The sequence below is a fragment of the Lithobates pipiens genome, unplaced genomic scaffold, assembly GCF_037356315.1.
Source record: "Lithobates pipiens isolate NorthernLeopardFrog02 unplaced genomic scaffold, aLitPip1_a1.2 Scaffold_27, whole genome shotgun sequence".
Classification (NCBI taxonomy): domain Eukaryota; kingdom Metazoa; phylum Chordata; class Amphibia; order Anura; family Ranidae; genus Lithobates; species Lithobates pipiens.
The window spans coordinates 184,927,083-185,042,862 of NW_027507788.1; the positions used below are offsets into that span (position 1 = coordinate 184,927,083).

At 46.0% G+C, this 115,780-nt stretch overlaps 3 protein-coding genes across 5 annotated transcripts; 2 read left to right on the forward strand and 1 right to left on the reverse strand.

Moving 5' to 3' along the window:
* Positions 1–363: 363 nt before the first annotated feature.
* On the reverse strand, positions 364–36,054 carry ACAD8 (acyl-CoA dehydrogenase family member 8). The gene is made up of 11 exons (XM_077458002.1): positions 35,926–36,054; positions 32,472–32,572; positions 23,467–23,636; positions 19,024–19,133; positions 17,185–17,261; positions 16,684–16,821; positions 14,690–14,825; positions 8,526–8,623; positions 5,184–5,336; positions 3,021–3,123; positions 364–862 (listed from the first exon to the last, which is right to left on the reverse strand). The coding sequence occupies exons 1-11, from the start codon at positions 36,029–36,031 to the stop codon at positions 810–812; spliced, it is 1,245 nt and encodes a 414-aa protein (XP_077314128.1). The 5' UTR covers positions 36,032–36,054; the 3' UTR covers positions 364–809.
* A 28-nt stretch (positions 36,055–36,082) lies between these two features.
* Positions 36,083–58,642, forward strand: THYN1 (thymocyte nuclear protein 1). The gene is made up of 8 exons (XM_077458003.1): positions 36,083–36,226; positions 39,166–39,219; positions 41,550–41,728; positions 43,741–43,809; positions 44,053–44,145; positions 48,216–48,311; positions 53,216–53,366; positions 58,509–58,642. The coding sequence occupies exons 2-8, from the start codon at positions 39,177–39,179 to the stop codon at positions 58,550–58,552; spliced, it is 675 nt and encodes a 224-aa protein (XP_077314129.1). The 5' UTR covers positions 36,083–36,226; positions 39,166–39,176; the 3' UTR covers positions 58,553–58,642.
* Positions 58,643–72,314: 13,672 nt separating this feature from the next.
* On the forward strand, positions 72,315–86,398 carry TARDBP (TAR DNA binding protein). 3 transcript variants are annotated; one of them, XM_077458006.1, is made up of 7 exons: positions 72,315–72,441; positions 75,437–75,686; positions 79,996–80,159; positions 80,262–80,402; positions 81,836–81,895; positions 83,196–83,366; positions 84,723–86,398. In XM_077458006.1, exons 1-7 carry the CDS (start codon positions 72,382–72,384, stop codon positions 85,242–85,244), a joined length of 1,368 nt encoding a protein of 455 aa, XP_077314132.1. In that variant the 5' UTR covers positions 72,315–72,381; the 3' UTR covers positions 85,245–86,398. The 3 variants fall into 3 exon arrangements, with proteins under 3 accessions (XP_077314132.1, XP_077314130.1, XP_077314131.1); XM_077458004.1 differs by having other exon boundaries at positions 72,367–72,528; XM_077458005.1 differs by lacking the exon at positions 81,836–81,895 and having other exon boundaries at positions 72,367–72,528.
* Positions 86,399–115,780: the final 29,382 nt, after the last annotated feature.

The window sequence follows — 115,780 nt, forward strand, 5'->3', positions numbered from 1 at the left end:
AGCCAGCCTAAGTAGGAAGTTCATGTGACAGGGTGACAACGCAACTAGGAGGCATGGACAGAGCGTTGCCACCCTATAACAGGAAAAGCCCAAACAAGATTCTTTATGGCAGGATCCCCAGCGGCTGCATATTTGCGTGAATTGGTGTGAATACAGTGGTGCCACGAGCGTGCGCCCCGCGCGTTCCCAACATGGTTAGCAGATAACAGAAAGATTGCTCATGGCGGTCACGTGATCATAAGCCCCGCCTCCCTAAACCTCTTAAAGGGCCGGGAGGCGCCAAGAGGTTAACAATGATAACGTTTAACAGGTTTCAGTGAGTGGGTTTGTATCTACACGAGATATAAAAGGAAAATGTTCCAATCCAATTAGTTAAATATATATTTGATACTAGATCTTCATTGCTATGTTCAGATAGGAAGCAGCAATGAAAAAAAAACAACAAAAAAACATCCCAGTCCATTTATACAAACAAAAGAAAAGAACATTATAATGAAGCTGAAGGCGTCCGTTTCACGAGTCCAACCAACGTTCAGATCAGGATGACCTCCCTGGCGCGCTGTGGGCCTCGTGCCTCGGTGAGGTTACTTCTCTACTCCCCAATAGCCATACAGGATCCAGCCACACAATCACTTCCAATACAAACAACAGCTACACCTCCACACAGAGACAATCAGAGTCCGACACCCATAGAAAAGCCCCCAGATCCCAGTCCTGCCCCTTCTAACATCATGTATGGAGGGGCTTAGTGATAATGTCATCTGATCCCCTGTGATGTCATATGATGGAGAGAAGTCCTCAATAAGTCCTCATCCCTGCAAAAGGTTCCTGGCCACGATCATCCGCATCACCTCATTGGTCCCTGATAGGACAAAAGGAAAAGAAAGCATTAACTAGGCAATTCACGGACTGAAACGGTCTTTCGTTTTTAGAGATGAAGCGGAAACGAAACCCATTGGTCAGTTTCTTGTGCTTTCAATCAAACTGTCAAGCCATCAAATGCGTGGTGCATTACCGGGTGACGGCACCATGGAAGCTGAAGATTAGACAGAGCTGAAAGAGGAACTGCAGTCTGTTCACATCATTTGTAATAAAAACACATTTGCCATTCTGAAGCTTCCCTCCAACCACTTTGCATATTATTTTATATATACTGTGATTCTTGCCAAATATGCTGCAGAAATCTCCCTCCACTGAGTCTGGCTGCAGCCATTTTAACTGTGGGCAGCTGAAGCTGCTACCTGTTCAGTTCCTGGATTTACACAGACACACACCTCCAGCTCTGCAGCTCTCATTGGTCCTCTTATGACCCCCCCCCCCCTCTTCCTGGCAAACTGAGAGAGCTGTGCATGAGGTCATAAGCCTAGGCTTTTTACCAGACAAGAAACAAGAAGTGGGCTGTAGAAGGTATTTACTGGCAGAGAAAAAATGTTTTACTATCCAAAGTTAAAACAACAAGATTTAATAAATGGAAAGATGAAAAAATGACTGAAGTTCCACTTTAAGATGGCAGCTTCCTTGGCTGTAAAGCAGGGCTGTCAAACCCGCGCCCTGGGCCCACCAGGAGGGATTCCGTGCAAGCATAGCAGCCAACACAGACAAGCCAGGCTCATGCACATATGTAGGGATGCCATGCAAACATAGCAGCCTACATTGACAAGACAGCCAAATTGCCTGTCTGGCGGGATGCCAGGTGTGGGGGGGGGGGGGGGGGAATTGCTGGGGTAGGCCATGCCTCTTCCCCACTAGATTTTAATTGCACCCCCCCCAACTACAACCGCCTCCTCTACCACAGTACATACATAGACTACATTCACACTGGCAATTAGGGCTGGAGCAAAGGCTGTGTGTATATATCAGCTGGTCCGACAGAAGCTGGCCATTTGGATATGGGCATCGCCCTGTCAGAACACAACAGCTCAGAGGGGGAGATCGCTGTACTAATGATCTGACATTAGTACAGCGGGGTAATTTTTTTTCTGTTCAACCCGCTTGAAAAAAAACAACAAAAAAAAATAACTTTTATTGTATACCAGGCTTTAATGATAGGAGGGTTTAGTTCTGCTTTAAGTACAAGCACTGAGGGAGTCTATACCGATGGGGGGTATCCACTGAGGGGGGTCTATACTGATGCGGGAGGGTTATACTGAGTTATACTGAGGGGGAGGGGTCTATACTGAGGGAGGGGGATCTGCACTTAGTGGGGGGTCTATACTGAGAGAGCAGGGTCTATAGTTAGTGGAGGGGGGTCTATGCTGAGTTGGGGGGGTCTGTGCTGAGGGAGGGGGGTCTGCACATAGTGGGGGGTCTATACTGAGGGAGGACTATAGCTGGTTGGGGGCGGGGGTGACACAATTTTTTTTCGCACCGGGTGACACCAACCCTAGTGACGCTACTACTGGACCAACTTTTTTTTTTTTATAGCGTTATAGCGCTAGAAATAGCACCTGTAAAACGCCTGAAACCTGCCTCACCTGCAGCCCCAGTGTGAAAGTCTGGGAAAGTCCTGCAAGCAGCATCTTTGAGACATTTTGAGAGTGCTGTATACAGCGCACCTAAAACCGTCCCTGCCCCTTGCAATGAATGAGCAGCGCTTCAGAAGCATCGCAACATGGGCATTTGTAACCCCTTCGTTGAGGTTAAAAGTGCCCCGCTAGAGGCCGAAAAGCTCTGCTTAAACAGCAGTAAGATACAGCTAAAACGAGTGTCGCTTTACCGCTAACGCACAGGCTACCCCAGTGTGAAAGGGGTCTAAGGCTCCATTCAGATCTGTGCGACCCTCGTTTTCCGTCCAGGCAGACCAGTCATTTCAATGGGCTGCCCTACTTGGAGAAACACGGAGAAAGAAGTCCATGAACCTTTTTGAATCGCACCACACTGAGCCGCATGGTGCTGCAGCATTTAGTACATGCGAAAATGCGGCGCGTCTGCCGACGGGTGGGGGTAGGGGTTCCTTCCTGACCCACAATAATGTGAACCTAGCGTTACAAAAGTTTTACCGCATGGCAACAAAAACGTACCCTCGAGGATCTGATGAACGCGGATGTCTCGGACGTACTGCTGAACGGCGTAATCTTTCAAGTAACCGTATCCGCCGTGCATCTGGAGCGCCTGGTTACAGACCTGCAACAATCATGGGATGATCAGCATCATTCCTACAACTTATTCTACATCTCAGAAAATCTAGAACTCTAAATCCTTTTTTTTGTAAGTTTTTAAGTAGAGATGAAAATGGTTAAAATACCAAGGGGGAAATTTCCCTTCACTTCCTGTCTGAAGACATAACTGGAAGCAAAAAGTTATCTTTTCAAAGTAAAGGGAAATCCTTTGTTTTGCCTAAATTCATGTCTTATACCTCATTGACAATTGTGCGACTTGCAAGTCAAGTCCTACCCCATGTTTTCAGATGATAACCATTCATATAATGTGCAACTCAAAGTTGCAGCGATTTCAAAGTAGTTCATGCAACTTGAGGGTAATAGACGGTAATGTTAACCCTCGAAAGTTGCATGAAAGTCATACCTAAATGTTTTACATGCAACAGTGGGTCGGAATTTGCAGAGACACAAGTCACATGCAAGTCGCACCCATGCAAAGTTGCATCAACGTTGCACTCCAAAGTCACACGACAAGTGTGAATGGAGCCTTAGGTCCTTCACACTGAGGCGGTTTTCAGGCGTTTTAGCGCCTGTAAAGCGCCTAAAAACGGCCTCCCATTCTCTGCAATAGGTGCTTTCACATCTGGACAGTGCTCTTGCGGGACGTTTGGAAAAGTCCTGCAAGCAGCATCTTTGGGGCACTGTATATAGTGCTCCCAAAACTCCCCTGCCCATTGTTTGGGGGGGCGCGGCAAACAAATCCCCCGACCTGCCACGGCACCTCAAACCCCCCCCACTGTCTGCTGGTCAGTCCACCAGCACTTAACCCATCTAGGCGGTGGGCATTCGAGGAGCGGCGGGGATCAGGCATCTGAGGAGCGGCGGGGATCAGAGCATCAAGCAGCGGTGTGGGTCGGGCATTCGAGGAGCAGTGGGTATCTGGGCACCAAGCAGCTGCAAGGGATCAGGCATCCGAGCGGCGGGGATCAAGGCACCAAGCAGCGGTGGGTGTCGGGTATCCGGGGAGCGGTGGGGATCGGGGCACTAGGCAGTGGTGGGGATCGGGCATCCAGGTATCAGCCAGAGGCTCTTCTCCTCCTCGCTTCAGCCTTGCATCTCCTCCTAGGCATCCGATAGAAACACCTGTCCTTTCAGACAATCGGGTGATGGGTATCAGACACGCTTCCCGATTGGCCAGGAGGAGGATCATATTGCAACAACAAATATTCATTCGCTGTTGCAACACACCTGGGTAGGCTCCAGACAATGCTCTGCGCCCCGAGTCCACCCTATTTTGAAGTCTATTAGAGCATCTGGCTCTAATCAGGTGCTTCCGAAACCACCCCTGCCATAGGAATTCATGTGCTCGGCAAGGGTGGCAACAGGAGAGGAGGATCTGGGCTGCTTTGCGTAAAACCATTGCACAGACCAGGTAAGTATGATATGTTTGTTATTTTTTTTAAACAACATTTTTTCCTTTACAATCACTTTAAGCTGGCAATAGATCCCTCTGCGGGCAGGCTGGTTGTCTTTAAGTCAATCTATTGACTGATTTCAGTACAACCAGCCGGTCTGTTTTTGATTTCTTTTGTGTGCGATCACTGCCGGTGGCAATAGATGCCAGCAGTGAACATTGTACGGATGGGATAAACACAATAGAGCTGCAGAGGGGATTCCCCCATCAACACTGGCTCGAGCAATCAAGCAATTTTTCTTTCCCTTAAATTCCAGACCATTCACCTCTGTAAATGGAAAGCATATAAAACCGGGCGTAAATCTCCGCTGGTTCAGCAGGGACCGGCCGAGAGTCTAACCATGTATGGGGCAGCCTGATTGTACCAAAGTGGATCCATTGATCGACTTGGGTACAACCAACATGTTGGATTTTTTTCATGCAATTATTGTCAGTGGCTATAGCCCCCCCCCCCCCATTAAAGAACACAATAGTTCTGGAGAAGGAAATCAAGTGATTTTCTTAACTGCAATCTAGGGTTGCAGGAAAGGAAATCGCACCATCTATGGCCGGCTTGGCCCATCCATAGACCGGCTCATCTAATTGAGAGACACTAGATTCTCATAACCTACCTTAAAGCACTCATCTGTGGCATACAGCTTTGCCATAGCGCAGATAGTCGCCGCATCGCCATGTCCCTCTTGGAGTGCCTGTGCCGCGTGTCGTACTATAAGCCGTGCTGTCACCAGTTGTGTCGCCATCTCTGCCAGTCGGAACTGAAGATACTGTGTGCGATACATACAATGTTGTAACAAAACATCAACCCCATGGGACTTACAATGAAGAATGAAAGCGATGAATGAAAATATTAATGATTTAGCACTAACTCAGGAAATGTTTTCTCTGTGTAACACAGCTTTAGGATAAAATGTATGCGCGAAACCTTGTTTCCTCTTTTCTATTTTTATATTTTTGATGATATTACTTATGACTGCGTTTATGCCTGTATTGCACTGCCTTAGCCCATGTTGGGCGTTAATAAAAACCATATTTGAAAAAAAAATAAAAAAAATTCATGATTGTAATTTTTAAATAATGGCCCCAAATATGCACGTGTGGTTGGTGTTCTTTTGTGGATCAATCAAAAATTAGCCATAGAGAGATATATTCCTCAATAACCGCAAAGGATATAAACCACTTTGTGAGCACCAAATGCCTTTCAGACCCAGATATTGTTTTGATAAAGTAGCAGTGACATCACTGTGCTGTACATAGCCTGTACAGAGGATAGAGCTGTGGGAGGGGCCAGCAGGCTCCACCCACTTACAGGTTGCTTGCCAGAAACTACAGGAGGGAGCGAAGACGAGAGAAGTAGGCTTAACTATTTTCAGACGGCTCTGGTCCAGCCATGTAATCCAGCTCCCCTGTGCCAGCCAACAGCAGCTGCAGTGGGGAAGAGTTGGTGCCAACAATGGCTGGAACATGGGAGACTATGGTTGAGGTCACCACTCCTGAAATTCCCAGGCATTGCCGAGTGCCTTCTCCTCTCCCCTGCAGCCTCCACTGACTGACACAGAGGATCACATGACCAGAGCAGGTGGAAAATAGGCAAGTATCTACAGATGGATCGATGGATTGACCTGAGTACAAATAGCCTGCCCACAGATGGATCGAACCTCAGCCAGTTCCTGCTGAACTAACCAAGATTTCATCCATCTATGGCCAGCTTTAGGGTTGATCTTTCAATTGAATAGGTCCATAGCCACCACAATCCTCTGGGACCTCTTTGGTTGCTGTAGGCCAAGAGTCCCCAAACTTTTCAAACAAAGGGCCAGTTTACTGTCCTTCAGACATTAGGGGGGCTGAACTGTAGCCAGTGGAGGTACAAAAAGTCCTGGTGTCAGTGGGAGTAAATATTGCATCTTTAGCATTAGGGGTAGGAATAGTGCTCCATCAGTGTCAGTGGGAGAAATAGTGCCCCATCGCTGCTGTTGGCAGAAGGAATAGTGCCCCATCATTGGTATCAGTGGGAAGAATAGAGCCCCATCATTGGTGTCAGTGGGAGGACTAGAGCCCCATCATTGGTGTCAGTGGGAGGAATAAAGCCCCATCATTGGTGTCAGTGGGAGGAATAGAGCTCCATTATTGGTGTCAGTGGGAGGAATAGTGCCCCATCATTGGTGTCAGGGGGAGGAATAGTGCCCCATTATTGCTGTCAATGGGAGAAATAGAGCCCCATTATTGCTGTCAATGGGAGAAATAGTGCCTTTTATCAGTGGAGGAATAGTGTCCCATCATTGCTGTTGGTGGGAGGAATAGTGTCCCATCATTGCTGTTGGTGGGAGGAATAGTGCCCCATCATTGCTGTTGGTGGGAGGAATAGTGCCCCATCATTGCTGTCAGTGGGAAAAATAGTGACTTGTACCAGCGGAGGAATAATACCCCATCATTGCTGTCAGTGGGAGGAATAGTGCCCCATCATTGGTGTCAGTGGGAGGAATAGTGCCTCATCATTGGTGTCAGTGGGAGGAATAGTGCCTCATCATTGGTGTCAGTGGGAGGAATAGTGCCTTGTCTCAGTGGAGGAATAGTGCCCCATCATTGCTGTTGGTGGGAGGAATAGTGCCCCATCATTGCTGCCAGTGGGAAAAATAGTGACTTGTACCAGCGGAGGAATAATAACCCATCATTCCCATTAGTGGAACGAATAATGCCCCATCATTGGTGTCAGTGGGAGGAATAGTACCCCATCATTGGTGTCAGTGGGAGGAATAGTACCCCATCATTGGTGTCAGTGGGGGGAATAGAACCCCATCATTGGTGTCAGTTGGGGGGAATAGAACCCCATCATTGGTGTCAGTTGGGGGGAATAGAACCCCATCATTGGTGTCAGTTGGGGGGAATAGAACCCCATCATTGGTGTCAGTTGGGGGGAATAGTACCGCATCATTGGTGCCGGTGGGGGAAATAGTACCCCATCGTTGGTGTCAGTGGGGGGGAATAGTACCGCATCATTGGTGTCAGTGGGGGGGAATAGTACTGCATCATTGGTGTCAGTGGGGGGGAATAGTACTGCATCATTGGTGTCAGTGGGGGGGGAATAGTACTGCATCATTGGTGTTGTTGGGGGGAATAGTACCGCATCATTGGTGCCGGTGGGGGGAATAGTACCCCATCATTGGTGTCAGTGGGGGGAATAGTACCCCATCATTAGTGTCAGTGGGGGGGAATAGTACCCCATCATTAGTGTCAGTGGGGGGGAATAGTACCCCATCATTGGTGTCAGTTGGGGGGAATAGTACCCATCATTGGTGTCAGTTGGGGGGGAATAGTACCCCATCATTGGTGTCAGTGGGGGGAATAGTACCGCATCATTGGTGTCGGTGGGGGGAATAGTACCGCATCATTGGTGTCGGTGGGGGGAATAGTACCGCATCATTGGTGTCGGTGGGGGGAATAGTACTGCATCATTGGTGCTGGTGGGAGGAACAGTACCCCATCATTGGTGTTCGTGGGGGGAATAGTACCCCATCACTGGTGTTCGTGGGGGGAATAGTACCCCATCATTGCTGTCAGTGGGAGGAATAGTGCCCCATCATTGCTGTCAGTGGGAGGAATAGTACCTTGTATCAGTGGGGGAAATACTGTCCCAAGGGCCAGATAAACGCAGAAAAGGGCCGCATCTGGCCTGTGGGTCACAGTTTGGAGACCGTTGCTAGGCAATGCAGATACTGCCAACTCCTCCACCTATCTACAGCAATCCGGCTACAGTTCTGTTGACTTACAATATAACAGCAAAATACTGATTTGCTTTGTTGTTACTTGCTGCTGACATGTTAATGATTGTCTTCCATTATACAGGCCCTGTCTTTCCAGTTTATGGAGAAATGGGGCCATACTGTATATAGGAAGACAATCACTAACACGTCAGCAGTGAGTAACAGACTACATATGTGTCAGAATTGATATCTTACCTGGTAATTAGCCAGAGGCTCGCCAAACTGTTTTCTCACAACCATGTGATCGCGGGTGAGCAGGACAGAGGCATGGGCGGCCCCCAGAGAACAGGAGGCTGCAAAGCAAAAATACAAAAGAGGAGATTTACTAAAACTGTAGATAGCGAAATCCGGTGCTGCTCTGCATAGAAACCAATCAGCTTCCAGATTTTTTGTCAAAGCTTAACTGAACAAGCTGAAGGTAGAAGCTGATTGGCTACCATGCACAGCTGCACCAGATTTTGCACGCTCCAGTTTTAGTAAATCAACCCCAAATTTCAAAACATGATGGTGTGCAAGCAACAAACCGATCATCAAACATTGGTAATTTCATATGTACAAAAAAAATAAAATAAAATAAAGAAATAACACATGGTGCTTCTTATAATTGTACACTGCCTTTCACTGTTCAATCCTTAAGCAGTATTAAACTCAAAACCAAAAATGTAATCTATTGCAGCCTAACAATCTTTAGATGTGCTGGCTTTCTAGTGGCTTTCTCTTTTTTAGGCTTTTTTCTCTCCCCTGTTTTCACCTGGTAATCTGGCCAGTAACACACCTCCTGTATTAGAGCGCCCCCCACTCTGGATGAAGGAGCACAGGGATGGAGATGAAGGTTTTACATGTATAAATAAAAATCTATTATTGTATTGTAATGGTTTAGCTCTATATCCAACACCTATAAATGTGATAATAAATAATAATCACATGAAAACGATTAAAAAGTCCCAAGATTTGACTGAACTCTAGGAGTGTTCAGTGGTATTAAGTGAAAGTTACAATATCAATCAGATTTCCAATGAAGCAGTCTTTATCAAATGGTGAAGATATTGGTTTATAGTCTATTCCAAAAATTGTGACTTTTCTGGCAAACCCACCACCATAAGCCCTTGTACACATGGTCGGAGATTCCGACAACCAAATCCGTCGGATTTTGTCCGAAACTGTTGCATACACACGGTCGGACAAAGTTGTTGGAAAATCCGACGTGATGACGTTATTTTGTTACGACGGGACTACGTTCATGCTAGTAGCCAATAGCTTTGGTGTCAGGAATTTGATCTGAGCATGCGTGGCACTTTGTCCGATCGGAATTCTCTACACATGATCGGAGTATGTCCGATCGGAGCATTTTGTCTGAAAATTTTACCAACAAGTTGGAAAACTTGATCCGTCGGATACTCCGATAGAAACAGTCCGATGTAGACCACACACAGTCGGAATATTTGACAGAAAACGGTCCGATCGGATACATTCCGTCGGAATCTCCGACCGTGTGTTCAAGGGCTAAGAAATGTACGCTTACCAGATGCACAGACAAATACTGCCTGTGGCTAACACCCAGCCCGTGCCTTTTCCTCAGTGGGGTTCCAATCCCGGTCCAATCACTGCATCTATAAGGGGATCCTCCAGACCCAACATCCACAGACCCAGAATCTCAGATGGAAGCTGGTGTGCAACTCAATGCCTGGCAGATCGAACGTGGCTCGGAAAAATATATCAATGGATAGCCATAGGTAAAACCCGCTAGGTTATTTATTAAATATATAAAAAATTACAAAGCGCCGTAATAGGTGTAAAAACATAGAGATAAAATATAAGTGGCCTGGCTGGCTGCAATACACATTCCCATGCTACAAACAACAGGACGTAGCACACGGTGATGTCAGTATGTCGCTCCCCCGATGCATTTCATCACGGGTCTTACGTCGTCATGGAGCCCCATGACGGCGTCAAGCGAAAAGCGTCATCGGAGGTTCTGGGTCTGTAGATGTACGGTCCAGAGGATCGGTGCGGTGAATGGACTGGGATTGGAACCCCACTGAGGAAAAGGCCCTGGCTGGGTGTTAGCCACAGGCAGTATTTGTCTGTGCAGCTGGTAAGCGCACATTTCTTATGGTGGTGGGCTTGCAAGAAAAGTCACAATTTTTGGAACAGACTATAAACCGATATCTTCACCATTTGATAAAGACTGCTTCATTGGAAATCTGATTGATTGACATTGGAACTTTCACTTAATACCACTGAACACTCCTAGAGTTCACTGTCCAATCTTGGGACTTTTTAAAAGTTTAATGTGATTATTATTTATTATCACATTTACAGGTGTCATACATAGAGCGCAACCATTTTTGTTTTATTTGTATATGTGTGTATCTCACTTTGTGTTGCAGCTTTTTACAGGTTTTTTTTTTCCTTTCTTTTTTTCCAGCGCATTTTTTTTCTTTACTATAATTATTGTAAGCAACCGATCAATAGGGGGCATCGATAGTTTCAAGAAACTATTAGATAAGCACCTGAACGTCCGCAACATATATACAATGTAATACTGACATATAATCACACACATAGGTTGGAGTTAATGGACTTGTGTATTTTTTCAACCTCACCTACTATGTAACTATTTAATCACTTTCAGACCAGACCATTTTACAGGCCAATGACCAGACCACTTTTTGCGATTCGGCACTGCGTCACTTTAACTGACAATTGCGCGGTCGTGCGAAGTGGCTCCCAAACAAAATTGAAGTATTTTTTTCCCCACAAATAGAGCTTTCTTCTGGTGGTACTTGATCACCCCTGCGATTTTTATTTTTTGAGCTATAAACAAAAAAAAGTGACAATTTTGAAAAAAACACATTATTTTTTTACTTTTTGCTATAATAAATATCCCCCAAATATATAAAAAACATTTTTTTTCCTCAGTTTAGGCCGATACATATTTTTCTACATAATTTTGGTAAAAATAAAAAAATTGCAATAACCGAATATTGATTGGTTTGCGCCAAAGTTATAGTGTTTACAAAATAGGGGATAGTTTTATGGCATTTTTATTAATAATTTTTTTTTTTTTTTTTACTAGTAATGGCAGCGATCAGTGATTTCTATTGTGACTGCGACATTATGGCGGGCACACTAGGTCATTTTTGGGACCATTGTCATTTATACAGCAATCATTGCTGATTCCTGTGTAAATGACACTGGCAGTGAAGGTGTTAACCAGGGGGTGGCAGTGTAGGAGTTAAGTGTGTCCTAGGGGCGTGTTACTAACTGTGGGGGGCGTGGCTGTGTGCTAGTGAATGCTGATCTCTGCGCCAATCACAGGAAGCAGAGATCAGTGTCACTTGTTGCTAGGCAGAATGGGGAGATGCTGTTTACAACAGGATCTCCCCATTCTCCTTCCCCGTGAGATGATCGCGGGTACCCCCGACCGGACTCACGGGGGTCTCGACCTGCATGCGCGCGCTGCCACCGGTGCGCACACGATAGCAGGGAGGCAAATTCAACTGGACGTACCTGTACACCAGTTTGCCTGCCTGTGCCATTCTGCCGACGTACATCGTCATGCGCCGGTTGGGAACTGGTTAATGGTAAATTGTTTGTCTCATCCCTGTAAACTGATATATCTAGAAGAGAGCTTGTTCTTTTGAAAAACAACAAACTTACTGGCTGGATGACCAGATGAAAAGAGAAGAAAGCCTAAAGAAGAAAACGAATGCAGCCATCACATCTAAGAATTTGTAAGCTGCAACAGAATAAATGTTTGCTTTTGGGTTTAATACCGCTTTAACACAAAATATTTGTGTGCTGTGGGAGGGACTCAGTAGACCCCACCCACTACAGGCTGCCTGCAGAAAACTACAAGAGGGGGGTGGAGACGAGACCAGTCTCCCTGCACAAGGAGAGAGAGCAGAGGTGAGTGGTCTGTATTACAGGAAGTAACATCTCACAACGGATTACTGTGCAGATCTTGAAGAAACACACAGAGCACACTGAGATTCAAGGCCGAACACACAGGGAACCAATGTATTTAGACAATAATTGCTTATCCTGGAGTAACAATAACAGTCTTGCTGGGATGGATGAAGGGAGAGGAAAAAGCTGAAATGCTTTTCTTTCTTGGGAAAAATGCTGCTCCAGGTTCCCTCAAATGTTGGTAAATATCCACAAGTCTAATTATTTGGTCGCATAATCTCTGCAAGAAGTATGAATAAGCCTGTCTGAACTTGGATCTTCTCCTGCTGTGCAGTTCCATAGATCATGCAATTTTCTTTGCTTCAACCACAGGTGGAAGGAAAGAAAATTACTTAATTCCCCCATCAACACAGTCAAGGAATCCCTCCCACAGTGCTATTCAATGATCTCTGCTGGCGTCTTTAGCCGCTGGCAGTGATCGCATGAAGTAACCCGACAGGCTGTTTGTACTGAAGTAAATCGATGGATCGACTTCAGTACAACCAGCCTGCCAATAGATGGATTGAATCTTGGCTAGTACCGGCCAAGATGCGATCTATCTATGGCCCGCTTAACCTCTTCCTGACGTGGTGCACATATTTTCATATGTATACACTTTTGTGTGCGCATGCCCGGCACAGTTACTGGGGGGGAACCAGAAAGGTCCCGGATGCATACTTGCGATCAGGAGCTTTCTGCTCGTGTGACTGCTGTGACAGCCAATCACAGCGGTCACATGACTTCAATGCCCTCCTCCTGGCATTTAGAAGCTCTTAAAGGGCTGGGAGGCGTCAGAAAATCGGTATTCGGTGTGAACAGAGCCGAAGTGATAATAAAGTTCTGGTTTGTTTTTTTTGTTAAAAAATAAACATGTTACACTTCCCTTCTCTGTGCACTTGGTTTTTGCACAGAGCAGCCCGGATCCTCCTCTTCCCGGGTCCCTCTTCAGCTCTCCTGGCCCCTCCCTCCTATTGAGTGCCCCCACAGCAAGCAACTTTCTATGGGAGCACCGAAGCAGAGCCACAGCTCCGTGTGTCCATTCAGACATGAAGTCGCGGCCCAGCTCCACCCCCTCTCTCCTCGTTGGCTCACTGACTTATTTACAACAGTGGGAGCCAATGGAGCTTCGCTACTATCTAAGTCAATGAGGAGGGAGAGTCCCGGACACCTGAGTGTCTCATGCAACATCACTGGATCGAGCTGTGCTCAGGTAAGTATTGGGGGGCTGAGAGGGGAGCTGCACACCCTAGGATTTTTATCTTAATCCATAGAGAATGCATTAAGATAAAAATCCTTCTGTCTTTACCGCAGTTTTAATGCGGCAGAATGGCACGGTTGGGTGTAACGACATTATGTAACGCCGTTTCGCCCGTGGCCACTAGGGGCACGTGCATGCCCGCTGCTCGCCCCCAGAGCCGATGCGAGTGAGACCACCGGGCTCCCGCGATCGCTCGTGACACACCAAGAATCGGGATCTGTGTGTGTGTAAACACATAGATCCCGGTTCTCTGAGGGGAGAAGAGACCAACCGTGTGTTTATACAAAGTATGAACAGCGATCTGTCCTCTACCCTACACAGTCCTATCCCCCCTTCAGTTAGAACACAGAGAGGGAACACAGTTAACTTCTTGATCGCCCCCTAATGTTAACCCCTTCCCTGCCAGTGACATTTTTACAATAATCAGTGCATTTTTATAGCACTGATCGCTGTATAAATGCCAATGGTCCCAAAAACGCATCAAAAGTGTCCGATATAATGTTACAGTCCCCTTAAAAATCGCAGATCGCCACCATTACTAGTAAAAAAAAATAATAATAATAAAAATGCTATAAATCTATCCCATATTTTGTAGACGCTATAACTTTTGCGCAAACCAATCAATATACGCAAAAACACGTAGAAGAATACATATTGGCCTAAACTGAGAAAAAAAATGTTTTTTTTTTTTTTTAAAACAAATGGGGAGATTTATTATAGCAAAAAGTACAAAATATTGAGGTTTTTGCAAAATTGGCACTCTTTTTTTGTTTATAGCGCAAAAAGGTGATCACCGCAGAGGTGATCAAATACCACCAAAAGAAAGCTCTACTTGTGGGGAAAAAAGGACATCAATTTTAGTTGGGTGCACCGTCGCACGGCCGCGCAATTGTCAGTTAAAGAGACGCAGTGCCGAATCACAAAAAATGGCCTGGTCCTTCAATTTTAGGAAATTAATTTCAACAAAAAAATTGTAAGGTGAGCGTGGCTAGAAACAGACATGTCTAGTGGTTGAAATGTGTTTCCATTCACTGATTGGTATGAACTCCTAAAACTGTTATACCAGCCACAGTGGATTTCAATTTTTGTAGAAATTGATCTAAATGTTGTAATTTGTACAAGCAGATGTTAACAGGTGTGGTTAGCTTACCAATGTTTATCCTTCCTCCATTCAGCCCCCTCATTGCGATCCCGAAGCCCTGTCCTTCCTGTCCCAGCCGATTTGCCACAGGGACCGCGCAGTCCTCAAATATAACCGCTCGTGTTGGCTGTGAGTTCCATCCCACCTGAGGACATCAGCAGATGTGAAGGAAGATATAAACATGAAAAAATAAAAAATAAATCAACAGGGTTGATTTATAACAATAACAGGTATAGCCAACGTTTTGAAAAAAAGAAAAAGAAATGTACCAAAAAAAAAAGATAAATTAAAAAATGTAACTATATAACATTTTTGAATTCAGGCCTGAATGGGATCGGAGTGCAGCGGGTGTAATGCACAGGGTTACCCCCTAGCAGGTTCACATGGACTTTCTGATATGGGAATAGAGGAAGTTATGAATGGACTACAACTGCGGTGACATCACCACTCTGCTGCCAGCATTTTCTGGTAAGTCCCTCTGCTGCGGTGGCAGATGGGGCTTATAATATCTCATTCACTGATCCCCATCAATGGCCGGCACAGCAAGCAAATGGGGTTCTTCGGGTCTTCACGATTCAGGTAAAAAGGGTTGGTTTAGTTTTATGGAGCTGGTGTAGACGGACCAGACTTTTTTTTTTACACCCTAAATATGGGTATAACCCAAAACAGGGTCTAAAAAAAGTGGACTGCGCCTTTAACCATGTTTCTTATACTTTAAAAAGAAAGAATCATTTATTTGTAATCAGTATTTATATAATGATGAAAATTCGTGGAGCGCTTTACATAAAGTCGCTGCCCTGAAGAAGCAAGAAGCTTACAATCTAAGACCCCTTAGGCTAGGTTTTCATGTATGCATGTTGGGTGTTGGGAAACAGTTTAAGAGGATACCAGCTCAAGCTAGTTGCTAGGCTGTCATTGTTTTTAACCCTTTTTCTGCCAGGTCAGTGCGTCATATGGACCTGACAGTGGAAGGGGGGGGGGGGGGTATTGCGAACACACTTACAGTGCCTGAAGCCACCGGGAGTGTGTATATGAGACAAGCAGACTGCTGCCTGTAAGATGTCAGGCGGCATTGGATTGCTTTCATAAACCTTGGTAAACAAGCGCTCCTCCCACGAGCACCCCTGCAATGTATCCCAGGTTCTGCTTGCCCATCTACAGGCCCGGGACCTGCATGGAGAGTGCCACCGGGTAGAGAGGAGGGAGAAGAGCGGATGCATGTCTGCTCTCCTCTCTTTTTTTGTTGCTGATCCAGAAGTGATGTGTTTGCTATCACTTCTGGCCCCCTGTCAGTTTCCCCGGCCAGTATTGCAAGGAAAGAATGTATTGCAAAGCTATCTGCATTGCATTACATTCAGTGGAGCACAGGGGAGATATCTGGGCCTTTCAGACCAGGTGAGAGCAGAACAAGAGGATGCCGAAAGGGGGAGAGTGGAACAGGTGAGAGCAAGATGGTTGACAGCAGAACGGAGAGTGGAATAGGTGGATGCTGATCGGGTGAGTCAAAAAGGTGAGTGGAAGTGGAAAAAGTGAGAACAGGTGAGAGTCAAATGGGTGAGAGTGGAATGGGAGACAAACGGGTGAGAGTGAATCAGGTGAAAGTGGAACAGGTGAGACTAGAGTGGGTGAGGGCAAAACGGGTGAGGGCAAAACAGGCGAGGGCAAAACAGGTGACAGTGGAACAGATGGGGGGGGGGGGCTTCCTATCTTTCCCAGCGATGGGCTTTAGGAAACCTATACTGACATAAATATGTAGGATGACCCCCTCCTGAAAGTTGCCTGACTCCAGTAATTTCTAAGTCACACACCCATAAGAAAGATGCAGCAAGTGAATTCAGAACTCCTTATCTGCAAAATTCTTCCAGATCGCTGGAAAAATATTGAAACACGACCCAAGCAACTACCATGGTAGAGCTTATCGGTGGCAGTATTACATTTGACTTCTATGAAGAGATACCTTTTATTTTTCGGACTTTGTTTTGCATAAAAAAATACCTTCTCACCTTTTTCTCTTTCTTGCCAAAGCTGAGGCCTGGTGTCCCCTTTTCCACCACTAGGCAGGAAATTCCTCGAGATCCGCTGCCCCCCGTACGACACATCACAACATATACATCGGTGTCCCCAGCACCGCTAATGAATGCCTGGATAGAGACAGAGGGGCGGAAACATAACGTGATTAAGGCTCCGTTCACACAGGGGGCGACGCGAGGCGACACGACTTGTCGTGCCGCGACCTGACAAGTCGCCCCCGTTCTGTACTACGGAACCGTTCTAAGAGGAGCGACTCGAGTCGCTCCGACTTAGAAAAAAGGTTCCTGTACTACTTTTGGGCGACCTCGGGCGACTTGCATTGACTTCTATACAGAAGTCATTTGCAAGTCGCCTCTGAGGTCGCGGCGAGGCAAGTCGTGTCGCCTCGCATCGCCCCCTGTGTGAACCGAGCCTAAACCTTCTTCAACTACTAACACTGATATGCTTGTGTATGAACATGTGGGAGAACGTACCTTAGATCCATTCAGAATATAGCAGTCGCCGTCTTTCTTCGCTGATGTCAGCAGTGACGCAGCATCACTTCCGCTGCCTGCCGAACACAAGAATCATCAGGACAAGACCACTTAGAATTGTAAGCAAATTCAAAACAGACGAGTACCATGTGTGTAATATATGAAATATACCCAATGCGAGTCCCAGCCTGGGGAGACGAGGTCCATTACATTTCTCTGCTATTGATATATTTAACCTGACACTAAACTCGGGTTTACAAGAAAAAAATATCTATTCAGGTATGTATTCTTTACTCAAAAAAAAGTTCCTTCTATTGCTCTCAGCCTCCTCCAAATCTCCAAATTCCCTTTTTGCTGTTGTGATCTGACTTCCTGTTAGAGGGTGACTACGTTCGTCCCACTGTATGTAGGAATGTAGTCACCTTTACATGCGCACTGCCGTAAATTTTGTTTCATTGTTTTTTTGTTTTTTTAATTTTTCAAGTCATTCGTTATGATCACAATTCGTAAATCGAGAAAAAATAAAACGGAAAGTCGAAAAAATGTGCAAAAAATAATCGTAAAAAAAAAAAAAAACACATGTAAATTTGATAAAAATCTGAAATGCGGAAATTTGAAACCTCTGAAAATCTGAAATAATAGCCAACTAATAATAACTTAACTATTACTAGCTATTAAATCATAAGCATTGGAATTTCCTTTCAAATCTGGCTGTTAGTCAGCGTAACGAATTAGGAATTTATCCGAAGTTATGAATTATCTGAAATAACGAATGCCACATCTAAGGGTATGGAAACAAATGAATAATAATAAATCACAATAATGATAATAAAACCATTTTATAATTATTAATTTGTTCCGTTCCATTTGTTTAGATGCGGCATTTGTTATTTCGGATAATTTGTAACTTTGGATGAATTCAAATTCGTTACGTTTACAAACAGCCAAATTTGAAAGGAGATTACAATACCTATAATTTAATAGTAATAGTTAAGTTATTAGGTAGTTATTATTTTAGATTTTCGAATTAACTAATAATAACTTAACTAGTACCAACTATAAAATTATAGGTATTGGAATCTCCTTTCAAATTTGGCTGTTAGTGAACGTAACAAATTCGAATTTATCCAAAGTTACGAATGATCCGAAATAACGGATGCCGCATCTAAACGAATGGAGCATAACAAATTAATAATAAATTACAATAATGATAATAAAACTGTTTTATAATTTTAAATTTGTTCTGTTTCATTTGTTTAGATGCAGAATTCGTTATTTTGGATAATTCGTAACTTTGGATAAATTTGAATTTGTTACTCTCACAAATAGCCAAATTTGAAAGAAGATTCCAATACCTATAATTTTATAGTAATAGTTAAAGAGGAGTTCCACAAAAAAAAAAAAAAAGAAAAGTCAACAGCTACAAATACTGCAGCTGCCGACTTTTAATAATCGGACACTTTCCTGTCCCAGGGTCCAGCGATGCGGGGGAACGAAGCCCCGCTCGTTCCCCCCTCCGCTCGGTGGAGCCAGCATTCTAACTGTGGGCACCCGGCTGTGGCTTTGGGGCCCGTCACATATGCGCGGTGCACGGACGCATATTATGTCATGCCTTCTACCTAATTCACCAAAACGCACAATAAAGGGCACATGTACCATTTATTAGCAAAGCAGCACTCCACGATGAAGAACTGTGTGTTACCACACATTGGGCTGGCGCGCAGGATGAATGGCACTAAGAATACAACATGCGTTACCGCCATGCAGCTGTGTGAATCCGATGGGCAGATAGGTGAATCTTTTCAGTGGATATTAAAATGGCAACACTCCGGGTCTCACCTGGCTCTGTCAGACAGTAAGATGCAAATTTCTCCATGCTGCAGAGGGGAGGACAGAATCTGTGTCTCTGTTCTTCATTTCCGAAGGTATCGATCATCCAGACACACATGCTGCAAGGAACAGATTAAAAGCATTATAAACATGGCGCCCCATTGAAGAGAAATCGTCCGCTGTGGTCTCTTCAGAACACTTTCAGAAGCGTTGATCTCTTTGGACCCCCATTGCACTCCTTGATTCCTTCCACCAACCTCTACATCACTATACCATGTCCCATAGTGACGTGAAGTTGAATGGTTCTAAAGGCGGAAGTTTTTTTTGCAGTCATGCATTCTATGCAGCTCCCCCCGATCGCGCTCCAGCGATGTGCACGAGAGCAGCTGCTCTCCTGGGTTTCTGCCTCCTCATTGGCTCGTGATGCTGTCAACTGTTACAGCCAGTGAGGAGGAAGCAGGGGGGCGGGGGCCCATCCGTGTTCTGTGTGTCTTATGGACACACAGAGCAGGGCTCGGGAGCAAGCACACATGAGTGCCCCCCCGTGCAAGCAGCTCGCTATGGGGGCACTCATCAGGAAGGAAGATCCAGGCAGACAGAGCAAAACCATTGCACAGAGCAGGCAAGTATAACATGTTTCTTATTTAGACACAAATGATTGATTTCTAGGCCCTCGGGTGGCAATCAGGACACCCTAAATAACAAATGTGCCACATCTTATAAATGAATTTGAAATGTGGAAAAAGAAATGGACTTTCCGGGCAGTTTTTTTCATATGTGCCTGGAAAGTCCATTTCTTTTTCCACAATTTTCAAATGTTTGTTATTTAAACTAAAAAAAAAAAAAAACACCAAAAGAAAGCTCTATTTGTGAGGAAAAAAGGACGTCAATTTTATTTGGGTGCAACGTCGCATGACCGCGCAATGGTCAGTTAAACCGACACAGCACCGAATCACAAAAAGTGCTCTGGTCAGGAAGGGGGTAAAATCTTCTGGGGCTGAAACGGTTAATATCACTTACTAGTGGAACTTCAGGGAAAACAACCCCCCCCCCCTTTTCGGTGGAGTTGTCCTGCCCTGCAAGGGTTAAAGGATTGCTTGTTTAGGTTTAAGGGACAGAAAAATAACTTTTACTTACCAGATTCTCGGCTCCCTTCACACTCCTACATCAGTCCTTGCAGCCTCTTCACCCCTATGTGTCACACACAAGTCCTCTGACGTCATCAAGAACAATGCATTGCCCATAGCCTTGCCCTGAACAGGAGGATAGCAAGGGACGGTCCACTGCCCAAGCAGCTGCCAGTCCAGCTGCCAGGGGGGTGGAGATCAGATCAGTAAAACAGTTTTTCTTGCTCTCCTAGACCTACCCGAGTGCTGCTCCCACCCTACAAGGCAGGATTTTTCTTTTGCCCAGTTGGAGGAGGAATTCGGGTTAATTTTGGATAATCTTTGGGGTAACAAATAGACTCTATGAATCAGTTTAAATCATATCAACCGATCTCTGACAGCGATGAGCTGTAAGAAAGGATATTCCCAGGCGTCCTCCCAGTATTCCGAATCCAGATCCGGGATCTCGCCCTGCCACCTAAAAAGCAAGTCCTCCAGACCAAAGTGGACTGAAGGCAATAAAGCTTTGTAAATGGTAGAGGTGGGTTTGACCAGAGGAGTATCCCTTAATGTGGATTCAAGGTTGGACCGGATTAGAAGTACTGGAGTGGGACCAAATTGGGTAGCCAAGGCAAGGCAAATTTGTAGAAATCGAAAGAATTGTCGATTGCTGCACCCAAATTTCTCCTTCAAGGGTCAGAAGGGAGCCACTAATACAGATATGCGCCAGGTTTTTGATACCTCTAGTAGCCCAGAACCCTGGGTCTGGGATAGTCAGAAACTCTGGTAAATGTGGGTTGAGCCACAGGGGGGTGTCTGGAGATCTATTGTGAGGGTCCCTTTGTAGTTTACCGATCAACAATTGCCAAGCCCTGATCACCGCCTTCATGGAGGTTGTGAGAGGATAGGGGGCTCCGATTCCCCTATATAAAGCATTACTCAGCACCTCGTAAGAACCGAGGTGGGTGGCCTCAAGGACTACAGCAGCATTGGTTACATCTGATTCTTATTTATTTTGTTACTTTTTTTTTTATGTCCCTTTGAGAAAAAAAAATTCTGATCACTTTTATTGCTGTCAGAAGGAATGTAAACATCCCTTGTGATAGTAATAGGCAGTGACAGGTAAAATCTGATGCCTTTAACCACTTGCCACCCGCCCTATAGGCAATTGACGGTGGCAAAGTGGTTTCATAATCCTGATCGGACGTCATATGACGTGATCAGGATTATGAGCCGCTGCGCGCCCCCGGGGGCACGCATCGCGGCGATCGTTGTTGCGGGGTGTCATTCTGACACCCGGCAACTACGATCTTGGTAAAGAGTCTCCGACGGAGACTCTTTACCACGTGATCAGCCGTGTCCAATCACGGCTGATCACAGTGTTAATAGGAAGAGCCGGTGATCGGCTTTTCCTCACTCGCGTCTGTCAGACGCGAGTAGAGGAGAGCCGATCGGCTGCTCCTCTGACGAGGGGGTCTGTGCTGATCGATTATCAGCACAGCCCCCCCCGAGAATGCCCACACTGGACCACCAGGGACGCCACCAGACCACCAGGGATGCCCAGCAAAAGGTAATCCTCCCTAGACCACTAGGGATGCCAGTCAGCACAATGGATGCCAATCAGTGCCCATAATGGATGCCAATCAGTGCCCACAATGGGCATCACTGATTGGCATGCATTATTGTTTGGCACTGATTGGCATCCATTAGTACAGTATAACACCAATGCCGCCTATCAGTGCCCACCTGTGCCGCCTATCAGTGCCCACCTGTGCCGCCTATCAGTGCCCACCCATGCCCATCTGTGCCGCCTATCCATGCTCATCTGTGCCACCTATCCATGCCCATCTGTGCCGCCCATCTATGCCAATCCGTGCCAGCTATCAGTGCCAATTTGTGCCACCTATCAGTGTCCATCCGTGTCGCCCATCCGTGTCGCCCATCAGTGCCGCCTATCAGTGCCACATATCAGTGTCCATCAATGCCACCTCATCAGTGCCACTTCATTGGTGCCACATCATTGGTGCCCATCAGTGCCGCCTTATCAGTGCCCATCAGTGTAGCCCCATCAGTGAAGGAGAAAACGTACTTATTTACAAAGTTTTGAAACTGAAACAAAAAAAAAATTTTTTTTTTCAAAATTTTTCGGTATTTTTTTATTTGTAGCGCAAAAAATAAAAACCGTAGAGGCGATCAAATACCACCAAAAGAAATCTCTATTTGTGGGAAAAAAATGATAAAAAATTTCATTTGGGTACAGTGTAGCATGACCGCACAATTGTCATTCAAAGTGCGACAGCGCTGAAAGCTCAAAATTGGTCTGGGCAGGAAGGTGTTTAAGTGCCCTGTATTGAAGTGGTTAAAGTGTTTATCAACCAAAAAAAAAAAAAAGTGTAATCTGCCCTCCTCTAAACTGTAAAAAACCTCCCTGAACCTACCACTTCCTGTATCCCCTTCTCTGTACTGACCGCAATAATCAGGGCTGCTGAGCCCTGACCACCGTAGTCACAGTATGTGCTTCTGTCATACGCAGCTCTGCTCTCCTCTCTGCCTGTCAGCTCCTTGTTGTGTGTCTCCGTCTCTATCCACCCGCCCCCACCGCTATTTGTAAAATAATTTTTTTTTTTTAAAGATCACTGCCAGCCCTGTATTATAGGCAGGCATAGCACACTATGTTATTCTTTTATAAAAATGAGGCATGTAAATACCTGTTTAGCGCGATCTTCAGGCTGGGCACATGACTCTCCGCTGAGGTTCTGAGTGGTCATGTGAGCTCCCCGGCTGACGTTAAAAGGAGATCTCGGCCCCTCCTGCAGTATCCATGTATCAGAGCTGTACAGCGGCCACAAGTCACGCAACCGGCCTGAAGACAGCTTTAAACAGGTATTTACGTGGCTCATTTTTTATAAACGACATAAACAGTGTGCTATGCCAGGCTCTAATAGAGGGACTGGCATAGACTTAAATGAATGGGTTAACAAACACTTTAAGTCTTCTGTAAGCCGGAAGGGAGCAGCATGCACATCTAAAGGGATGCCAGAAAGTGTTTTTTCATATAACAAAGATCAAAGACAGAGTGCTGTGATGTTTATAGAAGATTGCTTATAGCTATTCTTGGAGCAAAGAAAAGAAGACATACCCGGTGATGATATCACTGGGTTTCAGAAGTAATTCTTAAAAGCAAAACGATTGGATTGGAAAAAAGTAATTGCATACCGACTGGAGGGGGAAGGAAGGGAAGGCATTATGTGTGTATATTATACCTCTGCTTTAAAAAAAAAAAAAAAAAAGAAAAGAAAAAAAAAAAGCATTTTCACAAATGAACAGCAGAAGCAAGCATACGTACTTGTGAATGCTCATGTACGCTGTAGTGCTGACACAACCAGTAGACAGGGCCTCAAAAATGACAGAAGTGTCCAAACGTGACAGTCCAGACCCACCAACATCAGGACTGGTGTAGATCCCACCAAAGCCAAGCTGTGCCGCCTTCTGCATGGTTTCCACCGGGAAAAATTCCTGAATTGAAAGGGAACAAACGTTCTGGTTATCTAGGATTCGCGTTCAGTACCTGCATAGGAGAAATGACAATTGATGGCTGTTTGTAAGTAATGCCTTCACTTTCTATTGCTATCGTTTGACAAAGAGACCTAATCAGTAGCCGAAAAATGTATTCGTTTTCGTTTCATTCGTTTTATTCTTTCTTCGGGTCATTCTTTATGATCGAAATTCGTAAATTCAAGAATTCGTAAATTCGAAAATCCAAAAATCCGTAAATTCAAAAATAAGAATGAAAATCCGAAAATTTGACATAATAACTATCTAATAATAACTAACTATTAAATTATAGATATTGGGATTTCCATTCAAATTTGGCTGTTAGTGAACATAACGAATGCAAATTTATCCGAAGTTACGAATTATACATAATAACGAATGCTGCATTTAAACAAATAGAACGTAACAAATAATAATAAAAACTTTTAATTATTATTATTAATAATTCATTCCATTCCATTTGTTAGATGTGGCATTTGTTATTTCGAAAAAATTATAACTTCGGATAAATATGTATTCGTTACGTTCGCTAACAGCCAACTTTGAAAGGAAATTCCAATACCTATAATTTAATAGTTAGTTATTATTAGTTAGAAAATCCCAACATTTGAAATAATAACTCTTATATTATAGGTATTGGAATTTCCTTCCAAATGTATCTGTTATTGAACATAACGAATACAAATTTATCCAAAGTTACAAATTATCCAAAATAACAAATTCAGCATCTAAACAAATGGAACGGAATGAATTAATAATAATAATAATAATACATTTTTATTATTATTATTTATTATTATTAATTCGTTATGTTCCATTTGTTTAAATGCAGCATTTGTTATTATGGATAATCCGTAACTTCGGATAAATTTGCATTTGTTACATTTACTAACAGCCAAATTTGAAAGGAAATTCCAATACCTATAATTTAATAGTTAGTAATAGTGAAGTTATTATTAGTTAGTTATTATTTCAGGTTTTTGAATTTTTATTCTTATTTTCAGATTTTCGTTCTTTTGAATCTTTGGATTTTTGAATTTCTGAAAAATTTCTGAAAAAATCGTTAAACAAAATTTGACGAAAATTTGTTAAAAAACTAATTCAGAACTAAACTAATTGCACATATCTACTAATCAGTCTGACCAGAGACATAATCAGCAGCAGAAGCCAGTGGCTCCTGCTGTTGTATCTGAGCCAATGAGGAGCAAGAGAGCCGAGACAGCCTCGACTCTCATGCACATCGCTGGATGGAGGTCAGATTCTCGTATGTATTTAACGAGGGTTGCGGTGGGCTCTGCATGCAGAAGGTTTTTTTTTTTACCTGACTGGTAAAAAAAAAACGTCTGCCTTTACAACCACTTGTTTAAAAACAATTAGACCCCTTTCACACCACACCGCTGATAGCGTAGGCGGTTAAAACGCCGCTATTTTTAGCGGCGTTTTACCACCGGATTTGCGGCTTATTTGCGGCGCATTTCGGCCGCGAAAGGGTTAAAACCGCCGGCAATACGCCGCAGTAGCGGCGTTTTGCCGGCGGGATTACAGCGCTGCCCCATTGATTTCAATGGGGAGCAGCGGTGGAGGAGCAGTAAACACACCGCTCCTTCACCGCTCCAAAGAAGCTGCTGGCAGGACTTTTTTCTGACGTCCTGCCAGCGCACCGCTGTAGTGTGAAAGCCCTCTGGGCTTTCACACTAGAAACAATGGTGCAGCTTCTTTAGGGCGTTTTGCAGGCGCTATTTCTAACGCTATAGCGCCTGCAAAACTCCCTGGTGTGAAAGGGGTCTTATATATTTTTTAAAGCAGAGGCCCTACTGTATAGAATAAAAATGGTGTTGGCTGGAATTTTTTATGTTGCACCAAATTTGCACAGCTGCTTACCAAACACATATTTTCAAGAAAAAAAAATGCACTAAAATTTATTTTAGTGCAAACCCAAAATACCTATTGATGGGCTTACATTGGGTATATAGACACCAATGCGCTTGCATTTATTTATTTATTTTTTGAAACACTTTTGTTTATCGTTTCGTCATTTAACTTTATTGCTATCACAAGGAGGCTAACAAGCCCCCTATGTGATAGCATGGGCAGGTGGCAGGTCCTCTTTATGGAGACATCAGGGCTCTAGGCAGGTGACAGGTCCCCTTTATGGAGGCATCAGGGCTCTAGGCAGGTGACAGCTCCTCTTTATGGAGACATCAGGGCTCTAGGCAGGTGACAGGTCCTCTTTATGGAGACATCAGGGCTCTAGGCAGGTGACAGGTCCTCTTTATGGAGACATCAGGCCTCTAGGCAGTAGACAGGTCCTCTTTATGGAGACATCAGTCCTCTAGGCAGTAGAAAGGTCCTCTTTATGGAGACATCAGGGCTCTAGGCAGGTTACAGGTCCTCTTTATGGAGACACCAGGGCCCTAGGCAGGTGACGGGTCCTCTTTATGGATACATCAGGGCTCTAGGCAGGTGACAGGTCCTCTTTATGGAGACATCAGGGCTCTAGGCAGGTGACAGGTCCTCTTTATGGAGACATCAGGCCTCTAGGCAGTAGACAGGTCCTCTTTATGGTGTCATTGGGGCTCTTGGCAGGTGACAGTTCCTCTTAATGGAGACATCAGGCCTCTAGGCAGTAGACAGGTCCTCTTTATGGAGACATCAGTCCTCTAGGCAGTAGAAAGGTCCTCTTTATGGAGACATCAGGGCCCTAGGCAGTAGACAGGTCCTCTTTATGGAGTAATCAGAGCTCTAGGCAGGTGACAGGTTCTCTTTAAGGAGAAATCAGGGATCTAGGCAGGTGACAGGTCCTCTTTATGGGGACATCAGGGCTCTAGGCAGGTGACAGGTCCTCTTTATGGAGACACCAGGGCCCTAGGCAGTAGACAGGTCCTCTTTATGGAGTAATCAGAGCTCTAGGCAGGTGACAGGTTCTCTTTAAGGAGAAATCAGGGATCTAGGCAGGTGACATGTCCTCTTTATGGAGACATCAGACTCCCCCAATGTCTCGCCTGCCCTCCACTGCAGCTAAACAAATACAGATTGTCTCTGAACCCGGAAGTGATGCAATACACATTGCTTCTGTGTTCAGAGTAGTTTACCGCCAACCTGGGCTCCCTGGAGGAACATGAGAGCCAGGAAACATTGTGGGCGCCGTTGACTGGGAAGAAGGGAGATGTGCGCCCCTTTAGACCTCCATAAAAGTGATCACTTGGTCTAAAAAAAACATAAGAAGTTCACAACTGCAGCAGAAGCTGTGAGCTTGCTTTGACCAGTTGAAAACCAGGATGTTTATAAACGTACCTAGACAAACGTGCCTAGACTAATGTCATTTTGTGGTTTCTTAGATTAAGTTTTGCTTTACCTATCTATTGAATATCCATAGAAATGATAGAATCCTTGTAGACAGTTTATGACCACATGGTACAATTTAAGAATAACCCACCGGCTTATTTTAGCGTGCAGGTAGGTGCAGACAAGGCCATCTAGAGTCCATGCCAAATTGCACCTCCCAGGATGTGTCAGCAAATATTCCCCCACAAAAAAAAAAACGAGCATTAATATGTACTCCCTAAGCACACCCCTACCCCTTCAAATGTTCCCTTCTAGAACAATACTAACCCTGTGCCGCCCCACAAATCCCCTCCCCTCTAATTTCCTTGTGGCGCACGCCCCCCCCCCACCTCACATGATACTACCCCCCAAATTTCCCCTTGCAACACAAATCCCCTCCCCCTAATTTCCTTGTGGGGCTGTCCCTCCTACCCACCCCTTGTCCCGGCCCTGGGTATGTGGGATCCTAGGTTGTGATGTCTGTGCAGTGAGATTTGATCCACAAATTGCATTGTATTGCGTAACAAAATGGTGCAGGAGCCTTTTTTTTTTCTCCCCCGCACCTGAATCTCATCGCATGGGTGTGATTCTGGCAATTGCACTGCGTTTTGCAATCTGTTTCAGGGTGTTGTTAATCTAACATTGATAGCTGCAGCAGATCGCCTGGAGGCTGTGCGATTGCCAAGCAGTGCAATGCAATGCAGGGAAATGCAGCAAATCTTGTACGTTTTCCGCATCAAACCAGGGCTAAAGGGGCCCTTAACAAGCACACATCCCATTGGTCAGCAGACTGGTTGGTGAGTTGAGCTATGGAATTGTTTTTGTCTTACACATCCCATTGTAATACTCACTTAATGAAAGGTGTGCTGTTGTATATATAGAAAGCCAAAAAAACTATAAAGCAGACTTTTTGAATATACAGTGGAACCTTGGTTTACGAGTAACGCAGTTAACGAGCGTTTTGAAAGCCGAGAAACTTTTTTTTTATTTTTTATTCTGACTCGGTTTGCGAGTATTGTCTCGCAAAACGAGCAGAATTCAAGCTAATGAGGTGTGCAGTACCACATTTGGCCAGAAGTGAGGGGGACACTCGGAATGGTTCGGAGCTGTTTAGAAATTCTCGGAATTACTTGGAAACACTCCGTTCCCGAGTGTTTCTGATCCTTTCCGAGTTCAGTAGAGCTGTCCCTGAGTATTTCTGGCCACATGCGGTATTGCACATAATAGAAGTCAATGCAGAACTGATTATCTTCGTTTCCATTGACTTGTATGGGGAAGCTCGCTTTGATATGCGAGTGCTTTGGATTACAAGCATTCCCCTGGAATGGATTATGCTCGTAATCCAAGGTTCCACTGCATATAATTGGGGTGCTCCAAAAAGTCCCATGGGTGCTCATTTTATGGCTTTCTATAGAGCAGGGGGTAGACAACCTGGGTGCCCTCCGGCTGTTACATAGTTAGTAAGGTTGAATAAAGACACCAGTCCATGCAGTTCAACCTGAGTGAGTGACTACAATTGTTCCTATTCCTGTACATTGTATCTCACACACTCCCATCAGTCCCTACCCTCAAGGAGCCCACAAGCCAAGGTCCCAATTCATATACTAGGGCCAATTTTGGAGAGATGCCAATTAACCTACCAACATGTCTTTGGAGTGTGGGAGGAAACCGGAGTACCCGGAGGAAACCCATGCAGGCACAGGGAGAACATGAAAACTCCAGGCAGGTAGTGTCGTGGTTGGGATTCGAACCAGCGACCCTTCTTACTGCTAGGTGAGAGTGCTAACCACTACACCACTGTGCCGCCCTGTTGTGGAACTACATTTCCCATGAGGCATTTCAAGGCTGGCAATTACAATTACTCCCGGGGCATGATGGGTATTCCTACAACAGCTGGAGGGCCCCAGGTTGCCTACCCCTGATATAGAGTAATTGGGGATGGAGGTGTGCTAGTCTATGTATATAAGATTTCTCAGATAAAGCTACTATTGTGTACATTACATGGATGGCGGTCGCCCGTTTGAGGGCCGCCATGGACCGCTCATATTGTATTTTATGTATGGGGCCTCAGCAAATAGAACTCAACATAACATAAACACACAAAAGGCAACCGACTCCCACCACCCTTTACCTACAGATTCAGGTTTAGCAATTCTGACACTTATTGTTATGATATACAAAAGCAGCCATAGAAATGACACAACAGAATGCCAAACACAACACACAAATAAGCATACGCATTATAGATACCAGGCGGTCATACACAGTGCTGACTATACATTCCTCAATACATTGACTCTATAGACATTTGATGAATAGCTAAGCCACAAAATCGTTAAAATGATTGTAAAGTCTTGTTTTTTTTTTGTTTGTTTTTGTAACCACTTGCCGACCAGCCGCTGCAGTTTTACTGTGGCAGAATGGCACGGTTGGGCAAAACGACATTATGTTATGTCGCTTCACCCTGTGGCAACTAGGGGCGCTCACCCGCTGCTCGACCCTGGAGCCGGGCGAGTGCCCGGCGGGCTTAATGACCGCCAGGCTCCTGTGATCGCTCGTGACACAGCGAGAACTGGGATCTGTGTGTTTTGGCTCATTCAGCAGCCAAATCTTCCGGCGCTGAATTGGTTAAATACCAAACATGTTATACTTCCCTCCTCTGTGCAGTTGGTTTTGCACAGAGCAGCCCGGATCCTTCTCTTCTCAGGTCCCTCTTCTCTGCTCCTGACCCCTCCCACCTATCGAGTGCCCCCACAGCAAGGAGCTTCCCTTTGGGAGCAGCGGAGCCGAGTCACAGCTTCGTGTGCCCATTCAGACACAGAGGCCCGCCCCCTCTCTTCCCCCCGATTGGCTGACTGACTTTGGCTGACAGCAGTGGGAGCCAATAGCACTGCTGCTGTGTCTCAGCCAATCAGGAGGAGTATCCCAGACTGCTTAGACATTTGTGGACATGGCTGAAGAGAGAGGGGGCTCAGGTAAGTATTAGAGGGGCTGCTACACACAAAAGGTTTTTAATCTTAATGCATAAGGCCGAGTCCTGCTGTCTGTGTCAATGGATGCAGCAGCAGGACTCGGGAGCGCGCCCTGCACGAGTGCCCCCATGGAAAGTGGCTCTCCATGGGGACACTCGAGAAGAGGAGGAGCCAGGAGTGCCAGTGGAGGACCCCAGAGGAGGCAAGTATAACATGTTTTTTTTATTTTAAACAAAAAAAAAATGAACCTTTACAAATCACTTTAATAACCACTGTTTTTCCATCATCATCATTATGATTATTATTATTACTATATATATCCATTGTGGGGGAATTATTATACAGGAGGTGTGTTACAGGCCAGATCACCAGATGAAAACAGAAAAAAAAACAGTCTGAAAAAAGAAAACAAATGCAGCCACCACATCTAATGATCGGTAAGCTGCAATATAATACATTTTTGATGTGGGGTTTAAACCCGTCTCATGCACCTCCCACCAATTTTTTAAGAGTTATGGTGTTGTGACTATTGCGCAGGTGAACCAGAAATTTCCATAGTACTTATTTCATGAAACGTTAGCCACCATTCTACATAGGAAAGTAAAATAAATAAAAAAATATTGAATCCATAGATATCTAATTACTTGGGGGAACCTCAACAAATCATTATGGTCGCTTTAATACCCCGAAGCCGACTAACTGAAGGTTCGCCCCATGTGAAGAGGCCAACCCCGTACCCCGTATTTCTTTGTCCCGGTTCTTTTGTTTTCCTTTATGCTTTTTACGCCAAGTTTATGGTTTTACAATCGGTACTCTCATCATTCGTGTTGTACCAGATTGGGCTTTAATTACACCCGGGCACCCATCTCAATGATGAGCACTAATTCCACTACTTGACCTAAACTCTAGATCAGTGGTCTGCAAACTGCGGCCCATTTCTTGCCTTTATCAGGCCCTTGGGGCACTATTCCTCCCACTGATTCCAATGATGGGGCACTATTCCTCCCACTGATTCCAATGATGGGGCACTATTCCTCTCACTGATTCCAATGATGGGGCACTATTCCTCTCACTGATTCCGATGATGGGGCACTATTTCACCCACTGATTCCAATGATGGGGCACTATTCCTCCCACTGACACCAAGGATGGGGCACTATTCCTCCCACTGACACCAATGATGGGGCACTATTCCTCTCACTGACTCCAATGATGGGGCACTATTCCTCTCACTGACTCCAATGATGGGGCACTATTCCTCTCACTGATTCCAATGATGGGGCACTATTCCTCTCACTGATTCCAATGATGGGGCACTATTCCTCTCACTGATTCCAAGGATGGGGCACTATTCCTCTCACTGATTCCAAGGATGGGGCACTATTCCTCTCACTGATTCCAAGGATGGGGCACTATTCCTCTCACTGATTCCAAGGATGGGGCACTATTCCTCTCACTGATTCCAATGATAGGGCACTATTCCTCTCACTGATTCCAATGATAGGGCACTATTCCTCTCACTGATTCCAATGATAGGGCACTATTCCACCCACTGATTCCATTGATGGGGCACTATTCCACCCACTGATTCCATTGATGGGGCACTATTCCACCCACTGATTCCAATGATGGGGCACTATTCCACCCACTGATTCCAATGATGGGGCACTATTCCTCCCACTGATTCCAATGATGGGGCACTATTCCTCCCACTGACACCAATGATGGGGCACTATTCCACCCACTGATTCCAATGATGGGGCACTATTCCTCCCACTGACACCAATGATGGGGTTCTATTCCTCTCGCTGACACAAGGATGTCAAGGTGGCTTCTTCCTCTTGCAGAGTCCCAAGGAGCCACCTTTACATGCAGCTACTAGAGTTGTCTCTCTCTGCACTGTGTACATCAATGAAAACTTACAACCCTATTGCTTAGGGTGACAGGCCACATTTTTGGTCCTCCCCTTTTCACGCTAAATAGACTGACTTGAGACTGAATTGTCCACTGGTAACCCTTTTCTGTGACAACCAGAAGTTCAGGTAATCAGCACTGAGAAAGCAGATGCCAGCAGCATTAAAAGTTGTGGACTGTCACTGAGAGGGAGCAAGGATGGAAACTACAGGAACTGTGACAAAGAAGCAGCTAAGTGCAGAAGATAAAGATCTGCCCTCACTTCCTGTCCCTGTGAGTGGGATGGGCCAGGGGACTGGAAGTGAAGAGAAATCTCTCAAATGGGGACACAGAAGACCACAAAAGAAAATTGTAGGTAGAAGGTAAAAGGTAGAACCTCTGTGGGGATTGTATTGCTTTCTGTGCCATCCCATGCCCACACCCACCCCAATTACCCTCATTGGCTGTCCAGGAAATCTAGGGAATAAAAAGTGTTTTTGATCCCAGCAACCCATTCAATGCACATTACCACAATGCATGCAACATTTTCCATTGCACCCTGATGCATTATGGGCTGGTAATGTTGTCATCATTGTTCCGCCCTTACCTTTTCATCCCACAAGGCCATGTTAGGAGCCATCTCCTTGGAGGCAAAATCAAAGGCCACCTTCTGAAATTCCTTCTGTTCTTCAGTCAGTCCAATGGAGGCTACACAAGAAAAAGAGACGCAAATAAGAACAACGTCCTATAAAGGAAAACTAAACACAAAAACTCTTAATAATATATTACAGCTTAGCAGTTCTCAGATGTGATTGCTGCATTTGTTTTCTTTTTTCATCTCAAACCTCTTGAGATCAATTCGAGCCTTGGTTTACAGTGTGTGTATATATATGTGTATATATATATATATATATATATATATATATATATATATATATATATATATATATATATATATTTGTGTGTGTGGTTTTGTATTTTTACATTAATCTTTACCCCATCTCACTCATTTATATATTATGGTTCACAAGTTGATTCGTGCAACTTCTATATAAGCTTGAGTGACAACCATGACCTGCTCTATAGTATAGATACAGTAGAGCGGTGAGTGTTGTAACTGTAGGACAAGAAATGTGTTATCTGCAGGATCATTATGTGAAAATAAAAGGGAAAAGAGCGCATGAAAAAAGAAAACGAATGTAGCCATCACATCTAATAACTGGTAAACTGAAATATATTCCATTTGTATTTTGGGGTTAAGATACACTTTAAAAGAGAAGTGCAGGTTCACAAAAACAACTCACCTATTTGGCTGCAGCATTGATCTGATGCTGCAGCTGTCCCCTGTTGACTTTACTTCAAGAGCTAAGCGATCAAAGACCACTAATCCCTCAGTTCTCATTCTCCACCGAGCAGAGAACAGGGACTGTCACTCAGCGGCTCTCTACTTTGCCCCTCCAGCGCTCACTGGAACAGCGGGCTGTGGAGGGGGTGGGAGTGGCTGGCTCTGGCTCTCAGCGGTGCACTGAGAGGCTGGGCCAGCTGCCGGTCAGGCACCTGGCTGGATCCCGACCTCAAAGTTGGGATCCTTCAGGAGCCTGGATTGGTTCTGTGACATCAGCTGACTCTGGATCACAAGAGTGCAGAACAAAGTGCATTACTGTAACCCAGAAAAGAAGTATGACCAATAATTCTCCTTTAAACTGGAACAAGTTGGTCATAGGGAGATCCACTTCTGTATCACATTTCCCAAGGACATGGTGGCTGTGTGTTGGGTCATCAGCAGAGCCATCAGGAAAAGTGGGTGCTGAAGTTGTTGTCAACAATACAGTGAAGCAATGTGTCACGTGACCCAACATGTCTGCTCAAGGTCACATGACCCAGAACCAGAGCCACTATTACCATGCAAACGAAAAGCTTCCCTCTCCCACCACTACTTTCCTAAGAGCTCACTATTTTTATAAAGCAGACATGAACTTCAGTTTACCCTGGAATTATAAAGGTGCAGGGATTGGAGCTGATCTGAGGTCTGAAGAGCATGCACTGGGGCCAGTATGTCTTAGGTGCAAGCACTGGGGCCAATCCGAGGTTCATGTGTTGGGGCTAGTCTGGGGTCTAAGGTGCAAGCACTTTGGCCAAAATGTGGTGCATGCATTGGGGCCAATATAAGGTCTGAAGTTCATGTGTTGGGACTAGTCTTGGGTGCATGCACAGGGGCCAATCTGAGACCTGAGGTGCATGTATTGGGGCCAATCTGAGGTTCATGTGTTGAGGCTAGCCTGGGGTGCATGCACTGGGGCCAATCTGAGACCTGAGGTGCATGTATTAGGGCCAATTTGAGATCTAAGGTGCAAGCACTGGGGCCAATCTGTGGTGCATGCATTGGCACCAACCTGAGGTCTGAGGGTCATATGTTGGGGCTAGTCTGGGGTACATGCACTGAGGCCAATCTTAGACCTGAAGTCTATGCATTGGGGCCAGTCCAAGGTAATGTGTTGGGGCTAATCTGAGACCAGAGGTGCATGTACTGGGGCCAATGCGAGGTCTGAGGTTCATGTGTTGGGGCCAATTTGAGGTCTAAGGTGCAAGCACTGGGGCCAACCTGAAGTCTGAGGGTCATGTGTTGGGGCTAGTCTGGGGTGCATGCACTGGGACCAATCTGAGTTCTAAGATGTGTGCACTTGGGCCAACCAGAGGCTTGAGGTGCATGCACTTGGGCCAATCCAAGGTTCCTGTGTTGGGGCCGGTTTGAGGTGCATGCGCTGAGTAGGGTTGCCACCTCATCCCTTTAAACCCGAACGCATACGAATTACACAGGTTCTGAGACTAATTTAATGCAGATGAGGCACCAAGTGAGTTTAATTACCACCTTAATCAGCCACAGAACCTGTGTAATCAATATGTGTTCGGGTTTAAAGGGATGAGGTGGCAACTCTAGCGCTGAGACTGATCTGAAGAGCATGCAATCTCAGGTGCATGCACTGGGGCCAATTTGAGGCCTGAAGTACATACATCTGGTGTGAGGTGCAGGCACTGGGGCCAATCTAAGGTCTGAATTGCATGAATTGGGGCCAATCTGAGACCTGAAGTGTATGCACTGGGGCTGATCTGATGTCTGAGACGCATACATTGGGGCCAAACTCAAGTCTGAAGTGCATGCATCAGGGGCCAATCTGGGGTCTGACATGCATACATTGGCACTGATATAAGGTGCATGCATTGGAGCCGATCTGAGGTATATACATTGGGTCTGATCTGTGACCTGCATGCATTGGGGTTGAGCATGTTTTGTGTGTGAACTATGTCATGCGTTTTTGCTCTGATACCGGTACTTCCAATATAATAAATGTTGACTTTAAATTGCCCTTAGCAGTAGTTGCATGCATTGGGGTCAGTCTGACATCTGAAATGCATATATGGGGGGTAATTTGAGGTCTGGAGGGCATGCATTTGGTCCAGTGTGAGGTCTGAAGTATGTACATTAGGTCTGATCTGATGTGTATGCATTGGAGCTGAACATGTTTTGCACGTAAACTAATTCATCCACTTTTGCTCTGATACGGTCCTTCCAATGACTCTTTATAGATAATTACTGACTTTACTTGCCCTTAGCAGTATAACGATTGGCACAAAAACTGAAAACAAACTAAGATGACATATTACTGTTATCTCTGATTACTGATGTAAACACATGCATACACGACACTACAAGGTCCCCATATTGTGGCCAATGTGTTTATTTCCTATAATCATCAGCTCCATCTAGTGACCAGAACACGATATTCTCCTAATTGAGGTAGTGCAATGAAATATTGCATTATGGCCACTAGATGGCACAGAGAAATAATCCTATGGAAGAGGCTTCTATCACAGCACAGCTGTCAGTCACGTGACTCCTCGCTTCCTGAGCAGTCATGTGACTCTTCCCCATCATGTCTGACAGGGAGCATGGCTCACGTGATCTGCGCTCCGCCCGTTTCTAGTTCACACTCACACGAAGGTCAGCGAATCGTATTCGCCGTGTGCCGTCCAACCTCCCCCCATCCCACAGAAGCCCTTACGGTCTATCACCGAGGCTATTCCTCTGCGAGGAGCCACCATCCGCCCGCCCACAGCGTTCCGGAGGCATCGGGAAAGCCGAGAAGCCGCTCTCAAGCCGGCCGCCATGTTTGGAAGCCGCGACGAAGTGCACGCTGGGAAGTGAAGTCCTGGGCATCGGCATCGTCAATGTGTGAGATCAGCTGACGGACTACATTACCCAGAACCGCACGCGGAAGTGGTGGGGCGGGGCGCTGCCAGTTTTGAGGGCGCTGATTTGCTGCTGTAAAGGGAGGCACGGATTAAAGGAGAAGCAGCAGTTAGGTAATGATGGGAGGAGAGGACAGGAGTGCGGGGTGATAATAGTATCTTTTTATTGTATCTATTAATGGAACTTTCATAGGGATTGTATGTCTGTATTCTCCAGGGTGGCCCTAAAGTTTGAGCTCCTTGGATATGTCCCCCCTCCTTTTTTTTTTGTTGCACTGTGTACCCCCTGCCTGTAGGGGGCTCCCTTTATAATAATGGACATCAGCGGATGCAATAATAACCCCCATCATTGGCGTCAGTGACCTCAATAATAACCCCCATCATTGGCGTCAGTGACCTCAATAATAACCCCCATCGTTGGCGTCAGTGACCTCAATAATAACCCCCATCATTGGCGTCAGTGACCTCAATAATAACCCCCATCATTGGCGTCAGTGACCTCAATAATAACCCCCATCATTGGCGTCAGTGACCACAATAATAACCCCCATCATTGGCGTCAGTGACCTCAATAATAACCCCCATCATTGGCGTCAGTGACCTCAATAATAACCCCCATCATTGGCGTCAGTGACCTCAATAATAACCCCCATCATTGGCGTCAGTGACCTCAATAATAACCCCCATCATTGGCATCAGTGACCTCAATAATAACCCCCATCATTGGCATCAGTGACCTCAATAATAACCCCCATCATTGGCATCAGTGACCTCAATAATAACCCCCATCATTGGCTCCAGTGACCACAATAATAACCCCCATCGTTGGCTCCAGTGACCGCAATAATAACCCCCATCATTGGTGTCAGTGACCACAATAATAACCCCCATCGTTGGTGCTAGCACCCATCATTGGTGTCAGTGACTGCAATAATAACCCCCATCATTGGTGCCAGTGTCTGCAATAATAATCCCCATCATTGGTGCCAGTGACTGCAATAATAACCCCCATCATTGGTGCAAGTGACTGCAATAATAACCCCCATCATTGGTGCAAGTGACTGCAATAATAACCCCCATCATTGGTGCAAGTGACTGCAATAATAACCCCCATCATTGGTGCCAGTGACTGCAATAATAACCCCATCATTGATGTCAGTGACTGCAATAATAACCCCCATCATTGGTGTCAGTGACTGCAATAATAACCCCCATCATTGGTGTCAGTGACTGCAATAATAACCCCCATCATTGGTGCCAGTTACTGCAATAATAACCCCCAACATTGGTGTCAGTGATTGGAATAATAATCCACTTCATTGGTGCCAGAGACTTCAATAATAACCCCCATCATTGGCGCCAGCGACTGCAATAATAACCCCCAACATGGGTGTCAGTGATTGGAATAATAACCCACCTCATTGGCGCCAGCGACTGCAATAATAACCCACCTCATTGGCGCCAGCGACTGCAATAATAACCCCCATCATTGGCGACAGCAATAATAACCCCCATTATTGGTGCCAGTGACAGCAATAATAACCCCCTTTATTGGTGTCATTGACAGCAATAATAACCCCTACATTGGTGTCAGTGATTGCAATAATAACCCCCATCATCGGCACCAGCGAATTGCAATAATAACCCCCAACATTGGTGTTAGTGATTGCAATATAACCCTCATCATTGGCGCCAGTGACCGCAATAACCACCCCCATCATTGGTGCCAGTGATTGGAATAATAACCCTCATCATTGGTGCCAGTGATAGCAATAATAACCCCCATCATTGGTGCCAGTGATATCAATAATAACCCCCAACATTGGTGTCAGTGATTGGAATAATAACCCACCTCATTGGCGCCAGCGACAGCAATAATAACCCCCATCATTGGTGTCATTGACAGCAATAATAGCCCCCAACATTGGTGTCAGTGATTGCAATAATAACCCCCATCATCGGCATCAGCGACTGCAATAATAACCCCCAACATTGGTGTTAGTGATTGCAATAATAACCCCCATCATTGGTGCCAGTGATTGCAATAATAACCCCCATCATTGGTGAAAGTGATTGCAATAATAACCCCCATCATTGGTGCCAGCGACTGCAATAATAACCCCCATCATCGGTGTCAGTGATTGCAATAATAACCCCCATCATTGGTGTCAGTGACAGCAATAATAACCCCCATCATTGGTGTCAGTGACAGCAATTATAACCCCCATCATTGGTGTCAGTGACAGCAATAATAACCCCCATCATTGGTGTCAGTGACAGCAATAATAACCCCCATCATTGGTGTCAGTGACAGCAATAATAACCCCCATCATTGGTGTCAGTGACAGCAATAATAACCCCCATCATTGGTGTCAGTGACCGCAATAACCACCCCAATCATTGGTGCCAGTGATTGGAATAATAACCCCCATCATTGGTGCCAGTGATAGCAATAATAACCCCCATCATTGGTGCCAGTGACATCAATAATAACCCCCATCATTGGTGCCAGTGACATCAATAATAACCCCCATCATTGGTGCCAGTGACATCAATAATAACCCCCATCATTGGTGCCAGTGACATCAATAATAACCCCCATCATTGGTGCCAGTGACATCAATAATAACCCCCATCATTGGTGCCAGTGACATCAATAATAACCCCCATCATTGGTGCCAGTGACATCAATAATAACCCCCATCATTGGTGCCAGTGATAGCAATAATAACCCCCATCATTGGTGCCAGTGATAGCAATAATAACCCCCATCATTGGTGCCAGTGATTGCAATAATAACCCCCATCATTGGTGTCAGTGACAGCAATAATAACCCCCATCATCGGTGCCAGTGACTGCAATAATAACCCCCAACATTGGTGTCAGTGATTGCAATAATAACCCTCATCATTGGCGCCAGTGACCGCAATAATAATCCTCATCATTGGCACCAGTGTCCACAATAATAACACCCATCATTGGTGCCAGTGATAGCAATATTTGTAGCCACAGCGTGGATTGCACTCTGGTCATTCAATGTTTCTACTTTTCAGAGGGGTGAACCATGCCGCCAACAAAGAGGAAGCGGAGAGCCCCACCAGCCAAAGGTAAGACGTGAACCTCCGTCTATCTCGGGGGGTTGCTGAATTAGGTTTTTTGGGTGCCCCACCCCCATTTCCTTTTGGGTAATGGAATCACATGAACAACGCTAGATTACATCCATTCTGGTTGCAGATACGCACTCTTTGTTTTTATCCTTGTGATTTTGCATTTGGTGGTTTATGTTATCCTACTAATATTGCACTTAGTTGGAACCCCCTTGTGTTTCTTTTTGTGTTTCCAGAGATTCATTCCAGTCTCAGGTGGAGCTGCCTACTGAAGCAAAAATTATAATTTATGGATTTTTTTTGAACTTCATAATATAACACAAGTGGATCCGTACACCCCTGAACATTTATGGACTCCCCCCTGTTGGGATACAGGGGGGGAAATAATTATTTGATCTCCTGCAGATTTTGTAAGTTTGCCCACTTACAAAGAATTGAGGGGTCTATAATGTTTATCATAGGTGTATTTTAAATGATAAAGACAGAATATCAACCAAAAATCCAGAAAAAACACACATGATATAAATTGAGTTGAGTTGCAGTTCAGCAAAACACGACTTGGTATTTGGTGGAGAAACCCTTGTTGGCGAGCACAGAGGTAAGACGTTTCTTGTAGTTGGTGACCAGGGTTGCACACATCTCAGCACAGATTCTTTACAGATCTTCCGTGACGTGGCTATAGCAGGGCTCAGAATGGGAGATCGCTGCGTGACAGGTCAGCAGGGCTGGAGTGGGGGAGGTTGAGAAGGGGCCCTGTGTAAGTTCACCTTACAGATTTTTTTTTGTAAAGGTGAACTTACACTTTAAGGTTTCTTGGCAACTCGATCTTTCAGCTCCCTCAATACATTTTCTCTAGGATTAAGGTCTGGAGACTGGCTAGGCCACTCCATGACTTTAATGTGGTCCTCTTGATCCACTCCTTTGTTGCCTTGGTGGATTGTCATGCTGGAAGACCCATCCATAACCCATTTCAGGGTTTTGGCTGAGGGAAGAAGGTTCCTAGGGATGGTGTTCTGGTCATAGTCAGCATTTTTCTTCCTTAAACACAGCGAGCCAAGGTAATGCCAAAGAGCTAAATTTTGGTGCCATCTGACCACAGCACTTTCTCACAATCCTTCTCTGAATCATTTAGATGTTCGTTGGCATGACTGTACTCGCCGTGTTTGGAGGAAGAAAAATGCTGATTATGACCCTAAGAACACCATCCCTACAGTCAAACATGGAGGTGGGAACATTATGCTTTGGGGCTGTTTCTCTGCTAAAGGTACAGGCCGACTTTGTCGCATTGAGGGGCCAAGGGACGGGGCCATGTATTGTAAAATCTTGGATGAGAACCTTCTTCCCTCAGCCAGAACACCAAAGATGGGTCATGGACGGGTCTTTCAGCGCGGCCAAGACAACTAAGGAGTGGCTCAAGAAGAAGCACATTAAGGTAATGGAGTAGCCAGTCTCCAGACCTTAATCCTATAGAAAATTAATGGAGGGGGCTGAAACTTCGCATTGCCAAGGGACAGCCAAGAAACCTTCAGGATTTAGAGAAGATCTGTAAAGAATAGCGGACCAAAATCCCTCCTGAGATGTGTGCAAACCTGGTCACCAATTACAAGAAATGTCTTACCTCTGTGCTTGCCAACAAGGGTTTCTCCACCAAGTACTAAGTCCATGTTTTTCTTGGGGATCAAATGCTTATTTTACTCACTGAACTGCAACTCAGTTTATAACATTTGTATCATGTGTTTTTTCTGGATTTTTGGTTGATATTCTGTGTCTATCGTTTAAAAAAAAGCGCGGGGGGGGGAGAGTAAGTGATTTTCCGTGGGCAATTTGTCAGGGCAATGGCTGGTGTTGGTGCTCCAATCTTCATGGCACCATGGTTGATATGGTGTCAGGATTACATTGTAATATAAAATGAAATAGTTCAATTCACCATAATGCAGAATCAGTGGGAGCCCCGAGCTTGTCACTTGCCATGTAGCCTGCCACCAGATGCGGAATGTCACTTGCCACATAGCCTGCCACCAGTTGTGGAATGTCACTTGCCATGTAGCCTGCCACCAGATGCGGAATGTCACTTGGCATTATTATAGACCCTCCATTTCTTTGTAAGTGGGCAAACATACAAAATCTGCAGGCGATCAAATAATTATTTTCCCCACTGTATATGTGGGCAGTGTCTCCATATCCCTTTCTTGCACCATAAGTACACTTGGGTTTTTTGCCACCTTTAGCAGGGTGCATGTGTCAGCTATAAGCTGCATAATTCTGCATTGTGTTCATTGAAGGTTGTCCAAAAAATCCTGCTTTTTATAAAGCCCCCTTTCTTCTGATAGATTCCAAGGAGCTGAATGACGAAAAGGAAGATTCAGGTGCAGAACAAAAGGTTAAAGGGCGGAGGAAGGTGGCAGCATCTGGGGGGTCCAGCTCCAATGAGAAGCAGAAAGAAGAATATCGTTATTGGCTGATGAAATCTGAGCCAGAGAGCCGAATGGAGAAAGGGATGGACATGAAGGTAGGTGGTGGAGGAAGGGCTTGTGGATGTGACTATATGTAAACCTATTAGAACTATTTATTGCGTATTAGCATTAAATAAGACCCCAACAATAACCGGCCATAAATGGCATCATTTCATTAAACTCAAATACCCTTTTTGCCTCATTTATCTTGCGGTCACCTGATGTAGTCCTACACTGCTTAGTGCTTGATAGTCAGCAGAGATTAGGTTCAGCATGTGACCAAGCTCCAAATGTTAAATGAAAGAACCTGTCCGCAGCAGCCCTTTAGAAATGCATTCTCTGCTCTGCTTGCCACAGAGTGGTACAGAACTTAGCTGCACAATTTGCTGTTGGGTTGCTTTGATTAAACTCTAGCTGGCCTGATTCTGGAACAGATTGCACAGCTTATGTCTACAACATCCAGTGGGCAGCAGGAAGGGGCATGCACCTGTAAAGGGATACTGGGTATGTGTTCTTTGATAAAATGCCTGGACTCCGAGCAGATCAGTTTCCTCCCAGGTGAAAACTGGAGCATGCGCAGAGTGGCGGCTCTGAAGATAGAGGACTGAATGTAATAGTAGAGTTGCAACTCTGAATAATAAAGCAGAGACAAAAGACCACCAGGTATTTATTATCTAAGAATATAACAATGAAATGTTGATTTTTACAGCCAATGGCAAAATTAAGTTCACTATACATAATAGATTTTACTTTACTAAATAAAGTTTACTTTATCTATTAAAGGGCTGAGTATAATGCAGACCATACACAGTGAAAATTTATTTTCTGAAACTACAGGTCGCAGGAAAGAAATTTTCACGATTCCTCCATCGCAGACAGTGCTGACAGGAGAATCAACAATTGTCTTCTCCGGACAGGGAGGCAGGGGCGGGCAAGGGAAGCACACAGTGGTTATTGCTAGCGGCTATAGCAGCTACTTAAGATAATCGCAATTGAATCCAGCAGGCTGGTTGTACCCAAGTTGATCGATCACCTTGGTACATTCAGCCTGCCCATTAATGGTTTGAATCTCAGCCTGTTCATCCAGAGATTTGAACCGTGTATGGCCGGCCTTAGACCACAGTGAAAGTTGGTTTTCTGCCATGCTAGGTGCCTATTATAAACAGACATAAAAAGCAGATCTACTCCTTGGCAGTTTCCTGATGGATATTTGTCGGGTTGTGTGGATGCAGCCAAAGTGTTTGCAGAAAATTGTCAGGGAAATAGTCAGATGCACCCTCTTCTTTCCTCTTCCTTTTTTTTTTTTTTCTGACATCACCTGAATTATATTTATGTTTCAATCCTAATATGCACAAGGGCTTAATATTTATTGCTTTTAAGAAGCTAGACTTTTACAAACCCCGAAACGCATTGTCTTTCTTTTGGCGAGCTTAAAACTCACTCGTGGGTGTCAATCTGTGTTCCCGAGATCTCATGTGGGAATTATCCTGGTGTCCGGTTCGGTCCCCTACAAGTATAATAAATGTATGTACATACAAAACAAAGTACAACAATGCTGCAATCAAACAATGTAGGAGGCTAGAAACACTTACATTTGTTGTATAATAAATCGTAAAAATGCCTAGGAATGGAGCTGGGGTGACGCATGATTCGTTTCAAAAGGCGCAGAAGCACCTGCATCAAGTATGCCCTGACACAAGGACCCACCCAAAAGGGGGCACCCGCCAGGTTGCCAATGGCAGCTGCATAGGAAGGAGCACATTTTGCAGAAAAAATCTGTAAGCAGAATGCCAACAAAATATATTTAGTATAGATTATATGTTAGTCGCATAGGCTAACATATAATAAAAAAGATGGCCAGTTAGAGTGAAAAGAAAGCGATTCAACTCTCATACAAGAGCCAATAAAGAAGAGCACAAGAGACGCCAGTAGGAAGTAGAGTGAGAGTGTTTATAACGTTTGGAGACCCCCCCCCCCCCCCAATCTATCTAGTGCTGGAATAACGGTATAGATCTGTTTGTTCTTCCATACTGGGTCATGACTGATACAACCTATTATTGTCTTTCAGTTTGGAATCGAAGATTTGAAGGCCCAACCTGATCAAACAGCGTGCTGGGACGGAGTGCGAAATTATCAGGTCAGAATCGGCATGTCAACATTGGGTCTTCTATTACAAATGCATGGGGGAGATGGGTGGATGAGCCAGTCAATATCTGCCTCCTATATAATTGTCTGTCCTAGAAAAGTGACCGATGGTCTTTTTTGATGTTGGTAACGCACACGTCTGACATGAGGCCTAATGGTCAATCACAAATAACAACACAATAGATCTTCCCCGAAAATTATGAGTGCGTCTCTAACAAATTGGTGTCTTGCCTAGGCTCGGAATTTCCTGAGACAAATGAAGGTCGGACAGGAAGCGTTTTTCTATCACAGTAACTGTAAGGAACCCGGTATCGCTGGGGTTGTGAAGGTGAGGATAAGAAATGACAGCGCTGTTTTGTTCTGATGACCGATGTACAAGGCCTTGTGTAATATCTGCATGAATGGGAAGGTAGAGGGGTTCCAACTGGCTATCGGAGAATAAAATGTCGGCTGTTGCAATTTTTTTATGTTGCGCAATATTTGTGCAGCCATTGATAAAACACAAATTTTCAGGAAAAAATAAATTAAAATGAATCTTGGGAAAAACAATATAAAACCCTTTTTTTTTTCTTTTTTTGGTAGAATATAAAAGATTATGTTGTATCGAGTAAATAGATACCAAAGATGTCAAGATTCAAAATTGTGTTTAACCACTTGCTTACTGGGCACTTAAACCCCCCTCAGTCCCAGACCAATTTTCAGCTTTCAGCGCTGATGCACTTTGAATGACAATTGCGCGGTCATACAACGCTGTACCCAAATGAAATTTTTATCATTTTTTTCCCACAAATAGAGCTTTCTTTTGGTGGTATTTAGTTACAGCTCGGAGTTTTATTTTTTGCTAAACAAACAAAAAAAGATGCAAAAAATAAAAAATAAAAAATCATGTTTTAATAGTTTGTTATAAAATTTTGCAAACGGGTCATTTTTCTCCTTCATTGAAGTGCGCTGATTAGGCGGCACTGATGGCTGCATTGGTGGGCACTGATGGCTGCATTGGTGGGCACTGATGGGCTGCATTGGTGGGCACTGATGGGCTGCATTGGTGGGCACTGATGGGCTGCATTGGTGGGCACTGATGGGCTGCATTGGTGGGCACTGATGGGCTGCATTGGTGGGCACTGATGGGCTGCATTGGTGGGCACTGATGGGCTGCATTGGTGGGCACTGATGGGCTGCATTGGTGGGCACTGATAGGCTGCACTGGTGGGCACTGATAGGCATAGTTAAGGCGGCACTAATAGGCACAGATAAGGCGGCACCGATGGGCACAGATAAGGCGGCACTGACGGGCAAAGATGGGCACAGATAAGATGGCATGGATGGGTGGCACGGATAAGTGGCACGGATGGGTGGCACGGATGGGCACTGATAGGTACCACTGATAGATGGGACTGATGGGCACTGATAGGTGGCACTGATAGGTGGCTCTGATAGGTGGCACTGCTGGGCACTGATGGGCGGCACTGCTGGGCACTGATGGGCGGCACTGATGGGCGGCACTGGGGTGCAGCACCTTTGAGGCACATTGTGGGCACATTGTGGGCACTGTTGGTGGCACTGCTGGATGGCACTGTGGGTGGCACTGTGGGTGGCACTATGGGCACTGCTGGGTGGCACTGCTGGGGGGCACTTACTTTTGCTTTTACTTTTTTTCAGGATGGCACTGCGGTGGGCAGGTGGGCACTGGCAGGGGGCAGGTGGTCAGCGGTATTGCTTGCCGTGATCGGGACTGATGTCCCGATCACGGCCGCCGGTGATCGGCTTTTTTTTTCTCTCCTCGCGCTGTCAGCGCGAGGAGGAATAATAGCCGATTACCGGCTCCGTTCTATCACATGATCAGCTGTCATTGGCTGACAGCTGATCACGTGATAAGGGGTCGGGATCGACCCCTTGCACGGATCGGTGATCAGGCGAGTCTCACGGACTCGCCGATCACAGAGCGCGCCGCGCGCGCCCGTCAGGGCGCGCGCAGGCCGCTCGTTCCCGGGACGACGTCAATAGACGTAGTCCCGGAAAAGTAGATCCGCGCTAATACCGTCATTTGGCAATAGCGCGGATCTCAAGTGGTTAAAAAAAATAAAAATTTTTAATAATAATAAAAAAAAATACGCTACCTAAAATGTTTTATTTTGTGATGCTTTAAAGCAGGGATATGCAATTAGCGGACCTCCAGCTGTTGCAGAACTACAATTCCCATGAGGCATAACAAGACTCTGACAGCCACAAGCATGACATCCAGAGTCAGAGGCATGATGGGACTTGTAGTTTTGCAACAGCTGGAGGTCCGCTAATTGAATATCCCTGCTTTAAAGTATATGGGAACCCTCACCTGTTTGTTTTTTTTTTGTTTTTTTTGTTTTTTTTCCCGTTTCACTATTCTCTACATATAGTAAGCACGTATGGATAAACACATACACACAAAATAACACATTTTATAATAGATACACGTTGGCACGTAATCTAGGAAGGGACTGTAGATCCTTTATTTGAGAAAGCGGACCCTTCTCGTATGCTCACTCTCACTTTTTTCAATTGTTTTTTTTTCTTTCCCCTTAACCACCCGCTATATGAAGTACACATTGATAAACACATAAAATAATACACTCATAATAGATACACAATATCACTTACATTTGGGGAAAGAATGTAGATCCTTCATCTGGAAGAGAGGATCTTTTCCGTTTGTTCACTTGAAACCTTCCCCTCCTGTTTTTTTTTTTTTTTCTCTCTTTTTTCCTTCTTCATGCCTTTTGCATGGTCTCTTCCCTGCCCCAAATATTTTTTGTATAATGTGTGGTTTGTTGTAAATGTAAATTTAAAAAAAAAAATAGAAATGAAAGGCAAAACATTTATGCATACATATAAAAAAAACATTATAAATCCCTCTTTTTTTTCACATTCGCTCTGTTGTCAGCTGCATAAGGAGCTCAGGCAGAGAGCTGGGGTAGGAGAAAAAGCAGCATGTTGGTTTTCCCAGTGAATGTCTGTGAGGAAAGGAGCGGGGGGGTTGGGTCCAGGGGCACGCAGGTCTGATCTTTGGAGTAGAGCAGGCTGAGTTCTCAGCACAGCCAGAAAACTGACCACGTGTGTGTGTGCGCGTATGCGCTCTCATGCCTAGTGTGGACAGTTTTTAATAGGATAAGTTGAGGGACTGACAGGAATGCCAGGGATTTCAGAGAAAGGAAGGAATACAAAGAGAACAGGATTTTTTTCCATACAAGTACATGGTACAGCAGGCACATATCAGGAATATGAAATGTTGGGTTTGCATATACTTTAAAAGCATTTACAGGTTATCAGTTTAGAGGAAATCGTGAATGATGGCCTTAGAATTATTACCCTCACTCCGAAGTTTCTGGCGATACCTCACATGTGTGGTGTGTTTGAGTTTGCATGAATGTCCAGGGGAACATACACACATATATAATATAAAATAAAAATAAATTATTAATAATAATAGCACTCCCTGCTTTTATTATTTTTTATGTTATATTGTGTGTGTGTGTGTGTATTATATATGTTACATATTATATTGTATTGGACATGTACTTATATTGTATATGTTACATTAATGTTACAGTTTTGGTTTTGTTTAACCTTTGTTGCTGTGCCAAGGAGGATAACATGGATGTGGTAGATTTATCAGACACCAAGCTTCTCCCATGCCCTCCAAATCAGCTAACCAAGCACAGATCATGTTTGATTAGCAGCTTTCCTGGCTGTAACAGCCAGAAATGGGAGCTCCGAAGCTGGAAGTGATGAAATATGCAGCCATGATACGTACAGCGGCCAGCAAGTGGTCTGAATGTCCGCTGCAATATCGCAGTCCTGCTATAAGTCACTGATCACCATCATTATTAGTATAAATAAATGAATAGATTCCAGTATATATCCCATAATGTGGGACTTGTAAGAATGTGGAAATTGTAGACGCTATAACTTTTGCACAAACCAATCAATATACAGGTATTGTTTTTGTTTTTTTTGTTTTTTTGTTTTACCAAAAATATGTAGCAGAATAAATGTCCTAAATTGATGAAGAAATTAGATTTATTTATTTTTTATTTATCGGTTGTTTTACAGCAGAAAGTCAAAAAAATTATTATTTCAAAATAAAAAACGCAGAGGTGATCAAATATTACCAAAAGAAAGCTCTATTTGTAGGAAAAAAAAAAGATATACATTTTGGGTACAGCGTCACACGACAGCGCAGTTTCAGTTAAAGTAGCTCAGTACCGTATCGCAAAAAATGGCCTGGTCATGAAGGGGGGGTAAATCTTCTCGGGGGCAAGTGGATAAAGAGACCTCTGAGTATATGTGGAGCCTCTTTTACATAAGCCTGCTTCGTATTGGTGTTGAGCTGAGACTAATAAGAAATGTTCTTCCTACCCATAGATTGTGAAGGAGGCATACACAGACCACACTCAGTTTGAGCCGAAGAATCCTCATTATGATGCTTCCAGTAGCCGGGAGAATCCCAAATGGTCCATGGTGAGTGCAGAGCCGAGGGACATCTTAATCACTTCCGAACGTCCTTCAATGTTGAAGGTTCAGATCTTGGTCATTGTGGCTGCTCCAGCTCGAGGGTTCTCCTTTAACCCCTGCAGAGCACCAGAATAGTGCCGGAAATTGTGTGTGGACGACTAGAAGGGCCCTCTATACACCCGGGGCCCCTGGATAATGCTGGTTAAAGCTTGTAGAAGGAGCTTTCATTTTCCTCTGACTGTCTTATGAGGCTTCATGACCAGGGCCGGACTGGCCTACCCAGAGATTTCCCGGTAGGCCGCCTGCCCTAGGGCCGCTTTTAGTTGCTTTTAATGCGGCTGCATTTGTGCTCTCTCCTATGGATCACACAGAGCTGGCTGGCTCTGTGTTCGGCGGCCGCTCTGTAACATGGCCCCGCCCCTTCAGACCTGCTCGTGTGATAGTAGAGAGAATCAACGCTCCGCCTATCACATGAGCCGGTCAGGGGGGGGGGCGGGACCGTGTTACAGAGCGGCCGCCGAACACAGAGCTAGCCAGCGCTGTGATCAAGAGGATGACATGCAGTCCATACAGCCCACCCTGTGTGCCTGGATAGGAGGGTCAGCAGGGGGCTGCATATAGAGGAGATGAGCTTTCTAGGGAAAGGAGGAGAATTAAGCATTGAGCGGCTGCATGGAGGAATATAGAAGGCTTTTTTTCCTCTATATGCAGCCCCCCTGCTGATCCTCCTATACAACTTCTTTTACTGCCCCCACCAGTTCACCTTGTGCTCCCTGCCCCCCACAGTTCTCTCCACCCCTGTTATTTCTGCCCCCGCCCCAACCTGCTCTCCAGTTCTCCCCATCCCTCTGTAGCCACCATCCCAGTGCTATCCACTCCCCCCAGTGCTCTTCACCCCCCTGTTCCCCCCCCCCCCCCCCTCAGTGCGCTCCACTCCTCCCAGTGGTCTTCTCCGCACGCAGTGCGCTCCACTCCCCCCTGTTCTTCCCCCCCCCCCAGTGCGCTTCACTCCCCCCAGTGCTCCCCTCTGTTCTCCCCCACTCCCCCCAGTGCTCCCCCCTGTTCTTTCCCCCCCCAGTGCTCTTCGCTCTCCCCCCCGTGCTCGCCACTCCCCCCAGTGCTCTCCGCCCTTGTTCCTTCCCCCCTTGTGCTCTCCCCCTCTGTTCCCCCCCCCCAGTGCTCTCCCCATCACTTTCCAGCCCCCACCCCAGTGCTCTCTACCCCCCCCCCCGTGCTCTCCACTCCTGTTCTTTTTGGCTCCCCACCTCTGTACTCTCCACTCCCCCCCTGCATTTTGCCCCCACCCATGTGCTCTCCAACCCTGCCAATGCTCTCCACCTCCCATAATGCTCTCCAGTCCCCCGTGATTTTCCCCCTGTTCTTTCTGGCCCCCACTGGTGCTCTCAAGCTCCCCCCCTACTCTTTGTACCCCCCCCTCAGTACTCTCCAGCCCCTGTGCTCTCCACCCCTGTTTTTATGCCCCCCCCCCAGGGCTCTTTGCCACCCCACACTCTTAGCCCCCTCAGTGCTCTCAGCCTACCATGCTCTCCACCACTGTTCTTTTTAGCCCAACAGTACTCTCAAGTCCCGTCCCCCCCCCCCCCCAGCGCTCTGCTCTCCACCCCTGGGATCTCCACTACACCCTGCTCTTTGCCCCCACCCATGTGTTCTCCAACCCCGCCAGTACTCTCTGCTCCCCCTTCTCTCCAGCTCCCACCCAGTGCTCTCCACTTCCCCAGGACAGGCCGGACAATAAGGACGGCTGAAGGTGCAGGTGGCCAGGGACCACTCCATCTCACAGCAAACAGATCCTCTGAAAGGAGCACCGTCCCCATCCAAAACGAGAACAGACCCTGCCTGCTGCTGCCCATCATGGATATCCTGCATGCATGCAAGGTACCGTACCAAGCAATAACGCACCTTCCCACAGACAGGGACATGGGGCACAGGAGGGGCTGCATTCATGGGCACAGTGAGGCTGCATTCATGGGCACAGTGAGGCTGCATTTGATGGGCACAGTGAGGCTGCAATAATGGGCACAGTGAGACTGCATTCACGGACAAAGTAGAGCTGCATTTGGTGGGCACCCACCCCCCTTACCTTTTAGTGTATTCTTTCTGTGTCCATGTTCTGAGTTACTTACCACTTTTAACTGGAATTTGTGTATATATATATATATATTACATTCTTCATTGAATGTGCTTTAAAATGTATGGTTTTCCCTTTCATGAACAAGAAAATAATGACTTTATGCTGTTGCGCTGGTATAATAATGCTATGGGGCTGGTATGAATTTTTTTTCCAGGGCTGGTTTTTATTCCCAGTCCAGCCCTGTTCATGACTCCTGATTCTCTGTATGGACAGTGCTGATCACATGCACCCTTCCATAAAGAAAAACGCTCTAGCAATACACACCAAACTGGGCATGTGCAGAGTGCCTCCAAGGCTCTTTACTATCAGGAGATGGATTGGGGACTGGTGAAAGAAGGGAGGGGGGGATCAGAGAAGACAGAATCAGGCAGCCTTTTTACACAATGCAGAGGATTAACCCTTTAGGTTCCACAGTGAGTATAACAAGCATGTTTTACTGCATATACAGACTGATTTTGCTCTTGTCGGTTTAGTAACACTTTAACCCGCTTGCCGCCGGTATACATCTGCATAATGGCAGCAGTGGGCAAATGAGCGTACCTGTATGTCCCCTTTAATTGGGGGGGCTAGTGGGCGTGCGTGTGCCGGCTGCGTACAGCGTGACCGTGCTTGCGGGTCCCACTCACTCTGTCTGCCGGTGTCCTTTGATTGTGTCACGGAGCCGCAGACCGGGGAGGGGGGGTGCCTATGTAAACAAGGCATTTCCCCATTCTATCTAGTGACATGACAGAGATCTACTGCTCCCTGTCATTAGAAGCAGTGATCTCTGTCATGTCAGTGGTAGCCCATCCCCCCCCCCCCCCCCCCACAGTTACTCCCTAGGACACACTTAACCTCTTCATCGCCCCTTAGTGTTTAACCCCTTCCCAGCCAGTGTCCTTTACACAGTAATCAGGGCATTTTTATAGCACTGATCGCTGTATAATTGTCAGTGGTCCCAAAAATAGTGTCAAAAGTGTCCAATGCGTCCACCATAATGTCACAGTCATGATAAAAGTCGCCGCCATTACTAATAAATTTTTTTATAAAAATGCCATAAAATTATCCCCGTAACGTAAATTTTGTTTTGGTGTAATGTCGCGTAAATTTTGTTTTGGTGTAATGTCGCACGGCTGTGCAATTGCCAGTTAAAGCGACGCAGTGCCGAATCTCAAAAAGTGCTCTGGTCAGGAAGGGCCAAAACCTCCTTGTTTTGACCATCCAAAAATTCATTGCATTTAAAGTGGTTGTAAACCTCAGACATGAAATGTAAACAAAGCATATCCCTCTATGGTGTGTACTTGTCTCAATCCAGAGCACTAAGTGTTATTTCTGTCTGCTGCTTCCTTCCTCTGCTATCAGCATGAGTCACTTCACTTCTGACAAGTTTTCCTGATGCCAAGAGAAAAATGGTGACAGGGGAGGGACCTCCAGCTGATTGACAGCCTCAGCTCTGTTCCTGTGTGCTGTGTGAAAGGGGGGGAGGGGGGCTTCCCTCCAATCAGCTCTCAGAGCTCTCCTCACTTAGCTATGCAGTGTGTAATTTTAGCTCTCCGCCCCCTTTTTTCTGAACCCTCAGACACCCTTTATAAATTCAGCACTTTGAATGGATGTAGAGAATAGAAGGCTGCAGATCAACAGGTACAACATATGTAGGAGGATTTGTCACTTATATCAAGTCTGTCCGGACTCAGGGTAGAACACCCAAAATATTGGCACCTCATCGCAAGTACATAGTTATGAAAATGGAGAGAAGAAAAGGGATTTTTATGGCGCTTACAAGTAATAATGAAAACGGCATACAGAGTTATAGTGATGTTTTGTTATTGATCCATTCGTTAAATGGTTCATGCAGTATATTTGTACATCATTTGAATGTGGTAATTGAGTATCAGCGAGTATCTATCTACAAATAAGAGAATTGATTGTGTTAAATGAGCGCTGCTTTTCAGTATAATAGTGGATGTTTAGGAGACCGTGAGGTTTTACGACATCTTACCTGTTTACTGGATATTTTTGTGTTTTATTTTAATAATGAAAACCAATGAAGTAAAAATAAAAAACAATTTTAATGAGAAAAGCTGGCACTGTATGTCGTTTTACAATGGAGCCTAACCCTCCTATGCCACTATTTCAGACTAAGCCCCAGTTGAAAATGAATGCAGCTTTGATATCTTGCTACTTCAGCATGATTTCAAAGCCGTTGGTCAGACAGTGCAATTTCATGTCTGGCTAGCCGATAACTGTGCGACTTCATGCACAGAAGTCAATGCCAGTCGCACGTGAAATCGCCAAAAATAGCGCAGGAAACTTTTTCAAAATCTAAGTCACACTGATTCGAACAGTTCCATAGGCACAAATAGTGTGCAACTTGTCATGCGACTTTAAACTGTCAGATCGCACCAGTGTAAACCGTAGGCTAAGCTTAGGTTCGCACTGACTGTGGGAATAAAATCGTGTGAGTTCAAGGGAACTCGCCTGATTTCATTCCCGCATGTCAGTCCCGACTTCCGGGGGGGGGGGGGGGATTTCAGAGACATCTGTGCGGGTTTCTGCACAGATGTCAATGGAAATCGCACCCCAAAATCGGCAAACGAAGTACAGGAACTACTTTTGGGAATCGGTGTGGCGCCGCACCGATTCGGACACTGCAATTTCCGACAATTTGGCGGGTGATTTGACATGTCAGATTGCATGCCAAATGGCATTAATGTGAACCAGGGCTTAAGGTGGGAGATACGTCTTTATTCCACAGCTGACTCTATTTTGTCCCCCCCAGGTGGACGTGCAGTTTGTACGGATGCTGAAACGTTACATCCCATTGGCGGAGCTGAAGCAGCTACATCAGAAGCACAAGACATCGGACGGCCCTCTGCGACACATGGCGCTCTTTACCAGAGCACGGCTGTCTGTACAGCCCCTCATACAAGGTGCAATGTGCTGCTAAGAGTATGGCTTTGGATCGGTTGTATCTAAATGTATACAGGCACTGAGCCTCATCTAATGAGAGGTGTTCAGAGTTGGTGAACTTGTGCTGCGCTCATGCTGGGTGCAGTAGCAGCTGCACTTTAATGCCAGTTCCAGCAACTGCCTATATTTTCTGAATTACTATTTAGATCATGGAAGTGAGGGGAGGTATGAACTCTGTATAAGCTTACATAATGCTAAGGATGAGATCGGGCGTGTTCACATACGGCATGTGCAGAGCCCGCCAGGAGGTCGGCACTGCACAGCGCTAATCACAGGCAGTGACTGTGACTGACTTTTAATAATCAGACACTCACCTGTCCCGCGCTCCAGCGATGCGGCCGCCTGAAGCCTTGCTCCTCTCCCCCCTCTTCCTGGTGCGGCAGCCGGCTGTGATAGCTTCACAGCCGGGGGGACACAGTGCGTATGCGCGAGGGCACGTTGCACTCTCCTAGTGGCCAGGCAATGTTTTGGGGCCTGTGACGTGTCCCAGAACATTACAGAGAGGGAGGGGCCGACTAGGGGGGAGAAGAGGAGTCACCTAGGTGGCCAAGCGACGGAAGGAGGGAGTGGGACAGGAGTTACCTGTCAAAACCAGGCACCCCCTCCCACCCTAAAAAAAAAAAAAATACATGCCAATTGTGGCATATAAGGGGGTGAGGAGTGCTTAAAGTGGAAGTTCCACTTTTGGGTGGATGATCTCTTCTGCTATATAAGCTTCCTCCTGCCTGTCGGCAGACCCTCTCTAGTAAAGACCCCCGCCCCCACATCCAAGGATGTAATGCCTAAGGGCGGAGCAAAGGCAGTGATGTCATTACGTCCACTGGTCCAGCTCGGATGAGCAAGCGGCTGGGGTGTGCTTGTTGATATCGCAATCCTTGATCTCCATATGTATGGAATTTCAAAGCCATATGTCGTCTCCCATGTGTGAGTGGTCAGTATTTTTGTTTTATGGTGAAAAAAAAACTGTGCAATTTTAAAAAGCACGCTGGTGGAGGCAGATCACTGGATTTGTAAGATTTTTGAACTGCACTGTTATTTTATTTGAGGTTTATTGGAATTGAATATTAATATTTATTTATTACACAAATTTGGTTGATTGTGTGTGTGTGTGTGTGTGTGTATATATATATATATGTATGTGTATGTGTATGTATGTGTGTGTGTGTGTGTGTATATATATATATATATATATATATATATATATATATATATATATATATATATATATATATATATATATATATATATATATATATATATATATATATATATATATATATATATATAATAGTTTTGAACACAAAATCCATTGTTTAAAGTTCAAAGTTTCATCAGTGTGGCACATTTCTCATTTTAATCTGCCTGTCAGTAGTAATGTACATTGAGCCCTGTGAACACGGCTCCAAGTACATTACAGCACCTGTCCGGTGCCATGGTGATGTGACTCCTATGGGCATGCACGGGAGTGACACAATCATGGCTTGGTCATTCAAGTGTCCGAAATGAGCGACCCCCTGGAGGGAAGACCGGGTGCAGATGGAGCGCCAAGCACTGGCAGAGCAGCGCTGGAGGTCTTCCTTTTGAAAGGTAAGTCTTTCATAGCATGTGCACTGACAAAAAATGTGTTTGTTTCCGTTTTTTTTTTTTTTTTTCTTTTTTCGAAATTTGAAGATTCGGGAAAACGAATTTTCGGAAATTCAAAAATGTTAAAATCTGAAAAAAAGAGAAAATCAGTAAAATTCTAAATAATAACTATTAAATTGTAAGTATTGGTATTTCCTTTCAAATTTGGCTGTTGGTGAACGTAACGAATACAAACGAAGTTACGAATTATCCGAAATAACAAATGCATGTAAACAAATGGAATGGAACAAATTAATAAATAATAAAAAGGTTTTATTATTATTGTTGTTTATTATTAGATTGATACGTTCCATTCGTTTAGATGCAGCATTCGTTATTTCAGATAATTTGTAACGTTGGATAAATTCGTACTCGTTACGTTCACTAACAGCCAAATTTGAAAGGAAATTCCAGTTCCTATAATTTAATATTTATTATTAGTTGTTATTTCAGATTTTTGGGTTTTCGAATTTTCAGATTTTCATTCTTATTCTTGGATTTTCAAATTTCCAAATTTTTCAATTTTTCAATGTATGAAATTTTCGAATATTCAAATTTCCGAATTTCGAATTTTTAGGAATTAACGAATTTTGTCAAGATTCATTAAGCGAATTTGTAGCTAAACAAATAGCACATGTCTAGTCTTTCATAATGTGCTTTAATAATGTGACAAACAAATTATAGCATAAAGCTACAGGAGCCCCAGTTTAAAAAAAATAAATAAAAAATGTTTACCACCGATTTTAAAGCGGAGTTTCAGCCTCCAAAAAATTTATTTTTTTACATTTTAGTACTTCATAAAAGATAGGAAAGAAGAAACAATAAATAATGATATAATATATATATATATATATATATAATCTCTATATCTATAAACGAGGGATGGTCTTTAGTTTTAAGACCAGCTTGTAAAAGTGGGTGGAACTCCGCTTAAATTAGCAATGATCACACATTACTGCCCCCAGCTCGGCCAGCAGTTGTTCAGTTTGTATCATGCTGCCACCTTGTGGATTCTGTGTGGAAATGCATAAAGAATTGACTCCTTCTCTGGGAGTGTTACTCTTACCTACGGTAAGCAGAAGGTGACGCAGCAAGGTCAGCAATAAAAGATTTTCATAGTGTTACAAAAAAGATGTAAATAAAGCCTCCACCTTTTTGTCTTCGCTCCTCCCAAATTCATTTTGGTGGAACTCTACTTTAAAGCTCAGCCTTGGGCTTTTTTTGCTCTGAAAGGTCACCCAAAGAAAAAAAAGGCTTTCTCCCTACAGCCATCCCTTTTCACCACAAAACAAATTAGTGGGTCTTCTTTGGACCTGCCAAATTCAAAAGACAACTTATGAAATGACATCAAAAGTTAAATGCTCTTTAAAGTGGAGGGCCACCCTGAAAAAAAAAAAAAAAAATGAAAAATGTAAAAAAAATCTAAAAAAAAAAAAAAAATGAAAAAAATATATATTTTTTACTTACCAGAAATGCCTGTTGCTAGGCACATAATCCTAATCTTTCTCTTCCTCCTCCGCGGAGATCTTCTTTCTTCTCTCCTCGGCGCGTTGTCTTCTGGGTAATGGTTCGCGCTGTGTTCTGGGAACTGTGTGTCCCAGAACACAGCGCGTCCCATTCACAAAGCGCTGCGCGACTCGCGCATGCGCAGTAGGAAACGGGCAGTGAAGCCGCAAGGCTCCACTGCCTGTTTCCCTTAGAAAGAATGGTGGCGCCGGGACCCAAGAGCCGAGGGACGGGTCGGCCTCGGGCGACCGACATCGCGGGCGCCCTGGACAGGTAAGTGTGCTTATTAAGTCAGCAGCTGCAGTGTTTGCAGTTGCTGACTTTTAATTATTTTTTTTTTTTTAACGGCCCTCCTCTTTAAATCAAAGTCAGTGTAATATATTGATGCCACCATCAATGCATGGAATTCTTCCATTTGTATTGATTCCTCTCATGCCTCCAACCTTTATACGGATAATGACACATACCGTATATACTCGAGTATAGGCCGACCCGAGTATAAGCCGAGGCCCCCAATTTACCCCCAAAAAACTGGGAAACCTATTGACTCGTGTATAAGCCGAGGGTGAGATATGCCTGTCCATCCCTGTGTGTGTCCGTCCATCCCTGTGTGTCCGTCCATCCCTGTGTGTGTCCATCCATCCATCCCTGTGTGTGTGTCCATCCATCCATCCCTGTGTGTGTGTCCATCCATCCATCCCTGTGTGTGTGTGCGTCCATCCATCCATCCATCCCTGTGTGTGTGTGTGTGTGTCCATCCATCCATCCCTGTGTGTGTGTGTGTGTGTGTCCATCCATCCATCCATCCCTGTGTGTGTGTGTGTGTCCATCCATCCGTGTGTGTGTGTGTGTGTGTGTCCATCCATCCATCCGTGTGTGTGTGTGTGTCCGTGCAGCCTTGTGTGTCCAGCCTACCTGTGTCCCGAGCCTCCGTGTCGTCCCGTCCCGAGCCTCCGTGTCGTCCCGTCCCGAGCCTCCGTGTCGTCCCGTCCCGAGCCTCCGTGTCGTCCCGTCCCGAGCCTCCGTGTCGTCCCGTCCCGAGCCTCCGTGTCGTCCCGTCCCGAGCCTCCGTGTCGTCCCGTCCCGAGCCTCCGTGTCGTCCCGTCCCGAGCCTCCGTGTCGTCCCGTCCCGAGCCTCCGTGTCGTCCCGAGCCTCTGTGTCGTCCCGTCCCGAGCCTCTGTGTCGTCCCGTCCCGAGCCTCTGTGTCGTCCCGTCCCGAGCCTCTGTGTCGTCCCGTCCCGAGCCTCTGTGTCGTCCCGTCCCGAGCCTCTGTGTCGTCCCGTCCCGAGCCTCTGTGTCGTCCCGTCCCGAGCCTCTGTGTCGTCCCGTCCCGAGCCTCTGTGTCGTCCCGTCCCGAGCCTCTGTGTCGTCCCGTCCCGAGCCTCTGTGTCGTCCCGTCCCGAGCCTCTGTGTCGTCCCGTCCCGAGCCTCTGTGTCGTCCCGTCCCGAGCCTCTGTGTCGTCCCGTCCCGAGCCTCCGTGTCGTCCCGTCCCGAGCCTCCGTGTCGTCCCGTCCCGAGCCTCCGTGTCGTCCCGTCCCGAGCCTCCGTGTCGTCCCATGCCAGGATCGCCGCTCTTCGTCGGCGCCCTGGCGGCCATTCCCCTGTTCAAAAGCCGCGCCTCCGCCTCCGCCTCCGCCTGTGATAGGCGGAACACTCAATTTCCCAGCAGTCAGTGTTCCGCCTATCACGGACATCGGCTCATCCGAGGATGAGCCGATGTCCGTGATAGGCGGAACACTGACTGCTGGGAAATTGAGTGTTCCGCCTATCACAGGCGGAGGCGGAGGCGGAGGTGCGGCTTTTGAAAGGTAGAATGGCCGCTGTCTGTCTGCTCGACACGCTGTTCGGGCAGTCAGACAGCGGTGACTCGAGTATAAGCCGAGGGGGGCACTTTCAGCCTCAAAAAAGAGGCTGAAAATCTCGGCTTATACTCGAGTATATACGGTAATTCTTTTTTTCTTTATCTTGCAGAAGAGTTTGACTTTGTGTTGAGCCTGGAAGACGAGAAGCTCTAGCAGAGGTTCAATGGAAACTCACATTCCTCTTCCATTTACTGAGAAGAACTATAAGCACTTGTTTTTGTACTATTAAATGCATTCCTTATATTTCAATGTGTTTGTCTGCAATTATTATAAAGTTGTTCTCCTGACACATCTCATTCCTTTAACCACCAGAAGATTTTACCCACTAGAGTGCATGTGATCAGCACAGGGCCAATCAACTCTATCCAGACAGAGGTTCAGGGGTCCTGCAGCCTCATAGGACAGTCAGAGGAGAATAAAAACTCCTTCTACAAGCTTTAAAATGCATTGCCCAGGGGCAGTCATACACCCCACACACACGCGCGGACGACAGACACACACACATGTACGCACGTAATCGCAGACGACAGACACACGCACATGAGCAAATGACAGGCACACACAGAAGATGCAGCCGAAACACACGTGCAGACGACGCAGACACACACACACAGGCGACGCAGAGGACACACGCGCAGACGACACACATGCAGATGACACACACACACAGGTTTCCGGTACTGTTCTGGTGCTTTGCAGGAGTTAAGTGTGAACCAGGGGCGTAACTATAGGGGGTGCAGCAGTTGCGGCTGCAACCGGGCCCTGTGATGCAGGGGGCCCATGCAGCCCCCTCTTCATATGGCCGGCAGCTGCATAGGCAGCTGGGGTACCAGTGCACCATGCACACGGGTGGCTGGAGGTGAAGGGTGACTAGCAGAGCTCCATGCTCGACTATCGCACTGGCTGCTCTTTAGTTGTGCATTCCCCGCATGACCTGTGTCGTCGGCCGGCTCCTGCTCCATGCATTGCTGCTCAGTCCGATGTCTGTTCTCCCCAGCCAGAGTCCCGCCCCCCCGAGTCCGGCCCACACTGCACTGCATACTTCTCCCGGGTAAACAAACTTTAAGCACACAGATGCAATGCAGCCCTATGAGAGACGGCTCCCCGGAGGACACTGCAGGCTTGTCTGCCAGCCCCCCTCCTCCCACGTCATACACAGATGATGAAAAGTCTTTCTGGGAGATATGCTGATCGCCCGTCCAGCACACTGGATGGAGCCCAGGCCAACATGGATGAGTGCACGGCCTACAGCTTGGTCATGGTGAGTGAGAGGACCCCATCCCCCACACACCATTACATACCCCCTCCATCTCCCCCTGGGGACAGGGACCCCTTCTCACGTGGGGACAGGGACCCCCACCTCCCCTGGGTACAGGGACCCCTTCTCATCTGGGGGCAGTAACTTCATCTGCCCTGGAGAAAAGGACCTCATCTCTTCTGGGGACAGGGACCCCATCCTGCCTAGGGACAGTCCCCCAATGGGGCACCTAAAAATAAAATAAAAAATAAAAAAAACGACTGATACCAGTGGTGGAACTACAGGGCTCACAAAGATCATACCTGTGACCACGCCCTAGAGTTCCACTGCCAGACTCGGAGGGAAGGGCCCTGGCTGGGGTTCAGGGGGGCCCTTCATGGTTTCTTGCATCGGGGCCCTGAAGGTTCTAGTTACGCCACTGGTGTGAACCCTGAGTTGGAGCTGCTGACCTTTCAACATTTGAAGGACATTTAGAGGTGGTTAAGATGTTCTTCTCCTCTGCAATCACCACGGACCATTTTGGATTCTCCCGGCTGCTAGAAGCATCATAATGAGGACTGATACACATATTGGTCTGTGTATGCCTCCTTCACAATCTACGGTTAGGAAGAACACTTCTTTATAAGTTCAGCTAAACGCCAATACCAAGCAGGCTTATGTAAAAGAAGCTCCACATTCAAAGACAAATATACTCAGAGACCTCTTTACCCTCTGGGCAATTTTTGCTATTTTGCTATTTGTGCTACTTTAACTGACAATTGCGTAGCCATGCAACACTGTACCCAATTGAAATTTATAAAGAAAAAAAATTCACAGAAATCGAGCTTACTTTTGGTGGTATTCGATCACCACTGGGTTTTCTATTTTTTGCCAAATAAACAAAAAAAGACCAAAAATTTTGAGGGGAAAAAAAAAACACAATAATTTATACTTTTTGCTATAAAGCATATCCAATAAAAACTCTCTGGTTGAATAGAAAAAAATTAGAATCATCTATGGGCTGCTTAACTCAGTGATCAGTTGAGCGTGGAGGAGGGAAGGTAATTTCCAGTAATATGAAAGTAGTATATCTGCTCCCTCCCAGTGCACCCAGCTTATAAATCTTTTTTTTACATTAAAATATTTCCACTTTGTACCTTTTTGGATGATCTGTATACCACGGCCCATGATAAACTGCACAGTTTCTCCATTGCTGAGAGTTCAGATAGGAGGAGATTTCCACTGTAGCCTGTATACACGCCCACATGTGTGATGCCAGTATCATGTGACCTGACCAGCTCTGAGAATAAGTAAATGTTCTCTCTAGCATAAAAGACACAACTGAGCATGTGCAGGTCGGCTACCCTGCCTGTTGTAGCTGGCCTTCCCCAGATAGACAGACAATGCAGGAGGGGGAGGATCTGTGCATACAAGATAAAACAGCCTTTTTACACAATGCAGAGGATTAACCCTTAAGCTCCACAGTGAGCATAACAAGCATGCTATGCTGCATATATAGATTTTACTATTGTGGGTTTAGTAACACTTTAACTATCTCAGATCCGCACTATAGCCAAATGACGTCTATAGCGTGGACTTGCTTTGGCGGGAGTACGTCTATTGATGTCCTCCCATGCCCGAGCAGCCTGCACACCCCCTGCAGGGCGTGCGCTGTGCACTCTGTGATCAGCGAGTCTGATACTTGCTGGATCACTGATCGGAGTAAGGGGTTGATCCCCACCCCTTACCACATGATCAGCTGTCAGCCAATCACAGCTGATCATGTGATGTCAACAGAGCTGGTAATCGCCTATTTTTTCTCCTCGCGCTGACAGCTTGAGGAGGAAATAAAAAAGCCAACTACCAGCGGCTGTGAGAGGGACATCAGTCCCTGATCATGGCGAGCTGCTGCCAGATTCTCAGTGCCCACCTGTGCCCCCTGTCAGTGCCACCTAGCAATAGCAAACAGTGACCACCAGCACCACCCATCAGTGCCACCTATCAGTGCCTACAATCAGTGCCTCAACAGTGCTGCACATCAGTGCCACCTATCAGTGCTCATCAGTGTCATCAGTGCCCACCCTTTGCCACCCACCAGGGCCCATCAGTGCCATATTATCAGTGGCCATCAGTGCCGTTTTAACTGTGCCCATCAGTGCCGCCTCATAAGCGCATATTAATGAAGGAGAAAAATTACCTGTTTGCAAAATTTTATAACTAACTATTAAACATTATTTTTTTCATCTTTTTTTGTTTGTTTAGCAAAAAATAAAAAACCCAGCTGTGATTAAATACCACCAAAAGTAAGCTCCATTTGTGGGAAAAAAAATTATAAAAAAATTTAATTTGGGTACAGTGTTGTATGACCGTGCAATTGTCATTCAAAGTGCGTCAGTGCTTAAAGCTTAAAATTGGTCTGGGTAGGAGGGGGGTTTAAGTGCCCAGTAAGCAAGTGGTTAAAGTGTCACCAAACCCACAACAGTAAAATCAGTCTGTATAGGCAGTAAAGTATGCCTGTTATACTCACTGTGGAACCTAAGAGGTTAATTCTCTGCATTGTGTAAAAAAAGGCTATTTGATCATGTTTTCTCTGATCCTCCCCTTCTTCCACTGTCCCCAGTCAATCTGCTCATAGAACGGAGCCTTGGGGGCTAGCTGAACATGTTCAGTTTAGCGTGTATTGCTAGAGGCGTTTTTTCTTCTGCCAAAAGCCTCATATCCATTAAACGGTACGAGAACTGTTGCCAATTATGACATTGACTTCCATGCCCTGGCAGCAGAGGTTGCGTGGGTCAATGAGGCCTTGTGGTTGCCTTTTCTCACAGTCTCTCGGATAACATTAAAGATGAGATAGCAACCCAAGACATACCTACGGAGCTGGAGAGCTTGATCTCGTTTGCCATGCTTATTGACTCCAGACTCTGAGAGAGACCTTCCTTTAAGGAGCGCTTGCGGAAGCCTCCTGTACATTTGTCTCCGAACTTTGCAGTTCCCCCTTACCTCCCGTACCTCCTGGTACCGAGTCTGCCATTGAAGGTGAACCCATGCACTTGGGCTTCACGCGTCTCTCTGTGGACAAGAGAACCCTTAGGAGGAGGGAGAGATTGTGCCTTTATTGTGGCCAGGCAGGTCACTTTTTGAAGTCTTGTCCTACCTGTCCAGGGAATTTTGATTGAGAAGGTTGACTTTATTACCCAGGAGTCTGTGTGACCTACCCATGAACACTCTCTGAAGCAGTGCATGCTGGGTAGGAGATAAAAGGACCCGAGCATCCATTTTAGGTCTCTTGGGATCATGTTGCCAGCCTGTGGGGGTCTGAGAGGAGGCTCCCCAGAGACAGCGGCCCACAGCCATTGTGGAGCGAAACTCTGTTTGTTTGTGGAGTGAGCAGACGGTGCCTAAGATACGGTGACCGAATTGAGAAGGTCCCGCGACACTCATCGGAGCAGAGGAGGACCGGATACATCCAACGGAGCTGTACAGAGCGACTGGCCCAGCTGACAGAGAAGCAAGCTGCAGTCACGGGACCCAAGTTACCACACTGAGCGCCGGTCGTCCTATGTTGGGATGACAGCACAATTTCTGTAACCTCCTGTTTTGAATATTCTACAGTAAAATATATTTCTGGTTAAGTATCCAGTGTTGTGGCATACTGTTTTTTTCCCCAACAGGTGGAGCCAGTGGATCCTGAGGTTACAATACAGGTACTTTGCATTTGTATTATGTTGTTATGTGTTGCATTGCACCACAGCTGTGCCAAGGGGATTGAGTCAGTTAGTGGGGTTAGTGGGGTTATTGATAGAGTGCAGGCCCAAATGAAACCAGCAGCTCCTTCAGGAGTTAGTGCTACACCTGGGGGGCTCGTCTGGGATCCTGTCACTCTACAAGGAAGCCCACCCCCATGGTGCTACCATGGACCCCATCAAAGTAGTCTAATGGTGCGAAGCAGAAGGGACATGCTCAGAAGCGAGCGTGGCCATTGAACTCCCAGGGAGCGACTGGGAAGAGAAACAAGTTAAAGAGGTGGTACAAGCATTGTCCCCAGACAAAAAAACTTACGTGGTCGCAGTGAGACCAGACCATGGGACCTATTGAACCTACGCACTGATAGAGTGGGGACAGGATATCCCTGTAAACTTCCATGGTGCCAGTGTAAAATTGTCAGAGAAGACAGAATTCCTACTGACACATCCCAGCAAGCGTGAAGGGGACTCTCCCAATCAGAAGCAGTTGGAAACTTTAGGCAGGAAAGCAGGGGCTTCTGTTAAGTCACAGGCAGAACCACAGCTGGCTGATCTGAAGCGTCAGTACCGTAACATACAGGAGAAGTTTTAGGAGACCTCCAGTTTGATGGCTGAAAGCATCAATGGGTTACACCTCGCTCTGGAGGATCAGAAAGACAGCCAGATAACGCCCAACCCTGGGAAGGTACAGAAGAAACGCGCCCCGGGTCGCTTGCAGGAAGTAACTATATGGAAGGATTTCCGCATTGAGGGTCAGATAGGATAAAAAGGCCAGAAGGACAAACTGTCTTACACCAGCCTCCTACACCAAGTAGAGTTGGGGTTACAGAAAGGATATCTGGAATCCGAAATTAGAGAGGCTGTGATCTATGCCATCAGCCCAGGTTCAAGTGTCAGGGGCATGTTGGAAAGAGAGACTGGATTGGCCCTGAACCAGTTAATGAGGATACTGAAAAGCTATTATGAGGAAGATACCACTGAGCTGTATCATAGACTGATAAATATGACCCAGGATAGCAAAAAGACTCCTCAGAACTTCCTATTCCGGGCCATCGAGCTCAAGGACCGTTTGCTGTCCGCATCAAAGGAAGAAGGAATCGGAGAACACTTTGGAGCCGAGCTAGTTTCCAAGGAAATTCCAGAGATCTGTGACTACGGGATTGAGCGGTAACTATATCAAGCTGCAACTGAAGCAGTATTTGGAAGATCTCTCAACTCCGGATGAAGTACTCTTTGAGAAAGTAAATGAAGCAGATAAGATGGAGATTGACAGGGACCAAAAACAGAGGAAACTTCAATCTTCTAACACCTAAGGTGCAGCAGATAGATGTCCCCTCAGACACTCGGTAACTCAGATGGGACTGGAGAAATTACTCCAGACCCAAAAATTAATACTGGAAATGATGACAATGTTGATGAACCGTCTGGTGAAACCCCAGACAGAAGTCGCCCGGTTGCTATAACTAACTTCACACCGACTCCTACATCTCAAGTCTCTGGGGCCGCAGAGAAGCCAAGGAGGAAGAGAGAGAGACCCCCAAAAACCTAAGGCGAAAATATACAAGCCACCAAGCATGCCAAAGGTACCGCATTCAGTGGGATTCCCCCTAAGCTGGTGGGACCCTCCCCAATTGTCCCCATCCAAGTAGAAGGAATCTATACAAAAGCTCTGCTGGACACTGGAGCCCAAGTGACCTTATTATATATGGATTTCTACGATCGACATCTCAAACACTAGAGATATGGGGGTTAGGCACTCAAAACTTCCCATATGATGGTTACCTAACAGTCAAGCTCACGTTCGACCCAATTACAGCAGGAGAGGCTGAGACGTTTGACACCTTGGTCGTGGTGTGGTGTCGTCCCCCAGGGGCTGACAAAAGTTCCTTCATTATTGGGACGAACACTGATTTAGTGAGAAGGCTTCTTATACCGCTTGTGCTTCAGAAGGGACCCCCCTCTACTAAAATACATCCAATGTTGGCCCAGGCATACCGAGATCTTAAGCAGGAGAAAGAGGCTCCCGAAAAGGGAGTGGGGAAAATCTGGCTCTTGGATAGGGGAAGAAGTTCAACCAGCCCGGTGAAGTAGTCTGCCTGAGGGCCTTCCTCAAGCTAAGTTGGAAGAAGCCAGGTCCCTTCATTGTCCTTGAAGATACAAGCCAGGAAGAAAAGAAGGGGTTAGAATGTATTCCAGAAGTGTTGCCCACCAGGGCATTGAAGAGGATTCACAGCAAAGTCCCAGTCAGTGTCCATAGCACAGCAGCTGTGCCAGTGAGGGTGCCATCCAGACTACTGTTAGGACAGGTTAGCCCAGCAACCGCAGTCTCGACAGGTAGTTTGAAGGAAGGATCAGCAGCAGAGATCCCTCAAGAAGAATTCTGGCCAAAGAACATGCCACTTACTCCTGCCTGGAGGAAAGAGCTAAGGCCCAACTTCTAAAATGGAGAGACGCTTTCTCAAAAAGTGAGTTTGATGTGGGATTAGCAAAGAGTGCCACCCATTTAATTCGACTGGAGGAAGACAAGCCCTTTCGAGAAAGGGTTAGGCGAATTCCATTGGAAGATTTGAGGGAACAATTGGCTGAACTCAAGAGAACAGGTATCATCCGGGAGTCCAGGAGTCCTTATGCCTCCCCAATAGTGGTGGTCAGGAAGAAGAACGGGTCTCTACGCCTATGTATTGACTATAGGACCCTGAACCGGAGGACCATTCCTGACCAGTACACCACACCTCGGATAGAGGATGCTTTACAGAGTCTGTCGGGAGCAAAGTGGTTCAGTGTGCTGGATTTAAAGAGTGGGTACTATCAGATCCCCATGTATCCCAAGGACAGAGAAAAGACCGCTTTTATCACCCCAGCGGGCTTCTTCGAGTTAAACCGGATGCTGCAAGGCCGTCTGGGGCCTCAGCAACTTTCCAGAGGTTGATGGAAAAGACAGTGGGTGACATGAACTTAACTGAAGTACTGGTCTACCTGGATGACATCATAGTGTTTGAAAGAACGTTGGAAGAGCACGAGGAACACTGGAGAAGGTCCTGAAGAGACTTCATGAGGAAGGCCTGAAGCTCTCTATGGAAAAGTGGCAGTTCTACCAGCCCTCAGTGAATTATTTGGGGCAGATTGTGTCCGAAGAGGGAGCGGCAACTGATCCCAAGAAGTTAGAAGCTGTCACTTCTTGGCCCAGGCCCACCAATGTGACTGAACTCAGGTCATTCTTGGGGTTTTGCTCATACTACAGAAGGTTCGTGGAGGGGTTCACAAAAATAGCCCACCCACTCACTGAGTTTCTGAAGAATCAGGAAGAGGCTAGTGAAAACCCAGATCAGTCAGGAAAGCCAAAAGAAGGGCCCAGAAAAAAAAAGTCCATCCAGGACCAGTGGACTCAAGAATGTGAGGAAGCCTTCAGACAATTCAAGTGGAGCCTTACCACTAGTCCAGTTTTGGCCTACGCAGATCCCACCAAGCCATACGAGCTGCATGTAGATGCCAGTGGAGACGGACTGGGAGGAGTGCTCTACCAAGAGCATGAAGGGCATCTGCGGCCTATCGCCTATGTGAGCAGACGTTTGATTCATGCCGAGAGGAACTATCTGACTTACAAGCTTGAATTTCTGGCTCTAAAGTGGGCAGTAGTAGATAAGCTGAAGGACTATCTGTATGGGGCTGAATTCATAGTGAAGATGGACAACAACCCTCTCACTTACTTGCTCACCACCGCACCACCGCGAAGCTAGTCGCCACTGGTCACAGGTGGCTAGCTGCTCTTTCGGCATTTACCTTCAGCCTGAAGTACAGACCAGGGGTTGGTGACCGAGATGCGGATGCTCTGTCCAGAAGGCCTCACGACCCTCAAAATCCCTCAGAAGACTGGACTCCGCTTACTCCAGAAGGGGTAAGTGCCCTGTGTGAAGGGACAAGTCGATAAGGAAAAGGAGGGGCCAGAGCTGAAGAAGTAGGAGTGTCCTCAGTGGGAGTCCCCAGGTGCTATTGCAATGTCTTTCAGGTTGTACAAGAAGGTCTCCCCAAGCTATCCAGAAAGGATCTCAGAAGAGATCAAGAGGAAGATCCACTGTGCGGACTGGTGTTGAAGGCATTGGAACATCAACAGTCTGATGTACTGCAGAAGAGCACAAAAAAGGAAGCCAGGCTGTTACTGAAGGAATGGGAATGGTTGTAGTTGCAACAAGGGGAGGTCTACCGAAGGGGCCCCTCTGATGATCTGGAGGAGAAGTGGCAGCTGTTCTTGCCGGAAAAGCACAGAAAGGGTACTGATTGCTCTACACGATCACCATGGCCATTTGGGAGCTGAGAGGACTCTTTAATTAGTAAGGGACAGGTTCTACTGCCTTACATGAGGAAAGTAGTGGAGAGTTACTGTCATTCCTGCCTCCGGTGCATACAACGGAAGACATTGCCCTAGAGGGCTGCCCCAATGGGCCATCTGGAAAGCCAGGGACCAATGGACCTGGTCTGCATAGACTTTCTTTGTTTAGAATCTGACCTGAGTGGGTAGGGTGACATCTTAGTGGTAACAGATCACTTTACCCGCTATGCACAGGCATTCCCTACTAGAGATCAGCAAGCAACCATCGTGGCAAAGACTATCATGGAGAAGTTCTTCGTCCATTATGGCTTACCCAAAAGGATACATTCGGACCAAGGAAGGGACTTTGAGAGCAGATTGATCAAAAGACTGCTGGATCTACTGGGCATTAAAAAAAAGTCCAGGACTACTCCTTATCAACCGGAAAGATTCAACACGGCCCTCTAATCATGGGGTACTTTGTCACAGTAGTGGGCTTAAGCAACATATAGCAATATGGTGTGACCAAATCCCCATATTTTTTGATATTTTTTTTTTTTAAATGTCTAGGTGTTTTAAAAAGCCTTGCTGGAGGTAAATGTTAGTTTTGCATGTGTACGCTATAATATTTTTGTTCTGTTGTATGGTCTTATGGCAGCACCATCTTTAGGCATTTTTTTAGGGTGTGCCCCCCAAATATCTTGTTTATCTATTGTATGGATTCTGACCAAATCCTTTTTGGTGGAGCATCCCACTCCCTCAGTAAGTACCTCTCATTAGTTACCACCTGTGTCATGGTGGAGACCTCATGTTCTCCCATATAGAGGAGTATAGCTCCCATGGTTCAGAGAAGCAGGATCTCCCAACCTATGGATAGTGTAGGACCCACTAATCATGGGGTACTTTGTGGCAGTAAGTGGGCTTAAGCACCATATAGCAATATGGTGTGACCAAATCCCCATATTTTTTGATAATTTTTTTTATTTTTTTTAAATGTCTAGGTGATTTAAAAATCCTTGCTGGGGGTAAATGTTAGTTTTGCATGTGTGCGCTGTAATATTTCTGTTCTGTTGTATGGTCTTATGGCAGCACCATCTTTATGCATTTTTTTAGGGTGTGCCCCCAAATATCTTGTTTGTCTTGACAGGGGTAGATTGACAACTCATGGGTCCCCCAGGCAATAGGAGGTTATGGGGCCCCACAGCACACACACACATCACACAGTATACAATCACACAGTATACACAGACATGTTTCTATTGGCTGAGAAGGTACTGGAGAGGTGGGGCAGCTATAATCTCTGGATTTTTAGACCAAAAGGATGTTGGTAAGGGACATTTCAGAGACAGATGTAAAAAAAACACAGATTTTTACATACTGTCCCTGGTTTTACTGAGGCTGGCAACCCTGATGGGGCTCCCTAGTGGCCCTGGGCCCTCGGGCAGTGCCCAAATTGCCAAAGGGTCAGTCTGCCCCTGTGTCTTGAATATGTTGGGAACATTGACTGCCGAGCAGAAACCCGATTGGAGTAGACACATCACTGCACTGGTCCATGCCTACAATAGCACCAAAAGTGATGCCACGTGGGATTCACCTTACAGATTAATGTTCGGCCGTGAAGCCCGATTACCAGTGGACCTGGCTTTTGGTACCTCCTTGGATCACACATCAGAGACCTCTCATAGAGGGTATGTGGATAGACTGAGAAGGAAATTGAAGATAGCTTACGAGCAGGCCCAAGCCACCTCAAACTCTAGAGAAAACAGGAACAAGAAGAACTTTGACCTGAAAGTGAGAGTTCAAGATCTTCAACCAGGTGACCGGGTTTTGCTGAGGAATCTAGGCATCCCAGGCAAACATAAGCTGGCTGATCGCTGGAGATCACCAGCCTTATGTGGTGTGCAGGAAACTTCCAGGGCTCCCGGTGTATGAAATTAAGCCGGAAGGAAACACTGGGCCAGTGAAGACCTGGCATCGGAATCACCTCTTACCTCTCACTGAGGCAGTTAGAATAAGCACAGAGGAGGAACTCCCATCCACATCCACTGATGTGTGTAGGCCAATAACCAGATCGCAGCTTGCACCCTCTGTAGATGAAGATGAAGAAGTAGAGATGAGTTGGCTGTGGCCTACAGAAACTCCAGAAACAGATGCTGATATGTTTTCAGAAGTGGAGGAAGATAATAATGGGACTCTCAGGGCAGAAGCCCCAGAATTTGTGCCGGCAACTCATCCTACAGAAGAGCCCAGTACTCTTGTTCACTCTCCACCTTCAGACACTGAGAAGGGGGATGAAGATATTTGTCAAAAAGAAATGGAGACCCCGAAAGTGCAAAGAGCAAATAGAGACATTCGCCCACCACGCAGACTGACTTATGATACATTAGGTGAATGCTCTGAAACATCTCAGTTTGTCAGCAAGAGAAACCCTGAATCGCCTGGTCCCTCTACTACTGATTCAGTAAGGGACAACCCCACCTCACCCCTTGGCACATCTGTACCAGACATGGCAGTATCAGCTGTGAGTGCACAGGATAGCTCCCCATCATATGACAACTGGTGGGAAGCTCCTCTGTCTGTATTATATGACTGTATAGAAGCTAAAATACAGGATAGAGCTAGCAATTTGAGCCTCTTTGGGGACCAAAGAGATAAAGTGGGGGGAGTGTGTAGCGCTGACATCCTTGTGTATTGATATGTGTTTGCATACTTTAATATAAAGTCTATGAACATTGCTAAGGTTCAGCATTTAGAGCCATCTAGTGACTAAATGAGGTAATGCACTATTATGATTATTTACCTCAGAACAAACACAAAAAGACTGATACAGGAAGTGACTGATGTTTTGATTGAGAAGGTTAACCTTATTGCCCAGGAGTCTGTGTGACCTACCCATGAACACTCTCTGAAGCAGTGCATGCTGGGTAGGAGATAAAAGGGACCCGAGTGGCCATTTTAGGTCTCTTGGGATCGCGTTGCCGGCCTGTGCGGATCTAAAAGGAGGCTCCCTAGAGACAGCGGCCCACAGCCATTGCGGAGCGAAACTCAGTTTGTTTGTGGAGTGAGCGGATGGTGCCTGAGATACGGCGACCGGATTGAGAAGGTCCAGCGACACTCATCGGAGCAGAGGAGGACCGGATACATCCAGCAGAGCTGTACAGAGCGACTGGCCCAGCTGACAGAGAAGCAAGCTGCAGTCACGGGACCCAAGTTACCACACTGAGCTCCGATCCAGTTGGTGAGCGGGTTACGGCCCATCGTTTGTTAACTTTTACACGCAGTTAGACTCACATACAGGCCTCACTGGAATTTGTAGTTCTGCGGAGGAGGAGCAGAGCGACTGACACTGAGCAGGCTTGAGGCCTATTTACTCTGACGCCTCAAGCGTGGTAAATTAGTTATCGGAGCCACACCAGGAGTACCTGAACCTAATTCTCATAAGCTGTGGATTACAAATTACAAAGGAGTTATTTGAGCTAGCGAAGAAAGAAGATCATGGACTAAGTACTTTAAATGAGATCTCATTCATAGCTTTTAAAGTGAGGGGAGCTCCCAGGTATTAATCGATATATATATATATATTTATTTATTTTTTGTTTTAAATTGTTCCTATTGAAATATATTGTGCTGTCGTCCTATGTTGGGACGACAGCACAATTTCTGTAACCACCTGATTTGAATATTCTACAGTAAAATATATTTCTGGTTAAGTATCCAGTGTTGTGGCGTACTGTTTTTCCCCACCAGGTGGAGCCAGTGGATCCTGAGGTTACAATACAGCATTTGTATTGTGTTGCATTGCACCGCAGCTGTGCCAAGGGGATTGAGTCAAGTTAGTGGTGTTATTGATAGAGTGCAGGCCCAAATGAAACCAGCAGCTCCTTTGGGAGTTAGTGCTACACAAACATGGTCTGTCCTGTTTTTATGTAGCTCTGTCCAATCAGGTCAGTTTCTCAGTCTGATGGGAAGGTCCAGGTATCGCTATGGACAGGCGGATGTCAACACTCTTATTTAACCACACCCCCTTTAAGCCAAGCCCAATATTTAATGTAACGTGGACCATGCACATTTCCTCCCCCCTGTGACGCGCTTCGCCCACCACTCATTTATCACCGGATACACCCACAAAAATGGATGCTCTGCCCCTAATTACCATACTGCTCTGCCTACACTGCCTGACAAAAAAGCATCCCTAAGAAAGTGTTTGATAAATGTTCTGCATTGTACAGAGGACGGTATATGATCCGAGCGGTGATGATCCGAGGTCTGTACACGTTGTGGGTGGAGCATTGTCAGTTCTATATGTGAATGTCTCTCCTGTATGTGTCTATGGGTGACAATCCTCGTACATTGCATGGAATTTGTCTTGTCTTTGGAGGATAAACGTCTCTAAACGCGATATTTGAGAACAATGAAGGGCGAACCATGCCACATAATCTGCGCATGCGGGCTGCCGTCCGCCTCAGACGCAGACCGTACCACTTTCTCACCTCCCGGAGGGGTGGAGCATCGCGCTTCCCCTTTCCCCGCTCCCTGACAACCCACACCGCGCACAACCCCGACACATCCCATCCCAATTTGCGTGATATCCCTGTCGGGGCTGGGAGGAGGCGAAATATTTGAGCGAAGGAGGTAGCGGGGATCGGTTTGATCGATTCCGCTCCCCCCCTCCCCGGTGGTAGGTTCCTCTCGGCAGATGAGGATTGGAGCGGAGGTGGTCGGGCGCCATTTTGTGCGGGAGCTGAGTTCGCAGGAGGTGAGAGCCGGGTCGTTGTGTGCTTCCCGGGTGTACGGTGTCGGGTCTTCGCTTGGGAATTCTCCCTTCTACTCTACACTGGAGCAGGTGTGTACGCGGACGGGAGTGGAGGCCGCATGGCTGAGGCCTAGTTATGGGGGGGGGGGGGAGGGGATCGGAGGCCTGCGTGGGCGCTGAGGAAAGGGATTAGTCAGGGAAGGGTTAACCTAGGCCGGGCTCACACAGAGCGCCCGCTATCCATTCCCGGGGCCGGTGCGCCATTCATTACATATCTCCCTTTTTTTTCTGTTTCGTAAAAACTTTATTTGAAATGTACATTTCATTCACAGCAAAGCCATGCGCTGTGCGTCTCTACGTTGCCGTGTGTTCCCGAGTGCGGCGGTAGGGGGCAGTGTGAGGCATCGCATGGCTTCTCGCCATCTTTTATTTTTATTGTACCAACTTTATTTGAACTGTACAAAACGTGCAATTCACAACAATGTACAGCAGTGTTATGCGCTGTACATTGGTATGTGTTAAAGTATAACTAAAGGAATAACCCCCCCTCCTTCTTTCCTCCCCCCCCCCCCCCCCCCAATTTATGCCAAAGTGGAGAGGGATTAGAGCCAGTCAGTTTTTTTTTTTATTGCAGTCTCCCTTATAACCCTCTTTGCCCTGTATTATAATTATACACGATTTGTGCAGCGCTTTACAATGTATAGGGGGGTTATCATTGAAAGTAAACAACCCCCCTCTCCCCAAATTTTGGGTTGTCTCTAGAAAATGAATAGATGGGAAATCTTCTAATGGGGACACTGCTTGTGGTGAGTTTGGGGTCCCCAAGAAATTCCTTTTTAACTTGCGGCGATTTTCTCTCTCTTCCTGTTAGAGTATGGGACAGGAAGTGAGGGGGAAGTCTCTGCAATGGGACAGAGATGATGGGGGGGGGGGGGGGATTGATGGGTTATAACACTCCGTTGCTTTCTCCAAAATGGGGGGGGGGGGGGGGGGGCGTACTTCTACTTTTAAGGCCCCTTTCACACTGGGGGCGGAGGATACTGTGGTAAATATTTTTAGCAGCACTTTACCATCAATTTCATGATGCTATGTGGGCGCTAGCGGGGGGCCTTTTACTCCCCCTGCTAGCAGCCGAGAAATGGATAAAACCACCACAAAGCGCTGCTTCAGCAGCACTATTTCTGCGGTATAGCCACGCTGCCCTGCCCGTTCATTTCAATGGGCAGGAGCGGTGTTTACACCGCTCCTTCACTGCTCCAAAGATGCTGCTTGAACAAGGCTTTTTTTTTTTTAACATCCTGCAAGCCCTGACATTGCGTAGTTTGCTGCATAGATTGCCACAATCTTTCCCTGGAAGCGGGAGCATATACTTGGATTTTACAGGTATCCGCTCCCCCTGAGAGGTGCCAAAGGGGGGGGGGGGGTAGAGAGAGAGAGAGATTCCCTTTTTTGGGGGGGGGGGGTGGAACTCCGCTTTAAAGTGTACAAAATGTACAGTTCATTGATGGGAATGTACATCCGTGCCATGTGCTCTGCATTGCCACTGGTTATGGGGGCGGTTGTGTGTGATTCCTTGCATCACATGACTTTTTTTTTTTTTTTTTTTACTTTATTTGAAGTGTATAAAATGTACATTTTATTCACAGTAAGATGTAGCAGTGGCATGCTATGCACTGTACTGCTGTACATTTCCATGTAGTAGGGGGCAGTGAGGTGTGTCATTGCATGTCTCCCCCGAGGCCCCCCATTTTTATTTTGTACCAGCTTTATTTAAAGTGTACAGAACATACATCTTATTAAAGTGGTTGTAAACCCTTACAAACCACTTTGACCTACAGGTAAGCCTAGATTAAGGCTTACCTGTTGGTCCAAGAAATATCTCCTAAATCTTTATGGTTTAGGAGATATTTACCCGAAGACAAGCACCGCTGTCTACGGCGCATGCGCCGTAGACAGCGGCGCACTGAGCGCGGCATTGTCAATGACGAAGATGCCACGCGTGTTGGCGCGCATGCATGGGAGTGACGTCATCGCGGCTTTGCCGAATGCCAGCGAAGGAGCTACGAGACCCCACCGAGAAGATGGATGCGCCGGACTACAGGGGACAGAGGTGACTTCGCTGGCTCCTGTGTCAGGTAAGTGACACATAATGGACTACTATGCGATGCATAGTAGTCCATTATGCTTTGCCTTTGCAGGGAATGAAAGAGGAAGTAAACCCATCAGGGTTTACTTCCTCTTTAACAGCCTGTGCAAAAGTGTTATGGGTGTGGTGGTAGGGGGCAGGGGTGTGTGATATGTACACTTCATTCAAAGCGATGCTTGGCAGTGCCATGCTATGTGCTGCGCTCCTGTACATTACCATGCGATTTGGCATTTTCCACAACAATAGGCTACATTGTAGTTTGGATGAGACCCATAGCAGCAAACGATCTGGGTGTCTTTGTGGTGACAGGCGTCTTATAATTCAGTAAAACGTCTGTCACCGCACACTGAATTGGTCCTTAAGAGGTCCTTAAGCTTACCCTTCTATCAAATGGAGAGGGTGAATCTCCCTAATGCTGGGGTCAGCGCACTAAAAACATGACTGGAGGTCTAATCCCTCTTTATCCAAAATGTAAACAAAAATTGCTTTTATTTCTCATTTTTAACGCCAATGCTGAATGCAAGAAGATCAGAAAACTATCCATCATGGAGCATGCATGGCACTTTGATGGCCATGGTGGGTGTACGGAGTTTATAACCTTCCACATTTTCAGTTTGTGTCCCCAATGTTGAGACAGGAAGTGAAGGTTAATTTCTCCATGGTGGAACTTAACACTTTTTAGTAATATGGGGAAGGGTAAGAACCCCTGTCATGTTATTACATTATATCTGCCTGTCATAGTGCCACATGCTCCTCATTTTCTTATCCTGGTGTCTCTGGGACAGGAGAGGTGAAAATCTTTCTCAACAGGGTTACAGGTAGCAATAATCAAGTGTTATTCTCTTCCCTTAGTTTGCAACCATGGAAATGGAATATATTCGCGTGGCGGAGGATGAGAATGAAGAACCAATGGAAATTCCCTCTGAAGATGATGGCACCGTCCTTCTATCAACAGTTACGGCACAGTTTCCTGGCGCATGTGGTCTTAGATATCGGAATCCAGTGAATCAGTGTATGCGTGGAGTCAGATTAGTGGAAGGAATCCTTCATGCACCAGAGACTGGATGGGGAAATCTCGTTTATGTTGTCAATTACCCAAAAGGTGCGTGCTAATTAAAGTACTCTGTATTTGTTGGGTGGATTCTGTCACTTTAGGCGGCTGCACACCCCAGTGCTGTCCCCCTGTGCTATAGGGAACACTCAGCTCATGCCTGCGTTTGATGTGGGTTAGCTGCACTTACCCATAGGCTTGAAACCTCACCGAAACTACAGGGCCTCCATGGAAGTCTATTGGAAAGCGCAGCTTGACTGCATGAAAACAGCAGGTAAGCTATGCTTTAGCAAAAGCTGCCCATTTACAAGGACTCAGTGGTGCGAACTTGCACCAAATTTGAATCCAGCCTCGTACACTGCACAACCCTTCTAAACGCCTTGCCTCCTGGCAGTAACATTTTGTCATTAAAAATGTCATGTCATTAAAAACGCATTTAGGTGTGTCGCGCGATTGGGCATTCATTTCATTGGCCAAAATAATTTATTCTAGCCATTGATTTTAATTCACACTAAAGTGCTTGCCACACCTAGCGTTAATGTGCATATACACGCGTGAAGCATTTTTCTGCCGTTTCATGTGCGAATCCTGTCAGAATTTAACAGGTATCCAGCTCCATCCTCTGCTCTGGCCGCCTAGGCGATTTGAGTGGAAGTTTTCTGCCCCCCTCCCTGCAATCTTCTGCGACACGTCGCAGGTCCCAGAAGACCGACTGGTTATTCAGGACGCGCATCGTGACTTGTGTGGGGGTGTACCTGATAGTGAAGCCGCAAACAGTCTCAGCTGAGTGCCCACACTGTTGATGCGGGGGAGAGAACCAAGTCAGCGGCTACCCTTTTTGTGGGGGCTGACTTTTAATAAACACAGAAATGTCTGTAACTTGGCTTTAAGTCCCCTAAAGTCTGTGTCTATGCTTTATGTGGTAGGCAGTTCTTGCATCACTCCAAGATGTAATGACCCACAAAGTGTTTTGGTAGTTGGTGGGCATGGAGGGAGGGAGTGAGCTGTCATTTAATTTTATATGTATGTGTGTGATGTCAGTCATGTGACCCGCACAGCTACGATCAGAGGTATTTGCGCCCCCCCCCCCCCATACTGAGGATTGCCTAATTTGGTTCCAGAGAACGTATGATAGGCATGCAATAATGCATATACAGACCGCTTTTATCGTAGTGACATTTTAACGCTTGCTGTGTATGAGGCCCTAGGCCCTTGCCTTACTGCTAGAAGTGTCATTTTATTTTAGAAGTGTAACCTCTCCAGTGCTGGAACAGGGGTAAGGTGGGACTCTGCTGTCAGGAGGGCATATAACCCTTTCTCTTGGCGGGAGCACCGTCCTTTTAAACTATATGCAAATCTTCACCTTGTAAAACAACCCAGTTTAAAAGAGTCAAAACCTTATGTATAGATATAAAAAAAAAAAAAAAGTGGGAGGGGGTGTTTGTATAATTAATATTTTCTCACATTCCCTGTGTTCTCAGCTGCATAGAGCTCAGGGAGGAGAAACAGCAGCACATTAACCAGTTGCCGACCGCCGCACGACGATGTACATCGACAGCATGGCACGGGCAGGCATATGGGCGTACCTGTACGTCCCTGCCTTCCCGCGGGTCGGGGGCCCGATCGGGCCCCCGCCCGGTGCCTGCGGCGGTCGGTTTTCGTCCGGGAGCGATCCGGGACGAGGGGGCGGCCATTCATTCATGGCCACCCCCTCGCGATCGCTCCCGACGAATAGAAATCCCCCGTGACATCACTTCCTCTCCTGTAATGTAAACACAGGAGAGGAAGTGATGTATTCTCTCCTCCGTGTCGGTATTTTTCGTTCCGACACGGAGGAGAGCGGATCGGTGAGTTGCACCAACACTCTACACACACAGTAGAACATGCCAGGCACACTCACACCCCTGCCCCCCAGTCACAGTGACACCAATGTCATTTATTTTTATTTTTTGCATTGGTGTCATTTGTGACTGTAATAACTGTTAGGGTTAGCCCCCTTTAGTTCTAATGTACCCCCTAACCCCCCCAATAAAGGTTTAACCCCGTGATCACCCCCCCTCGCCAGTGTCACTAAGGCTGGGTTCACATTGCAGCGGTTTATGAGAACGAATGTGATTCGCACCGCACTGCAGTGCAAATCACATCCGATCTCTGTGCGATTCGAGTTCAGCCATTCGCCGCACCCGCCGCAAATTCGCACGGGACCCTTTTTTTGGCCCGCAGCAGAATCGGATCGCATGGGTGTTCACACCATGCGATCCGAGTTTGCAGATCGCACTGCGATATGCGAACTGATCTGGGGGTGTCAGTAACATTTCACTGACACTCCCAGCAGTTCGCATAGGGCAGTGTGAACTGCCGCCGGGAGGCATGCGATGCGGGAACCCGCCGCGGATTCGTGGCGTTTCCGCATCGCTCCAGTGTGAACCCAGCCTAATAAGCGATCATTTTTCTGATCGCCGTATTAGTGTCACAGGTGACGCTAGTTAGGCAGGTAGGTATTTAGGTTCGCCGCAGCTTTTTATAGCGCCAGGGACCCCCATATACTACCGCATAAAGCCCCCTGATTGCCCCCTAGTTAACCCTTTCACCAGTGATCACCATATAACTGTTACAGGTGACGCTGGTTGGTTAGTTATTTTTTTATAGTTTCAGGGCACCCGCCATTTATTACCTAGTCTCACTAGTGTACCCCTAAATTTAGGGGTGTCTACTTTCCAAAATGGGGTCATTTGGGGGGGGGGGTTTGTGCCATCTTGGCATTTTATGGCCTTCAAAACTGTAACGCCCTTAGAAAGCCTGAAGGCGGTGCTTGGTTTTCGGGGCCCCGTACGCGGCTAGGCTCCCAAAAAGTCCCACATATGTGGTATCCCCGTACTCAGGAGAAGCAGCAGAATTTATTTTGGGGTGTCATTTCACATATGCCCATGGCATGCATGAGCAATATATCATTTAGTGACAACTTTGTGAAAAAAAAAAAAAAAAAAGTTTGTAATTTTCCCGCAACTTGTGGCAAAATATAAAATATTCCATGAACTCAACATGCCTCTCAGCAAATAGCTTGGGGTGTCTACTTTCTAAAATGGGGTCATTTGTGGGGGTTTTGTGCCATCTTGGCATTTTATGGCCTTCAAAACTGTAATAGGTAGTGAGAAGTGAACTCAAAAATTTACGCCCTTAGAAAGCCTGAAGGCGGTGCTTGGTTTTCGGGGCCCCGTGCGCGGCTAGGCTCCCAAAAAGTCCCACATATGTGGTATCCCCGTACTCAGGAGAAGCAGCAGAATTTATTTTGGGGTGTCATTTCACATATGCCCATAGCATGTGTGAGCAATATATCATTTAGTGACAACTTTGTGTAAAAAAAAAAATATATATATTTTTTTTTTTTGTCATTATTCAATCGCTTAAGGCAAAAAAATTAAATATTCAATGGGCTCAACATGCCTCTTATCAATTTCCTTAGGGGGTCTACTTTCCAAAATGGGGTCATTTGGGGGGGTTTTGTACTGCCCTGCCAATTTAGCACCTCAAGAAATGAGATAGGCAGTCGTAAACTAAAAGCTGCGTAAATTCCAGAAAACGTACCTTAGTTTGTAGATGTGACAACTTTTGCGCAAACCAATAAATATACAATTATTGACTTTTTTTTTTTACCAAAGACATGTGGCTGAATACATTTTGGCCTAAATGTATGACTAAAATTGAGTTTATTGGATTTTTCTAATAACAAAAAGTAGAAAATATCATTTTTTTTCAAAATTTGCGGTCTTTTTACGTTTATATCGCAAAAAATAAAAATCGCAGAGGCAATCAAATACCATCAAAAGAAAGCTCTATTTGTGGGAAGAAAAGGACGCAAATTTTGTTTGGGTACAACATTGCATGACCGCGCAATTACCAGTTAAAGCAGCGCAGTGCCAAAGTGTAAAAAGACCTCTGGTCATTTACCAGCAAAATGGTCCGGTCTGAAAGTGGTTAAGCTTCACAGTGAATGGGGGGGGGGGGGGGGGCGCCAGGACATGTCATTTGAGGAGTGCAGGCTCGGTTTCCAGCATAGCTATAGAACTGACCACACTGCTCTTCTCATGCCTAGTGTGGTTAGTTTTAATAGGAAAGCAGAGGGACTAGCAGGAACTCCAGGGATTCTATGCAAAGAACAGTATAAGTAAAAAAAATTAATATATATATTTTATAATTTTTTTTTTTCATAAAAGTACATGGTACAGTAGCCACATATCAGGAATATGAAATCTTGGGTTTACATATTACGTAAGTTGTATAGTCGGTGAGTTTTGGGTTTCAATTGTATTAAGCCATTTTAAGTATAGCAAAAAAAATAAATACTTTTTACTTCTGTTAGACAACAAGAGGAAGATGGATGAAACCGATGCTTCTTCAGCTGTTAAAATAAAACGTGCCGTTACAAAAACCTCCGATCTCATTGTGTTGGGACTTCCGTGGAAAACGACAGAGCAGGACCTTAAAGAATATTTCAGTACGTTTGGAGAAGTAATCATGGTTCAGGTATTTTCTTTCCCTTTTTTTTTTTTTTTTTTTTTTTAATGTAGCGCCTAAATAAACAAAAAAACATGTATCAGTTTAATTGTGTGTGGTTTATTTATTCAGGTTAAAAAAGATGCCAAAACAGGTCACTCAAAAGGCTTTGGATTTGTTCGCTTTGCGGACTATGAAACACAGGTGAAAGTGATGTCACAGCGGCACATGATAGACGGCAGATGGTGTGATTGCAAACTGCCTAATTCTAAGGTGAGGAGATGTCATATTTGCAGTGTCTTGCGTGTTTAGATATCTTTAAAGGCTAAAAAACTTTTTTTTTCTTTTAAATGCACATTTGTTTGCAGGCAAAAGTCAATTTATTCTTTGTGCGCTGTAAATGCACTTTTCCCCAATCATCTTCCAGGACAGCTCACTTGAGATGATTGGCTCCGCCTTCAACAGGAAACACAAACCAAAAACATAAAATAGCTCCCCTACCTTCCCTCTTAAGAAGTTGTGTTTCCGAACCATACAGAAGTACACTGTGTCGCGTTTGTTTTCCTTTGGTTCTGCCGATTGTGGTTATTGGACCCCGTGTGTGTGTGTGTGGAGGTGTTTATTTTATTTTTTTACATGTTGTGTCTCCTGTGGCTTGGGTAGTTTGTGTAGAAAGGATCAGTGACATGGATGGGTGGACCAAGATGGCTGTGGCTGCATCACTTCTTGTTGGGGGGTGGTGCTGTGTACTGCAGGCTGGTTGTACCACTATGGCATGGGTAGGACCAAGCACTTGTGGGTACAGTCTGTCCCATAGGTGTTCCAATATGACGCCGGACTGGAAGTGCAATAATGAATTTCCTGTACACTTCTCTGTTTTAAAAGGGCCCAGTATACGCTTTTTGGTGCATGCTGTTTCATAGCGAGCTGTGGTTTGCTAACTGTTTGGCCCAGAGTAGGGTTTTTTCTTCTGCCCCCCCCCCCCCCCCCCATGTGAACCGGAAAGCAGCTACACAGAGGGTTGCTATTTAGACTTTAAGCGGTGCCTAATTGGGTTGTTTGAAGTTACCAAGGGCAAAAATTGTATTTTATACAGGGGTTCCAAGAAGGGCCTTTCTACTTCAAACATTTCGATTGCAAGGTGGATTAGAGACTCTATTGGTCTAACCTACAAGCTTGCGGCTTCAGTTGCCACCCAAGGTTAGGGCACACTCCACAAAATGTGGCCGTATCCTGGGCAGAAAGAGCAGGTGCTTCATGGGAAGATATTGCCAGAGAAGCAGTGTAGTCTTCATCACATGCTTTCATAAAGCACTATGGAGTGGAGATGTTATCCAGCCAGGATTTATCCTTTTTGGAAGGAAGGTTTTGCAGTGTGTGGCCCCCTCCCACCCCCCCAACCCCCAAAGGGTAGGATTTATTGATCTCCTCAAGTGAGCTGTCCTGGAAGATGATTAGGGAAAACCTTGGTTAGTCTTACCAGTGACGGTATTTCCAGTAATCTTCCAGGACAGCGGATATATTCCCACCCAGTTTCTTTGTTTGTATTATTCACTGGGAGTATATGGGTTTGTTGGAATTGGTGTGTGGGGTTTTTTTTTTTTTTCCCTTGTGCACATTGGTGAAGGTTCTTTTACTTCTTACAAATGAAGAGGGAAGGTAAAGGGGAGCTATTTAATCTTTTTGGTTTGTGTTTCCTGTTGAAGGCAGAGCCATACTTCTCTCAACTGAGCTATCCTGGAAGATTCCTGGAAATACCGTTACCGGTAAGACTAACAAGGTTTTTCTACCTGCAAATAATAAAAATGTTTGTTTTCCATAGGAGCCTGCAGATCAGGGGTGCAGTGGCAGGCTCCTGCAGACTCTCAATACCATGGTCTGCCTGTACCTCCCATATGGGCAGACAGTTACTAAAGTACATGAAAAAGCCATTTGCACTTTTACATTCGTTTGTAGATAGCTGTTTGGAAATCTCTTCTTTTCTCAGTTTTTAGGCCTCATGCACACTCAACGTTTTTAGCGTGGGTGTTCCCCCCCCCCCCCCCCCCCCAAGATAAAAATTTTCTCCAATGGATCGAAAAAGTTAATCGTGACGTTTGAGTGTTTTATTGACATTTATGTAGAAATAAACATCTACAGCCAAAAACAGCTGCTGTAAAAAAAAATGTCCAGTGTGTATGTGGCCTTAAAGGGATTGTAAGGGGGGTGTTACACTCCGTTATTAAACCTGTTATCTGCTCAGAGCCCAGAACCTTCCCTTCTTGGGTGCCCCTGGATCCTCTGTGTGCCCTCATAGCAAGCTGTTTGCGGAGGCACACATGCTGTCCATGTAAAGATAGGGTAGCTCGGCCCTGCTCCCTCATCACAGGATTTGACTGATGGCAGTGGGAGCCAATGAGAGGGGAGAGCCTCTACAAATGAGCACAGCACTGGCTCGAGCGAGGACTGTGGTAAGTATGGATTGGTGAGGGGCATAGTTCTACTTGAAGGTTTTTAACCTTATCCACGTCTGGACTGCCACAGATTCTGCAGCAGGACGGTCCTCCTCTGCGTGATTATGTGCACGGGGTCTGTGGCATGCTGATTGGACACAGCGGGGACCAATCGACAGGTCTTGCCGACCTGACGATCATTCGGAGTAAACAAGACCTCTGTACTCATCCTCCACAGTTAGAAAGCACCCCCTAGGGACACACTTAACCCTCTTTATTGCCCCTTCCCTGCCAGTGTCTATTGTTTAGCAACAGTGTGGGTTTTTTTTTTTTTTTTTTCTCTCCCCCTTGAACTCAGACAAGCTTTATAAATTCTGCAGTGAATATTCAGATAAACAGGTACAACATATGTAGAAGGATTTCTATCATCTGTGTATCCCTTGAGGCCAATCACTTCACTGGGTATATGGTAGGGTTTACAACCACTTTTTAAGATAAATGTTCGGGGTTTAGAATCCCTTTGTTCACTCCCCCTCTCTCTCCCCCCTCAGGCACATGAGCAGTTAGTTTATTTATGGAGTGTTCTTTACATCTTGTATATTATTTTTTTTTTCCCTCCTCCCTTTATTAACAGCAAAGCCCAGATGAGCCAATGCGCAGCCGAAAAGTCTTTGTTGGCCGCTGTACAGAGGACATGAGTGCTGAAGAGCTTCGCCAGTTCTTCGCTCAGTATGGGGAAGTTGTAGATGTGTTCATCCCGAAGCCTTTCCGAGCATTCGCTTTTGTCACATTTGCAGATGACCAAGTAAGTTTTGTGCAATGTCTTTAAGCCCCGTATATACACTAGAAGGTTTTTTCTTTTTTACGTTCAACTTGGCAAGGAAAACACATATGGCTGTACCAACACAAGTGATGTTGATACAGTGAACTCCAACACTAATAAATGCAAAGCTATTTAAAAAAAAAAAAAAGTGTTGACCAACAACAGTAAAATCAGTCTGTATATGCAGAATAGCATGCTTGTTATACTCATTTTGGAACTTGAGGAGTTAATCCTCTGCATTGTGTAAAAAGGCTTTTTGATTCTGTATGAACAGATTCTCAGCAGTGGATTGAGATCGGGTAAGTATTGGGGGTGGGGGGTGGGTTTTTATGTATTCAGGGCAGTGTTTGAATGATGGCATATATCCTGGGAGAACTACAGTTTGTGGGTCAATTTTTATTATTTTTTTTTTTTTCTGGTTGCCTGACAGGGTAGAGGGTGTACCTGTGAAACATAGAATGCATGACTTGTATAAAAAAAAAATGCAACTGTAGTTGCGTCTTTCAATGGGGAGGTGTGTTTTTTTTAAACGCACACATAAAATGCAGAAAGCTACTCTTTAATAATGCAACTGACTGATGTTAAGAGTTACATGGGTGGTTGTAAAGCCCCTATACCCCCCCCCCCCCCAAAGCATTCATTGCGTTTTGGTAAGTTTTTAGGTGACAGCCTCCCCCCCCCCCCCCTCCATTTTACTTGCCTGAGCCCTCATTTGATCACATCTGCAGCTCTTCTCTCCCCTCACTTCCGACTCTCATTGGCTTTCCCCGGGTACTGGCTCCCAAAGCGGTCAGTCAAAGCCAGAGACTAGGGGATGGGGCCAAGTCCCACCATCTGTGTTAATAGACACAGCAGCAGGTCTCAGGTGCAAGCATGCACAAATGTGGGCCCCCCCCAATTGGAAGCAAACAGCGGGGGACCTGAAAGGGTTTTGCAGCTGCACAGAGCAGTTAAGTATAGATGTTTTTTGTAAAAAAAAATAAAAAAATAAAAAAACTCGGAACAAAAAAAAACAAATAACACACGCTGATTAAAAATGCATCCATTTTAAATGGGTATTTATAGTTGGGGGGGGGGGGGGGGGAATTCTTCCCTTTACAATCCCTTTTTTAAAATGCATGCATTTTTTTTTTTTTTTTTCTTCTGTAATGGGTTTTTTTTTTTTTTTTATCTCTCTGAAAAACTGATCAGTGTGAAGAGGATCTAAAACTAAAATTGTAAACAGTGTTGCATGTACATGTTCTAGTTCAGTCATTTCTTGTAGATGGCAAAATTTGGGACATTGGCACAAAGCAGATGGATTTTTGGTAAATAACCGTTGATGGTTTTATCTTCCAGGTGGCACAATCTCTGTGTGGAGAAGACCTCATCATCAAAGGGGTCAGCGTTCATGTGTCAACAGCAGAACCCAAACACAACAACAACCGAGCACCCTTGGATAGGGGTGGAAGATTCCCAGGGCCAAACTTTGGGAACCAGGGCTACCCTAACAATAGGCCAAACAGCAGTGCTCTTGGTAACAACCAACCAAACAATATGGGGGGTGGCGGTGGAATGAACTTTGGGGCCTTTAGCATCAACCCAGCTATGATGGCGGCTGCTCAGGCAGCCCTTCAAAGTAGCTGGGGCATGATGGGTATGCTGGCTAGCCAGCAGAACCAGCCTGGACCTCAGGCCAATACTCAGGGCCAGGGAAATCCACCCAGGGACCAGACACAAGGTTTTGGGTCAGGTAGTAATTCCTATGGCTCAAACTCTGGTGCTATAGGCTGGGGCTCACCAAATGCTGGTTCTGGTACTGGGTTCAATGGGGGCTTTGGCTCAAGTATGGAATCAAAGTCGTCGGGGTGGGGGATGTAGAAATAATTTGTAGATGAAGTGTATTGGGTGACTGGGGTGAACAAACATTTCCTAATTTTGTGGTAAGTATACTGTAAAATGATCGTTTATCCTGAAGGTTTTCTTCAAGTGTGCAGCTGTGCCTGCTTTGTAAAGAGAGATGGCTGATAGATGTGTGTGCGTGAGCTTCAAAGCTGCACATTGAAGAAAACCTACTGGCATTACCTAATGTATAACTTTATTTTTATTTTTTGTTTTGTTTTTTTATTTCCATTATGTAAATGAGCGATTCTGACTATGTTTAGGACAGTCTTCCCTTATTGTGTTCACTGCTTCGTCAACTGATCTCTGCTCCTCACTTTTGTCTGCCCGGGACCTGGCACACGCAAGCAGCTCTCTTTAATAAGCCACGCTGGATCTCTTCCCCCTACACGTATTGCCCTGCAAGAACGCCTCCTCTGCGGCCTTTCTTTAGAACGGTGGGTGAGCCATTTTTTAATCCGCTACTTTTATTTTCATGGAAGTCGTGCCAGCGCTTCTGAACGCACGGCTGTGAGGTGGAACCAGAAGGCTTGCTTGAACTGGTGGGATTGGTGGTACCAAGGAATGAGAGGCTTGGGTATGAGCGAGAACCGAGAGCGCGTGCGCAGACCTGGTGGTGCATTATGGGAATATATATATTTTTAACATGAAGGTGACGATGTGTCTCTGGATCCATTGACCTTGGTGATTGTGTGCAGAGAGCAGTGGGAGCCAGTAACGTACGAATGTTTCTTGCATTCAGAGGACTTGCCCATTATGGAAGACTGAGGCCTTTCCTGCCTAAAAGGTTATTGTTTGAAATCAGTTTGTGTACAAAAAATGAAATTCCCCCTCCCCTCCCCTCCCCCCCCTTTCCTGAAAACGTCTATTGAATGTGAATGCTGTATGAGGTGTGCATTCTTTTCTGTTCACTGATAATGTGAGTCTCTGTGAATTGCATTTGATGCTGGCGGGGTGGGTGGTGAACGCTCTGGAGTGGCGTGAAATGCTCCTGTTTTTCTAGAGTGTTGGGACTGTTTTGGTTTGTACGTTATACCCAGAATGCTGTTTGCTGCAGATACGTGTTTTGTGTTTGGATGCTTTTTACAAGACTTGTCAATGTAGGATTCTTAAATAAAATGGTTTAAATAAAAGTCACTGTCTTCTGGTGTTTTGTGTGTGGGGTTTTTTTTTTTTATATACCCTCGAACATTTAAATGTATTTTATGACGTAAAATTGTCTTTTATTGTACACTTCTATGTGTAGAGCTGCTCTCTCCACTTTCACAAGGTGAGGAATCCGCTTGCTCAGGGGGGTAGGGGGGAGAATCTGTCCAATGATCCCCCTGTGAGCATTTGGATAACAAGTTTTGTGTCCCTTCACTTGTACAGAGCAGACGCTGACACTCTGCTCCTATGGGCTGTTGGATGTAAATAGACCAGCTGTCTGTCTACACATGACTGCTATCTGATCTGCCCAAAAGGAAGGGGAATGGATCCCATTCATTTGTATTTAGCGGATGTGGTAGGATGTAGGGGAGTGTAAATGGACAACAGTTTGTATATTCTGTGAAGTTATCATTTCACTGCATCTTAAAAATAAAACAAACAATAGAAATTGACTTAGGAACAAGCAAAAGGTGGTTGTACCCTTCTGGGGAATGAAAGGTGGTAAAGACAAGTAACGGCATTAATAACATAAACATGGTATGCACAAGTTGAAAGAACTATCAGGCCATAAAACAACTAACCACGCATTAATAGAGAATCCTTCTGAAAGTAACTACGGAGTCATGGGGCGGGTGGTGGTGTCTGATGCATGGTGGTGTACAACCGGGTTCTGTGCACACCTAATTTTGATTAAATTAAGTATGAGAGGAAAATGGTGTCCAATCGGGTCTGCCTTTAAAAAAAAACAGACCCGATTGGACCGCTGGTGTCTAATTGTCCCCAATGCCACCATCAATACAGAGGCGTTGCACATTGCCGTTTTTAATACCTTTTTCAATTAGTATCCACGAACATCAACAATTATTTAGGGCTGCAACTATTTCCATGATTGATAAGTTGGCCGATTTTATTGTTTCAATTAATCGGTTAATAACCTTAAAGGGGTTGTAAAAGTAGATGTTTTTTCACCTTAATGCATAGAATGCATTAAGGTGAAAAAATATTTGACAGTGCTGGCTCCCCCAGCCCCCCATTTTACTTACCTCACCCCTCAAGTCCTGTGCTTGCCCCTGATGTCCTCTTCACTGCTCAGCCTGGCCGCTGATTGGCTATAGTGGATGGATTGAAAGCAGCACAACCATTGGCTCGCGCTGCTGTCAATCACATCCAGTGGGGGGGGGGGGGGGGGGTAATGCAGCCGGTGTGGTAAAATTTCATGCGACTCATAAAAATTCCTCACCCCGTCACTTCCGGTGAGGCTCCGTCACTCTAACAGCTGACGGCGGGCCTTTACTGCGCATGCGCCAAGTCCGTGATCTGAACGGCGCATGCGCAAGATCGTAAGTTCAGCGGTGGTTAAAAATTATACAGAGAAATGCTGGTGGGCGGGCGGAGCTGAACAGATGCTCAGGACGTCATCAGCAGTCCCGCCCACCCCACTAACATGGATGTTGTGCGCGGGATTTTGTATTACTGACCAGAAAAATTATGCACTCACTAATGATGGCTTTATTATATCATCGGCAGCACCAATATGTATAGTATTTATTAAATCTGAACAATAAGCAGTGTATTTATTAAATCTGAACAATAAGCAGTGTATTTATTAAATCTGAACAATAAGCAGTGTATTTATTAAATCTGAACAATAAGCAGTGTATTTATTAGGCTGCTTTCACACTGGGGCTGTGAGGGCGTCGGCGGTAAAGCACCGCTATTTTTAGCGGCGCTTTACCGTCGTTTTAGCGGCGGTCTGCGGGCGCTAGCGGGGTGGTTTTAACCCCCGCTAGCGGCCGAAAAAAGGGTTAAAACCACCCGCAAAGCGCCGCTGCAGCGGCGCTTTGCCGGCGGTATTGCTGCGCTGTCCCATTGATTTCAATGGGTAGGAGCGGTGAATACACCGCTCCTTCACCGCTCCAAAGATGTGACTAGCAGGACTTTTTTCACTGTCCTGCCAGCGCACCGCTTCAGTCTGAAAGCCCTCCGGCTTTCACACTGGAGTGACAGGGGCCGTTTTTTTTCAGGTGCTACACAGGCGCTATTTTTAGCGCTGCAACGCCTGAAAACCACCCCAGTGTGAAGGGGCCTTAAAGCTGAAGAATATGGGCACAATATTGGGGACACTGTGCGTTTGGGGACAGTGGCTGCATTTGGGCACAGTGGCTGCGTTTGGGGCACAATGTCTGCTTTTGGGGACAGTGTGTGCGACAGTGTCTGTATTTGGGCACAGTGGCTGCATTTGGAATGATCAGTCAATTGCGTGGTAAACGGCCAATGGCTGTTTACCAGCATCAGTGGCGAGCAGTGTTCCCGGGAACACGCCGCCACCAACGTGCCCGCGCAGAGCGCGCCCGCGATTGCCGTGGAGATGTGGGGCGGCCACCAACGTACACGCGCAGAGTGCGCCCGCGATCACCATGGAGAGGTGGGGCGGCCACCAACGTACACGTGCAGAGCGCGCCCGCGGTCGCCGTGGAGGGGTGGGGCGGAACCATCTGTGATCACACGGTAAACAGCCTCATGGCTGTAATGGGACCTAGTCCTCATGTGATGGGGACCAAGGCCTGATGTGATGGGGGGGTCCTGTGATGTGATGTGATGGGGGGGGTCTTCTGATGTGATGGGGGTGTCCTGTGATGTAGATGGGCATGGATGTTCACTGATAAGTGGCACTGTATTGTATAGTACTGATTGATGCCAATCAGTGAGGCCCATTGTGGGCACTGATTGGCATCCATTGTGGGCACTGACTGGCATCCCTGGTGGTCTAGGGGGTGCATACCTGGTGCTGGGCATCCCCGGTGGTGTCCCTGGTGGTCCAGTGTGGGCATACGCGGGGGAGGCTGCAATGATAATCGATCAGCACAGACCCCCCCCCCCCCCCTGTCAGAGGAGCAGCCAATCGGCTCTACTCGCGTCTGACAGACGCAAGTGAGGAAAAGCCAATCAACGTCTCTTCTTATTTACACTGTGATCGGCTATGATAGGACACGGCTGATCATGTGGTAAAGAGTCTCTGTCAGAGGCTCTTTATCGAGATCGTAGTTGCGGGGTGTCAGACTGACACACCGCAACAACGATCGCCGCGATGCACGCCCCCGGGGGTGCAAAGTGGATCAAAATCATGAGGACCTCATATGGCGCCCGGTCAGGATTTTGAAACCACTTTGCCGCTGTCATTTTGCTATAGGCCAGGCCGCAAAGTGGTTAAGAGACAATAAATCTCTGTGCATTAAAAAAATGTCTAGTGCCCATCAATTCTTTTTGCACTGCACCCAACTTGCCTTTTAACCCACTCTACACAGAAGGATGTCAGCTGTCCCTAACTCTTAAAGTCACCAATATGCCTCCAAGAGCCCAGGACTCTACTACAAGAGGAAAGAGCGCTACACAGAAACCCAGGTATTAGTACAAGTACCACAAGTAGGTGAGGAATCTTTGGAGTGTGGCACAGTGCACACACTCCTAAACACTAAAAACTTCCTAACAGCAGCATCAGCCACACTGTGATCTAATGGGTTCTTGATACACCAGCTAGTTGCATTGATCGAAAAACAATCATGATTTTTGACCATCTGGCCCCCGGAACAGTACGCCCTTGCTTCGCTGTTACAAGTCTCCTATCACTGGACAATAAGGGTGCAACGGATCCAAAAAACTCACGGACCGGATCGTTCCTCGGATCTGAGTCACGGATTGGATCAGTTTTCGGATCAGCCAATAATAATTGAATTTGCAAAAACCTGTTTAATGTGATTGCAGCCGTATTAGTGCAATTGTGACAGAGAAAATTGAGTACTGTCCGTGATACTTTTTTTATTTGCACTAACATACAATTTTTCAGGACAAGCTTTCGGGGTATGTCCCCTTCAAGGTCCAAGCAGTACTGATTTACAAATTTTTAAAAATGTGTAAATCAGTACTGCTTGGACCTTGAAGAAGGGGACATACCCCGAAAGCTTGTCCTGAAAAATTGTATGTTAGTGCAAATAAAAAAAGTATCAAAAACCTGTTAAAATTCCACCACAAAATAGTCCCCACTGTAATATATATCTCCCCCACTGTAATATTGGCTGAGCATGGCTGGGTACGGCTGGCTACCGCCGAGTACGGCAGAGTATTGGCTGGGTATGGAGGGATGGCTGTGACTGCACTTGTCACAGAGCAGTTCTGTGGACACAACAGATGCAGGCCGCAGCGCTGCTGCCTTCCAATTTCTCCCCTCCACTGTACAGATCAGTACACAGAGGGGAGAGAGGAACTGGCGTCACTATGACGCCAGTTTGTTTACAAGTGATCGCTCCGTCATTTGACGAAGCGATCACATTGTAAATGGGTGCACCAAGATGGCCGCTGCTACGGAGCTAGGCCGAAGCCACGGCCTTTCCTAAGGCCGAGGCTGCCGGGGCACTCCGCGGATCGTGGCGTGTGCTGATCTGAACAGGGTGACCTGTTCGCATCACGGATCGGTGATGATCCATTGCACCCCTACTGGACAATGCAAGTGCATTCCCTTCCCCCATCACATCAGGCCTAGGTCCCCATCACATGAGGACTAGGCCCCCATTACATCACAGGACCCCCATCACATCAGAAGACCCCCCCATCACATCACAGGACCCCCCCCCCATCACATCAGGCCTTGGTCCCCATCGCATGAGGACTAGGCCCCATTACATCACAGGACCCCCATCACATCAGAAGACCCCCCATCACATCACAGGACCCCCCATCACATCAGGCCTTGGTCCCCATCACATGAGGACTAGGTCCCATTACAGCCATGAGGCTGTTTACCGCGTGATCACAGATGGTTCCGCCCCACCCCTCCACGGCGACCGCGGGCGCGCTCTGCGCGTGTACGTTGGTGGCCGCCCCACCTCTCCATGGTGATCGCGGGCGCGCTCTGCGCGTGTACGTTGGTGGCCGCCCCACATCTCCACGGCAATCGCGGGCGCGCTCTGCGCGGGCACGTTGGTGGCGGCGTGTTCCCGGGAACACTGCTCGCCACTGATGCTGGTAAACAGCCATTGGCCCGTTTACCACGCAATTGACTGTGATCATTCCAAATGCAGCCACTGTGCCCAAATACAGACACTGTCGCACACACTGTCCCCAAAAGCAGACATTGTGCCCCAAACGCAGCCACTGTGCCCAAATGCAGCCACTGTCCCCAAACGCACACACTGTCCCCAATATTGTGCCCATATTCTTCAGCTTTAAGGCCCCTTTCACACTGGGGCGGTTTTCAGGCGTTGCAGCGCTAAAAATAGCGCCTGAAAAAAACCGGCCCCTGTCACTCCAGTGTGAAAGCCGGAGGGCTTTCACACTGAAGCGGTGCGCTGGCAGGACAGTGAAAAAAGTCCTGCTAGCCACATCTTTGGAGCGGTGATGGAGCGGTGTATTCACCGCTCCTAAACCGCTCCTACCCATTGAAATCAATGGGACAGCGCAGCAATACCACCGGGAAAGCGCCGCTGCAGCGGCGCTTTGCGGGTGGTTTTAACCCTTTTTTCGGCCGCTAGCGGGGGTTAAAACCACCCCGCTAGCGCCCGCAGACCGCCGCTAAAACGACGGTAAAGCGCCGCTAAAAATAGCGGTGCTTTTCCGCCGACGCCCTCACACCCCCAGTGTGAAAGCAGCCTAATAAATACACTGCTAATTGTTCAGCTTTAATAAATACACTGCTTATTGTTCAGATTTAATAAATACACTGCTTATTGTTCAGATTTAATACACTGCTTATTGTTCAGATTTAATAAATACTATACATATTGGTGCTGCCGATGATATAATAAAGCCATCATTTGTGAGTGCATAATTTTTCTGGTCAGTAATCAAAAATCCCGCGCACAACATCCATGTTAGTGGGGTGGGCGGGACTGCTGATGACGTCCTGAGCATCTGTTCAGCTCCGCCCGCCCACCAGCATTTCTCTGTCTATAATTTTTAACCACCACTGAACTTACGATCTTGCGCATGCGCCGTTCAGATCACGGACTTGGCGCATGCGCAGTAAAGGCCCGCCGTCAGCTGTTAGAGTGACGGAGCCTCACCGGAAGTGACGGGGTGAGGAATTTTTATGAGTCGCATGAAATTTTACCACACCGGCAGCTATAGCTGCTTGCTGTATAACGGGAGTGCACCCGCATTCATTCTCGCCATGCGAGGGAGCTCACATGAACATGAGAAGTACTTGTGGGAGGAAGCAGAGGCAGCTGCCGAGGGACCCCAGAAGAGCAGGTTTAGGGCTACTCTGTGCAAAATGATCTGCCCAGTGGAGGCAAGTATAACATGTTTGTTTATATAAAAAAAATAACTATACAACCCCTTAAGTGTAGTGTGTAATTTAGTTACTATGTAAAGTTTTAAAAAAAAAAGGCAGTTTATTCTTAAATCTCTCTATGCAGTGGTAAATATTGATAACAAACTATATCAGAGATATGTAATTGGCAGAACTCCAGTTTTTTTTCAGAACATGAGGCACTGCAAGACTGACAGCCACAAGCATGACACCCAGAGGCACGATGGGACTTGTAGTTTTGCAACAGCCGGAGGTCCACTAATTGCATATCCCTTAACTATATGGTTGGGGAGCAAAATATCGAATCCACTCTGAGAATAATGGACAGAAGAGATACTGTGTATGCTAATAGAGGAGAGATGCTGTATATTCTATTAGAGGATATATGGTATTAAAGGTTGAATCTGGTAAATCTCTTCAGACTCGGTTCAAATTTTTTATATATATATATATATATAAAAATTTGAACCGAGTCTGAAGAGATTTACCAGATTCAACCTTTAATACCATATATCATCTAATAGAATATACAGCATCTCTCCTCTATTAGCATACACAGTATCTCTTCTGTATGTGTGTGTGTATATATATATATATATATATATATATATATATATATATATATATGTGTGTGTGTGTTGGTGGCGTCAATTCGACGTTCATTTTCAACCACCGTGTTGGGAAAATTTGGAAATGGAAAACTTCTTGGTCATTTGGAATTTTCAGACAGTGTATGTGGTTTTCATTGAGAAATTACTTCAAGTGAAAAATTTCAAACATTCTTTCATGCAGTGAATGAACAAACCTTTTTCATCTGAATATTCTTGTCTGAAAATTGATCCGTGTGGCCAGCATAAGACTCGGTACACACCTATGCAGTTTTGCTTTTGATCTGTTTCTGCAGTGCTTTTTGCACACGCCATTTTTCTGTGATTTGCAATTTTTTTCTTTTTGGCAGATTCAAAAACGCATTGCATGCTTTTCTACATCTTCTCCATTTGAAGTATATTTAACCAAAAAAGCAGTTTTGCGTTAAAAAAAATAAATAAATCACTGACCTCTTCCAAATATGCAGCAGCTGAAAAAAAAGCATAGATGTGAACGTGTGCCATAGGAAACCATGTAAATGAACTGGAGTGCATTTCTGCAAGCAACACATACCGTGTTTCCCCAAAAGTAAGACTTAGTGCGCTTATCGGGGCGGGCTGCACTATAAACCCTATTAAAGTTCCACAAAAAAAGTGTAATCCATTACTGCATACTGGTGCCGTGTCTCCATTTATTACGGTATTAAGTGCTACACCTTTATTCCCATTACTGTACGGTGTAAATGTTTTACAGCCACCAGCAGATCACATGTGAATGCCAAGGGGAGCTGTAAAAGATTATATATATATATAAGCAGGATGGATTTTTTCTTTTCTTTTAAATGATTAAACTGAATTCTGACCTGATGGAAGGGGGGGGGGGAGAGAGGGGGTGACACAGGACCTTTTTTATTTATTCATGATTGATTTTTAGAATAAGGAGAGGGGTAAATGATGCAGCACATGCACTGTACTATCTATCATGCTTTAAAAGGAACATATTTATTAGTTTTTTGGGGGGAGGGGGGGGGGCGGTTACAACCACTTTATTGCTGTAATTAAGACATCCCCTGAAATTAAGCCTTAGTCTGTGGGGGGGGGGGGGGGTTTAAGTAAAAGTTAATATAAGACCTGGTCTTATTTTCGGGGAAACGTGGTATATGTGAAACAAGTCTAAGAAGTTTAGTAATATGAGAGTAAAATTGGCCCTTTTTATAGTACAAAAACAGCAGATAATCACTACTGTAAGGGGTTCATTTTGTTTACTGTAGAACTGAGTAATATTTACAGTAGCGATTATTTGCTCTTTTTGTACTATAAAGGGCTCATTTTAGGTTGTTTTTTTTTTTTTTTTTTAAACACCTCATTGGCCAGTAACAATCGATCTAATCAATTTATGAAATTCATCAATTAGTTTCAGCCTTACAATAATGACAGTTCTATGACACATAGACCATATACATTCATTCAGAAGGCACCTGTGATGACATTGGCATCAGAGGGGCGCATACATGTATGGCCTGGCCTTACCTTGGGCATTGATCCCAGGCCTCCCAGCATTTGATGTCTAGGCAACCCCCACCCAAAAAAACTATTTAGTACTCTTAGTTAAAAGACAATTTTTCGCTTTTTTTTTTTTTGTCTTTTTCTTTACATATAACAGACAATGTTCACACTCGCTCCGAAAGGGGGGCTCCTCACCCTAAGACCCCAACTTTCCCCACACACTCACACCTTCGTTGGCTGGGCATTAAGCCAGCGAAGCCTTAGTTCTTAGCGTGAGCTCTGAAGGACTTGCAGCCAGCAACCCTAATGGCTATGGCTCAGGAACCCACTCATACAGGTTAATAGACAAACAGAACATACAGTATCACCCTTCTTGCCCAGGTTCTTTGATTGCATGTTGAGATATGATCTGTTGTCCTCCTGGCTGCACAAGGACAATCGGACATGCAGGGTATAGTGAGAGAATCAACTTGCCAATCGGCCCTTGTCTGTTGCAGTTGTACGTCAGGTAGACCACAGATCTTGTGTTCAGTTAGCAATCTGAGTCTTCTACGGCAACACTGATTATAAAGGGATTAAACAACTGAAAGTAGGACTGGCTCCAAATCAATTGTTTTTATTAACACATATTTAGCAGGACCACTACACAGAACGTGTGAATATCAGGAATGTCCCAAATGGTTTCAGCACATCTTGTCTTTTTATGCACGTTCCATGGTCTGACACACCCAGTTTGACATCTGGTTATCTGTCTTCCATCCTCTCTTGGCAGGCACCGCAATGACTTGACATACAAACTGCTTACAACATGAATATTGTTACTTAAACTGCTAACAACACATTTCTTTACACAAGTTGTTTTTATAATTTGCAGCGCTGATAGGTACAGAATATACAAACACAGCAAACCTAACGGGTTATTTACGAAAGGCAAATCCACTTTGCACTGCAAGTGCACTTGGAAGTGCAGTCGCTCTAAATTTAAGGGGTAGATCTGAAACGAGTGGAAGCTCTGCTAATTTTATCATCCAATCATGCGCAAGGTAAAATTGTTTTTTATTTTCCTTGCATGTCCCCCTCTGATCTACAGCGACTTTACTTCCAAGTGCACTTTCACCCTGGTTGAAAAAGACTAGTATATCCCTTTCATGGCTAAGCCTATTTTTGACATTTGGTGTTTACAAGTTAAAATCCATATTTTTTGCTAGAAAATTACTTGGAACCCCCAAACATTATATATATATATTTTTTAGCAGAGACTCTAGAGAATAAAACGGCGATTGTTGCAATATTTTGTGTCAAACGATATTTGCACAGCGATGTTTTAAACGCAACTTTTTGGGAAAAGGGACACTTTTATGAATTAAAGAAAAAAAAAAAAAAACGAAAATAAAATTAGCCCAATTTTTTGCATAATGTTACGCCAAGTAAATGGATACCAAACATGTCACACTTTATAATTGCACACACTCTAGAATGACGACAAACTACGGTACCTAAAAATCTCAATAGGCGACGCTTTCAATTTGTTTTCTGGTTACCAGGTTAGAGTTACAGAGGTGGTCTAGTGCTGGAATTATTGCTCTCGCTCTGACGATTGCGCCAATAACTCACATTTGTGATTTGAACACCGTTTACATATGCGGGCGCGACTTCCGTATGCATTTTCTTTGCTGCGCGAGCTTGGGGGGGTGGGGGGCTTTAAAAAAAAATTCTTACTTATTTTAAAATTAATAAATTGTTTAAAAAAAAAAAAAATTATCACTTTTATTGCTGTCACAAGCAATGTAAACATCCCTTGTGACAGTAATAGGTTGTGACAAGTACTCTTTATGGAGGGATCGGGGGTCTAAAAGACCCCCAATCCCTGCTTTGCACTTCAAAGTATTCAGATCGCCGAAAATGGCGATTCTGAACACTGTATATTTTTTTTAAATCCGGCGCCATTGGCAGCCGAGTAAATGGGAAATGACGTTGCTTCTGTGTTTACAATTAGGAGACTGGAATGAAGCTGCTTATGGCTTCATTCCAGTCCCTCCCTAGCTGCCAGAAGCGGCGGATCGTGCATCGGTGCTTGCGATTGAACAGGAGCTCCGGTAAGAGTGGCGGGAGGGGGGACTTCCCCTCCCGCTCCTCCGGCATAACAGCCGAGCTGCTTTTAGCCGCATTGGTTGTTATGGCTGGAAAGCCAATCGCCCGCTCTGAAAAACGGTACCGGGATGGTGCCTGCAGGTGCCGAGTACGCACATCTGCGTATGTTCGGCGGCAAAGGGTTATATAGTATTGTGCAAAAGTTAGAGGCAAGTTTTTAAAGAAATGCTGGAAGGTAATGCTTTAAAAAATAAAAAAATCATAAATATGACAAAATGCACAGTGAGTTTACAGAAGAAATTTTCAGTCAAATCAGTATTTGATATGACCACCATTTGACTTCAAACCAGCATCTATGCAACTCGTAAAGCTCTTTTGAAGAAGCAGACGAATGGGTAACGTTTGAGGATCATAGACGCAGTGCTTGGTGATGGAAACTAAATGCAGCAGATGAAAGAAACATCATGCTTATTTCTCTTCCACATTGGAATATGTCCAGCAGTGCCAGCAAGGGACTCGAGTACACTCGTCTACTCTTCAAAGAAGTCTGGCCGCAAGTGGCCTTCATGGAAGAATTAGGGCCAAAAAGCCATACCTCTGATGTGGACGTAAGCCTAAGTGACTCAACTAGGCAGAAAAACCTAGGAACTGGGGTGCAGAAACATGGCAGCAGGTGCTCTGGACTGATGAGTCAACATTTGAACTCTTTGGCTGTAGAAGGAGGCAGTTTGTTGGGGGAAGGGCTGGAGAGTGGTACAATAATGAGTGTCTGCAGCCAACAGAGAAGCATGGATGAATGGTGTCTTCAATTCTGAGAAATACAGGCCCTTATGCATCATCCCATACCACCATGGAGGTGTGTGGTCCCAAATTTATTCTGCAACAGGATAATGACCTCCAAACATGCAGCCGATGTCATTAAGTACTATCTTCAGTGTAAAGAACAAGGAGTCCTGGAAGGGATGGTTTGGCCCCACAGAAGATCTGTAGTTAGTTCTCCGATATTTGGAACAACCTACCTGCCAAGTTCCTTCAAAAACTGTGTCGGTCTACCTAGAAGAATTGATGCGGCTTTGAAGGCAAAGGGTGGCCACACCAAATTTAGATTTCTGTTTACTTTCCATTTTGTTAACTGATAAAAATAAACAAATAACACTTCTATTTCTGAAAGCAATCTTTTATTTACAGCATTTTTTTTTTTGTTCACACCTGCCTAAAACTTTTGTATAGTATTACGTATATCCACTTGACTTGTGGAAGATTTTATCCCCTTTTATGACCAGGCTATTGTTTGCTATACGGCTCTGCATTACTTTAACTGACAATTGCCGGTCATGTAACGCTGAACAAAAATTACATTTGTCCCCCCCCTACAAAAAGAGATTTCTTTTGGTGTTATTTGATCTTCCCTGGGTGTGTGTGTGTGTATATATATATATATATATATATATATATATATATAAAATTATATATTTTTTTATATTAACAAAGACTGGCAATTTTGGAAATTTCAGGATAAGTTGGGCGTTCATTTGGTGGTAGATGATAACTGATATCTCCAGTGTGGGTTTTTTTTTGTATTGGGTTTTTTTTGTGTTGTTTTTTTGTTTTTTTTCTTTATCAATGGAAAACGGGCTAGAATATATATTATTTTTATTTAGCTGTATATCACTTTCTATTACCATACCACCAAAAAACAACCCAAAATAAATTATCCTGCTCCTGATGATCGCAGTGATACCACATATGTTAGTTGTTTGTACCCGTAGTACAGCCGAGAAACAATAGTGCGCATTTTTATTTTTTCTTTATTTTTTTTTCTTTCATGCTTAAAACACACTGACACTAATTTAAAAAAAAAGTATACTGACCCTTTTTTTTTGTTTTCTTGATTGTTAAGTGTTTGTAAAGGCTTCTTTCTATAAAAGTAACAAACGTGTCATACTTTTCCACCTCCGTGCATTTGTTTTGCACAAAGCAGCCTAGATTCTCATATTCTGGGGTCCCTCTTCACCTCTCCTGGCCTCCCCCTCCTGTTCAGTGCCCCCACAGCAAGCAGCTTGCTATGGGGGCACCTGAGCTGAGTCAGTTTCCTGTGTCCATTCAGACACAGAGACCTGGCCCTGCCCCCTCTTTGCCCAGATTGGCTAGCTGATTTTGACAGCAGTGGGAGCAAATCAGGAGGGAGAATCTCAGACAGCCAAGGGACTCATTAGCATCGCTGGACAGAGAAGGGACCTCAGGTAAGTGTGAGGGTGGCTGCTGCATCGATACATAACTGACCACACTAAACGCGTGGTCAATTCCATAGCTATGCTGGAAACTCAGTGTGCTATCTTCCAATGATCAGATTTGTCCTGACAACACACCCTTGCACAGCCATTCACTGGGAAGCTCAGTGAGCTACTGTTCCTCCTCCCCCCAGCTCTTATGCAGCTGAGAACAGGGAATGTAATCACTTTATAAAAACATTATAAATACCTTTTTCTCTTATATTCACCGACCGACACAGCTCCTCTCTTAGCCATTGGGTTGTTTGCCCTATTACTAGAAGATACTAGGCATTAGTTGTAACACAACACTCAGAACTCTCAGTTCCACCCAGGGGGCGGTTCCTTGGGCAACAACCCTCCAGTCTGCCAGACAGACCTCAGTTTTATTTTGCCTAGTGAAGAAGGACATAGGAACCCTGCGGGCCCATCGTTCCGTGCTTTTTTATGCATAAGTGTGATTTTTGCACAAGAGAAATGGTCCTGTGATCAACAGCTGGCTGGATGACAGGCTGGATACCCTTATCCTTGTAGTCACCCCAGTCCGGCCATCGAGTATGTGCAGGCAGCAGCTACGCGCTCAGCAGGCCACGACGAAACCTCAGCTCCAGAGGTGGTCAGTGAGCTTTTATGCTCCGGGGCATACATATGACCGGACTACTGATGTCTGCATCACAGTATGCCGGGCGAGCAGCCACTCTGTACTGATAAGTGAGTGGGTCTGTGATGGAATGTCTCCCAGCTCTTCAGGACTGGTAAGTACAGCTCTCCCTCCCTCGGCAGGGCTGAGTAGCTGGGCATTCCCTGGGAGGTCGATTCGGGGGTCCCTCACCTCACTCTCTTCTCTCCCCTGTCCCTATCTTCCCTCCCCTCTCTGGGGTGATGCTGCATGTGGCTGCTGAGTGGTGTGTGTGTGTGTGTGTGTGTGTGTGTGTGTGTGTGTGTGTGTGTGTGTGTGCCTATACAGGGGCTCTCCGGGGGGCTCTCATCTGGGTTGAGGGGCTGCGCTGCCTAGCGGTGTCCTGGGTCCTGTTCTTTATGCCCCTGGAAGGTGTCTGTGAGGTTTTTCTGATGTCTTATACCGCGCTGTGTTCACTGCCATTGTTTTCTTCCTGTACTTCATGGATCTGCTGGTGGCCATTTTAGGTGTGGGGAAGGGCAGCATGCTTTCATGGGCTTCAGCGGCCATTTTCCTAGTGATCTCCTAACAGGACACTGGTGGCCATTCTCTGGAAGCCGTCTTTTTTTTTTTCAGTGTTTCTCTGGCAGCAGCATGTGCTCATGTCCTCTCACAGCCATTTTCCATGTGTTTTGTGTCTTTGCCCTGGATGCTGGGTGGCCATTTAATTTAAAGACAGCACATTTCAGAGCGGTTTGGCGCTATTTGCAGCAGCTGCCACCGACACAGCTTTTGTTTCCTCTGCACCTGGGAGCCCACAGGGACTACAGGCACTGCTTGTTGGATAGCGCAGAACTCCTCAGGGTAGTGAGTCCAGTGGGAAGAGCCCCTCAGCCAGCGGCAGCAAGGAGGGTGGGACTGTCACTGTCCAAAGTCCCCTTTGGGTGGCAGACAGGGTAGGGTCAGCATGGCTTCAGAAACTGGTGTTTCTTCCCCCGAAATCCAGGCAATTGCAACCGGGTCACTTGCAGGCTGTGCAGGGCCCATGGACACCCTGACACCGTTCCTCAATTTGTTCGTTGCCAAGATGGAGGCGGTGCGTGGGAAGAAAGGTGCACTAAAGGCCCCCCGTCCATCCTCTGGGGAGAGCTCTGACGAAGACTCGGGTCCTGCTGAGGCTGGTGACCCCTGCTCTGTCTTGTCAGACGGCGCTGACCAGGACAGTTCGGACAGTGAAGATGAGTCCCTGTCCGGGTCTGTGCACGACAAAGCGCTTGTTGGAGCACTTATCACAGCTGTGCGTGATACCCTGAAGATTCAGGAGCCAGCAGATCCCTCTGTTGATGTACCGGTCCCTTTTGGGTCCCGCAAGCCAACACGTTCACCTAAGGTGTTCCCGTATCTGACTTATTTTAACAAGTTAATTTACAAAGAATGGGGTCGCCCACAACGGACCTTTTCGGTCCCCAAATACATGGCAGTGCGTTACCCTTTTGAGGAGAGCCTTCTCAAAAAATGGTCGGCTCCTCCGGTCGTGGACCCCCCAGTATCCAGGTTAAATAAAGTAACCACAATCCCGATTGAGGGGACTTCTGCATTCAAGGATCCCACGGACAGGAAGGCAGAGGCGGTGGCTCGTTCCTTGTTTACGGTTGTGGGGTCAGCCGTGCGACCAGTGCTGGCATCCACACTTGTGTCGCAGACACTGACTGAGTGGGCAAAACTTTTGCACCGCAAATTGGGAGAGCAAAAGGCTTCTCCTGTCTGCATGGAACTAGCAGACCAACTAGTGCAAGGCCCTAAGTACGTCTGTGACGTGGCTCTGGATACTCTCCCTCTGTTATCCAGGGCTTCAGTGTCAGCTGTGGTGCTGAGGCGCCTGATTTGGCTAAAATGCTGGTCTGCTGACCAGGCATCCAAAAAAGCCCTGACGGATCTTCTCTTCCTTGGCCTCCGGCTCTTTGGAGCCTCCTTGGATGACATTATTAAAAATGCCACCGGTGGTAAGAGTACCCTACTCCCACAGGCCAGGAAGGCTAAGGAGCCACGCCGTAGGCAAATGCCCACTGAATCGCGGGGTGGTTTTACCGGCCCCGGAATTGGAATGCTTCCAGAGATTCTACTCAAATCTGTTTTTGGTTCCCAAGAAGGAAGGGTTACGTCTAATCTTGGACCTAAAAGTCCTCAATCACTTTGTAAAAGTGCAGAGGTTCAGAATGGAATCAGTTCGCTCAGTAGTCGCTGCACTCCATCAAGGGGACTCCCTGGCATCCTTAGACATCCAGGATGTGTACCTTCACATACCCATATGCCTTCGGCATCAAAAATTTCTGCGGTTTGCAGTCGGGGAAGCCCACTACCAGTTTGTGGCTCTACCTTTTTGGTCTGACATCAGCCCCCCGCGTCTTTACCAAGGTATTGGCTCCAGTTTTAGCGTTGCTATCGTCCCGTGGGATACCTAGACGATCTCCTCCTGAGAGCATCTTCCGCCTCAGAATTAGAGGAGGATGTGGCGATCACCATGCAGACCCTGCAAGAATTTGGGTGGCTGTTGAACCTAAAGAAGTCGGTGATTGTACCGACCCAGCGTCTGCAGTACCTAGGCTTGCTGCTGGACTCCATGGAAGCGAGAGTGTTTCTCCCTTCAGACAAACTGCAGACCCTCAGATCTGCGGTAAAACTGCTTAAAGAGGGAGTCCACTGGAATTTTTTTTTATTAAAAGTCATCAGCTATAAATACTACAGCTGCCAACTTTTAATAAATGGACACTCACCTGTCCTAGGGTCCAGCGATGTCGGCAGCCGAGGCCGATCGATCGGCTCTCGGCTGCTGCCGCCGCCATTCTCGGTGAGGGAATCAGGAAGTGAAGCGGTGCCAGGGTCTGTCGGACTCGGTGATCCCAACTGCAAATGTTAAGAGCACAAAAATTTTCTTTCGGAAGATATACCATCGTATCTAGAAGGCCTACATCTCCATGTGTGAGGAGAAAGGATGGCATTCACGCTCCTTTTCTATATCCAGGATCCTGCTGTTTCTTCAGCAAGGAGTAGACCAGAAATTGGCTTTAAGCACCATTAAGGGGCAAATTTCAGCATTGGCTGTCTTTTTTTTTTCAGCGACCCCTGGCGTCTCACTGCTTAGCGAGTATCTTCGTTCAGGGGGTACGACATGTAGTCCCTCCGGTGCGTCCACCGTTACCCCCATGGGTTTTGAACCTGGTGTTGTCGGCGCTTCAAAAACCGCTGTATGAAAATAGGGAGATTCCCCTATTGACTCTTTCCCAGAAAGTGGTCTTTCTAGTGGCCATCACATGGCCAGGAGGGTTTCGGAACTGGCGGCCTTGTCCTGCAAGTTGCCCTATCTGGTTATCCACAAGGATAAGGTGGTGTTGCGTCCGCAACCGTCTTTACTACCGAAAGTGGTCTCGGCTTTTCATATCAATGAGGACATTGTATTGCCATCTCTGTGTCCTAAGCCAAAACAAAGTTGCCCTTCACACTCTGGACATGGTTCGGGCTCTGAAGGTGTATTTGTCTACCACTGCTCCCTTTCGGAAGTCAGACTCTCTGTTTCGGTGGCTGGTCCCAAGAACGGCATGGTGATCTCGTCGGCCACCATTTCCAGGTGGATCAGACAGATTATAGTACAGGCCTACGCCTTGAAGGGGCAGATGCCCCCCTTTCCAGTCACGGCCTACTCCACAAGGGCAATCGGAACGTCTTGGGCCTTCCGACACCAAGCGTCTGTCGCTCAGGTGTGTAAAGAGGCAACCTGGTTGTCTGTCCATACGTTTACCAAGTTCTACAAGGTAGACGCCAGTGCATCGGCTGATGCCTGTTTTGGCTGCAAAGTTTTGCAGGCGGTCGTATAGTTGCAATTGAATATGCAATATATATATTTTTTTCCTGGTTTTTCGATAAAAACACAGTCCCGGTAAGTTAATGCGCTGTTGCATTACATTCTGCAGTTTTTGGTGTGGTTATGGGTAGTCACTCCTGTTGAGGGTACCCTGGTTTTTGTGGTGTTTTTTTCCATGCATTGTTGTTTTTTGTGGGTAAAGTTTCACTAGTTCCCACTTGCCATGGTGGATGAAGTTTCTATGCTGTTTTCCCACCCCTCGTTTGGCACTGAGGAGCTGTGTCGGTCGGTGAATATAAGAGAAAATAGGATTTTTTGTACTCACCGTAAAATCCTTTTCTCTGTAATTCACCGACCGACACAGCACCCACCCCTCCTTTTTATCTTTACGTTATACTGCTTGTTGACATACTGAGGTCTGTCTGGCACACTGGAGGGTTGTTGCCCAAAGGACCGCCACCCTGGGCAGAACTGAGAGTTCTGAGTGTTGTGTTACTACTAATGCCTAGTATCTCCTAGTAATAGGGCAAACAACCCAATGGCTAAGAGAGGAGCTGTGTCGGTCGGTGAATTACAGAGAAAATGATTTTACGGCGAGTACAAAAAAATCCTATTTTTTATATCTATACACAAAAGTTTTGCCTTTCATTTCTATTTTAAACTGAATTTACAATTGGACACAATTGTTATACTCAGTAAACCCATACGGCCATAGTGGAAAAGACCTGTCTTGCATGGGAGTCTGGTGGAGGCTTCTATGACTTTGAATTCCAATGATCACATTTCACATCAGGTTGGTGGCACACACCTGCAAACAAAACAATTCCGTCCCCAGCAGGTGTGCACATCTCATACAGAATACTGAGCCGGCGATCATCGGGGGGTGCTGAGAGTACACACTCTCCGCTTCCTTCTGCTGCATTCAGTAAATTCAATTAGCAGCCCTGCAAAGAAGATGAGAGATACGGGAACTGGGGAGATGTTTATCTGAATGTGCCGAATTAGGAAGTCATGATAGAAATAAAATGACAGTGTTGTGATCTGATTCAGCGGGTAAGCGCTCTTTCATCTGTCCCTATATAATAGTTGTATAGTGTTGTTAAAATGTATATATTGCTTTAAATATTTTTTTTTTTCTTGTATGTGATTAAGTACATTGTCTTTGATCATGTGCTAATTAAATTGCAGATATCTTCCTGATGAAGCGGCTCAGTCCGCAAAACTAGTAGAAGTGCTGTCCGTTACAAGCTATCTCACAGTGATCTTCCCCGTCAGGGCAGTATTATCTTGGCGATACACATGGACCGTCATCAGTGCCCATCAATGCAGCTCACCAGTGCCCATCAGCTCAGCCTCATCACTGCAGCCTCACTACATCACTGCAGCCACACTAGTGCCCATCAATGCAGCCTCGCCAGTGCCCATCAATGCAGCCTCGCCAGTGCCCATCAATGCAGCCTCGCCAGTGCCCATCAATGCAGCCTCTCCAGTGCCCATTAATGCAGCCTCACCAGCAGGGCCGGACTGGCCTACCGGGATACCGGGAGATTTCCCGGTAGGCAACCTGCCCTGGGGCCGCTTTTAGTTGCGGCTGCATTAGTGCTTGCTACTGCAGATCACACAGCGCTGGATGGCTCTGTGATCGGCGGCCGCTCTGTAACATGGCCCCCCCCAGACCTGCTTGTGTGATAGTAGAGCAAATCAACATTCCGTCTATCACACGAGCCGGTCTGGGGGGCGGGACCGTGTTACAGAGCGGCCGCCGATCACAGAGCTAGCCAGCGCTGTGTGATCCATAGGAGGGGGATGCCGCCCGTACAGTCCGCGCTGTGTGCCACAGTGCTTGGATAGGAGGATCGACCGGGGGGGGGGGGGCGATTCTCCTATCCAATTTATTTTACAGGTCCCCAGTTCACCTTGTGCTCCCTGCCCCCCCCCCCCCCCCACAGTTCTCTCCTCCCCTGTTCTTTCTCTCCCCATCCTTCTCTAGCCACCCCCCAGTGCGTCCCCCCTGTCCCGTCCCCAGTGCTCTCCACTCCCCCCAGTGCCCCCCCTGTCCCGTCCCCAGTCCTCTCCACTCCCTCCAGTGCCCCCCTTGTTTTCCCCCCCAGTGTTCTCCACTCCCCGCAGTGCTCTCCCCCCTGTCCCGCCCAGTGCTCTCCCCCCCAGCACTCTCCACTCCCCACCCCTGTACTCTCCACTCCCCCTGCATTTTGCCCCTACCAGTGCTCTCCACCCTCCAGAGTGCTCTCCAGTCCCCCATTCTTTCCACCTCCTGTTCTTTCTGGCTCCCCCCCATTGCTTTCCACTCCCCCCTGCTCTTTGTACCCCCCCAGTGCTCTCCAGCCCCCATGCTCTCCACCCCTGTTTTTCTGCCCCCCCCGTGCTCTTCACCACCCCACACTCTTAGCCCCCCCCCCCAGTGCTCTCAGCCTACCATGCTCTCCACCCGTGTTATTTTTGGCCCCCCAGTGCTCTCAAGTTCCCCCCCCCAGCACTCTCCGCTCCCCACCCCTGTGATCTCCACTCCCCCTGCTCTTTGCCCCCACCCATGTGTTCTCCAACCCCACTAGTACTCTCTGCTCCCCCTTCTCTCTAGCTACCACCCAGTGCTCTCCACTTCCCCAGGACCAGAGGACAGGCTGACTGGGGCTGGAAAATGAGGACGGTTGAAGGTGCAGGTGGCCAGGAACCACTTCATCTCACAGCAAACAGATCCTCTGTAAGGAGCACCGCCCCCATCCAAAATGAGAACAGACCCTGCCTGCTGCTGGCTGTCATGGATATCCTGCTGGCATGCAAGGTACCGTACTGAGCATCAACAACATGACTTCCCACACACAGGGACAGCAGACTGGGACATGGGGCACAGGAGGGGCTGCAGTGATGGGCACAGTGAGATTGCATTCACGGCACAGTAAAGCTGCATTTGATGTGCACAGTGAGGCTGCATTTGATGGGCACAGTGAGGCTGAATTTGATGGGCACTGGTGAGGCTGCGTTGAGCTCTTGCATCAAGTCTGCAGTCTCTGACCATCTGCTGTATCATGCCTGCAGTCTCTGAGGGAGTCTGGACAGGAGTCAAGAGTGGGAGCACCACCGGCATGGAGGTCATGGGAGAAGTCAGACTTGTGTGGACAGGAGACTATAGGATAAAACCAGAGCCACCAAGCTGGAGCCAACTGACTGAGCCCTGCACAGTGCACCTGAGAGGAGGTCAGTGACAGCACCGCCAGGCCAGTCAGGGGGAGTGACTGATGTAAGGGGGGAGTGAATACGATAATGTAAGGGGCACTGATCTAAAGGGTTTCCTCCTTGTATTAGTAACCCTCCCCCCTTACCTTAGAGTATTCTTTCTGCAGAAGGTGCCCCCCCCCCCACGTTCTGAGTTCCTGGTGTCCCCCTTGATCACTTGCCACTCTTAACTGGAATTTGAATATATATATATATATATATGTAAAGCCCTATGTGATTTCACATCTATATATAATACTCTTGTCATCAAATGTGCTTTAAAATGTATGGTTTTCCCTTTCATGAACAAGAAAATAATGACGTTATGCTGTTGGGCTGGTATAATAATGGTGTGGGGCTGGTATGAATTTTTTTCCAGGGCTGGTTTTTATTCCCAGTCAGGCCCTGCTCACCAGTGTCCATCAATGCAGCCTCATTAGTGCCCATAAATAAAACCTGATTAGTGCATGGGTATTAGAGAGAGGAGAGCCTCCGGATCAGAGTGGGGATCTCCCGCTATGGCAAAGCATTAATTTAAATAAATGACCTGGAGGTCGCTGTCATATGTAGTCCCAGGTCCTTTGATAGACCTCACACGTCCCGGCATTGGACCAGTGTTCTGCCTGTCATAAAAGCCGGTCCAGGAGGCGGGACTTCATATGACAGCGGCCGGTAGGTCATTAATTTAAATCCATGCTGTGTCACAGCAGGAGATTCACACTCTGTGTGTTCCGGCCCTGGGAAAGCATCTGTGAACAGCAATTTTTAAGTCTTGCCACTGATTCTTAAAGCGGAGGTCCACCCTAAAGTGGACCTTCCGCTCATCGGAAACCTCCCCCCCTCCGGCGCCACAATTGGCACCTTTCAGGGGGGAGGGGGGTGCAGGTACCTGTACAGTACAGGTATCTGCACCCACTTCCGGGATAGCTCTCTGCGGAAAGGGGCGTAGATTACGCCCCTTTCCGAAAGTCCCCCGCTGCCTGCTGGGAAACACAGCTCCCAGAGGCAGCGGGTCCATCCTTATTGCGCAGCGCGACTTGCGCATGCGCAGTAGGGAACCGGGAAATTAAGCCGAAAGGCTCCACTTCCTGATTCCCATACCCGAGATGGCGGCGGCAGCACCCGAGAGACGATCGAGAGATCGGCTTCGGGTGCCGACATCGGGGGCGCGCTGGACAGGTAAGTGTCACTATTCTAAAAGTCAGCAGCTGCAGTATTTGTAGCTGCTGGCTTTTAAAAAAAAAAAAAAAACGCGGATTCCCGGCGGACTCCCGCTTTAATTGTATTTAGGTCTGGACTTTGACTGGGCCATTCTAACACATGAATATGCTTTGATCTAAACCATTCCATTGTAGCTCTGCCTGTATGTTTAGGGTTATTGTCCTGCCTGATGGAAAGTGAACCTCTTTCTTTCAAGTCTTTTGTAGACTCTAACAAGTTTTCCTTTAAGATTGCCCTGTATTTAGCTCTATCCATTTTCCCATCAACTCTGACCAGCTTCTCTGTCCCTGCAGGGGCGTACCAAGCAGGGGGCGAGGGGGCGTTCCGCCCCAGGTGCCACACATTGAGGGGGGTGTAAGTGGCTGGGTGCCATTGCTATGAGGTTCACTCTGCACTCAGACAGTCTGACATAATCCTGAAGGGAATCCCTGGCTCTGGCTGCTCTGTTTTTTGTGAGTTTTTCGTGAGCTGGAACACCCCCAGCACTGCGGCCGAAATAGTATGGTCTAGTTTCTGTTTTCCCCTGCTAGCTCCACCCACCACTGCTGAGCAGCCGAGCTGAGTGTGTCATCATTCAGCGCAGGGGTGGTTGCTGTTACACACTGTGTCCACATCATCTTCCAGAGTCTAAACCTCCCTAGCTGAAGCTGAGAGCCGAGGTGAGCTGGTGATAGGGGATGTGTGAGCTGTGAGAAGACGTTGGAGGAGTGTGTCTGTCCTGCCATCCTTACTGTGCTGGCCTGTCATAGAAGGGGGGGGGGGGGGTTGCTGTGTAGTAGGTATAGTGTAGCTGACCTGATGGGGGGGGGTGCAGAATCCAGGTGTGGGCTATGTACAGGTTGCAGAATCCAGGCGTGTGCTATGTACAGGTTGCAGAATGCAGGCGTGTGCTATGTACAGGTTGCAGAATGCAGGCGTGTGCTATGTACAGGTTGCAGAATGCAGGCGTGTGCTATGTACAGGTTGCAGAATGCAGGCGTGTGCTATGTACAGGTTGCAGAATGCAGGTGTGTGCTATGTACGGGTTGCAGAATGCAGGCGTGTGCTGTATACATGTTGCAGAATGCAGGCGTGTGCTGTATACAGGTTGCAGAATCCAGGCGTGTGCTGTATACAGGTTGCAGAATCCAGATTTGTGCTATATACAGGTAGCAGAATACAGGCGTGTGCTATGTACAGGTTGCAGAATGCAGGCGTGTGCTGTATACAGGTTGCAGAATCCAGATTTGTGCTATATACAGGTAGCAGAATACAGGCATGTGCTATGTACAGGTTGCAGAATGCAGGCGCGTGCAAATGTACAGGTTGCAGAATGCAGGCGTGTGCTATGTACTGGTTGCAGAATGCAGGCGTGTGCTATGTACAGGTTGCAGAATGCAGGCGTGTGCTATGTACAGGTTGCAGAATGCAGGCGTGTGCTATGTACAGGTTGCAGAATGCAGGCGTGTGCTGTATACAGGTTGCAGAATCCAGGCGTGTGCTGTATACAGGTTGCAGAATCCAGATTTGTGCTATATACAGGTAGCAGAATGCAGGCGTGTGCTGTATACAGGTTGCAGAATCCAGGCGTGTGCTGTATACAGGTTGCAGAATCCAGATTTGTGCTATATACAGGTAGCAGAATACAGGCGTGTGCTATGTACAGGTTGCAGAATGCAGGCGTGTGCTATGTACAGGTTGCAGAATCCAGGCGTGTGCTATGTACAGGTTGCAGAATGCAGGCGTGTGCTGTATACAGGTTGCAGAATCCAGGTGTGTGCTGTATACAGGTTGCAGAATCCAGGTGTGTGCTGTATACAGGTTGCAGAATCCAGGTGTGTGCTGTATACAGGTTGCAGAATCCAGGTGTGTGCTGTATACAGGTTGCAGAATCCAGGCGTGTGCTGTATACAGGTTGCAGAATCCAGGCGTGTGCTGTATACAGGTTGCAGAATCCAGGCGTGTCCTGTATACAGGTTGCAGAATCCAGGCGAGTGCTGTATACAGGTTGCAGAATCCAGATTTGTGCTATATACAGGTAGCAGAATACAGGCGTGTGCTATGTACAGATTGCAGAATGCAGGCATGTGCTATGTACAGGTTGCAGAATCCAGGCGTGTGCTATGTACAGGTTGCAGAATCCAGGCGTGTGCTGTATACATTTTGCAGAATGCAGGCGTGTGCTGTATACAGGTTGCAGAATGCAGGCGTGTGCTATGTACAGGTTGCAGAATGCAGGCGTGTGTTATGTACAGGTTGCAGAATGCAGGCATGTGCTATGTACAGGTTGCAGAATCCAGGCATGTGCTGTATACAGGTTGCAGAATGCATGTGTGTGCTGTATATTGCTGTGTGTCTACCACCCACCTATAGTAGCTGAGCTGTGATCTTACCTGGTAAGGGGGGGGGTGGTGTTGCTGTGTTCACAAACCAGGTATAGAGTAGATGAGCTGGTCTGATAAAGGGGGGGACTTACACCCACATCTTGCAGCCATCAGATCCATCCAGCAAGCAGCAGGTCACAGCGGCATCTTGCCATCTTCCCTGCGGCCATCAGATCCCATCCACGGTCCAGCAAGCAACACGCCTTGTCAGAAGGTCAGTTCCCAAATCTGAATCAAATCATCAATGCCAATGCTGTCCCCAGGGACAGATCCGATCCAGAGATCGCCATACAGTGGGATATCTGGATCAGATCTGTCCCTGAGGACAGTAGACATGGGCCATACTTTGTATTGTCAGCTGTATCACTCTGATGTCTCCCTCATAGCAGCTCCAGTCCAGCTCTCCACTTTCTGGACCGCGGCACAATCTGTCCAAAAATGTGGCATCTGCTAACACCTGAGTGACTGACACCTCTGTCCTGTCCTGTCTATTGTCACTGGCTACCATGGATGAACAGCATCGGCTGTTATTACAAGGAGCGGGAGGGGACGTCCCCATCCCCCCACAGCTCCGCCCATGTCTCCCACCCCACCCGCAGACTTGAGCCACCAGCCAGCTGGCTAGAGACCCGAACAAAGCCGAATTTGCCTTTGATCAGGTCTCCGATGTAGAAAACTGGAAGCGACAGCACAGTGTCACTTCCGGTTTACTCGGTAGCCAACAGCGCCATTTAAAAAAGAAAGCAGAATTAAAAAACACTGATCTTGGCAGAGGAGGGTGTTTTTGTGGGTGTTTTTACATTTGGGGGGGGGGGGTGTCAGATATAGGATGGGCCCTGGGTGCCAAATGCTCTAGGTACGCCCCTGTGTCCCTGGTAAAGAAAAGCATCCCCACAACATGATGCTGCCACCACCATGTTTCACGGTGGGGATGGTGTGTTCAGGGTGATGTACAGTGTTCGTTTTCCGCCACACATAGTGCTTTGCTTTTAGGCCAAAAAGTAAAATTTTGGTCTCATCTAACCAGAGCACCTTCTTCCATGTTTGCTGTTTCCCCCACATGGCTTCTCGTACACTGCAAATGGGACTTTTTATGGCTTCCTTTCAACAATTGCTTTCTTCTTGCGACTCTTCCAAAAAAGCACAGATTTGTGGAGTGCACGTCTTAATCGTTTTCCTGTCCACAGATTCTTCCACCTTGAGTTGTGGATCTCTGCAAAGTTACCATGGGCCTCTTAGCTTCCCCTCTGATTATTGCTCTCCTTGCCCGGCCTGTCAGTTTGGGTGGACGGCCACGTCTTTGTAGGTTCACAGTCGTGTTTGCATACTCTTACCATTTTCGGATGATGGACTGAACAGTTCTCTGTGCGATGTTTAAAGTTTGGGATTAGAGATGAGCCGAACACCCCGGGTTCGGTTCGCACCAGAACCTTCGAACGGACCTAAAATTCGTACAAACTTTAGAACCCTGTTAAAGTGTATGGGAGTATATGAGTAAGCACTGATTGCGGTGCGAAACTCGTCAACATTTTCCTGTACCCCGTTATTCCTTTTGCTGTGGATTTTTAGATTTTGTTTTCATGTGACCCATGTTGTTTGTGTGCGGCTATCCAGAGTTTTGTCCTGCTTGTTTGCTTAAAGTCTATGGGACTCAAACGTTCAAAATCAAAAGTGCTAAGTGCTCCCTAGGTACGGCGTGCTGACGTCACCGCGTTCTACGCCAAACCCGGAAGTGCGGGCGGCATACGAGAGCCGGCCAGCTCGTCTTTTACTACACGTTTGTTTTCTTTTATATACATGTGAGTGCATTGATATTTAATTTACTATTCATTAAAATAAGGGGTTTTTACGCTATGCGAGTGCTTTTTTGCTTCTTTATATGATCCATGATACCATCGTTTTGAGTCTGGGGGCTTACATTAAGGACAAGTTCGGTGTGGCTCATGTGACGGCTCATCCAAAACTCCTGTACACCTGCTTTGTGGATCTCACTGACACTGAGATCTCAAACTCTGGTAAGCGGCCTTTTTTCACTGGTGGAGGTGGCTTCTCTGATCTTTTTAGACACAAAGTACTGTGGGTGCCAGCTTCATACCTTCACTTTGGACGAATCATCACCATCTGCTGACTGTTTTCTTTGGGACTTCAATTGACTTTATTTTCATCAATTTATTTTTTTATTTTTATTGCATATTTATTACAGGTGTTTTGTATTTTTCAATAATTTATATATTTTTTTACGCATCAGGGATATATACACTTTATGATAATTGGAAAAAAACTTTTTTGTGATTATTAGTACTGGTGACTTTGGTTAAGGTCCCCATTTGTGATTTGATATTGAGATAAATATTTTCACTTATTTATTTAAGACATTATTCACTGATACTTATTTTTTATTCATTAACTCAATATTTTTAAACGTCATTTTAGTATTTTCCTTCACTATCCTTTTTTTGGGGTTATAGATTCTTCAATACATGTGGTATTTGAGTTTTTTGAGTTGAATTTAGTTTTTGTTTTTTTTGCCTTTTTTTAGCGCAGCTCACGTTTTCACCTATTTAGTCTATTATATCGGAGTATTACGATTGGAGTTGCTGCTTGTAGGGAATATTTTTATATTTTTTGAATAGCGCGGTTTACTTCTTATACCTTTTTTCTCAACAAAAGTGGAGTTACAACTAATAAACTAATTTGAAATTCATAACATTTTAGAGCTGTAATACTCACTCTTGACCACAAGATGCCAGTGTTCGACTGCTTCATGGTAACAGGACTGTCAGATTATGGGATGGGGATCAAAAGGGCTTTAGCGTTCCTTCTGATCTGCTCAATATAAGTAGACTGGTGATCCCTACTCAGTACTGTCCATTCTGATTAGCTTGAAAGTCTTTCAGTTCCTGTTACCTTTTCCATATTGATTTTAAATAAAAGGGAAGCAAAAATGGACTTTGTAGGCACCAATTATAGCTACATTCAAATTGGAATTATGTCCTCACTATTTCTTATATATGTTTATATTAAAGGCAATGTTGCTGACTGTTGATTACAGTCTTACTATTCAGGCTCATAATTTATCAGCACCTTTCATATATCTAGACCCACTTTTTGTCGTTTTATTCAAGGTAGGCTGAATGGTTCATAAGTGATTCTATCTGCATACTCTCCTTCTTTCTCTGCATGGAGTGAATCACCTGACCCTTTTTACTGGTGTGGATTCACTGTCTGCACTATACCTGGTGGTGGACATTACCTTATAACCATTATTACCACTTAAATATACTTTTTCTTTATATCTCAAGATGTTTTCTATCAGGCATGCCCCCACATATCTCCTGTGTCACCATATGCATGCCATGTTTGGGATTTCTCATTCTGACTGCCTCCTGGTACTCCCTGCAAAAAAAATAAAAATAAAATTGAGACCCTTTACCCATATTTTTACTGTTTATTGCTATGGATTGTTTGTATTTTTTCTCTCCCTTGTAGAATATTTAATAAGCTTCTGAAGAAGCATCCAATTGCGAAACATGTAGAGCTTTTCTTACATATCATAAAATGACTGTAGGATTTCATCCCTGCAAATATTATGCATCTATTTTATATGATTCATATTAGAGAGATCTAGCTAGCTGTCCGCATTTTATTTGCAACAAAAAGTTTTAATGTCTGTTTTTGTACTTTGTGTTTAATAAAATTTATATATATATATTTTTTTAGGGCTGTGGAAAATTAAAGATGAATTCCTCGATTAATCTTTAATTTTCCACAGCATTAATTAATTCCTCGATTAATTTTTTTGATCAATCAAAATTCTTTTAATCGATCAAAAGAGTTCAGTCGGAGATCCGGTGACATCATGGACTTCAACGTTATTGGACTCCTCCCCCCTTTCCCAAGTGCCTCCGTCTGCTAACGAAGGGAAGGAGTGGTGGAGTTGGCCTAAATTTATGAAGAAATTCGATTTTCTTTTACATTTTTTTAATTGGATGTGTTTTTATAGTAGAAAGTAAAAAATATTTATATATTTTTTTTCCCCAAAATTGTAGGCCATTTTTTGTTTATAGCGCAAAAAAAAAAAAAACACAGAGGTGATCAAATATCAACTTAAGAAAGCTCTATTTGTGGGAAAAAATTATATAACTGCTATTTGGGTACAGCATTGCATGACCGCACAATTGGCAGTTAAATAACGCAGTGCCGTCATGCAAAAAGAGGCCTAATCATGAAGGGGGTAAGTCTTCCGCAGGTCAAGTGGTTACCATATCAAAACAGTACAATCAAAAAAATAGTTTTCACTTATTATAGAGGGATATCCGTGTAGCAAGTTTCTGTCTATAGTGGTCATTCAGTCTCAATGTGTTTCAGGAGGATGTATCACTATTTGAAAGTGGTGACATGTCAAAGATTCATTAAATTCTTAGCAATGCACCCACTGGGAACTGATGGTCATCTCTTCCCTGGGTGGGGCCCCTGGGAGGAAGGAGGTTGAAGTGCGTAGAAAACACAACCAACAGTGTTGCTTAACAGTGATTCCTATTTTTATAGCTTGAAAATAGGAAATTGGCGCTGAAGGAGATATGTTGCTGTTATCTATAGATATTTAGCCACACGATGTTAATGTAGTCACCTCTATAAGCTGTTCTCCCCATGTTGGGTGCCTAGTAGCCTCCCTGGCGGTATGATTATGTCAGATTTTTGCGTCTCAAAATGATACAATTATTTTGCATAGAAATTTTGCATTTTAGATTGTAGGCCTGTAATTCTTAGCAATAACACACTTAAATCTGTCCAAACCAGAGTCTAATAGATATCCCGAGTATGATGAAATTTGAAACACAAAATCATAAATTATACTATAATAAATAAATATAATTATAAAAAATAATAATAATAAAATTAATTAACCCCCACGATTCACTATCGCTCAATTCTGCAAGTGTTCTAATTTACTATTGCTGTTTTCTAGCTGTTCTAAAACCACTGATGTAAAGTGACACTTTTTGGTTGCTATGGACAATCTCCAGTTTCCAGGCAGAAGGAACTGTATATATCATATAAAACTGCATGCAGGGCACTGGATAAAGCACTGGGGACAAAAGGGATGTGAAATAATTTCATACAGTAATGTAATCTGTAAGATTACAGTGTACTGTATGTATTAAGATTTTTCACTTTTTTCACTTTGCCACCGGGCTCCGCCCCAATGCGTTGCGACGCTCGCAGGGAACGGAGCCCGGAACAGAGAGGCATCGGGCGGAGGACAGAGCCCACGGACACAGTGGGGGGACATCGCAGGATCCTGGGGACAA

Excerpts from the sequence above, each read along its gene's own strand:
- TARDBP (XM_077458004.1), top strand. The coding sequence starts at position 72,382 with ATGAGGATTGGAGCGGAGGTGGTCGGGCGCCATTTTGTGCGGGAGCTG. Across the intron at positions 80,160-80,261 it reads GAGAAGTAATCATGGTTCAG|GTTAAAAAAGATGCCAAAAC; the intron begins GTATTTTCTTTC and ends TTATTTATTCAG. Across the intron at positions 80,403-81,835 it reads GCAAACTGCCTAATTCTAAG|GCAGAGCCATACTTCTCTCA; the intron begins GTGAGGAGATGT and ends TTCCTGTTGAAG.
- ACAD8 (XM_077458002.1), bottom strand. The coding sequence starts at position 36,031 with ATGGCGGCCGGCTTGAGAGCGGCTTCTCGGCTTTCCCGATGCCTCCGG. Across the intron at positions 16,822-17,184 it reads ATATTCTGAATGGATCTAAG|GCATTCATTAGCGGTGCTGG; the intron begins GTACGTTCTCCC and ends GTCTCTATCCAG. Across the intron at positions 3,124-5,183 it reads CCACAGATGAGTGCTTTAAG|GTCTGTAACCAGGCGCTCCA; the intron begins GTAGGTTATGAG and ends TGATTGTTGCAG.
- THYN1 (XM_077458003.1), top strand. The coding sequence starts at position 39,177 with ATGCCGCCAACAAAGAGGAAGCGGAGAGCCCCACCAGCCAAAG. Across the intron at positions 41,729-43,740 it reads AGAAAGGGATGGACATGAAG|TTTGGAATCGAAGATTTGAA; the intron begins GTAGGTGGTGGA and ends ATTGTCTTTCAG. Across the intron at positions 44,146-48,215 it reads GTATCGCTGGGGTTGTGAAG|ATTGTGAAGGAGGCATACAC; the intron begins GTGAGGATAAGA and ends TCCTACCCATAG.